The sequence below is a fragment of the Callithrix jacchus genome, chromosome X, assembly GCF_049354715.1.
Source record: "Callithrix jacchus isolate 240 chromosome X, calJac240_pri, whole genome shotgun sequence".
NCBI classification, from domain to species: Eukaryota; Metazoa; Chordata; class Mammalia; order Primates; family Cebidae; genus Callithrix; species Callithrix jacchus.
Genome location: NC_133524.1, coordinates 127294713 through 127438891, shown reverse-complemented (window position 1 = coordinate 127438891; position 144179 = coordinate 127294713). Strand labels below are relative to the sequence as shown.

The 144179-nt window shown below is 39.9% G+C and overlaps 1 long non-coding RNA gene across 14 annotated transcripts; it reads left to right on the top strand.

Annotated features, from left to right (window-relative positions):
• The first annotated feature begins 28451 nt into the window (after positions 1-28451).
• LOC144581009 (uncharacterized) lies at positions 28452-142220 on the top strand. Of its 14 annotated transcripts, none has more exons than XR_013531482.1 (19): positions 28452-28803; positions 33551-33670; positions 63178-63293; positions 70231-70323; positions 71513-71583; positions 73132-73283; positions 85955-86106; positions 95999-96155; positions 96402-97775; positions 99442-99579; positions 105260-105337; positions 108994-109087; positions 110068-110214; positions 119931-120096; positions 122505-122599; positions 129213-129304; positions 131243-131392; positions 133260-133318; positions 134436-136434. It is a non-coding gene; the product is annotated as an uncharacterized LOC144581009 (long non-coding RNA). The 14 variants fall into 14 exon arrangements; XR_013531484.1 differs by lacking the exon at positions 122505-122599 and adding an exon at positions 113601-113793; XR_013531481.1 differs by lacking the exons at positions 122505-122599; positions 134436-136434 and adding an exon at positions 140461-142220.
• The last annotated feature ends 1959 nt before the right edge of the window (positions 142221-144179 follow it).

Below are 144179 nucleotides of genomic sequence, written 5' to 3'. Positions count from 1 at the left end.
GCCAGTGTTTATGTCTCTGTTATCCTTCATTTGGCAACATTGCATAAGATGAGCTATTTTAACATTGCTGTCATTGTAAACACATATTGAATTTCCCATTTCTGAACTCTGAAGAAAACAGGACCACTTCTCTGCATTTACTCTACTTCACTCTAGGCTTAGGCTGGGGGTGGGAGTATAACTGGACAGAGATCATATTTTCACATAGAAAAAAAGACAGAAGCAAGAAGTTCCAGACAATATTTCCTCTGTCATCTTGAATTTAGTGACAATGAGTAGACTCTAGCTATGTAAGTATTCAGATCAAGGAATGGTGAACAGTGTCCTTAGTGATTGAGAAGTGTCAGTTATGGTGATAGGCCCAGCTGTTCAAATGCATCCTATCACTTAAGAGACAAAGTCACTGGTTTAGAGGGACTTCTGGGAAGAAGAGCCTGGATCCCCTAGCAAGCCCAGACACAAAGCTTGGGTGATACCTGGCCTGGAGAGGAGACCAAATTGCTGTTGGGGCTTTTAGGGAAGAGGGATAGTAGAGTAGGGGTAGCCTTTTTATGGCTCCAGGCTGCTCTGTGAACCTCTGATGATCCTGTATTTATGTGAATGTCTGGGGAAATTCAGATGTCAGCATGAATATACTCTAGTGCTGTCCCAGAGGGACACCATTCTCCCATGCTTCCCAAGACCTTTAGCCACTTGAAAGGTGCTGCACTGTACAGTCATGTGTAAAATGTGATGTGGAAAGGAGGCACATGAAAATGTGCGTGTGTGTACCAGTGAAGGAGGGATTACTCTCCAGGCCTTCTTCGGGCCATTCCAAGATATAAACCCAGCCTATGTACATGCTCTAACTCTTACTGATCCATCTATATATACTTACTACTGTTCTCATGAACACCTCATTCCTTTCCAACTCTGTGCATGGGATTGATGCAGTGCCTGTAAGATGCATGTGGTTCTTAACTAGTGAACTCCTCTCTAATCCTGGAAACCAGAATGTCTCTTTCAGTGTGATCTTTCTCCTCCACCCTTTATCTCTGGGTCTGGAAAGTCAATGTCTTCTTCATCTATGATGAAGATGTGGATACTTCAACTATGTGGATACTGACCTAGCAAATGCCTTTGCCTCCCATCCGGACCAAGGTAATAATGAATCTGCCTTTGAGAAAACTGCAGAAACTGTTTTGCTTTCTTCTTTCTTAGATCAGTGCTATGTCAGTTGTCTTGCTCTGTCACAAGATAGTCAGAGATGTCACAATCATCCTGATGTCACACAGATCATTGCATAGCCCACTTACAATGATGATATCATGCTTAATGGAGCTGATGAACAGAAAGTAGAAGGCACCCTAGATACCTTAATAAGACATTTGGTGCCAGAGCATGAGAGATAAACCTCATCAAATTCTGTGACCTGACTCATTAGAGAAGTTATTGGGGGTTCAGCAATCTGGAACCAAATTGCTACACATTGGCATCACTCACAACTAAGAAAAGAGTACAATATTTGGTAGGCTTCTTTGGGATATCGGAGAGAGGAGACACCACATTCAGTTGTGCTTGCTCCAAGTCATTTACCAGGTTATATGTAATATTGCCATTTTTGAGTAGGGCTATGTTATGATTGTCTTCTCTTTGTTTTGTTAATAAATACATTTGTGTGTATATACATATAGTAATCAAATATCTTTCTTTTTTCTTCTCTTATTCCCTTGTCATTTAACACAAAATGTATTGACTTTATATTGATATTTAAGTATTGTGAATTTTATATCATAGGATTTAAGTTATGAGCTATCAGGAGAAGAACAAACATCACTCAGAGCTTTACTTCCTCTACTGGGGAAGAGATTAGTATGTTTGCTGCTGCATGTAGCATAGTTATATCATGTTAGGTGGAATTAAATCCTCATTGTTTCCATTATTTGGATATTAAGTACAGTTTAGGGAGATGTGTATGGGTGCCGAGTTGAAAAAGGGTGGACTTATGTTGTTTAATTTTATATGTCAACGTGATGGGGCTAAGGGAGGCTCGGATAGCTGGTAAAACATTATTTTGGGGTGTGCCTGTGAGAGTGTTTACAGAAGAGATTAGCATTTGAATCAGTAGACCTAATAAGAAAGATTCACCCTCACCAATGTGGGCAGGCATCATCAAATCTGTTTTGGGCTTGAATAGAATGAAAAAGAGGAAGAAGGGTGAATTCTCTCTCGCTTCTTAAGCTGGGACATCCATCTTCTCCTACTGTCAGTTCCCCCCCATAACCTACCCCACAGGTTCTCAGGCCTTCGACCTTCGACTGAGTTACACCATTGGCTCTTCTGGTTTATAGGCCTTCAAATTCAAACTGACTTGCACCATTGCCTTTCCTCAGTCTCCAGTTTGCACATGGTACATTATGGAACTTCTCGACTTCCATAATCACGTGACCCAATTCCGATAATAAGTCTGTTCTTGTATATCTATATATCTTATTAGTTCTGTTTCTCTGGAGAACCCTAACTAATAGAGGCTAGAAGGAAGAAACCCTAACTAATAAAGGCAGCAAGTACAGGCTGTGATAAAAACTGCCCTACTGCTTGACTGTTATGCTTCAACAGATCAGGAAATTAGAAGTGTGGAAGTGTCCATGGCACTCAGAAATGTTCTGTGTAGTCTCTTGCAAGTTTCAACTAGAGAATTACTACACAGACTCCCAGGGTTGTTGAGCGATGTGTGCCCTCTTTTGCTAACAACTATTAGAAAAGCAACTCCTGGCTGGGTGTGATGGTTCACACCTGTAATCCCAGCACTTTGGAAGGCCAAGGTGGGAGGATCACTTGAGCCCAGAAGTTTCAGACCTTCCTGGGCAACCTAGGGAGACCCTGTCTCTACAAGAAGTAAATAAAATTAACTTGGCATGGTGGCATGTGGCTGTGGTCCCAACTCCTGGGGAGGCTAAAGTGGGAGGAACGCTTGAGCCTGGAGTTTGAGGCTGCAGTGACTTGTAATCATGCCACTGCACTTCAGCCTGGGCAACAAAGGAAGATCTTATGCCAAAAAAAAGAAAAGAAAAGAAAGGAAAAGAAACTCCTACTGTGCCCTGGTAGAGACGGAATATCAGATTATGGAACACTAAATAACTAGTTAACCTGAATTTCTTATCATGAAGTGAGTGTTGTTAATCTACCAAATCATAAGATTGGATACATGTGGCAGTATTCCATTATAAACTTAAAATGTTAAAGAACAACAAACCTGAATAAACATGAAAAACATTAGTAAACTGCGTAAGAAGATGGCTCAGACTTCCACTGTATATGCTTCACTGCCTTTTCCTCAGCCCTCAGGGAAAGTTTCCTATGACTAGTTAACAGGGGAAGAAATGAATGGAACTGGTTTACAGGTAGATCATCATGGTATGCTGGAGCTACCAGATGTGGATGGATGGTACACTGCAGGCTTGCTTAGGGATATCCCAGAAAGGCAGTAATGATATAGTACGACTGGTCAGAATTCAAGTGTCCACTTGATGAAGAAATGGCCTAGAATATGGATCTATTCATGGACATTAGCACAGCTTGATCAACTGGCTAGGAACTTGAAGAGAGAAATATTAGAAGACTGGTGACTAGGAAGTATGGAGAAAAAATATGTAGACGGACCTCTCTCAGTGGGTACTGATTATATTTATGTTCCATGTAAATGTTCACCAGAATAGGTCCACTTTAAAGAAGACTCTAGATACTTAGGTAGACAAGATGTGATAGATTGCAAAATGAACACAAATTTTTCCCATTCCTAGATGTTTGTCCCTTAGCAACGTGACTTTCCTCATCAAGAGTTAGAGTCTATTATCCCATTCCTTGGAGTAGGGTTTGACCCTGTGACTTGCTTTGGCTAACAGTGCTTTAACAAATATGATGCTTTCAAAATTCTTATACATTGGCACTTTCTCTCTGTTGTTGAGTTTGGAATTCTGAAACTGTATTTATCTGAATGATTCTTAAATAGTCTACTGAAAAGGTCAAGTAGAGGAGAACTGAAATGCTTCAGAAGACAGCCTAGAGCACTAGATATGTGAATGAGGCCTGCTCAAACCATCCAGACCTCAGAGATAGTCCTAACCAGAAAAATCAGCCAGCCAGTCTACAAAGTTGTGAAAAATTAGTAAATATTTATTGTTTTAAGCCAGGGAAAAGAAACTGTTTTTGGACAATTCTATGCAAATAACCTTGAAAATCTGGATAATTTTTTAGAACAATTCAACTTGCCCTGCTGACTCCAGTAGAGACAAAAAGTCTAGTACGCAAAATGAAAAACAAAAAAATCCTCTGGGTTGCTTGAACCCAGGAGGTGGAGGTTGCAGTGAGCCGAGATCACACCACTGAACTCGAGCATGGGTGACAGACCGAGACTCCATCTCAAAAAAAAAAAAATGTTTTGATCAAGATTTCCCTCCAATAAATGGCACTAGGCTAAGAAGATTTCATAGAATTCCGCAAAACCTTCAAAAATAATATTATTCCAATGTAACTTAACCTGAGAGCTTAGAAAAAGAAACATTTTCAGATTCCTTTTATACACTTCTTATTTTAAAATCATGGTACCAGAAATGTTGCAAGAAGAGTACAAAAAGTTTATTTTCTGGGGTCATGCTTCGCATTTAGTAGTCATGTCTCTTTATCCACTGAGTTCCTCAGTGTGTCTTTCATGACTTTCACCTTTTTTTTTTTCTTTTGAGACAGAGTCTCGCTCTGTAGCCCAGGCTGCAGTGCAGTGGCGTGATCTAGGCTTATTGCAACGTCGGCCTCCTGGGTTCAAGCAATTCTTATGCTTCAGCCTCCCAACATAGCTGGATTATAGGCGTGCACCACGACACCCAGCTAATTTTTGTAATGTTAGTAGAGAAGGGGTTTCGCCACATTGACCAGGCTAGTCTCAAACTCCTGACCTCAAGTGATCCACCTGCCTCAGCCTCCCAAAGTGCTGGGATTACAGGTGTGACCTACCAAGCCTGGCCGTCTTTCACCATTTTAAAGAATACAGGTCAGTTATTTTTCAGAATGGCCTCTCCATTTGAGTTATGTAACATTGTCTCATTAGACTCGGGTTTTCATACTGACACCACAGAAGTTATTTTGCCCTTCTCATTGCATAATATCGGGAGGTACATGACCCTGTCGTGTTCCACTGTTAATGATGTGAACATTAAACATTTGGTTATATATTCATGCATGCCCAGTTTCTCTACTGTAAGGTTATTACCATATTTTCTCCTTTGTATGATAACTATTTCATGAGAAGAAATTTTGGCACTGTATAAATATCTTGTCTCTCATACAATTTCCACCTGAGTGTTCTAATAATACTTTCATTTTGTTATGTATGATGAATTTTTAAAAATTATATTCTTTTTAGAGACAGGGTCTTACTCTGTCATCCTGGCTGGAGTGCAGAAGTAAAAACTCTCTTTTTTTTTGAGACGGAGTCTTCCTCTGTCGTCCAGGCTGGAGTGCAGTGGTGCAATCTTAGCTCACTGCAACCTCTGCCTCCTGAGTTCAAGCAATTCTCCTGCCACAGCCTCCCTAATAGCTGGGATTACAGGCACCTGCCACCACACCCTGTTCATTTTTTTGTATTTTTAGTAGAGACGCAGTTTCAGCATGTTGGCCAGGCCGCTAGCGAATTCCTAACATCAGATGATCTGCCTGCCTCAACCACCACACATGGCCATAAAAACCTTTTATACCTAATTTCAGACCTACTGAAGAGTCGAAAGCATAGTATCAAAAAGTTTCCTTAAACCATTCAAAAAAATTAACATAAAGTTATTTTATTATATTTACTTTATCATTCTCTGTGTGTATTTATATATGTATTCATCTGTGTATATGTGTAATATTTTTCTGACCCACTGAAAGTAAGTGGCAAACACAATAGTTTGTATTTCCTAAAAGCATGATTATTCTCTTTCATAACCAAAGCACAATTACAAAAAAACCAAGAAATTAACATTAGCATAGTACTTTTAGCTTGTCTACAGACCTTATTTGAATCTTAATAGTTATCTCAATAATGGCTTTTATAAAAAAAGAAAAGTCTGGCTTATGAGTCATTTTCAATTGCCATGTATCTTTAGATTCTTTTAACCTGAAAAAAAAAAATCCATTTTTCTTTATCTTTCATGACCTTGACATTTCCGAGCTGTGCATAGCAGTTATTTTGTAGAATGTTCCTCAATTTGGGTTTGTCAGGTATTTCCTCATGATCATTTTCAGGTTATGTGTTTTTGACGAGAATATCACAGAAATGATAAGTTCTTCACAGTGCCTTGTATCAAGAAACAAAAAAATGTCAATTTGCTCCCTTACCATTGCTGTTAGCATTTGATGTGATCCTTTTGTTAAGGTGGTGTCTGCCAGGTTTCTCCACTGTGAAGTTAAAATTTTTCCCTCTGTAAATAATTAATATCTCGTGGTAGATATTTTGAGACTATGTAATTAATTGGTTACTCATCAAACACTTATTCCTAGTTTTAGCATCTATTGTTCATTATTGCCTGAATCAATTATTGCCATGATGGCTGCAAATGGTGATTTTTAAAATTTTCAAAATTCTTTTTACATTCATTAGTTCATAAACCAATATAAGGAAGACTTTTTCTCCTTTAAAATTTCTTATTTATTTCAGTTATAGTGGATTCTTTTTTTTCTATGAGTTATAATGTTACTGTCATAATGTATACTAATGTTCAAATGGTCCCTGGTTTGGTCATTGGTACACACTATAATCTGGCTTCTCTGTCCTGGTGACGTGTACTTGTCTAGTCTCAGCTTTTCGATCAGCCATTTCTCCAAAGAATTGATTCCTTTTAGTGGAGAATAGTTGATCTCAAGTAAGATCTGAGCACCAAGCATGATTATTGCTACTGAGGTGTCACTGCTTCTAAACTCTCTGAGTAGACAGAATTAGAAAATATGTGTATGTATATATATGTATGCACATCAATACATGTATATGTAAATGTATATATAAATGCATATGCATAATATATACATAAACGTATATCTTTCTATATCTATTCATCATTGTGCCATTCTATCTGTGTATCTATCTGTTCATTTATCATCTATCACACCGTGACTTCATACTAATACCTCTAACACCAATCTAACAAAACCTGGTGCTGTTTAGTGTTCCCCCTGTCATATTTCATACACTTTGAAGATTGAAGAAAGGACAATGAATGCAGTCAGCCTCTAGAAGCTAGAAACAACAAGGAAATGGATTCTCTTCTAGAACCTTCAAATGACTACCAAAACCTCGATTTTACCCATAAAATCTATTTCAGACGTCTGACCTCTAAAGCTATAAGATAATATATTTGCATTGTTTTAAGCCAGTAAACAACTTGTGTTAGTGAGCTAGAGGTAATTTGTTACAGCAACATAAGAAACTTACATAGGAGTATTATTTTAATTTCCTTCACCATCATAGCTTTTGGGGGTGGAGATTTCATTAGCAGAGGTTCTTTCTTTTTCTTTTTTTTTCCTTCTTATGATAACGATAGCTTTATTTTGGCCTAATCATTTGATGAATTTGCAGTAGTGTATAACATTTGTAGTTCAAGGGCACCCTCTTCTGTTTGGTTGGCAGAGTAGTTTTATTTTTCAATGTTTTATTGGCATTTTTTTTTTAACATTTTGGTGGTAATAGGATGGATTGTGTATTCTGCATATTTGGGTTTTCTTTTTTCTGACAAAATCTTGTATTCTACCCTTTTGTTTCTTTTCGTCTCCACTACCCAGTCTTCGAAGGGCGCTTCTCCCATCTTTTTTACCCTCTTCTCTACCAGAAGTAGTGACTTTTGGTCTTACCTCAAATCTAGGACATTTTAAAATTTCTTTCTTATAGTAAAATATTTGATCTTCTAGGACATTTTCAGTATTTTCACACTTAGTATGATTTAGTCTTTCTGACAAATACTTTAGATTTATCTCGGATGTTCTGCTTCCCCACTTCTGCCTCCGTGTATTTTTTCCCAGATTGTTCTTGTTCTCTGTGAAGGAATGTGACAGGAGTGCTTGAGAGGCAGCTCACTGGGATTTGTTGAATTTTCCATTTACTGGTAACTTAAATAATAACTTACATTTACTCTATTTACTGGTAACTTAAATAAAGTTTGGGTATTGTCCATCTTCTAATTAAGTTGTGGGTGTTGTTTTTTGTCATTTTATATGCTCTATAAGCCCCTTCCTTGTCATATGAGCTCCAATCTACTAGGACTCTTACAGTAGATTTGCACTTAGAATGAATTTCTCTATTTGGTGGTGATTTTAGATCAATTTTTGGTCTATTGCTGGTTCCTCTATCCCCTCTTCCAATCAGTGTTCCCAGATTGCTTTCCATGAAGAAATGTGATAGGAGCCCTTGCAAGAAAGTTCACTGAGATTTGAAGTTTACTTTTCCAAGTACAGATTTCAAAGTTTAAATGTTTTCTATGTTTTAGTTATGCTATAGATGTGGATCTATGTATATTTATTTGTTTCTCTTTTGTTATGTTTGGATTTCTAGAGGATATGCTGAGAGATTCAGATTTATGGCACTGTGGTTAACCGAGATACTCACATAAAATTTATTTTTGGAGTAATTGTAACACTGATTCTAAAACAGACAACAAAACAAATACCAAAAAACAAACTAACTAACATAAATCCTATAAACCAAACTCAGTTATATTGACACAAATAATTACATGTTATTTTAAAAATCCTGCAGCAAAATAAAAGTATTTCATGATTAATCATATTATTCTAGGACTGCAAGGGGTTTGATATTAGGAAACCTTTAAAATAATTTGTCATTTTAATAGAACCTCATAAAAATTTATGATCCTTCTCATAAATGTAGAATAAAAAAAAAGCATTTGACATACCCTATGCCTATTTATGTTAAGACACTCAATCATCAGAAATTGATAATAAAAACCCTTAACATAATTGTATCAATCATGTTCATATCTGAATGTTAAAGCCAGTATCTTCATTGGCAAATGCCAAATGCATTTCTACTAAAGTTAGGAAAAAGCTTAAGATAATACATCAGAAATAATGGAGTTTATCGCAGGGATACAATATTTAGTATTTTCTCAGATTTACTTATATATAATTGACTAATAACAAATTGTATATATTTGTTATTATACAATAATGAGAGAGAGAGAGAGAGAGAGAGAGAGAGAGACTCCCTCTGTCACCCAGGTGGGTGTGCAGTGGCATGATTATGGCTCACTGCAGCTCACTGCAGCCTGGACCACCCAGGTTCAGGTGTTCCTCCTGCCTCAGCCTATGTAGGTGGGACTATGGTTACACACCACCACCACACCCACCATTTTTAAAAAATTTTTTTGTAGAGATGGAGTTCCACTATGTTGCCCAGGCTGCTCTTGAACTCCTGGGCTCAAGCAGTCCTCTTGTCTCAGCCTCCCAAAGTGCTGAGATTACAAGCATAAGCCCCTGCGCCTGGCCCAAACTGTATTTTTAAGGTATGATGACGGATGTACTGATATTGGAATACATTGTGAAATGATCACAACAATCAAGCTAATTAATATTTCTGCCACCTCACATAGTCACCATTTCTTTTCTATTTTGTGGTGAGAACACTTCAGATCTACCTTCTTAGCAAACATCAAGCATACAATACAGTGTTGTTAACTATACTCACCATACTGTACATCAGATCTCCAAAATTTATTCATCTTGTATAACTGAAATTTGATTTGTCATTTGAAAATGAATTATTGTAATTCACCATGTTAATAGACTTAATGAGAAAAACCACTTGTTCTCAATATATGCAGGAAAAGCATTTGTAAAAATTTGGCAACAGTTCTCCCAACCCATTAGAAAAAAAAACTCTCAGAAAACTCCCAAAAGGAAATATGAAAATCTTGTGTCTACCATCATACTTAGTTGTAAAAGACTGAAAATTTTCCATGAACACAGTATATTTCTTTATTTATTTTGGTCTTTTAAAATTTTTCCAAGGAACATTTTATAGTTTTTAGGTCTTGGACATCATCTGTCAATTTCATGCATAAATATTTCATATATTTTGATGCTACTATAACCAACATTCTATTTTTATTTCAATTTTTGTGGGTATATAGAAATAAATAGTTTTTAAGTGTATATTGATTTTCTTTACTGCTACCTCACTAAACTCACATATTAGTTCATGTGAGACTTTTAAAGTAGATTCCATACGAATTTCTTTTTTTTTTTTCTTTTGAGACAGAATTTCGCTCTTGTTACCCAAGCTGGAGTGCAATGGCGTGATCTTGGCTCACCGCAACCTCCACCTCCTGGGTTCAAGCAATTCTCCTGCCTCAGCCTCCCAAGTAGCTGGGACTACAGGCACGCGCCACCATGCCCAGCTAATTTTTGTATTTTTAGTAGAGACGGGGTTTCACCATGTTGACCAGGATGGTCTCGATCTCTTGACCTCGTGATCCACCCGCCTCGGCCTCCCAAAGTGCTGGGATTACAGGCGTGAGCCACCGCGCCCGGTCCCAGATTCCATCAGAATTTCTACAAAATTACTTCCTCTGTGAATAAAGAGAGTTTTATTTTTTCTTTTCTATCTTAATGCCTCTGTTGATTTTTTGCCTTGTCACACTGGCTAAAATCTACAGAACACTAGAATATAAATGGTAGGGATAGGAATCATTGTCCTCTAGATGTTAGGGTGAAAGCATTCATTTGTTCACCATTAAGTATGATATGTTTTACATAAAAACCTTTATCAGGTTGAAGAAGTTCCTTTTTATTCCTTTTTTGAGAGGTTTCATCAAGAATGAATGCTGATAGGGAAAACCCTTCAGGACATTAATCTAGGCAAATATTTTATAGCTAAGAATTCAAAAACAGAGGCAACAAAAACAAAGCTAGACAAATGGGACTATATTTAACTATATAATATGAAATAAAGTTGTTATTAATATTACTGTTTTTTTTTTTTTAGACAGAGTCTTGCTCTTGTCGCCCAGGCTGGAGTGCAGTGGCACGATCTCTGCTCACTACAACTTCCCCCTCCCGCGTTTAAGCAATTCTCCTGCCTCAGCCTCCCAAGTAGCTGGGATTACAGGCGCCCGCCACCACGCCCAGCTAATTTTTTTATTTTTGGTAGAGACAGGGTTTCACCACATTGGCCAAGCTGGTCTCAAACTCCTGGCCTCAGGTGATCTCCCTGCCTCAGCCTCCCAAAGTGCTAGGATTGCAGGAGTGAGCCACTGCGCCTGGCCCCTTATTTTTTAATAAGCATAATCTGTGTTGATGGCTTATCTTTTATTTGTCATATAGGTTTTTGGGGGCCTTCACTCTTTTATTGCTAATTATTAATTAGAATAAATAATTATTAATTATTCTAATTAGCAATACTTATTTTGATTGGCGGTTTTGAAATTTTATTAGTTGTTTTAAAGAATCAATTTTGGGTTTTACTGGTTTTTCTCTATTGTTTTTCTCTTTTTATTTTACTTTAACTCCAGTTTGATTCCTTCCTTCCTTCTGCTTACTTCGAGTTTAATTTGGTCATCTTTTTCATTCTAAAGTTAGAAGCTGAGGTCATTGATTTGAGGCCTGTAGTCTTGACTAACATAGGTGGTTTAGTGCTTTAAATTTACTCAAGTACTGATTTAGTCACATTCCACAAATGTTGACATGTGATCTAATTTTCATTTTATTGAAAATATTTTCTAATTTTCCTTTGGGTTTCTACCTTGACTTCTATGTTATTTGAAAGTTTGTAATTTTGGTCAGGTGTGGTGGTTCACATCTGTAATCTCTGCACTTTAGGAGGCTAAGGCAGGTGGATCACTTGAGGTCAGGAGTTCGAGACCAGCCTGGCCAACTAGCAAAACCCATCTTTACTTAAAAAAATATAAAAATTAGCCATGTTAACTTGATGCACCTGTAACCGTACCTAGTCAGGAGGCTGAGGTAGGAGAATCGCTTGAACCCAGGAGGCAGAGGTTGCAGTGAGTCAAGATTGTGCCACTGCACTCCAGCCTGGGCAACAGAGTGAGACTCTGTGTCAACAACAACAACAACAAAAAAGAAATGGGAGTTCTTTTAAGTGCTACATTTTGGAGTCATTGAAGTCTGGAGTCTTGTATTCTTAACCTCACCTTTTTGGAAACTATTTAGAATTGTTATTTTATTTATTGTTTTAGTTCAGTGTTACATGTGCAGGATGTGCAAGTTTGTTACACAGGTAAATGTGTGCCATGATGGTTTGCTGCAGATTATCCCATCACCTAGGTACTAAGCCCAGCATGCATTGACTTTCCTAAGCTCTCCCTCTCCCCACTCCACCTGCCCATAGGCCCCAGTGTGTGTTGTTCCCTTCCCTGTGTCCATGTGTTCTCATTGGAAACCTAAAAACTCTTTTAAGGCAGTAAGCTGACATATTTGTTGGGATTAAATCATCTGTTGCCCATATCCAAGGGTTATCATCCCTTGTAACCTGAGATACAGGATCTCAATAACTGTTGTTTCATATATTTGTAGTTTTTGGTTATTTCAAGCATGAGAGCAAATTGGTTTCTATTCCTCCACAGTGACCAGAAGTGGGATTTCCTTTTTCATGTTTTTAAACATTGTAAGCATAGTTGTTTTCTGATCTATGTCTAATAATTCCATTAACTGAAATGTTGTGCCTATTTTTTCCTGTTATTCTGCCTGGTCTTGCCCCTCATGTCTTCTTTGTTTATGGGCCTGCTTATTTTGGTCATCATACTTTAACACTTATCTGTAGCAATGACTTAAGGATAGGATAAAGTTACTTTCCTCCAGAGATTTCCATTTACCTCTGCCAAGTTACTGGAGTTATTCTCAGTTGAGGACAATCTTAAATTTTAAGGCTTGGGGTTCCCTGGATTACTAGGCAAATAGAACCGAAGATTAAATTCTGTGTGAGAGCTCAACCAAATCCTATTTATCTGTTCTCTGTGGTGTAGCCTTTTTGAGGGCCACCTTATGGAAGAAAGTGTCTTGTGTTAGACTTCCTGTTTTGTACATATCATGGCTTTTAATTTATGTTTGTCTTTCCTTAAGAGGCTATCAGAACAAGAGTTACAATTTTCTGATTTGGCAAATATTCACATGGCAAAAGTGGTTTCCAGTTTTCATGTATCTCCCTAGGTCTTCATTTTCCATTTATTTTGGCCAGGTAACATCTCACCCCCCCCTCTCAGCACTTCAGTTATTTAAAGAAGGCACTGTTTACATACGATTTGGGTTTTTAAAAGTTGTTTCCAGAGGCAGGGTTGGTATGAATAACCTCACCTATCTTTACACAAATCTGGAAGTGCGTCATGGTTTTTTGTAGGGTGAGCTCAGGCGTTGGCAGAAAGGGAAATGTTAATGAAGCTGTCCAGCTGGATTATACGCTATCTGAATAGACTTATCCTTGCAAGCACCTTCCTTGGTAATGGGCCTTGTTCTTCCATTCACTGAAATTGTTCTTGTGATGTATTCATTAGGGACACTTGCTTTTATTATTGGAATTTAGACATCATTTATTAGCAAAAGAGTTACTGTATGGACACAACTGGTTCGTCATGTAATACAGGTGATAATTTATACTTTAATAAGCTCTCCAAAGGGCCTGCAGGCTGGCTTTTGGAGGATGATGCTTAATTCCACATTGGAGGCTCTACCAAATGGGACTGTCTCCGTTTCCCATTTTTTTAAGGTGTAGCTCCACTAGGACAGTGAAAAAGTCAACACAGTCAACATATGGAGACATTCCTGAATTTGAGGGTAGACAGGTAGGAATGAGGGAACTTGGGAGCTGTGTACATTCTTCATCAGACAGAACTTTTTCTTGAGTAGGTAGGGCACAGGACCTGCTAGATGACAGTTCAACTAGTGTCCCAAGAGCAGCCCCTGAAGCTCTGCTCTCCAACTCAAATATTTATATCAGCAGGAAAGGATTTCAACCTCTAGGCGGAGAGAGAAGTTTCTATTTTTCTCGTGTTCTCAGAGAACACTGGGACTCTAGTAATATAATGTCAGGCCTCTCTCTACCCAGTAACAGCAACATAAAAGCTCTGTTAAAACAAAACAAAAAACTAGCACCAGAGACAGACACAGTGGTTCACAGATGTAATCTGAATGCTTTGGGAGGTCAAGGCAGGAGGATCGCTTGAGTCTGGGAATTCAAGACCAGCCTGGACAGCATAGCAAGATCCTGTCTCGAGAAAAAATGTTTAAAAATTAGCTGGGCATGGTGGCACAACCCTGGAGTCCTAGTTACTCAAAAGGCTGAGTCAAGAGGATCGCTTGAGCCCAGGAGTTCAAGGCTGCAGTGAGTTGTGATTGTACCACTGCCTCTAGAGTGGTACAATCAATCTAGAGTGAGACTGTGCCTCTAAAAAATCAAAATAAAAACACACCAAAAAAACGAGATCAAAAAGGAGTTAGGCACACACAATCGGGAGAGGACAGTCTCTTTAATAAATGATGCTGGGAAAACTGAATATCCACATATAGAGAATGAAACTAGACCCTTATCTCACACCACATGCAAAAATCAACTGAAAATAAATGAGGGATTAAAGACTTAAAGGTAAGACCTGGAAATGTAAAACTACTAGAGGAAAACATAAAGGAAAAGCTCCATGACATTAGTTTGGACAATGATTTTTTTTCTTATGACCTCAAAAGTGCAGGCAACAAAAGCAAAAATAAACAAGTGAGATCACATCAGACTAAAAAGCTTCTGAACAGCAAAGGAAACAATCAACAGAGTGAAGAGATACTTATGAAATGAGAGAAAATATTTCCAAACCATAAATCTCATAAAAGATTAGTATCAAAAGTATATAAGGAACTTAATAGCAAGAAAACAAATAACTTTTAAAAATGTGTAAAGGATGTGAATGTACATTTCTTTCCTTTTTTTTTTTTGAGACAGAGTTTCATTCTTGTCACCCAGGCTGGATTGCAATGGCGTGATCTTGGTTCACACCACAACCTCTGCCTCCCAGGTTCAAGCAATTCTTCTGCCTCAGCCTCTCGACTATCTGGGACTACAGGCGCACACCACCATGCCCAACTAATTTTTTGCATTTTTAGTAGAGACGGGGTTTCACCATGTTGCCAGGCTAGTGTCAAATTGCTGAGCTCAAGCAATCCGTCTGCCTTGGCCTCCCAAAGTGCTAGGATTACAGGCGTGAGCCATCATGCCCAGCAGCATTTCTTAAAAGAAGATGTACAAATGGTCAACAGGCATATGAAAAGATGTTCGACATAAATAGTCATCAGGGAAATACAAATTAAAACCATAATGAGACATCACCTCACACTTGTTAGGATGGCTATTATCAAAAAGTCATAATATAAGTGTTGGTGAGGATATGGAGAAAAAGGAATGGTTGCTCACTGTTTGTGGGGAGGTAATTTGGTACATCCATCATGGAAAATTATATGGCTTTCCTCAAAAAGCTAAAATTAGAATTACCATGTGTTCCAACAATCACGTTTCTGGGTATATATCAAAGGAAATGAAATCAGTATGCCGAAGAAGTCTCTGCATTCCCCTGTACATAGTACCATTATTCACAATAGCCAAAATATGGAATCAGCTTACATTTCCATCAAGGGCTAAACGCATCAAGAAAACGTGCCATATGCACACAATGGAGTTCCACCTTTAAAAAGAAGGAAGTCTTGTCATTTGTGACAACATGGATGAACCTGGACAATTATACTAAGTGAAATGAGCCAGATGCAGAAAGACAAATGCCACATGATCTCACTCAAATGTGCAATCGAAAAAAGTTGTATTCATAGAAGCACAGAGTGGAAAGGTGGTTAATATGGGTGGGCGGGGGGAGTTGAGGAGATGCTAGTTAAAGGATGCAAACTTTCAATGAAACAGGAGAAAATCAGTTGAAGACATCTATTGTACAACATGGTGATTATAGTTAGTAAAAATGTATTACATTCTTTAAAATCGCTGAGAGTAGATTTTAGATATTCTCATTAAAAAATTACATGTGAAGTAATGTATATATTAGTTCAATTTAGGCATTTCACAATGTATACAGTTTTCAAAACATGCTGTACCTAATAAATAAATAAAATTTTCATCTGTAAATTTTAAAAATTAATTTTTTTTTTTGAGACAGAGTTTCACTCTTGTTACCCAGGCTGGAGTGCAATGGCGTGATCTCGGCTCACTGCAACCTCCGCCTCCTGGGTTCAGGCAATTCTCCTGCCTCAACCTCCTGAGTAGCTGGGATTACAGGCACGCGCCACCATGCCCAGCTAATTTTTTGTATTTTTAGTAGAGACGGGGTTTCACCGTGTTGACCAGGATGGTCTCTATCTCTTGACCTCATGATCCACCCGCCTCGGCCTCCCAAAGTGCTGGGATTACAGGCGTGAGCCACCCCGCCCGGCCAAAAATTAATTAAGTTTTAAAAAGCAGTTCCCAATTGCCAGACATAGTTGATGATGCCAGAGACACAGTCCATAGTTGAAACCTAGGAGCTCAAGACAGGAAATGCCAAGAAAAGCAGATGACTGAGGCCTTATTCTGCGGGCCAAGATAATAAGTTACAATAGCTAACATATATTGGATATGTAGTTATGGGCCAAGCATTGTCACGGTGTTTTAGAAATGTTCATTTCTTTCAGCTTCACAATAACCTTATGACATAGGTACACTATTCCAATCCTCATTGCATACACGAGAAAACCCGAGCACAGAAAGATTAATTAACTAGCTCAAAGTCACACAGCTACTGAGACGTGACCCCAGTTCTCAGTCAAGCCTACAGTACTGTTAGTTGTTGGCGTCAATTATGCCGAGCCGCCCATCCCCTACCACGTAGGGGGAGAAGGCAGTAGGTACAAGGAACACAAGAACAGCCAAAGACAGCACCATGCCCAGCCCTTATCCTACCTGTGTTATTTGTGGAGATGCTCATTCACACTGTGGGATCTGAGAGGGAAGAGGACGGTAAGGGGAGGAGTATCCCAGGTGACAGCAGAAAGTGGTTTTCAGCCTTCATTCCCTCAAAGATGTGTGTAAGAGGTATGGGGGCGCTGGGTGGTCCTGAGCCCTCATTTCACCCATTGGAACAGGAAAAACTGGACCTGTGAAAAGGTTGCCCTCAGCCCTGGAAGAGGTGAGGCATCCTGCCAAGATATCTTTCGCCATCTAGTGGCCACTAGGAGGTATGACGCCCAACACAGGCCCTGCCATGGGGAAACTCCCAGGTGGGAGGAGAGATGTGCGAAGCAGGGGTTCCTAACCCGGGGCTTGGCGAGGGGAGGGGCGGGGAGGTCCTGAGAAAGCAAAATCCCTAGAATCCTCTGAATCAGCAATCCTGGTGCATTTTCCTGCAGCTGCCATGAGATCCGCATTGGGTTTTAGGACACACACAATGTAAGGGCCACAGCTGGAGAGTCGGGAAAGGGTAGCCAGAGAGACCTGCTCTGGCTGGGGATGGCTCCGGCTGGGGATCTGCACCCACGGGAACTTCTTGGTGGGGCTGAGGCCCTCTGGGCATCGAGAGGACAGGGGCGGCCCCTTCCCTGACAGAATCCTGTTGGGTCCCTCGCCTTTTCTCGGTTATCAGGGCCTGGCCTGAAGCCCCCAGAGTCTTTCTTCTGCCCAGAAACCTGGGTTTCCTCTGAGGCTGGACAAAGCCCCTTATGCTCTCCTTATCTCCATCTGGAGTAAGGCCCAGGGACCCTGCCTGCTCCCCTCTCCATAGCTGCCAACTCCGACTCCACCATGTGGCTTTAGCTGTCCCTCGGGAACGTGGCTGCCGAGGAGTCACAGCCAGCATAGTTTCTCCCTTGCCTGGGACCCAGATGGCCTGGCCTGTCCCTTCCTGCTCATGAAGGCTTCCCTCTGCTCCTGCTCAGGCAGGGAGGCATTCCAGGCACACACAGCAGGCTGACACCTCTGGGGGCCACAAACAGCAGAGAAGCTTCCAGAGGGCTCACAGTCACCACCACTGGCCTGCGGGTTCCTCCCGCCTTTAGACTCAGAGATGCCATGTGTAATCTCTCTATGTTTCAGAATAGCAGCCCCCAACTTTGTTCTCGACTCCAATCCATCGTGCTAAGCACTGCTTATCTGAAGCAATATGTATTCATTCTCCGCACAGCCCTTATCATCACACTTGCTTCCACCTCTCCTTCCACCCCTACTTTGACCTCCCTATCCCCAATTCCAACCTAATCCCTTACCCTATGTAAAATCCGTACTTCCTATTATCAAGGAAATGAAAAACAGACATCTTCAACCCTCAAAAAATTGCCAATCCATCCCATCCCTAACGATGATCCTAACACTCAGAATAACTGCAAAAACCCTGCGTTGTGAACATACCTGACCCTCACTCGCCCCATATCTGATGTTCACATGATCCCCAACTGCCTCCAAGACCGTTTTCACCTACAGATCACTCTTTTTCAAAATTCATGTGACTGCCAAAGCACACATCCCTGGTTTCATCTTGTCACTAGTCCTGACACCATCTTTAACTGTCACCAGCTATTCGACACACACCTGATCCTTTATCCCCTGTAATGCCAATGATTATGTGCTTATCAAGTAACATGAGAAATATTCCTAAATTTCAATCCATCCAGATCCATCATCTTACTCAAAATCATTCTTTTTACTAAGATATGGGGACATAACTTTGTTCCATAAATGGAAAAGAGAAAAAAATCATTTTAGGAGAATGAGATGAGAGTAGAGATTTTAATGACTGAGAGAGGGGGGAGTGTGCATGCGTGTGTGTGTGTGTGTGTGTGTGTGTGTGCATGTAAGGGAATTCACTCTTCTCCGCTCTTCTTTTCTCTACCCCCCAGCTCTTATCCTCACCTTCGCCGCCCTTTCTAACTGTCCTATGTCATTTCACACCCTCATCTTCCAACGCCTGGCTGCGGAGGAGTTACAACAGCCACTCCCCACTCCCCCCTTGAGACCCCAGATGGCCAACACCTAGAAAGTTCTTATTTTGAGAATACAACCATTGGCTGTGCAGGACAACATTCCAAGCATAAAGCGCTATGACATGCAGAAACCAGAGTTTAAAAGAACCTCACAGTGTTCACAAAATCAACATCTTGGGTCTATAGGTTCCGTAGTTTCCAACTTCACTTAGATGGCAGGATAGTCCTGGCCCCAGATCCAAGTGGTCTCTCGCGTGCTCCTCTATTTCCCCTCCTCTCACCTCATTGTCTTTTAAGAAATCAAGACTACAAGATACACAGTAATGACAAGAGGTCCAGGAGGTGCCCCCTCGATTCTGTGCAATAGTGGCCGGGGAGGTCCCCCAGAAAGGGTGAACCTTCGTGCCCACCCACACACCCCGGCTCCAACCCCATTTCTTAAGCCTCTGCCTTTCATGGAGGCATGATTTCCACTGGTTTCCTGTAAGGCCAGATCACAGACATTGTTACAACTTGTGTCTGGATCTCATTCTACTCTGTGCCTGGGGCCTGACATGGAATGCTAGTCTGGTGCGGCCTGTGTGTACGTCAGCAAAGACATCCACAGGAAGAGGTTGTGTCTTAGACCACAATGAGGTTTCTAGAACATGTCCTCCCCCTACATAGGAGACACTGCAGGTCAAGGTAACTTTGGTCCTAGATGCAGGGGACAGCAGGACAAGGAGTCTGCTGTCCCCTGCATCTAGGGGGGCCTGATGGGGAATCTCTTAAGCTCTGCAAGCCACAGGTGGCCTCGGTCACCTATCCCCCACTTTTTTAAGCGAAGCCTTAAAAGTGTAAAAGTCACTCCTAGCTTTCAGGCTTTACAAATACAAGTCACTGGCCACATCTGTTCTGTGAGTCAGCTTGCCAACCCCTGGCTTAGACATTCATTCTCACCTCTCAAATCCATCCCTCATCTCCTGGGCTTTCCATAGTACAAGTGCTGGTTTATGATGAATTTCCTCACCATGACTACCTGAAAAAAGACTATGAAATTGAGTCTTGTGTGCAGTGTGCCGGAGAAGTTTCATTTGCATGCGCGGATGCCCAGTATTCCCAAGGCCACTTATTGAAAAGTCAGTCATTTCCCCCACAGAATTGAAATGCTACAGCTGTCATACATCACATGTTTTATTTCAAAAGCTATGGCTTTCTCATCAGTGACTATGGAGGCTATAAGACAATGTCACGTCCTCTTGAAAGTGCTCATAGGAAAAAAAATCAACCCAGAGTCCTCTGTCCTTGAAAATATCTTCACAGATCAAGGTGAAATCACTGTTTTCAGACAAAAGACAACTAAGATTCTTTGTCACTGGCAGGCATGCAATAAAATAAATGCTATAGGACATTCTTCAGATTGAAGAAAACTACATCAGAAGAAAATATAGATCTTCCAGAGCCAGAACATGTTCCAGAGGAAAGAACGTCAGAAATTTTCAGTGTCTGAGTATGTACAAAAAAAACATATTTTCATTAGTTCCTTTAAAATACACTTGAACACCTAATGCAAAAGTTCTAACATGATTTTGTGGTGTTTATAATATATGTACATAAATTACATATGACAGTAATAGTGTAAAGGACACTGAGGAATGGTAAACACATGTATATTGTTATAAGGATTTTACATTCTGTATGAGGCGGTAAAGTATCAAATCTAAGTATATTATAAAATGTTAAGGACACATATTTCAATCACTAGAATAACCACTAAAAAATAACACAAAGAGGTATGGCCAAAAGGCCAACAGATGTATTATAATAGAATTCTAAAAGATGAAGTGTTCTGATACTTAAAAGGAAAAAACAGGGAAATGGAAGAATACAAATCAATGAGGACAAGCAATATAAATGATAAAATCATAGCCCCAAGTTCAAACCTATTAATAAATACAATAGCCGTTAATGCTTAAGCATTCCACATAAAAGACACAGTTTTTTTGAATGAATAGAAAAGCAAAACCAATCATACCTTGTCTGTCAGATATGAACTTTAAATTAGCAGCCTTAGAAATGTTTTTGTAGAATCATTCTATGTAAACAATACTATAATCTGTGAAAACATATTTACCTCTTTCTTTCTAAATTTTAATTTTTCTCTCCCTTTCTTTTTCTTTCCTTCCTTCCTCCCTCCCTCTCTCCTTTTTCTCTTTCTTTCTTTCCTCCCTTCCTTCTTTCTTTCTTTCCCTCTTCTTTTATTTTCTGCCTCGTTGCACTTCTTAGATCTGCTATGACATTGAACAGAAGAGGTGAGAGATGAATTCCTCACATTGCTCTACATCTTAAGAACAGTGTTGACTTTTTCAGTGTTAAGTACAATATTAGCTATATATTTTCACCATATTGAAGATATATTTTCGTCAATTTCTAGTTTGGTGAGAGTTTTTTTAAAAATCAGGATTGGATTGACGCTTACTTTTGTCAAATACTTTTTCCACACAATTTGAGGTTATTATGTGCTTTTTCTTGTTATTTTTATAAATGTGAATTAACCTGTTAATTTTTGAAACTTTTAAAAACAGCTTTATTGCGATAGAATTCAAACACTGTAAATTCCATCAATTTAAAATGTACAGTGTGGTGGTTTTCAATATATTCAAGAATTGTACAGTCATTACCATAATCAATTTTAGAATATGTTCATCCCTCTAAAAAGAAATCTTATGCCTACTAGCAATTAGTTTTCATTCTCAGCTTCCTCTAGTACCTGGCAAACACTAATATACTTTCTGTCTCTATGGATTTGCCTATTTTGGAAAGTAGATATAATTGTAATCATAAGAGATATGGCTTTTGAATCTGGCTTTTTCCACTCAGCATAATGTTTTGAAGAATCTTTCATGTTGTACAATATATCAATAATTCATTCTTCAATATGGTTGCATAATAGTCCATTGTATGATATACCACATTTTATTTAAATATTCATCAGCTGATGGACATTTAGGTTGTTTCTGCTTTTTCTGTGGACATGTTTTCATTTCTCTTGTGAGAATAAATGGGTTTGTAATTGCTTAGTCATATGATGATAAAATCTTCAAATGTTTACGGAACTGCCAGACTGCTTCTAAAGTAACTGTACCATGTGATATTTCCACCAGCCATACGTGAAGCTTGTAACTTATCTACCTCCTTACCAACACTCGTCATTATCTGTCTTTTTAAAACATAGACAACCTAGGGGTAGTGAAGTAGTACCTCATTGTGGTTTTCATTTGCATTTCTCTAATAGCTAATGAAGTTGACAATTTTTCCACATGCTTTTAGTCATATGCATATCTTCTTTGGATAAATGTCTATCCAGATCATTTGCCCGTTTTTAAAAGAGTTATCTTTTTTATGAATGAGTTGTAAGAGTTCTTTATATTCTGGATACAAGTCCCTTACCAAGTACATGATTGGTAAATATTTTCTGCCATTCTGTGAGTATTTTTTCTTTCTTGATGATATCATTTGTTTAACAACTTTTGTGAAACGTAACGAAATCTGGTTTATTGAGTTTTTTCTTTGGTTGGTTATGCTTTTGGTATCCCTAAGAAACCAGTGCCTAAAATAAAGGTATGAGGATTACTCTTATGAAAGACTGTTTGTGTACTGCTACACAGAACCATAAACGTATATGGATTCTAGAGAGTGAATACATACCAAATACAGTAACTGGAAGGCTTCTAATCAAACACTAGTATAGTTTATGTCTCAAAAATACAAGTTAGAGTCTACATGTTTTAACTATTTCTGTCCTAAAAATTGGAATGTTGAAAACGAGAAAGGGTTGCTTTTGAAATTTACAGAAAACTCAAAAATGGTCCTAGTATATATTTAATAAAGGTACAAGTTATACAATATAGTTTTATTTTACATTCTGTTTTCCATAAGAATAGACACACTTCTATATACATGTTGGAATGATTGAATGTCCTACTTTTAATGGTCATGGAAAGAAAAGCTTTTGGCAAATAATTACTTAACATAAAATCCAGTCTACTTCAGCATGCCTAATGGCATTTTAAGTGGCCTTGCTATAAAAGACCCGAGTAAAGCACAAAAAAGAAAAATAAATAAAAGAGAATTCCATATGTAGATCATGTCAGTTTAAATTATACCAAAAATCCCCTGTACACAAACACAAAAACTCCCATGCAAAAATGTATATAGAAGAAAATGTGGAATGTACCAGATTGAAATATCAATTGAATTTATGTGATTGAGTGTATCCTCCTTCCTATTTTACAATTACTCATTTATTATTTCTTTGCCAGATGCATCTATTATTCTTAAGAACTAACAACAAAACAATTATATGAGATTAAAAATAAAGTACTATCATGAAGAGATGTGCTATTCAGTATCCATTATTCAATGTTGAGTGAAGAAACAATGACACAAAACTCCACCTACGTTTTAACTAGAATGTAATTGAAGAAAATAAATAATGATGTATTCTGCCGTGGATGGATGTATGTATGCTCCAAGCACCTTGTCAGCAAATAGGGGAGTTTATTGATGTGCAGTAGGATATATTTATTTAGTTAAATAATATCAGCTCTCTTGAGTGGTTGTACACCTTATATACAACATTTGAATACATGTACCCATTAAGCTGGTAACACTGGTTCCCTTGGGATAGGTTGATTTGGGATAAAGTATTTTCTTAGATCTTTCATTGATTTGTGTACTCTATGAAATTTTTTATAATGCGTATATTATCTTTGTAATTCAATTACAAATCCAGAATAAATATGTGCAGAAGGCCGGGCCGGGTGCAGTGGCTCACGCCTGTAATCCTAGCACTTTGGGAGGCCGAGGTGGGTGGATCAGCTGAGGTCAGGGGTTTGAGAGCAGCCTGGCCAACATGGCAAAACCCCATCTCTACTAAAAATACAAAAATTAGCGGGATGTGGTGGTACATGCCTGTAATCCCAGCTACTTGGGAGACAGGCAGGAGAATCACTTAAACCTGGGAGGTGTAGGTTGCAGTGAGCCAAGATCATGGCATTGCACTTCAGCTTGGGCAACAGAGTAAGACTCCATTTCACTGTGTGTGTGTGTGTGTGTGTGAAAACTTGCTGTGTTGAACACAAGAGAGTCCTAAGGAATCTATGTAGTTGAAGATATAACCATATTTGGCTCATCCTTGTCATCTTGAGGTGGCATTACCTATGATTTTGCTATGCTTCTTTAAAAATGGATGTTGTACATGAACACATTATTAAGAAATATATCTGATTTGGGAAATCCCAAAAGTAGAAGGCTACTCTCTGAAATGTAACCAGTATTTCAAAGAATGTTTAATGAAGTTTGGAAAGTACTCTAGCTACAATATGTACAGAAAATGTATTTGAACAACGAAGGTACAAAGGAATTTGAATATGAATTTTAATGTTATTATGTGTACATAAGTAAGAGATGAGAATGACATTTCGTTGGTATATGTATTTTGGAGACAGAGTCCCACTCCGTCACCCAGGCTGGAGTGCCATGGCACAATCTTGGCTTACTGAAGTCTCAACCTTTCTGGGCTCAGGTAATCCTCCCACCTCAGTTTCCCAAGTAGCTGGGACTACAAGCACATTCCACCATGCCAGGAAAAGTTTTGTATTTTTTTGTAGAGACAGTTTTCACCATGTTGCCAGACTGGAAGAATGACATTAAGTCTTCATTCTTGTTGAGATTGAACCATCATTTATTTTTGGCTTTATGATTTCTCAATATCTGAACAGTTTGCCAACAGCAACTGTTGAAAATGTCTGGATAATAAGGCTCCTTCCAGGGTGGAATAAAGAAATTTCAAGTTCTTCAAATATATGTATGTATGTGGGAATATGGAAATTGTATAAGATAGTGGCAATGATTCTGTTCAAAACTACCTTCGGTAATCAATCAATTATGTTTCAAGGTAAATAAACATACACATTAATCTACAGTCATGCCCCATATAACAATGCTTAGGTCAATGACTGACTTCATATATGATGGTTATGCTATGAGATTATAATATTGTATTTTTATCGTACCTTTTCTATGTTTAGATACACAAATACTTACCACTGTTACTACTGCCTACAGTATTCAGTACAAAAACATGCTGTACACTTTGTAGCCTAGGAGCAATAGGCTATATTATATAGCCTAGGGGTGTGGTAGGCTATACTATCTAGATTTGTGTAAGTACACTATGATGTTTGCACAATGATGAAATCACCTAACAGCACATTTCTCAGTGTATCCCTGTTGTTAAATGAGGCATGACTCCATATCCATCTATATGTGTACTTATGTTTAGAAAGTATATACTTTTAATCATGATTATTATAGTAACAATGCACTTAAATTTCACCCTCTTTGTCCATATGTTCATATGTGTTTGTGTGTGTAGGTATACATATATGTGTACATGTATATATATATATATATATATACACATACATACACACACATAGAAACTTTGATATTTAGCTTCATATATAATAAGTTTACAGTGATATGGGATTTATTCATATACCATGATTTGGATCATATTTTCACTTCTGTTTTCTTGGCACTTTGTCATTATAAAAATTTGCAAGACCTAATTCTTAGGAAATAAATAAATATAAAGGAAAACATTAAGAAAAGATTATAGATGAATATAAAAATATGTGAATGCATTCACCTTGAGGCTTTGATAGAATACATGTTTGGGTCATAGTCACAGTGTTAGAGCGATAACACAGACTTTATTTATACAGTACTGAAATCTATTATTAAAATTTTTTTAGTAATAAAATAAGATTAGGCCAAGTGCAGTGGCTCATGTCTATAATCCCAGCAGTTTGGGAGGCTGAATGGGAAGATCGCTTGAGCCTACAATTAGAGATCAGTCTGGGCAATATAGGGAAACCCCTTCTCTACAAAAAATATAAAAAAGAAAAGAAGAGCTGGGTGCGGTGGTATGTGCCTGTGGTCCCAGCTGCTCCAGCGGCTGAGGTGGGAGGATTGCTTCAGCCTGGAAGTCAAGGCTACAGTGAGCTGTAATTGCATAGACTTGCCAGACGCAGTCCCTAATAATAATAATAATAATAATAATAAATAAAATAAGATCAAATTTTAGATTAAAATGTAGGTTAAAATTTTGAGGAGGAAATACCCTGTATTTTCTGAGGCACACTATGTTACAGTTGTGATTCAATATTTGTTTTAGAGTATATACATGTTAGCATAATAAAGATTAGAAGTTCTTCAAATCATGATACCTGAGAGGGGACATCATAGCAATTAAAATTCCAGTTGTTAATAAGTGTTTTATGAACTGAACATGTCATCAGAGACCATATTGTTATTGAATGTAGCCATCAAGAAGCTCTTGGTCAATGTTTCATTTACTAAAAATTCAGGTCTTGCAAAGTTTTCATGATAATGACCAACTGCCTAGGAAACAGAAGCGAAAATATATCCCAAACCATAACATAAAATACACCTCATTTTAATGTAAACTTACTGTGTGTCTGACAAGAAATATCAGTGTTTGTGTATATATATTGAAATGAGTGCATGAGTATATGAAAGAGTTTGCATGAGTATATTGAAACTGTGAAAGGAAAATAAATCTCAGGACCCCAAAATCACTAAGCCAAAGGGAAAAGTCAAGCTGGGAACTGGGTCAGGCAAACCTGCCTCCCATCTTCTTCCTAAATAAGGCGGCTACAATGATTGAACAAGACAATAACACAAAACTACATATCTCACTCACAATTTGCCCACTGGGAGATTCCTTGTGAGCCCCAAGATTTTTGTCTTGAAACAGTTCTGGTGAATTTCACCCTGACAACATGAATTGATGGCTTATCTTCACAGGTATGGAAAAAAGGACAGAACAAAGTCATCTCTCTGCTCACTTGAGACAAATGCATATCTGATTGTTTTCCGCCTCCGTGTTTATTTTATGTAAAAAATGCAGCTTCACTGAACTAGATGAATGTGTACGTGACTATTTCTCTACCCTCATCTCACCTATGAAGGGCTGATCAAAGACTCAAAAAAGAATGCTACCCTTTGCCTCTTATCTACCGACATCTTTTCAAAATTTCTTCCTGTTTCCCCAATATCTGCCCTTTCCCCTTTAGATACTGAAGCCCTCAAACTCATCTTTGAAGAGAGGCACGGACCTACCTCTCAGGCACAGGCATGCTTAACCTTGGCAAAATAAATTTCTAAATCAATTGAGACCTGTCTCAGATACTTTTTGGTTTATAAAACATAAGCCAGATGTTGATCAGCATTACTAATAGGTAATGTTTATGACAGTGCTTTACTCTTGGTCAGAACACGGTTCTTTTCTGAATCCTTTGCAAGCACCATGTCTTAATTACTTAAGATAAAATCCTGTAAGATTGACCCCTAAGTGACAAGCACATACACAATAAAGTCACAAGAAGCCATTGACAGTCATATAATAACATAGGAATATGCCTGTGTTACGATCTTAAAATTATCTTGATTATGAGACTGTATCAGTCTCTTCTGACTGAAATTTATACATATTTGTACCCCTCCAAACGGGCATTGTATAGCACGCAGTCTTGAGAACCATCTAGACACTTATCTTAGGGTCCCAGACAACTGTTTCTCCCTCAACACACAGGCCTAGTTCCCAGGCCAGAAATGGAGTAGGAATCGGGCAAACCTGGGAAGCGAGTCAAGCAAGAACAACTTGTACAGGTGCCTGGATTTGCTCTTCTCCAAGCCCTTAGGTGCAACCATTTTCTTTTTCCTCTAGACCTGGATCCCTGAGGTTTGACCCCTGAAAATTTAGTACCATGAGAAAAAGCTGGAGATAAAATGCTAAGTGAAGAAAAAGAAGAACTGTGAAGACTAGGCAAGTGGAAATTAAGTTCTTGAACTCAAAAGATCCTTGATGAGAGGGTAGGTTTAGGCACCAGTTTGATTTAGGATGAAAACCAAAAGGAAAAATCACAACAGTGAGAGAAAGTTTCTCAAACTCGGCATGAAGCAAGTCAGCCATATTCCCTGGTGCCTTAGTCTGTTGGTCACATTTTTTTCACACTGGAAGGGCGGGAGAAGAGGGCTTGGGACTGTATTGGATGGAATTCCAGGGGCAACACCGCCATCGTGAGGAAATTGCTGGAAAAAGGCCCATCCCTGAGAAGACTTAAATTGAAAAGGTCCATTCTCTCTGAGGCTGAGAAGCCTTGGACCATGAGCTGGATCTTAGTTCCACCTCCTGAGGCCTACCTGAAGCTCTGGACAGAGTGAAGTCCAGGTGCAGGAACAGGCCCGTGGGGAGGGAAAGTTAAGGCAGCCTCTGCCAGGAAGTCCAGGCCCAGGAAGTTGTAGGGTGGAGTCCTGGTATTTTCCCAGTATGGGCGGGACTAGAGGAAGCCACCAACCAACGAAGTACTGGGCCTGTGGGTATTTATCTCTCTCCCCGCCCCTGAGAGTCTGGGAAAGGCTGCCACGTGGTGCCCTCAGGCTCTGAGGCCTAGGACCTTTGTAATAGCAGAGTCAGTGCAGAGACCAGACAATACCAGGTGGCTTATAAAGGATGCCATGTGCTTGCTGGAGGTTCCAGGTACAACCAAATTGCTTGCAGCTAGGAGGACTTTGAAGAGAAATGAAACCAGCCCGCCAAACCAAGAAGGGTTAGCACTAAGAGCTGACCACGCACAAACATCTGGGAACCAAAATCGAGTGAAGAGGATTGAAGATGAACCCACATTTTAAAAGTTCTTGTCTGCTGGAGGTGGTATTACCTGTGACCTTGCTTCACTTCTCCATAGATGGCTGTTATGTCAGGTACATTGTAAAGAAGCATGATTGTTTCTAGAAATGCAAAAACATGTGGCAAGATTTTAAAACCTGTCAGTATTCCAAAGAATACTTAATGAGATTTGAAAAGCATTCAAGCTACAAATGAGGAAAATTTGTTTAGCATTCAAAGTACAAGAGAATTTGAACATTATTTTTTAAAAGTATATATTGTTTGTGCAAAGTGAAGATATGAGAATGTACGGCAAGGGTATTTTTAAGTGGCTGTTTCTTCTTGGTGTGATTCAGGTACCATTCACTTTCTTTCTTTTTCTTTTGAGATGGAGTTTCGCTCTTGTTGCCCAGGCTGGAGTGCAATGGTGCAATCTCAGCTCACCACAACCCCCGCCACCCGGCTTCAAGCAAATCTCCTGCCTCAGCCTCCCAAGCAGCTGGGATTACAGGCACCACCACACCTGGCTAATTTTGTCTTTTAGTAGAGAGGGGGTTTCTCCATGTTGGTCAGGCTAGTCTTGAACGCCCGACCTCAGGAGATCCGCCTGCCTCGGCCTCCCAACATGCTGGGATTGCAAGCGTGAACCATTGCTCCCGGCCTTACTTTCTACTTTATAATTTCTTAAAATCTAAACAGTGCCAGCAGTGGGTATAATTTTTGTAATTTCTTGAAATAGAAAGGTCTTCTAGAGTAAGATACAAAAAAATGCAAGCACTCAAAAATATACATTGTTATTCATGTATGCAAATGGTATAAGGTAGTGTTGAAGAATTTGTGTAAAACTATATCCAGTTCGCATTCAATTATCTTTAAAAAGAAGGATAGTCCATGCTTTAGGAGGTTGAACAAAAATAAATAAAGAGGAGCAAATATATATAATAGGTGCAACCATTTTCTTTTCCCTCTAGACCTGTAGTAACTAGGTAACTTGGACCTATCTATCTAAAGTATGTACATATATATACATGATGCTTATATATGTATAATTATGGTCAGTGTTAGAGTGAGTATGGGTTTCAACTTTATAGATTTTAAATAAAATTTTAAGATAAAACTTTGGTATAAGTTTTGAAAAACATAAACAAAAGAAACCCTGATATTCTGAGGCATAAGCAAGGAGGGCCTGTTCCAACGTTAGTGTGTGTGTGTGGGGGGGGGGGTGTCTCTCCAGCATAATAATTATTAGGTAAGGCAGGTATCAAAATTAAGATACTTAAGCGATGGCATTATATCCTGAGTATAAATTTTTTAAAACTTGAGAACCTAATATTCTTTAATATTTTGGTCAATCAAGAAACTCAGTGCAAATATTGTATTATTTAAAATCCAGGTCTTGCAAATATCTCATGACAATTTCAGGTACCCAGGAACCAGTAGTGAAAAGTAGCATCTAAAGCATGATGCATATATAAATTTAATTTAAATATAAGTGTATTGCAGTGTATTACTGTAAATATAGAACTGTGTGTGTGTGTGTTGAAATAATGGGAGTAAATATGCAAGACTATTAGTGTTTAATACAAAATTTTATGATAGTGCTTTTGTTCTTGATCAACACGTGGTTATTTTCTAAACTCTTTACAAGCACCATGTCTTAATTACTTAAGAGAAAACACCATAAGACTGATTTCTAGGCTTAAGCAGTGGCACACACATACATAATAAAGTCATAGGAAGCCATTAAAGGTCAAATAATGATGTGCATGAGAACTTGCTTGTGTTCTAAAGTTGAATAATGGAACCATAAGACAAAATCGTGTTTCTTTCTACTGGAATTCTGTTAGTTTGGAGTATATGTGTCACCTCAAGAGGGACATTGTATGGAATTCAGCCTTGAGATCTATCTGGACCCTCCTTTTAGGGTTCTGCTAACATGGCTGCTCCCAACTCAATACACAACACCTAGTGCTCAGGTCAGAAAATGGAGGACTCCCAGGGAAGCTGGCAGTGAAACAAGGCACTATGGCCTGGTGCCTAGAATTTGGTCTTCTCCAGGCTGTTATTTCTATTATTTTCTTTACTTTCTTAGCCCTAGACCCCTAAGAATTTCCCATGGGAGCAGATAACTTGGGGAAATATTGGGGATCAAGGTTGAATGAAGATGAGCAGACCCACAAGGCTGTAGTAGAGTGGAAATGGGATTCTTTAAACAAAGTATGGCTGATGAAACTGGGTGGTATGGGCCTCAGTCTGAGTTCAGAGGGAAAACAGGAGCAAATAGGGCCTGTTTGTTTCCCCCAAACAGGGCCAATAGCAAGGCAGCTTGTTTCCTGGCTCCTTTGTCTTGGGGGCTTTTTTCAGATTGAATGGGCGGGAGTTGAAGGGCTTTGGGGGTGGGGTGCGCAGGCAGAACTAATCAGCTTTTCCAGAGCAATACTGCCATCAAGAGGATGTAGCTTGACAAAACACAACCCAAAGTTGTTAGAGCTCCCCAAAGTTTTAGCAACTGAGAAATGTTGGGCCTTTTGTGAGGTTGAGTGGGCCCTAACCCTAAGAAGGTCCCCTTTCACTTTAAATCTGAAGCCTTCCAGGTGCTCTGGACAAGGGCAGGATCCTGGGGGAGATGCTGATACGTAGAGGGTCAGGGGGAGGACTGAGGGGACAGTTGCTAGGCAGGTGGAGTATAGGAAGTATTGGGGCTTAGGTATCTATCCAGTGAGGGTGGGACTAAGACAAATGGCTCAGATTCTATTTGGGGGGACTTCTGGCCACATATCCCCTAGCTGAACAGTGAGGTGGGGGTTGGCACAAGGTGTCAGCAATGTTGGGGTGCAGGTGAAACATCTCATTCCAGATGATATCTAACAGCAGCCAGTGTACTTTCTGGGGGTCTCAAGGATACCTAAAAGTCTGGCGCCCCCATTGCCTAGAGCATGTAAGGCCAGAGAAGAAGATAGTGTGTGTCACTTTGCGAAGCCAATAAATCCTTGAACATCATTAGGAGTGCAGATACACACAACCAGAAGATAGGAGATAACACAGTGGCTTTGCAGCAAGAAAAGGCAGACATTTCATAAGATTGACTGCATGTGAGACTTTTCTCCTGTATCAGTGATGGAGTCAGTGGCTGACCACTTACAGAAGAGGAAGTACTGTTATTCTCGTGCACTGATGTAATATATGGTCGCCACCTGAATTCTACTTGCCCAGGGTAGAGCTATAACATCTACTGGAAAGTTTTTAGCAACTACTATAAAGACCATAGGGTCCCTGGGGAAACTGACTCTCCTGTTATTCATGCCTTGGTCTAGCTGTCTTTGAGGCTGTTACAGGTTGACATGGGCCACGAAGGGTTTGAAAACATTTGAGAAAGCATGTCTCAACGGTTTCAAATACCCTATGAAGGTGTAAGGTGACCTCTGACCTTTTCAGCCTACTTCAGCTAAGCAGACAACTGAGAGAAACCTTGCATCAGATGAGTTAGGCCGCCTGCTGTTGAGTCATAGTTTGACTTGACCATATGCTAGGCTAGAAAAGCCAGATGTGTGGAGACAGTACAGCATATCTGAACTTAGAATTGTGGGTGACAGAGGGGTAGCCCTAGCCCTGGAATTCCTCCGGAATTCTGTATTCCCACACCTTTTGGTTTACATTTAGAGACTATCTGGTTGGAGAGTGAATAGAGGCCTAAAGCAGCAGTCCCTTGCTAAGTCCCAGGAATTCAAACATGACACCGTGACCAGTAACAGGAGATTGTAACTGTTGCCAACTCTCAGTGACATTCAATCATTGACACTCATCTCAGATCAAAAACTGTTTCAAAATGAAGTTAAAAAGAAAACCACTCAGCAGGAAAGATGGCAAAGGAATAAGGCACCTCTATTATCACAGCCTCGAATTCACCGGTACTGAAGTAAATTGCAATTCATTGTGTTCTTCCATAAAGCCCTTAAATCTTCATCATAACCCTGAGCAAGCCTCTGAAAAAGAATCCATTGATATCAAGGTTTGTAATGATTTGTAGAATTGGACAAGCTCCTACCAGGTGAGAAGCATTGTTAAATGGTTCACCTCTTAGAAGGTCAATTGGTCAAATCATTTCACTTTTCCCATTAGCATACCCTTTGTCCAGAGACTCCCTCTTGAAAGTGATCACACAGACAAACTCCCACAGGAAAGTAGAAAGGAGAGGACAAAGAGGATCACTGAGATTTCTTTTGCAAGGGTGGTATTGGTGAGGGGCAAGGCATCTGTTGTCCAGGTTCAGCTACAGCAAGTTCAGCTATAGTAGGTAGTCTTTTTAAGCCTTTGGAAAGATTGAAATCCATTCACCAAGTCCTCAGTGGGGGAGATGTCCACACCTCTGATGTAAGGAAGAAAATGCAAAATGTTGTAATGGAATCAAACCATTCTTGGTGGCTAATGGCAAAGAAATCAAAATGAAAAAATAAAGTCTTTCTTTCTCTCTTAATTACATACATTATTAATTCAAGTTGAATACATAAACATATTGGTTCAGAAAAGCGAATAGGCAGAAAGGAAATTATCTGGAAAGTTCCCAGTCAAGCAACTAACAGTGTGTAATTTTCTATAGTGATGTTTCTAATGACTTGCCTTCAAGTTTTAACTTACACTTATCCAAAGCCTTGAAATGTGGAAAATGAGAAAAGCTTTCATTTGCAAGTTTTCGAAAAACCAAGAAACCAGCATCATCTCAATATATAATTAAGAAAAGAACATAGTACAAGATACGCTTTTCTTTAAAACATATATACTTCTATACATATGCAAGATTTAAAGGCACTATTCTGAATTCTATTTCCAAATTTTAATTAACAGAAAATCCAGCTTTCTGACGCATATTTAATGGCATATGATGGGACTTACGTGATGTGAGACCTGAGAAAACTATGATAGAAAGAAGCAACTCAAAGTGCAAGGATATTCCTCATGGAACATGTAAGTAAAAACTCACAACCTGTCCTCATGTGCCCACACAGGTACAATTATATAATAAAGATAAAAGAGCAGAATGCAATATGACAGACATCAATGAAATATCTATTCACCTTCTTAAAAGTATCATTTCTTTACTGCTATATCTTTGTTCCACTTACTGATTTTTTTCCAGAGGCATATGATTCTTATGGTTTGATCAACAGTAAAAGAATGCTATGAGATTTAACTGTAAAAAACGACCTTGTTCCCCAAGAAAAGTTAATGCTGTTAGAGAGTGCTCATTGTCCACTGTTGAGCTGAGAATTCAGGGCACCGAATTCTATGTGTAGTGTGACCAACAAGGATGGATTTGAAGGAAAGAAATGGAAGTGTGTGTGTGTGTGTGTGTGTGTGTGTTTAGCATTGTGCTGAGGAATGTGGGGAGTATATTGATGAGATAGAGACTAAATTTATTTCATTAAATAACATCACTCCTTATTGAACAGTTTTATATAATTTTTTGAGTATTTAAACCAATGTACTCATCAAGCTGCCAATAGTGGATCTCTCAAAAACAGTGGGATTTGGGATGAAGTATTTCCATTTGTTCTTCGTAGACTGTATATTCTAAGAGATTTTTCAAGAAGCTGATAATATATTTGCAATTTGAGAATCAACCTGTGAGGTTCCATGGTGCAATGGTGAGCACTCTGGACTCTGGATCCAGAGAATCAACCCAGAACAAATATGTACAGATGAAATTACTGGTGAAAACGTGATTTGTTGGCTATTTGAGACCTAATATATTTATATCTTCAACTGATCAGAAAGCAGGTATATTCAGGACACCTACATTTTAAAAATCCTTATCTGCTTCAGTGGGCATTACTTGTGGCCTCACTGCACTTCTTTGTACAAGGCTAATGTGTCTGGTTATTTTGTAAACAGGTATGCTTAATTTTAAGAAATGCAAAAATATAAGAAGCGACTTTAAAAATATCGCATATTCCAAGGAGTAGTTAATGATGTTTGCAAAGACCTCAAACTGTCATTAGTGAGAAAAGCATATCTGAAGTACAAATTATAATAAATGAGAAAAGCATGTCTAACATAAAAGGTAACTGGGATTTTAGGTTTAAAATATACATTATATATGGATAGGGAAGATATGAGAATGTATGGGAAAGACATTTTAAAAGTTGTTTCTTCTAGTTTTCATGGAGATACCATTGATTTTTAGCTTTGTAATTTCTTTAAATATGAGCAGATTTCCAACATCAGATGTTACTTTTATAATTCCTTGGAATAGAAACCTCCTTGTAGAATAAAGTATAAAGCAATTTCCAGCTAGGGAAAATATATGTTGATATATGGAAACATGCAATTTATGTAAGTTGGTGCAGAAGACTTTGTATAAAACTTTGCCCAGTATAAGTGAAGTTATAATTAAGGAGAAATAAATGTGCATATATATGTATAACAGTATTATATATGCCATATTTAAAATATATAATAAATGGAGCAGTAAGAAACTTTTTCGCAATGTTTTGATTACTAAATATGAAGACAAAAATTTTACATAATGTGGCCAAACTGAGAATCAGCAGTGGCAATCTCCTGGGTAAACCATCATGTACAACCAATTTTAATATAAATCCACTGTCATGTGTGGACATAAACATAAAACTCTGTGTGTACTGAAAGGGGTAGGAGGACATGGTCCAAAAAGTTATCAGTGGTCTTATCGGTTTTATGATAGTGCTTTGCTCTTTATCAGTGCATGGTTGTTTTAAGGCTTATCTCTTAGAGATAGATGGTAAATACAGATACAGAGATACATACACACACACACACACACACACACACACACACACACACACACACACACACACACTCCTACATACCCAGTAAAGTCGTAGGAAGCAGCTGGAAACCATTTATGGCATCGGAAAGTGTCTTCAAATGGTAAATGAAATCACAAAACAGAACTCTTCGGATGAAAGCTATTTGGACGCTTCTCTTAAGACGCCAGCCCAATGGCTGCCAACAAGTCAATACTTAAGACTTAGATCTCTAACCTGAAAATACAGAATTCCTTGGTAGTCTTACAGATGGATGAGCCAGGCAAGGACATGTGGTTTGGTACTTAGAGATATCCTCCCGGCCTTGAGTTTCCAGCATTTTCTTTTTCTGCTCAGTTCCTGGATTCTCGAGTCTTGAATCCAGAAGCAGACAACTTGATAACTTGGAAAAATACTGAAGACGCAATGCTGAGTGAGTGAGAACACAACTGTGAAGGCTAAACCTATTGGAAATGTAATTCTTAAAAAGAGAAGGTCTCAGTTTCGTTTCAAATAGAAACCAAAAGCAAAAGTGTAGAAGCGTGATCAGACTGTCCCAAACTGGGCAAAAGTAAGGCCACCATGTTTCCTGGCACATTTTTCTTGCTGGCGTTTTTTCGGACTGAAAGGGCGGGAGAACTAGGGAGCAGCAGTACTTGTTGGCGTATCTGAAGCACTACTGCCATCGTGAGGAAATAGTTTTGAAATATCCTACGCCATTACAGCATCAGTCCAGTGAGGTCTTTCGGTTTTGAAATGTCCACTCAGCGGAGAGATTGAATAGGCCCTGACCCCAAATTAGTCTTCCCAGACTTCTCTGAGTTATTACAGGAGCTCTGGGCAAAGACTTGATGCTAATGTGACAAAACTGATATCCAGGTGTAAGCGCGGGTTGTTGGGGGGTCAGGAAGGAGCCAATAGTTGTCAGGAAGTCCGGGCATAGGAAGTTGTTGGGTGGAGCTTCCATTGAGGAAAACCTTCAGGGGCCCAGTGCAGGGTTTTGCCCATCGTCTCCCGTTCCTGTCCCTGCCCCGCAGAAGATGGTTCAGGCCAATTCACCTTGTTCTGGAGCCATAAACCTGGCTCCCTATGGTAGCAGCATCACAACTCATAAAATCGGCTAATTTGAGGAGATACCTTACAACAGCATTTGTGCTTGCTGAGGGATCCCACACACAGCAAAAGTCTGGACCCCATTGCCTTCGAGCAAGGAGGGAAATGAAGAAGCACTGGGAGCCATCCTCCCAAGCCACAAAAGGCCAAATCTCCGGCTTAGAGAGGAGAGGCATGCACAAAGAGGCCAAAAAATGTTATGCCTATAGCCAAGGATTGTCCCCTAATAGAGCTTTGCTGTCATCTCAGTTCTCTTGGTGGGTTTGATGGGGAAAAGGGAGGAGTGCTTATCTCTTTATTTGTTCTCCCAGAGGATGCTGAACTCCTTGAAATCTAATGATTTTCCTCCTAGGTAACAATTGTTGTTCTCTGTTACTGCTTCATAAAAAGCTCCAGATGCGGATACCTGGTAAGCCCGACAACCCATACTTCTTGCTCCCAAGTTGGAGAATGTTTAGAATTATTTGGGATTCATTGCATAATGGAGAATCATTCTGGCGCCCTCTTCTACTTTCCTCACTCAGTTAGCATCTGGCCTTGTAGAGTAATTGAAGATGGTTTTTTATGTGTGTTTGCGTGTTTAAGTGTGCTGTAAGTAAAAAATTTAAAAGTTTCTGTTTCTGTGGTATTTACACCAAGGGCAAAATTGGTAAAGGAATTAAACAGGCAATTTACAAAAGAAGAATTCCAGCTGTTTATTAAATAAATGAAAAGATACTCAATTTTACTACTGTTTAGGATGTTCCAATTCTATACACACATTGTGTTTATGTATATATTGTGTTCATTTATAAATATATACAACAGTATTTGCACATAATCCTATATTTATACATACATACCTGTTACGTATCTATGCACATGCATTAAGTTATATATAATTTTTATAAATGTAGAGGTATTTATATATATAAAGACATGTATGTGTAAATGTGTGTGTGTGCAATTAAAATAATTCTATTCACTTAAATATTATATTCAATTACATATTATTTCAGTTAAATATTAATTATAACTGATATATTAAATAAGTATAACTGAATTATATTAGGTTAAATATTAAATAATTGTATTCAGTTAAATGATTTTATTCAATTAAATATGCTATTTAGTATTCTTTAATCCCTAAGGCTTAGAACAGTGCCTGGAAAATGGCAGGAAGTAGATACATATTGGTTAAAGGAATGTATGATTTCCTCTACCTATTGAGAGATCTGAGATGATAAACAGCAAAGAGCAAACAGTAGTTACTGTACTACCATATACTATGTATGAATGGGTGCTCATGCCTCTTTTTGACAAAACTTTTTTTACATGTAAGAATACCTTATAAAATATAAGAAACACCACTTGTTTTAATATATTTAAAAATACAATTCCAGATTATTAAGTATCATCAATAGTAAGAGTCTTTTTTTTTTTTTTTTTTTTTGAGACCAGAGTCTTGCTCTTTCGCCCAGGCTGGAATGCAGTGGTACGATCTTAGCTCACTGCAACCTCTGCCTCCCAGGTTTAAGCAGTCCTCCCATCTCGGCCTCCCAAGTAGCTGGGAGAGGATTATAGGCCTGTGCCACCATATTTGGCTAATTTTTTTTTTTTAGACGGAGTCTTGCTCTGTCACCATGCTGGAGTGCAGTCACCTGATCTTGGCTGCAACCTCTACCTCCTGGGTTCAAGCAATTCTCCCACCTTAGCCTCCCGAGTAGCTGGCATTACAGCCAGTTTATTTGTGTAGAGGTGTTTATAGTATTCTCTGATGGTAGTTTATATTTCTGTGGATCAGTGGTGATGTCCCCTTTATCATTTTTTATTGTGTCTATTTGATTTTTTTCTTCTTTATTAGTCTGACTAGCGGTCTACCTGTTTTGTTAATCTTTTCAAAAAACCAGCTCCTGGATTCATTGATTTTTTTGAAGGGTTTTCTAGTCTCTATCTCCTTCATTTCTGCTCTGATCTTAGTTATTTCTTGTCTTCAGCTAGCTTTTCAATTTGTTTGCTCTTGCTTCTATAGTTCTTCTAATAGTGATGTTAGCATGTCAATTGTAGAACTTTCCTGCTTTCTCCTGTGGGCATTTAGTGTTATAAATGCCCTAAACACTGCTTTAGTGTGTCTCAGAGATTCTGGTACATTGTGTCTTTATTCTCATTGGTTTCAAAGAACTTATTTATTTCTGCCTTAATTTCATTATTTACCTAATAGTCATTCAGGAGCAGGTTGTTCAGTTTCTATGTAGTCATGCGGTTTTGAGTGAGTTTCTTAATCCTGAGTTTTAAGTTCAAGATTCTCTCCCATATGATATACATCTAACCCATTCACAAAGATAATATGTAAGAAAATAATAGAGCAAATCAAAACATATTTGCACTTGTATAAAGAAAAGGGGTCAAGGGCGTCCTTTGAGCACTGCTCGATAACTTATTTTATTAATTATTTTCATTATGCCTATATTACATGTACAATTTAGACAAAGGATAAATCAGTTTCCAAAAAGAGAGATAAAAATGTTGTCAGGCTTACAAGGGGTATTAAGTGACATTGAAAAGTACTCATGATACAAAGATAAAGAAACTTTGATTTCCAAGTAAGGTGGCAGGTTGAGCACTGATGTCTAATATTGATTTCTCCTGATGCCCTTCCGAGATGGAACCAAACAGATTTTTCTAAAAGGACAGAAAAAATAAGAGGAGACAAGGCCAGCAGTATTTAGAAGCTGAGAGAAGACAGAGAAATGATAAATGAATAACAGATGAGAGAAAGATTAGTCCTGATACAACAGAAGGAAAAGTGGAGAACCAACCTGATTTAAATCAAATACTTGCATGTGCGCACATGCACACACACACACACAATTTGCTTCACCTGATACAGGGGCTTCTCCTTGTATAGCAGGTATCATTAAAATATGAAGGATTTTGGTTTTAAGTTGTTTAAGAAGCAACTGGGGACTTCTGGCTTTGTCTGAGATATAGGAAGCCAGAAAAAGTGCTGTTTTCGTCCTAAATCAAGAACAAAAAACCCTGGATAATCTGAAAAAGCATAATGTTTCTTGGATCCATCAGAGAGTTGAAGAGAGCTGAGGAGTCAAGGTAAACAATTGGACTGAAATCTAAGCAAAGACAGTTACCTATAAGGACAGACAAGTTGAAAGTTCCGGCTCATATATGGCAGAAGATAAGAATAAGACAGACCCACCATAAAAGCAGATGAGAAGATTTCAGCTGAACTTTCTAATGAATTACTCAAGGCTTGGTATGAGAGTATAGAAGCCCTGAAAGTCACGAACTTTTACTTGAGATTCATGGGAATCATTAAGGACAGAGCAAGAGACTGGAGAAAGTCCTCCTCAGTGCTGGAGGTCTGGAGGAAGGGAGCAACTACTGCTTTGGGAAAGGCACAAGCCCTATCTAAAACTTTCTCCCCTAAGGCGCAAAAGCTTTAAGTCACTGGAGGAAGAACAACAAACTCTGCTGCAGCCAGAGCACAGACGAAAACCTATTGCAGCTTAGGGAAGGGAAAGTTTTAAAAAAAACCTCTAAACCTAGAAGAGGGGTTGTAAACTCTCCAGAGTAGTAGATGTCTCCTACTGCTGGGAAAAGGACAGAAACACTGAGTAGTCATTCTCTGACACCCAGGGACACAGGACCTATCTAAGATGGAGGCTGAAACAGGACAATAGAGAATTCTCACCACCTGCAAACATCAAATAATAAGAAATAGCAGTTTGTTACTGGAAAGCATGTGAGAACATGAATACAAAGACTTTCAGGCACAGGGGCATAGAGAAGGCATAATGCCTTTCAGAAACCTGACAAAGATGTTAAAAGAAAGCAAAACTATAGGCCAATACTCCTTGTTCATGAACATAGACACAAAATTCCTCAACAAAAATATTACCAAACTCAGTCCAGCAATATATAAAAAGGCAACCACATCAAAACCAGTGGAATTCACTCTAGATACTTAAGGTTTGTTTAAAATTCACAAGTCAATAAATATAATTCCACCAAATAATATAATTTAAATATTAACGGATTAAGAGAAGAAAAATATGGTCATTTCAACAGATACAAAAAAAAGCATGATAGGGAGGCTGAGGCGGGTGGATCACGAGGTCAAGAGGTCGAGACCATCCTGGTCAACATGGTGAAACCCCGTCTCTACTAAAAATGCAAAAAAATTAGTTGGGCATGGTGGCGTGTGCCTGTAGTCCCAGCTACTCAGGAGGCTGACGCAGGAGAATTGCCTGAACCCAGGAAACGGAGATTGTGGTGAGCTGAGATCGTGCCATTGCACTCCAGCCTGGGTAACAAGAGTGAAATTCCGTCTCAAAAAAAAAAAAAAAAAGCATGATAAAAAGTTTCAGTAAGGCCGGTGCAGCACTTAGGACTGCACTCCCAGGCATCTAAAGGGAACTTCACCATGAAAGACGCAGACCAAGACATAGAAGAAATACACTGAGTGTTAGACACAAGAAGAAGTTCCTCTTCAAAGAGTTTAGTTTATTTGGTTCCCTTGTTCTTGGTTCCCCGCTTTCAAGGCCAGATTTCCTTATCCTTCATGCCTCCATGACCTAGTTTCAGTAAAGAACTTTCCTGCCAGTCCTAACCTACAGAGCCCACATCTACTACTCACTGTATAAATTACCCCTCCCACCACAGTGGCTCTTCCTACCAAAACTGCCCTGCCCTCCTCATTACACACAACCCTGTGCTCTTCAAGTTAGCCAATCAAGTGTAACTTAAATTGTACAGTCCAACTCCAACCAATAAAGACAAAACAGTAACAAAAGCAAACTGCGTTAAAAATAAAAACCTTTTCCCTTCTTTGTTCAGTGTATTCTCGTAACAACCAGCCTACAAACAACACCCTTCTACAAAAGTAAATTTGCCTTACTAAAAAATCCTTTACTTAAATGCTCATTTTCTTGACAACTCCAAACTTTTATTCCCAACATTGAAGAAGACCAACTTTAAAGGAGAACTTTAAGAAGTAATTCTCGGCTGGGCGCGGTGGCTCAAGCCTGTAATCCCAGCACTCTGGGAGGCTGAGGTGGGTGGATCACGCTGTCAAGGAATTGAGACCATCCTGTCAACATGGTGAAAACCCGTCTCTACTAAAAATACAAAAAATTAGCTGTGCATGGTGGTGCGTGCCTGTAATCCCAGCTACTCGGGAGGCTGAGGCAGGAGAATCGCCTGAACCCAAGAGGTGGAGATTGCAGTGAGCCAAGATCGCACCATTGCACTCCAGCCTGGGTAACAAGAGCGAAACTCCGTCTCAAAAAAAAAAAGAAGTAATTATCTCCAATATTACCAGACAGGCAAAACATAATATTGCAACTTTGAAACAAGGAAAGGATACAATGAAAAAACATAAAGTTACAAATAATGAATATGAGCACTACAATTAAAAACAACGTAGCAGAAACATAAGACTCAGCAAAGAGGTTGGAAAGTAGCTTTGGAAAAATATCCAGCAAAGTGGCACAAAAAGTGAAAAGGGGAAAAGTAAAATTGGAGTTCATATGTAAACATGGTTCATTACTGACATAATAGGAATTCCCAGAAATTCTACAGAAATAAGGAACATGATATTTCAGATTGAAAGAGGCCACCAAGTTGCTAGCACAGTAGGTGATAAGAGATCTACCTGAGGACACTTTAAAATTTCAGAACACTGGTAACAGAGGGAAGATCATAGAACCTGCCAAAAGGGATAGCATACACATGAAGAATCAGAGTGACTTTGGACTTCTCATCATCAGCGCCAGAAACCGGAATACAATGAAGCAGTGCCTTCAAAATTCTGAAGAAAATGTATTTCCAACTTAGAATTTTATACCTAGCCAAATTGTAATGAACTATAAAGATAAAAAAGATATCTTCGGATATGCAAGGTCTTAAAATTATAATTCTCATATAGCCTTAAATTAAAAAAAAAAAAAAAAAAAACCATTTTTGGGCCGGGCATGGTGGCTCAAGCCTATAATCCCAGCACTTTGAGAGGCTGAAGTGGGTGGATCACGTGGTTAGGAGTTCAAGACCAACCTGGCCAAGATGGTGAAATCCCAGCTCTACTAAAAATACAAAAAAATTAGCCAGGTGCGGTGACACGTGCCTGTAATCCCAGCTACTCGGGAGGCTGAGGCAGGAGAATCACTGGAACCGGGCAGCAGAGGTTGCAGTGAATTGAGATCATGCCACTTCACTCCAACCTGGGTGATAGAGTAAGACTGTCTCAAAAAAAAAAAGCTATTTAGCCTGTGCTTCAAAATAAGATTTAGAAATAGTAAGAAAGAAGAGATGGGCTTCATGAATCTGTAGATCTAATAGGGAAGATGTGAGATGAGATTCTTCAGAATGTTGATGAAGGGAATATCAGATTGGCAGTTAAGCACCAGACATAGGGGAAACTGGACACAATGGAGGAGGTCAGAACATTTTGAGATAAATTTTGCAAGGAAAATTAAATTGATCAAAATCCATAATATGAATGAGACTCTTGAGACATATTTTAGTCAACTTATATACGTATATGTTTGAATGAACTATGAGTACACAGACCATCAAATGAAATGACCATTCAATTATTCTAGGGGACAGAGACTAGGGAAAAAAATGTTCAGAAAAAGGAAAGCAAACACAATTTAGTAAGTGGATCATCTCAAGGTATTCACATTGTCATAGTACTGTATGCATTAAACATTGACACAAGCAATTATAGCTACATTGGGAGGATGGGAGAAAGGAAGGATATAAGTGAAATAGTAATATTGATATTAGTGAAGTGTAGTGAGGGCAAGGAAAGTGAAAGATTCTTCTAGAAGGAAGAGTGTATATTACGAATGTGTAGGTTAGTTTTTAAATTGATAATATGGGCATTCTGTTAAGGGATATAGAAGTAAGTAAAAAACTTATTAGCTAAGAGTATTAAAAGTGTTTCAATCTTGGAGGAATGTCAGATGGCATAATGTTGTTTGTAAAGTATTGTACAAATAACTAACATTGAAAAATGTGTTCATATATAATTTTGATTTAAAATCTTCAAAACTGTATCTATCTATCTATCCATCTATCCATCCATCCATCCATCCACCCTTGTGGTATATAGGCAGAGTCCTAAGATGATTCCATCTCCCTGTATAATTCCTTAAGTATGAGTGGGACCTGTGAATGTAATAGATTTTCACTCCTGTGATTCGTTTATATTATATGGCAAAAATGATAGGATCTCAAAAGGGAGATTACCCTTGTAGCCTGATCTGATTAGGACAGGGAAGAGGGCTTAGTGGTCCGAGATCGTCTCTTTTGCTTGCCTCAAAGAAGTAAGCAATTACAAGTTCTGTAGCTGCAACAAAATGAATTCTGCCAACAACCGCATGAGCTTCCAAGAGGATCCTGAGCCTCAGATGAGTCCCCAGCCCTAACCAACACCTTGAGGGCAGCTTTGAGCCAAGGACCTAACGGAGCTGTGCCCAGACTCTTGACTCACAGAAACTGAGATAATAAATGTAGGCTGTTTTAAGCTGTTAAGTTTGAAGTAATTTCTTACATAGCAAGACATAACGAATACAATGCCAACACATGGGGAAGAAAAAACAAAGAAAACCTAACATGGACTGGAAGTTTGTATCACCTCAGTGTGGAAGCCTTAACCCACAATGTGATGGTATTTGAAAATGAGACTTTTGCAAGGTAGTTAGGTTTAAATGAGGTCATAAGGGTGGAGCCTGCATTATGATTAGTGCCCGTATAAGGAGATGAAGGGACCAGAGCTTTCTCTCTTTGCCTTGTGAGTACACGACAAGAAGGTATCCATCTGCACACCAGGAAGAGGGCCCTAGCCAGGAACTGAATTGGCTGCCACCATGATCTTAGGCATCCCAGCCTCCAGAACCGTGAGAAGTATATTTATTTTGCTTAAAAATCTATGATATTTTTTATGGCAGCCCTCATTGACTAAAACATTTAGAATAAAGTATGGAGAAATATTAAAATTGGTTTCCTTTAAGAAAATAATGTAGGAGATTCAGTTTATAAACTTTAAAAAACATATATTGATTATTGTTTGGTTAAGGAAAATAGTAAAAGGCAAACCTGTTAATTCAGTGTAATGACATAAGTGGAAAAGGAGTGTGTGTGTGTGTGTGTGTCTGTGAATGTGCCTCTGTGTGTGTATGTGTGTGTCTGTGAATGTGCCTCTGTGTGTGTTTGTCTGTGAACGTGCCTCTGTGTGTGTGTGTCTGTGAATGTGCCTCTGTGTGTGTGTGTCTGTGAATGTGCCTCTGTGTGTGTGTCTGTGAATGTGCCTCTGTGTGTGTGTGTGTGTCTGTGAATGTGCCTCTGTGTGTGTGTGTGTCTGTGAATGTGCCTCTGTGTGTGTGTCTGTGAATGTGCCTCTGTGTGTGTGTGTGTCTATGAATGTTCCTCTGTGTGTGTGTGTCTGTGAATGTGCCTCTGTGTGTGTGTGTTTGTACTTCCATATTTAGCAGTGTAAGAAGTAATTACAAATTGGTCACATGACAGATGTACTTAATAACTATGTTTTTAAGTATATGAAAAAATAGACACAACAAAGTGCAAAGAAATTTATGCCTGAAAACTGGTTTTAGATAAGAACTTCCCTTTTTGTTTAATACATTTCTTCATTAGAAGTTTCCTAAGAACAGGTCAGGCCTGGCGGCTGATGCCTGTAATCCCAAGACTTTGGAAGGCTGAGATGGGTGGATTACTTGAGATCAGGAGTTCAAGACCAGCCTGGCCAACATGGTAAAATCCTGCCTCTACTAAAAATACAAAAATTAGCTGGGCGTGGTGGCGGGTGCCTGTAGTCCCACCTACTGGTGAGGTTGAGTCATGAGAATCACTTGAACCTGGAGGTGGAGGTTGCAGTGAACCGAGATTGTCCATCCTGGGAAACAGAGTGAGAGACTTCGTCTTAAAAATAAATAAATAAATAAACATAAAGGTACATTTGGTATGTCATGTATGGCGTATGAAACCAATGAGAGCTATATAGGCTGTAAGAAAATAATCTCGGGAATTCGGTCAAACAACAGACTTCCACCAAACAAAAAGATTAGTCTCCAACAAAATGGAGGCAGATTCCCTGGTAACCTAGAAAGCTATGTCAAGGACCATGATTCCAGGTGACTAGAGATGACCTTCTCCAGGCCTGGAAGTAATGGCATTTTCTTCTCCCATTTCATCCTGGAATCCTGGGTCTTATTCCTAAGAGAAGTCAGCTTAATAAATTGAGAAAATGCTGAAGAACTAATGTTGAGTGAGGAAGAGCTGAACTGTGAAGCCGAAAATCTGGTGGAAATTTAATGCTAGAGACCATCCTGGTTAACATGGTGAAACCCCGTCTCTACTAAAAATACAAAAAATTAGCTGGGCACGGTGGCGCGTGCCTGTAATCCCAGCTACTCAGGAGGCTGAGGCAGGAGAATTGCCTGAACCCAGGAGGCGGAGGTTGCGGTGAGCCGAGATCGTGCCATTGCACTCCAGCCTGGGTAACAAGAGCGAAATTCCGTCTCAAAAAAAAAAAAAGAAAAGAAAAGAAAGAAATTTAATGCTAGGAAAGAGAAGATGCCTGATGAGGGCCAGGTGGTTAAGGACTCATTTTGATTTGAGATGGAAATAGAAAGCAAAAGCACAATGGTGTAAACAAGTTTCCTTAAACTGGGCTAGGATCGAAAGTTTTGTTTCCTTGTGCCATTGTCTTTTGTTGACGTTTTTTCAGACTGGATGGGCGGGAGAAAAGGTCCTGCGGACTGGGCTGGTTGACATTTCTGGAGCACTACCGCCATCGTGAGGAAATCGGTTGATGAAACTCAAAGACACGAACAATTCCTCCCAAAAATAACAGGAAGTTGAGGAATTTTGGACCTCTGGGGAAGTCGGGAAGGCCTCTGGCCTCAAGCGTGATGTCATTGCTTTCATCTCTCAGACCTTCTAGGATCTGTGGACAAAGGCATAAGATAGTTGTAGAAGTGGCCAGAACTGAACAGGGAGCAGACAGGAAATTCATGCACAGGAAGTCCTGGAGGTGGATCTTTTGTGTCCTCCCAGTACAGGAGGAACTAGAGGAAGCAGTTCACTGCTAAGTTCAGGGCTTCTGATTGTTTGCCTCCTGCCCCTGCTCCTTCTTATAGAGGCAGACAATCTGGGATACAAGATTCGGAAAGCTTTCCAGCTGCTGTTACGTGCCACCCCGAATGGGATTCATTCCCTTGTCCCCACATTCTAATGTTACTAACACTGGGGCTCACATATTGTTTGCCAACCCAACGGCCTCATGGTCCAAGGGGCAGGGCCAGGAGACCAATGCCCAGAAGCTTGTAATTTTTCTGTAGTCCTGCCCACAGTTAGAAGAAACCAAAGTCCTGCACCAGTCCTGGCCCCTAACTCAGCAGCTTCTTCACTGAGATTTTTCCTTTGTCCAGACTGGTCTCCTGGAAAGCCCAAGAGTTGAAATGGAAAAGTCCCATCTTGGGGTCAGGGCATGTTGAAACTTTGAATTTACTAAATCTTTTTTTTTTTTTTTGAAAGGGAGTCTTTCTGTTGCCCAGGCTGGAGTGCAGTGGCACAATCTCAGCTCACTGTAACCTCCGCCTTCTGGGATCAAGCGATTCTCCCTGACTCAGGCTCCTGAATAGCTAGGATTACAGGCGCCCGCCACCACGCCCAGCTAATTTTGGTATTTTTTTAGTAGAGACGGGGTTTTGCCATGTTGGCCATGGCTGGACTTGAACTCCTGATCTCAGGTCATCTGCCCGCCTTGGCCTCTCAAAGTGCTGGGATTACAGGCCTGAGCCACTGTGCCTGGCCAAATCTTTCCTAACTGCTAGATAGGAGGGACATTCAAACCCAAAGCTTTGGCTTTTGTCAAACTACTTCCTCGCGATGGCAGTATGGGTCCAGAAAAGCCAACTAACCCTACCTCCCAGCCCCTCTTCTCCCGCCCATTCTGTCTGAAAAAAAACAAAACAAAACAAAACACGAAAAGGCAGAGTTATCAGGAAACATGGCTGCCTTGTATCTTACCCAATTGGAAGAAACTTGCTCACATTGCTGCTCTTTTGCTTTTGGTTTCCATGTACTATCAAACTGAGACCTAAAATCACCCATTCTCATCAGGCATCTTTTCTTTTCAGTAATTCAGTTTCCTCTACCGCAGCTTCACAGATCTCCTCATCAGTCACCATTAGATATGTAGGATTTTCCTCATTTTCAAGTTTTCTGATATAAGGTTCAAGTCCCAAGGAATCCATGCATGAGGAAAAGAAATTTCTGGAACTCCAAAGCTTGTATGAAGCTATCTCTCTCCATCAAATGTTGTGGTCTTTGACCTGGCTCAATTCCCAGGCTCTTATTACCTACTTCATTTTCTGGCTCACATATTTTAGAAAGTAACCAAAATGACATCCTTCTTTTTAAATGTCTTTCCCGATGGAGAATTCACTAATAAATATTACAGTTGCTCAAATTTGATGCTCAAAGTAAATACTCATATTTAGCTACTATCATTTAAGGACATTAGAGTTAAGCTCTTCCATAGGTTTTGAACTAATATGTTAAAGCAACATTATCAACTTTATCTTATGACCTTTTCTTATGCTTTTATGTTTTTATGCCTCATATATATTCATGTTTTAATTTTCACATGGGTGATGCTTTGAATGAATATAGAAACAACACATTTTAAATAATTAATTGGGCAGTTGGGTAGAGAATATACATTGTGTGTCCTCCTTAGATAATTATATAATTTATTGTCCACATTGGACAACTGTGTGAACTGAGACTTCCTAAGGCAAAGTGAAAGGAATGTTCATCCTATTTATAATTTCACAGTCTTGAGACAAACACTGATCACATCTTTAGGCTTTATTTAGCTAAATATATTGATTTTTTTTTTTTTTTTTTTTGAGACAGCCTTGCTCTGTCACCCAGGTTAGAGTGTGGTGATGCAATCTCAGCCCACTGCAACCTCTGCTTCCTGGGTTCAAACAATTCTTCTGCCTATGCCTCTAAGTAGCTGGGATTACAGGCGTGTACCACCGTGACCAGCTTTTTTTTTTTTTTTTTTTTTTAAGTTTTGGGGTACATGTGCAGGTCATGCAGGGTTGTTGCATAGGTGCATACATAACCAAGTGGTTTGCTGCCTTTATTCCCCCTTCATCTATATCTGGCATTTCTATCCATGTTATCCCTCCCCACCCTCCCCATCCCCCACTGTCCCTCCCCTAGCCCCCACCCAACTGCCCAGTATGTGATGCTCCTCTCCCTGAGTCCACGTGTTCTCATTGTTCAACACCCGCCTATGAGTGAGAACATGTGGTGTTTGGTTTTCTGTTCTTGTGTCAGTTTGCTGAGAATGATGGTTTCCAGATTCATTGATGTCCCTTCAAAGGACATGAACACATCGTTTTTTTTTTTAATGGCTGCATAGTATTCCATGGTGTATATGTGCCACATTTTCCTTGTCCAGTCTATCATTGATGGGCATTTGGGTTGGTTCCAGGTCTTTGCTATTGTATACAGGCCACAATGAACATTCGTGTGCATGTGTCTTCATAATAGAATGATTTATAATCCTTTGGGTATATACCCAGTAATGGGATTGCTGGTTCAAATGGAATTTCTATTTCTAGGTCCTTGAGGAATCGCCACACTGTCTTCCACAGTGGTTGAACTAATTTACACTCCCAGCAGTGTAAGAATGTTCCTATTTCTCCACATCCTCTCCAGCATCTGTTGTCTCCCGATTTTTTAATGATCGCCATTCTAACTGGTGTGAGATAATACCTCAATCTGGTTTTGATTTGCATTTCTCTAATGACCAGTGATGATGAGCATTTTTTCATATGTTTGTTGGCCTCATATATGTCTTCTTTTGAGAAGTATCTGTTCATATCCTTTGCCCACTTTTGAATAGGATTGTTTGTTTGTTTTTCTTGTATATCTGTTTTAGTTCTTTGTAGGTTCTGGATATCAGCCCTTTGTCAAATGGGTAGATTGCAAAATTTTTTTTCCCATTCTGTTGGTTGCTGGTTCACTCTAATGATAGTTTCTTTTGCTGTGCAGAAGCTCTGAATTTTAATTCGATCCCATTTCTCTATCTTGGCTTTTGTTGCCATTGCTTTTGGTGTTTTAGTCATGAGGTCCTTACCTATGCCTATGTCCTAGATGATTTTGCCTATGTTTTCTTCTAGAGTTTTTGTGGTATTAGGTTTTATGTTTAAATCTTTAATCCATCTGGAGTTAATTTTAGTGTAACATGACAGGAAGGGGTCGTTTCTGCTTTCTGCACATTGCTAGCCAGTTTTCCCAACACCATTTATTAAACATGGAATCCTTTCCCCATTGTTTTTTTTGTGAGGTTTGTCAAAGATCAGATGGTTGTAGATGTGTGGTGTTGCTTCAGAGGCCTCTGTTCTGTTCCATTGGTCTGTGTCTCTGTTTTGGTACCAGTATCATGGACCAGCTAATTTTTATATTTTTAGTAGAGACAGGGTTTCTCCATGTTGGACAGGCTGGTCTCGAACTCCTGACCTCAGGTGGTCTGCCTGTCTTGGCCTCCCAAAGTGCTGGGATTACAGGTGTAATCCCCTGTGCCTGGCTGATAAATTTTCATTTGTATATACACATACATGTTTACAAAAATTGGGCATTGTTCTCCATATTTTTTCTTTTATGCTTTTTCTCTTTGTTATATTATGAGCATTTTGACAGTAGTACTTTAGTTATCCAAAAGTATGATTTAAAAATATGAAAATAGCTATTTATTGATAAGAAGTATTTCTAATTATAGAAATATATGTAGAACTATTTCTATTTCTAAGACTCTTTTTCAATACAGAATATTTAGAAAACATAGAATTCAGATAAGTGAACAGAAAATGACCTATCTTATTACTATGATCTGTATATATTTTTACTTTAAACACAAGTTACATAATATCGTATGTTGGATTTTCCCCCCTCATATGTATTTCTATTTTCTCCTCTTGAATCCACTCTTCATTTCTCTCTACTTCTCTGTGTATCAAATGGCTAACCTGTATGGACTGTGTAATCTGGCTGTCTTACTCTACGGGTCCTCATTATGTTCCCCTATAAAGGGTTCTGGCAAGATTTCAGGAGTAGTTTAGGTATTTATTTAATCAGATCTATGGGTTTGACTCCACTCCTTAGCCAAATACCACTCTCTTAACAGTATCTAGGGGGAGTAATGGAAATATTTGGTAAACAGCCATAACGAATACCCATATACCAATAAATATAGTTAAACCATGTCAGCATTTTTAAAACTTAAAACATTGGAACCTGAATGTGACTGTATATTTCTACATTCCCAACTCTAATTTATCTTCTTTTTCTCACCCAAAGGGAGCCTATAGGTAGCTAGGGATAAGTACAGCCTTTATGGGAATTTCTCCTTTGGGCAGCTTATGCAATTGAAGATCAGTTTACAGGCCTTTCTGAAGTTTTAAAGCTTGCAGTGAAAGGGAACAGATTGTGGAAAGGGCTTGACCTGAGAAGCAGGTGGACTAATAATTGAAAGGTCAACTGAGTCAGACTTATTTTTGCCAGTTGTTCCTGTATGCCAAGTATACAAGATAGAACTGAATTTGTTACCTGAGTCCTCCCTAGACCTGAGACTTGGAATATGCAGGAAAACCAATAAAAGTTGGGAGGCTTCCTCAAAGTGCCTCAGGAGTGAGGTGACAGTTTGCCTAACCTAGATCTTAAGAATGTGAATTCTGAAGCCTGACTAATCTGATTTTAAAATTTGTTTTCAACTATTCTTCTGTGACTTTGCATAAGGTATTTAAACTTTCTTTGCTACCTGTCGTCATTAATGAAGTGGCTAGAATTATACTACTTACATTAGAAGGATGCTGTGAAGAATAAATAAATGAATTTGTATTCAGACTCTTAGAATATTCCCTGGTACGTGGTTAAGTGCTTGATATTTGTTAGCTATTATCCTTGATGGTGGTATTCCAGTAGCTTACAAAAGTAAAGAACACTTTATACTCTACCACTTGTGAAATTTCATCTACTTGTTACTTAGTAACTCTAAGAAAATAAATTGTAGCCCACTTAAAGGTTCAGCTACTTGTTACTTAGTAATTCCAGGAAAATAAATTGTAGCCCACTTAAATGAGCCGTAGCAGCTTTAGATAAGTCCCTAAAAGCCTCTCAATGAGCTGACCTTTGACTCAGCAAATACAATCGCTAGATGAGAAAATGACAACTTGAATTTAAAAAGAAATATGAAATTATTAAAATTCAGATGCCTCCCAAAAGCCTTTCTATTGGAAGACACTAAACCATTAGGAAGGGTTTTGAAAGGGAGATCAATTGACAGTAAATGAGAGGCTAGAAGGATGAACTGCATAAAATATTTCAATACAAAGGAAAATGGAAAGCAATGGGCCAGCAAAGTGCTAGGATTACAGGCTTCTCTACTAAAAGTACAAAAATGAGCTGGGCGTGGTGGCATGCATCTGTAATTCTAGCTACTTGGGAGGTTGAGGCAGGAGAATCACTTGAACTCAGGAGGTGGAGGTTGCAGTGAGCTGGGATTGCATCATTGCCCTCCATCTTGGGCAAGAAGAGTGAAACTCCATCTCAAAAAAAAAAAAAAAAAAAATCATAGAACCAACCTATAACCATCTGGGATGGGCGCTTGCATTGAAGGGAAGTCCCTAAGTGTGTTTTATTTTTTAATACTTATAGTTCCCTTAAAGCTTTTTCTAGCTTCTGCTCTGTGTGAGGTCCCTGAAAATGAAAGCCAATAGTACCCAGTTAAGCAAATGCCCCAAAGGCCAAAGGGACTGGTGCTCCCCTTAATTCTCTCTGCCTATAGAATTTTAATTGGAGAGTTTCTCTTTTGTGATTTTTTTTTTATTGCATTTTAGGTTTTGGGGTACATGTGCAGAGCATGCAATACAGTTGCATAGGTACACACATGGCAGTGTGTTTTGTTTGGTTTCTCCCCTTCACCCACATTTGGTATTTCTCCCCTGGCAATCCCTCCCCACCTCCCCCTCCCACTGGCCCTCCCCTTTACCCCCATAGACCCCAGTGTTTAGTACTCCCCTCTCTGTGTCCATGTGTTCTCATTTTTCATCACCCGCCTATGAGTGAGAATATACGGTGTTTCATTTTCTGTTCTTGTGTCAGTTTGCCGAGAATGATGTTCTCCAGATTCATCCATGTCCCTATAAACGACATGAACTCATCATTTCTGATTGCTGCATAATATTCCATGGTGTATATGTGCCACATTTTCCCAATCCAGTCTATCATCGATGGGCATTTGGGTTGATTCCAGGTCTTTGCTATTGTAAACAGTGCTGCAATGAACATTCGTGTGCATGTGTCCTTGTAGTAGAACGATTTATAGTCCTTTGGATATATACCCAGTAATGGGATTGCTGGGTCAAATGGGATTTCTATTTCTAAGGCCTTGAGGAATTGCCACACCGTCTTCCACAATGGTTGGACTAATTTACACTCCCACCAACAGTGTAAAAGTGTTCCTTTTTCTCCACATCCTCTCCAGCATCTGTTGTCTCCAGATATTTTAATGATCGCCATTCTAACTGGCGTGAGATGGTATCTCAATGTGGTTTTGATTTGCATCTCTCTGATGACCAGTGATGATGAGCATTTTTTCATATGATTGTTGGCCTCATATATGTCTTCTTTTGTAAAGTGTCTGTTCATATCCTTTGACCACTTTTGAATGGGCTTGTTTGTTTTTTTCCTGTAAATCTGTTTGAGTTCTTTGTAAATTCTGGATATCAGCCCTTTGTCAGATGGGTAAACTGCAAAAATTTTTTCCCATTCTGTTGGTTGCCGATTCACACTAGAGACTGTTTCTTTTGCTGTGCAGAAGCTGTGGAGTTTCATTAGGTCCCATTTGTCTATTTTGGCTTTTGTTGCCAATGCTTTTGGTGTTTTGTTCATGAAGTCCTTGCCTACTCCTATGTCCTGGATAGTTTTGCCTAGATTTTCTTCTAGGGTTTTTATGGTGCCGGGTCTTATGTTTAAGTTTTTAATCCATCTGGAGTTAATTTTGGTGTAAGGTGTCAGGAAGGGGTTCAGTTTCTGCTTTCTACACATGGCTAGCCAGTTTTCCCAACACCATTTGTTGAACAGGGAATCCTTTCCCCATTGCTTGTTTTTGTCAGGTTTATCAAAGATTGTATGGTTATAGCTATGTTGTGTTGCCTCTGATGCCTCTGTTCTGTTCCATTGATCTATATCTCTGTTTTGGTACCAGTACCATGCTGTTTTGATTACTGTAGCCTTATAGTATAGTTTGAAATCCGGTAGTGTGATGCCTCCCGCTGTGTTCTTTTTGCTTAGAATTGACTTGGCTATGTGGGCTCTCTTTTGGTTCCCTATGAAGTTCAAGGTGTTTTTTTCCAGTTCTGTGAAGAAAGTCAATGGTAGCTTGATGGGGATAGCGTTGATTCTGTAAATTACTTTGGGCAGTATAGCCATTTTCACGATATTAATTCTTCCTAACCATGAACATGGAATGTTTCTCCATCTGTTTGTGTCCTCTCTGATTTCGGTGAGCAGTGGTTTGTAGTTTTCCCTGAAGAGGTCCCTTACGTTCCTTGTGAGTTGTTCTTTTGTGAATTATTTGACACTTTTAAGGAGAATTTTGTATTTCGTCTGGTATATTTTGTTTCCAGTAGAAAGATATGAAGGAGAAATGGCCCAAATATTATAGCCAACCATAAACAAAAACTGAATTAGCCTAAATCTACTTAATGAGTTGAAATTTGACTAAGCTGTTCAGTAATATTTGTCATTTATTTCAATGCATATTTTCCTTAACTTTCTGAAGAAAAAGTATGTAAGTATGTATAAACCCCAATCAGAAGCTTATACATACTTACATACGTATATTACTCAAAGTCGGCATTTGTGGCTTGAAGTGATGAGCAGTATCTAAGCCTTCCTCTTAGGGCTCCAAGCAAAGAGGTGCCTCTCATTTTACAGAGTCTAACCCCGTAAATGGAGAAAGACTCCTTCAGGGCACGAATATTGACAAAGACTATCTCCTTGACCAAGTTGTAGACAGGTTCCTCTGAGCCCTCTTTTTGACTGAACTCATTCTTGAGTCCTGTCTTTGGCTTACCTAGTCCAGTTTTAATAAGAATCTTAACTCAGTTTAGCAAGAATTTCCCTACTCTTGATGTCTCCTCTGTGATGTTCCATGCACTGACCGCTGTCACTCTGCTTATTGACTATAAATCCCCAGCTGTCTTTGCTATGCTCAGAATGAAGTCTGATCTTTTTCTCGCCTATTGCAATGTCCCTATTGCAATAGTCTTGAATAGAGTCTTCCTCACCACTTTAACAAGTGCCAGAACAATTTTGTCTTTAACAATAGCAAGCCAAGTCAAGGAACATATGGCCTAATGCCTAGAAATGCCCCAATCCTGCCCTTAATTTTTCAGAATTGTCTTCTTCCACTGGGCACGGTGGCTCACCCCTGTAATCCCAGCACTTTGGGAGGCTGAGGCAGGTGGATTACCTGAGGTCAGGAGTTTGAGACCAGCTTGGCCAACATAGTAAAACCGTGTCTCCACTAAAAAAATACAAAAAAATTAGCTGGACATGGTGGTGGGTGCCTGTAATCCCAGCTACTTGGGAAGCGGAGGCAAGGGAATCTCTTGAGCCCAGGAGACAGATGTTCCAGTGAGCCAAGATTGCACTATTACACTCCAGCCTGGGCAACAAAAGTCAAACTCTGTTTCAAAAACAAACAAACAAACAAAACCAGAATTGTCGTTTTCCTCCTAGGCCTAGCTCCTTGAGACTTGCTCCTAGAAGTAAACAATTTGATAGTTTAGGGAAAATGCTTGAGATGTCAAACTGAGTTAAGAGCAGAACTGCAAAGACTAGGTTAAATGGAAATTGAGTTCTTGAAAGATAATATTGCCTGGTAAAAGTGGGTAGTTTAGGCCTCAGTTTGATTTCAGATGGAATCAAAAGCAAACGCGCAGCAGTATGAGAAGATGCCCCAAACTAGACAAAATGCAAGGTAGCCATGGTTGGTGGTGCCTTTGTCTCTGGGTGGTGTTTTTTTCAGACAGGAAGGGCAGGAGAAGACTGCACCAAGTCAGGCTTCCTTGAAAATATGCAACACTACTGCCACCATGAGGAAATCGTTGAAAGGCAGAATCCGCCATTACAGCGTTCTTCCCTTGAGGCCCAGCTGTTGGGGAAGGTCTGGTCTGCAGGGAAGTGGAAGAGGCTTGGATTCTATGCTAAGCCTCCATGCCTTCTCTAAGGCCTTATCAGAGACCTGGACATTGGCGGGATCTTGGTGTAGAACCTGGAGAGTGAGGGGCTTGGAGTGAACCATCTGCTGCCAGGCAGTACTGTCACCGGAAGTCATGGGGCAGGGCCTCAGTTCCTCCTCGTGTGGTCAGGACTGGAGGGATCCACTCAAACACAAATGCAGGCTTTTGTGGGCATCTGTCTCCTGTTCCTACCCCTTGGAGCAAAAGTTAGCTGGCTTTCAGGTGGTACTACCATGCTATGGTGAGGCCTTATTATATACAAGGATTCCTCAAGGAAGCTATGGGGCATGGGTTTCTTGTGGCAGCCATGTCAGAACACAAGGAACAGGCCAATTCCCGGTGACATATTACAGAGGCAAGTATGCTTGCTGAGGATCTCAGATCAATTAAACATCTAGAGATTCATGGCCTGCAGCCAGGAGGAATTGAAAAGAAGTAGGACCACATAGCCAAACCAAGAAGTAATGAAACGTCTAAGGGAACAGATAGGAAAAAACAGATGGAGAAGAAGTGGTCCAAATATGTCAGCCAAGCATAAACAAAAAATGAAGTAGAATTCAATCTCATTTATATGTATTACATATGACTAAGCTGTTAACTAATATTTATTTATTTCGACATAGAGAGTGTAAAGGATTGAAAATGAACACACATTTCCAAGTCCTTGCCTGCCAGAGGTGTCATTCCTTGTGATATCACTCTATGACTTCATACATGCCTGTTGTAGGAGGAATATTGTAAAGAAATGTGATTATTTCTAGAAGTGCAAAAATCAGGCGGCAAAAAATGACGTCCCTGAAGATCATGAAGGAGGACACATTGGCACATCATTCCTCCAAAAAAGCAACAAGCCAGGCATGAACTAGAAAAAAGTGTCAGAATCCATTTTCACAAGTCTGGAGCTTGTCAAAAAGTTACACAGCCAGGGAAGGCTTGGTGAAGAAAGAAGTGGCTGTTGGCCAGGCGTGGTGGCTCAGACCTGTAATCCCAGCATTTTGGGAGGCCAAGGTGGGCGGATTACCTGACGTCAGGAGTTCAAGACCAGGCTGGCCAACATGGTGAAACTCAATCTCTACAAAAATACAACAATTAGCTGGGCATGATGGCAGGTGCTTGTAATCCTAGCTGTGTGGGAGGTTGATGCAGGAGAGTCACTTGGACCTGGAAGGCAAAGGTTGCAGTGAGCTGAGATCACGCCACTGCACTCCAGCCTGGGCGACAGAGAAAGACTCTGTCTCAAAAAAAAAAAAAAGTGACTGCTTTGTGGTGAGAGAGCAAGTGAGCTGTGGCATTATGAGCTGCCTGTCTAGCATCCCCCAACCTCCACAGTGCCTTGAATATAGCTCCTACCCTGGTGCATAGTTATAACACAGAACTTATTCTCAAAGAATTGTTGCATTCCAGTTTGACCTGTCCTCTGGCTCCCTAAAGGATTGGTGTAAGAGCTTGCTTTTGTTTTGCCTTGCTTGGATTGTTTCCAGGTTTGGAACAGCTTCCTGAGGGGTATTTGTTGAAAGAACTTAAAGACAAAAGTATTGGCTATAAGAGTCTGGGGCAAGGGATGACAGTTAAAATAAACAACAAACAGATGGAAAAGCATGGGAAGGAAAAGGTTATCAAAGGAAATACTTGGGGGAGTAAGAACTTTGAAAAGTTCTTGTATATACTAGAGAAATAAGAAAGGCATGCACACGTGCAGGGATGAACAATTATTCAGGAAATGCCAAAGACATTAAGGTCTCATATCTCACTAGCTTTTAGGCCCCTTGCAAGATAGAAGTGAAGACTACAGCCTGGATGGTTGAAAGAGTGCCCCAACACACAAAGCCAGTCTTCAAGGACTTCGAGATTACTTCTCTTTCTTTCTTAGGCTCCAGGAGTTTAAGGCAACTGTGAGAGTACTAGGAGACCACAGACTTCAGTGATCACACATGATAAAAATGTAGACTTGACAAAAATATTTAAGAAAAGTTACTAAAAAAGCAAATAAGAACAATCCACAAATAGTATCAACAAAACCCATGGGGCAGGGAGGTAAGTGTGTTTAGAAATCTAATTTCCAGACTTGATGCAGTATGATATTCGAAACATCTAATTTTTAATAATAAACAAGAAAGAAGACATGCAAAGAAAACGAAAAGGTATGATCTACTCACAGGGAAAAGAAACCGTGCAGGAGGAAGCCCAGGCATTGGGCTTACTAGAACCGTTATGTCAACTCTCTTAAATATGCTCGAAGTCTTACAGTCAATGAAATACAAAGAACTAAAGGAAACCAAGAGAATAATGTCTTACCAGGTAGAGAATATCAATAAAGATAGAGAAATTATTATCATTAGTAGTAGTAGTAATATTGAGATGGATTTTGCTCTTGTTGCCTGGGCTGAAATGCAATGGCACGATCTCAGATCCCTGCAACCTCCACCTCCTGGGTTCAAGTGATTCTCCTGCCTCAGCCTCCTGAGTAGCTGGGATTACAGGCATATGCCACCACACCCAACTAATTTTTGTATTTTGGGGTTTCTCCATGTTGGTCAGACTGGTCTCAAACTCCTGACCTCAGGTGATCCACCCGCCTCGGCCTACCAAAGAGCTGGGATTACAGGTATGAGCCACCGAGCCTGGCTTGAGAAATTATTAAAAAAAAAAAGAACTTTTGGAACTGAAAACTATAGAAACTGAAATGAAAAACAAAATCACTAGAAGTTTTCAACAGCAGATTAGAACAGTTAGAAAAAAGTCAGTGAATATGAAGCTAGAGCAACTGAAACACATGGATATATATGTGCAAGAAGCTCAACAAACTCCATGTAAGACAGACAGGAAGAAATCTACAATGACAAATCCTATTAATCATGCTGTCATAAGACAAAGACAAAGCAAGAATCTTGAAAGCATCAAAAGAGAAAGGCCTTAATTATATACAAGAACTTCTCAATAAAATTAGCAGCCAGTTTTTCTTCAGAAACCATGGAAGCCAAAAGGCAGTGGGGTAACATATTTAAAGTTCTAAAAGCAAACAAACTTGTCAATAATTCCATACCAGCAAGACTAACTTTCAGAAATGAAGGAAAAATTAAGACATTCCTAGATATAAAAAACTGACAGATTCCACCAATTGTAGACCTCCCATAACAGAAATGCAGAACAGAGTCTCTCAGGATGAAATGAGAAGATTCTAGATAGTTAACTCAAAACCATATGAAGAAATAATGAACAAGGAAAAAGGTAGCTACATAGATACATAAAAAAGGCAGAAGTATTATGCTTTTGGTTTGTAATTCCCTTTTCCTTCCATATGATTTTAAAAACAAATGCAGAAAACAATAATTATAAGTCTGTATTAATAAGTACACAATGTCTAATGATGTAGTTTGTAAAAATAACACAAAAGGCATTAAAGCTTTCAAGGAGTAGGTTTTAGGTACTATGTAAACTACTTTGTGGTTTAATAAAAATTGCTTGCTATAAAATGAAGATATTAATTGTATTCTGCTGGGTAGCCATAAAGAAAAAAAATTAGTATATAGAGAAAAAGAAGGGAATAAAAATGGTGCACTAGAAAAGATCAGTTAATCACACAGGAAGGTAAGAATGATGGAATTGATAAGAAAGCTTTAAGACATATAGAAAATATACAGCAAAATAGCAGGAGTAATTCCTTCTTTACCAGTGATTACTTTAAATGGATTAAACTCTCCAATTTAAAGAAAAGGATTGGCAGAATGGGTTTTTTAGAACATCCAATTCTATTCTGTCTAAAAGCGACTGGCTTTAGATCCAACTCATAAATGGTTAGGAAGGAGTAATAGGATGAAAAAAAAAAAGATTTCATGCAAAAAGTAACCAAAAGAAAATTGGTCTAACTGTACTGATACCTGACAAAATACACCTTAAGACAATAATTGTTTCAAGAGACAAAGATGGACATTACATAATGATAAGGTCAGTCTGTCAAGATTTATTTTACAAGCATCCCCAAATACATGAGGCAAAAACTGAACAGAACTAAAGGAAAATATAGACAGTTCTAAAAAATAAGCTGGTGACTTCAATACCCAACTTCATCTATTTTATTATTTATTTATTTGTTTATTTTGAGACAGAGTTGCTCTGTCGCCCAGGCTAGAGTGCAGTGGCATGGTCTCGAATGAAACCTCCGCCTCCCGGGTTTAAGCGATTCTCATGTCTCAGCCTCCCAAATAGCTGGGATTACAAGTGTGTGCCAACAGGCCTAGCTAATTTTTGTATTTTTAGCAGAGAAGGGATTTTACCATGTTGGCCATACGGGTCTTGAACTCTTGGCCTCAAGTGATCCGCCCGCCTTGGCCTCCCAGAGTGCTAGGATTACAGGTATGAGCCACTGCACCCAGCCCAATACCCCATTTTAAATAATGGATGAAACAACTAAACTGAAGATATTAAGGAATTAGAGAATGTGAGCAAAGTTATAAGTCAACAAGACCTAAAAGATATAAAAGCAAATCTTACCTTGAAAGGTAAGATTCCATCACCTACCATATTGACCGTGCTGTACCAGGAGAAGGGAACTGGCTTTTGTGACATCCTGGCCTGTGCCTGAGTCTATTTTTAACTTATTGTGGTTGATTTCAAGGATGGCCTATGGACATAGGTGTACTGACACTGAGGATTGCCTTGTAGAGGCTCTGGGAAGCAAGCATGAGGTCTTTCAGGTATCTGTGAAAGAGAAAAATGACCTCTAACCTTCCCATTATATATCATCTAAAGAACACTCAGAGAAAGCCTTGACTAGATGAGCTAGGCTCCCTTAGGTAGCCCCTTCTGCCTTCACAAAATCTGAATTCCATTCTCTGTGGCCTGATTGGCAGAGACATTCCCGGCTTCTGATTTAGGGAGAAAAGCCAACAGTTGGACCTTAGGCATCAAACCATGTAAGTTTGCTAACACTAGGTAAGAGAAATAACAAAGTAAAGGGCATTTTACTTTACTTCTAACTTATGTGATAACCTTGAACCAAACGTCTAAACATGTATTTATTCTAGAGAGCAAATATGCGCATTGTAATGTGTCTGTAAATTGTAAAATATTCAAGCAAAACAACTAACAGTGTCTACTTCTCTGAAGCTGAGTTTTTGAGAGCACATTTTCCAGTTTTACTTTTATTTATAATGAAGCCTTGACACATTGACAAATAAGGCTTAGTACTGATAACATTTTGAGTAATACCATATTTATATCTAAAAATAAGCAGCACTATTTACATGTTGGGATGATTAAATGTCTTGCTCCTACTAGTCAAGAAAATTAAAAACTTCTAGCAAATTATTGCTTAACACAAAATCCAATTAGCTGAAGTATGCTTGCTGACATTTTAAGTAGCCTTTCCACATAAAACCTGAGAAAAATGAGAGAAGGAAAAATAACCAGAAGGAACTTTTACATAAATGGTGTCATTTGATGTTTATAACAAAAAAATTCCTGCACATATGAATTCCTTCTACCTCCCCCAATATAATACAAATAGAATAACAAGCAGAATGCAATTGAGAAAAACAGTAATTGAGTTGATTGACCTTCTACAATAGAGAATATACCTCATTAATTTCTGTTATAATTGTTCAGTTTTTTTTTTTTTGCCAAATGCTTATATTATCCTTAGGATGTGAGCAGTATTTAACTCATTCTTATTTTTGAACAATAGAGAAATGTTACGAGATTTAGCAATAAAGTACTGTTAGTTACTCCATGCCACTGGAAATTTCCTATTACCTAATATTGTGTGAAATATTCAAGGCACTAAATGGTACCGATAGTTTAATAAGGATAGAATTAAACATAATAACTAATGTGATTGTTTGTATGTGTATGTGTTTTGAACACCTTGTATAATAAGGGATTATATTGATAAGCCTCTATTGATTTAGTTAAATGCTCATCTCTCATGAACAATCAGTGCATGTAGCCATCAAGCTGCTGATAGTGGTTGCTTCATGAAAATGGGATTTACAATGAGGTGTTTTTATTTGTCCTTCATAGATCTGAATATTCTAAGAGATTTTTCAAAAAGCTGATATTTATATTTTGAGAAGCAATCAAAACCAGATATCTGTTGAAAAAGTTGGTGCAAAATCCTTATTGATCTCAGATGGAATTCAGTAATTTATAATTTTGAAACGTAGAAAATGGGAATGTTGATAATAGCCCCACACTTTGAAATTGCTTGTTTCTTGGTGGGGTGGCATTAACTGTGACCTACCTGCTTTTCTTTATGCAGGACTACTGTATCTGAAAATATTGTAAAGAAGCAGATCTAGTTTTGAGAAATACCAAAAACAAGAAGGCACTCAAAAAAAAACTAGCATCCCCCAAAATATTTAAGAATAAACTTTAAGAATGTTTAACAAGTTTGCAAATGTTTAAGTTACAATAAATACAGAGAATATATTTGAACACTGGATATACAGATACATGGGAACTTTAAATAGAGAAGTTCTTATATGACCAGTGGAAGATGTGAATGTGTGATAAAACCACTTTAAAAGTCATTTCCTCTTGGGATTGAGAGACCTGTTATTTATAGTTTTATATTTTGTTCAGGGTTTGAACACTTTGCCATTAGTATGAATTACTTTTGTAAATCTCTTGAATGATAAGGCAGTGGAATATAAAGAAATTTACATATATATGAACATAGAAACTATAACATAATGATGATGTTAAAATTGCCTTCAATGTATGTTCAATTGTGTTTGAAGAAACACATACACATTAATATATATACACTTATGTGTGTACACATGTTCACTATTTTAATCATGGAAATCATTACAGTTACCATGCTCTGTGCCTATATACATATGTATGTGTATATGTGCTTATTTATACAAAACAAAATGTTAAGGAGCGCTTATGTATGCATTTAATGCAAGCAAATACTTTCCCTTCAAAATTTTGTCAGAATATACATCTGGTCTGATCCAAACCACAATGTACGGATTAATCCAATTTTAATATAGATTTATTTTTTGTGTGAGCCTAAATATAGTAGATGTATGTATGTATACACTGAAAAGTATGCAATAAAATAACCCAAAAGGTTATCAGTTTTCTTCACAGATTTTATAATGGTGTTATTCTTCTTTGGGTACACAAGATTATTTTCTAACTACATGGCAAACATCATTAGTTCATTATTTATTTATTTATTTGCTTTTGTTAGAGACTAAGGTGTCATTATGTTTTTCAGGCTGCTCTGCTCCTGGGCCCAAGCGATTCTACTGCCTCAGCCTCCCAACTAGCTGAGACTACGGGCACACAAGACTGTACCTGGCTTGCAAACACCATTTCTATTAAGAAGATATTGTAAGTCTGATACCTAAGAGATAACAGGTAACAAACACGCACATTCAAGTCACAAAAGAAGCTGAAAAATATTTAAGGGCATAGGAAAATGTGGAAATATAAATTATTTACTGTTAAACATAGGACAATTTTTAAAACTCTGTGACTTTTGATCTCAGCTCACTGCAACCTCCATCTTCCGGGTTCAAGCGATTCTCCTGCCTCAGCCTCCAGAGTAGCTGGGACTACAGGTGTGCACTACAACAATTGGCTCATCTTTGTATTTTGGTAGAGATGGGGTTTGACCATGTTGGCCAGGCTGGTCTCAAACTCCTGACCTCAATCCACCTTGGCCTGCCAAAGTGCTAGGATTACAGGCGTGAGCCCCCGAGTCTGCCCCAAAACTGTGTAACTTCTAATGGGAGTTTATACAGATGTAAGTATGCGTAGCATGCCCTGTGGAACAGTGTATTACATACAGTGATGTGCACTGTCTTGGCCTTCTCTTAGGACTCCTGCCAAGCAGTTTCTGATTATTCATCACATAAGCTGAGAAAATGAAAGAGGACTCCCTAGTTCTCTGGGGAGGGGAATAGGTCAAAGATTACCTAGACTTGTGAATTGGTGGCCCCCGATGATCTCCAGGCTTCTGACAATTTATGCTCGCTTTTCTTTTCTGATCCTTCTAATTTCTTGCCTGAGACAGACATTTTGATGCCATGTGAAAGTGCTGAGCCAACCCACATAGACTAAGTCGGGAAGACATTTAATTTCTGAAAGAACAAGATTCCTGATGAGGATGAGTGGTTTAGGCCTTGACTTGATTTCACACGGAAAAGAAAAGCAAAAGTACAGGAATATGCACAAGTTGCCCGAAACTGCAAAATGCAAGGCAGCCAGGTTTCCTGTGCCTTTGTCTCTGGGTGGCGTTTTTTCAGACAGGAAGGGCGGGAGTAGACTGCTTCAAGACAGGGCGTTTTTGAAAATCTGAAGCACTACTGCCACCGTGAGGAAATCGTTTAAAGACAGAATACGCTATTACGGCGTCCTTCCTGGGAAGCCTCCGTGTGGAGGTTGTCTGGGCTGTGCGGAGGTGGAAGAGGCTTGGATTGGAGGCTAGGTCTTCTTCCCTTCTCCTCGAAGGCCTGAAGAGACGCCTGGACATTGGCGGTATGTAAGGCCTGAAGAGAATCTGGAGAGTGACCGTGTTCAAGTGAACCAGCCGCTTCCAGGAGGTCCTGGCACAGGAAGTCATGGGGCGGGGCCTCGGTTCCACTTGGTGTGGGCGGGACTGCAGGAACCCACTCAAATACACATGGAGGCTTTTGTGGGCATCTGTCTCTTATTCCTGTGCCTTAGAGCAAGAGTCAGCAAGCTTTCTCATGCTGACATCTTGTTATGGATCTTTGGGTCTCTGGTAGAATCACTAAAGTGCACAATCAACAGGGTTATTCCAAGAGAATTTTACAGGATTTGCTATTAGAACCTTGACTCTCGAGGTGCTACACCAAGGTACTGCCAACGTCCAGGTCTCTTTTAAAACCTTAGATGAGTAGTCAGGGACTCTCAGCATAGAGGCCAAGCCTCTTCCACCTCTTACCAGACCACTGCCACCAACAGGTAGTCCTCACTCGAACTCTGTAATGGCGTAGGGTTTCGTTAAGCGACAACCTCATGATGGCAGTAGTGCTCCAGATATGACAAGAAGTCTTGACTTGGAGCCCTCTGCTCCTACCCTTCTTGTATGAAAAAACGCCACACATAGGCAAAGGCACCACCGAACATGGCTGCCTTGCATTTTGCCCAGTTTGGGACCAGCTGGTCTTATTGCTGCGCTTCTGCTTTTGTTTCTGCTTGAAATCAAACAAGGCCTAAACTACTCGCCCTCATCAAGAATCTTGTTCTTTCAAACATGTCCTCCTGACCAAGTCTTGGAGGGTGTGATCTACTTCACAGAGTTACAGAGATAGTACCTTTCATGGTATAAAATTATCATCTTCAGGGGATGAAGGCACAAGGAGAAAATTACTGGAAACTTAGAGATCTTCTCTGGCAAGCAATTTACAAACTCTGGTGTTCTTTGACCTGGCTCCCCTCCCAGACAACCAGGGAGTTCTTCACGTTCTAGCCTCATGTTTTACATTATAGGCAGTAATTTGGCCATAGAGGAGGGATGCAATAGTTGTCATAACTGTACGCCACATATACTCCACATGAAATGATACTCATAGTACATATGTTCAATTCCTCTCGAAGTTACTCAGAGTTATATCTCATGGTTGCACCATTTAACATCAATTACAATATTTTCCCATGCATAACATATACTTCAAGTATTTCCTAAGACTTTACACAGTGTCTATGTGGGGAATGGATGGGTATGTTATGTTTTCTCTCTTGGAGCAAGTGTTAGCAGGCTTTCATGCAGTGTTACTTTGCTGTGAGGCATGAGTCATTTGTTAAAGCAATGTGAGAACATCGAGGATAGACCAGTTCCAAGTGGGATGTAGCAGGAGCGGGTAAGTTTTCTGAGGGTCTCAAGGGCACCCAATTGCCTGGAGACTAGAAGGGCATAAAGAGAAATGGAACCACTGAGCCAATCAAAGAAGAGTTACATCTTCCAGTGGACTGTTGTACATAAACCGAAAATAGAAAGGGGATTGAAAATCAATCTACAATTTAATAGTATTTGTCTGCTGGAAATGGTATTACCTGTGATCTCACTTCACGTTATCATATATGACTTATTATAGCAGGTATGTTTTCAAGAAGCATGATTGTTTCTACAAATTCAAAACCAAGTGGCAAAAGTGACATCAATGAAAATTATGCATTAAGGAACTTCTGTATTTCATCTCTCCAGAAAGGCAACTCAAAACAATCAGGAATCTATAATTAGATAATGTTCTCAACATGACATAGGGGGCATTTATAAAAAAATCTACAGGTAATATATTCAAGAGTGAAAGACTGAAAGCTTTCCTCCTAAGATCGTGAACAAGGCAAGAATGCACATTTTTGCCCTTTTCTTGAACATTACACTTAAAATTCTAGCCAGAGTCATCAGGCAATGAAAATATATAAAAGGCATCCAAGTTGAAAAGAAAAAAATGGAAATTATGTCTCTTCATAAAGACGATGATCTTATCAAAATGCTTTAAAATGCAGAAAATCCATATTAGAGCTAATGAACGATATTCAGCAAGCACCACAGGGTAGAAGAGTAACATGGAAAAATCAGTTGTATCCACTAGAAATGAACAATCTGAAAATTAAAGAAAGCAATTCCATTTATAATAGCATCAAAGTAAATCATACATATATGGTTCTCCTTCCTCCGCCTCCTGAGTAGCTGGGATTACAGACATGCGCCACCACACCCAGCTAATTTTGTATTTTTAGTAGAGACGAGATTTTTCTATGTTGGTCAGGCTGGTCTCAAACTCCCGACCTCAGGTGATCCACCTGCCTCAGCCTCCCAAAGTGTTTGGATTACAGGCATGAGCCACAGTGCCCGGCAATAAATCATATTTTAAGGAGAATATTTAACTAAACAGATGAAAGACTTATATATTGAAAGTCACAAAATATCAGAGAAGAAATTAAAGATTACCTAGATTTTTAAAAAGGACATCCTGTGGTAATGGGTTGGAAGACTAAATATTTATAATGTGGCAATACTAGCCATAGAGACCTGTAGATTTAATGTCATCCTAATTATTATTCCCATGAGTATTTATTTTTGGGAAAAAGAAAGCACAAACTCTAAAGATCCTATTATATTGCAATATATCTGAGTAACCAAAGTTTGAATAAGAAAAACCAAGGTGAAAGACTCACACTTCTAGATTTGAAAAGTTACTAGAAAAGCAGTGTGATAATCAAATAAGAATACACACAGTGATTAATGGAAGAGATGGAGAGTCTGAAAATAAACCCAGATGTTGTGGTCAATTGACTTTTCACAAAGTTACCAAGTTCATTTAATGAGACATGGATAGACTCCTCCAGAAACAGTACTTAGACGGATGGTTAGCCACATGCAAAAGGGTGAAGTTAGACCTCTAGCTCACATCATATGCAAAATTAACTCAAAATGTATCAAATGTCTAAAGATAAGAGCTAAAGCTATAAAACCTTCAGGGAAACTATAGGAATAAATCTTCACAACTTTTGATTTGGCAATGATTTCTTAGCTATACCACCAAAACCACCAATAACAAAAGAAAAATATATTGGACTTCCCCGAAATTAAAAAACTTTTTGCATCAAAGTACATAATTCAGAACTTGAAAAGCCAACTTACAGAATGTGAGGAAATATTTCCAAATCAATTATCTAAAAACTCTAATATCCAATACATATAAAGGGCTCCTAAAAACAACAAAAGACAACTCAATTTTTTAAAAATAGGCAAAGGGAGACTGACATCACCAAAATGGTAGATTGGAAGCAATCTGACTTTACCCTAAAGAAAACTAAAACAGCTGTCTAGTGCCAAGATTATCACAAGTGATATTGCAGAACTGAAAATTGAGACTGACGATCTATGGGGCCACAAGAAAGTGAGTATATATGAGCAGCTGGAAAGATTAATGGACTTCTCTCTCCATGATTCCCCAACCCAAAGTTGCTAGGCACCACGTAGAAAAGTCCCCCTGAACTCAGTTTCCTCTGTAAAACGTGAGATCCAGGTAGGCAGCTACCTTATTGCCCATTTTGGTGTCCTTTGCAGCAATGCTATTCTTGCCTCACACCCTAGAAAACATCCTAACTGCCTATAGGAAGAAAAATCTCTGAGAGCAGCTACAGACAAAAAGTGGAGTTGAAGCTAGCAACCCCAGTGCATTAAATTTGGGGACTCCTCTTTTACTCAGACAAAGAAGACCTCAAACCAGAGAGGGCATCAGCAACATGAAAATGAACAGAAATGAATAAAAAAGAAAGGCTATACTTTGGCCGGGCATGGTGGCTCACGCCTGTAATCCCAGCGCTTCAGAAGGCCAAGGCAGGCATATGACCTGAGGTCAGGAGTTCAAGACCAGCCTGGTCAACATGGTGAAACCATGTCACGACTAAAAATACAAAAAGAAGCTGGGCATGGTGGCACATGCCTGTAATCTCAGCTAGGGAGGCTGAGGCAGGAGAATCCCTTGAGACCAGGAGGCAGAGATCGCAGTGAGCTGAAATCTTGCCATCGCACTCCAGCCTGAGCCACAGAGTGAGACTCCATCTCAAAGAAAGGCTATACTTGGATAAAACGGATTGAAAGTCAAAAACTGTAACGAGACAAAAAGAAGGTCACTGTATAACAATGAAAATGACAGTACAGCAAGAGGATATAACAATTGTAAATATGTATGTACCCAACTCTGGAACACACAAATATAGAAGGCAAACATTTGAAGATCTAAACAAAGATTGGTGTACAACAATACTGGGAGATGTCAATACTCCACTTTCACTAGTGGACAGCTTATCCAGACAAGGAAGCATTGGAATTAAACTATACTCTAGACCAAATAGACTTAACTGACATTTATAGAATATTTCATCCAATTGCTGTTGAATATACATTCTTGTCATCAGCACATGGAACATTCTCCAGTATAGCGCATATGTTAGGCCACAAAACAAGTCTCCACAAATTTAAGAAAAGACCTGAAAATATGAAATTACTAGAAGAAGAGACTGGGGAAATGCTTTAAGACATCATTCTGAGCAAAAATCTTTGCATATGATGCGGCAAATGTTTGTATAAGACCTGAAAAGCACTGGCGATCCAAGCAAAAGTAGACAAATGAGCGTAAATCAAGCTAGAACACTTCTGCACAGCAAAGAAATCAATAAAGTGAAGAGACAACCTACAGCAATGAGAACATCTTAGCAAACTGTTTATCTAACAATAGAATAATAAATCACAATATTAAACAAACTCAGCTCAATAGCCAAAAACCGAATTTTCTGATTTACAAATGGGCAAATGATCTGAATAGACATTTCTGAAAGAAAGACACAAATGGCTTCTCGTTTCTGAAAGAAAGACATGAAAGACACACAGACACAAGAAAAAATGTTCAATATCACAAGTCATCAGGGAAATGCAAATCAAAACCAAAGTGATATACCATATTACCCCAGTTCAAATGGCTCTTACTAAAAAGACAGAAAATGATAGATGCTGGCTAGGAGGGGAAGAGGAATGCTTGTATACTGTTGCTAGAAATGTATATTAATACAGCCACTATGAGAGAAAGTATGGAGTTTCCCCAAACAGCTAAAAATAGAGTTACATATGATGCAGCCATCCTACTGCTGAGTAGATATCCAAAAGAAAGGGAATCAGTACAGCAAAGAGATACACGCATTCCCATGTTTACTGGATCATTATTCACAATAGCCAAGATATAGAATCAACCTAAGTGTTCACTGATGGATGAACGGATTAAGAAAATGTGGCATGCATATAAAGTGGAAGATGATTGAGCCAGCAAGGTGAATAAAATCCTGTCTTCTGCAGCAACATGAATAGAACTGTAGGACACTATGTTAAGTGAAATAAGCTAGATACCTAAAGACAAATTATCACATGTCCTCACTCATATGTAGGAGCTAAAAGAATCTATGTCACAGAAGTGTAGAGTAGAATGGTGGACACCAGAAGTTAGGAAGGGAGGGGAATGAAGAGAGGTTGGTTAATGGCTACAAAAATACAGTTAGACAGAAGGGGTAAGTTCTAGTGTTCAATAGCAAAGTTGGGGCAACCATAGTTAGCAATGATTTAATGCTTGTTTCCAAATAGCTAAAAGAACATTTGAAATATTCCCAACACAAACAAATAATAAATGCGTTAGGTTATGAGTATCCCAGTTACCCTTTTTTGGTTATTACACATTGTATGGATGCATGAAAATATATGTTCTGTATACGTATAATTATGTACAAATTTTAAAAACAGGCAAAGGTCTTAAATAGACAAGTCTCCAGAGAAGATGTACAAATAGCCAACAATTCCATGAAAGATACTTCCATTATTAGTCTCTTCAGAAACGTAAGTCAAAACCACCTTGCGATACCATTTCACACCCACTAGAATGGGAATTACTTACAAAGAACTAGTATTGGTGAGGAGGTGGAGAAATTGGAGTTCTTCTACAGTGTTGGTGGAAATGCTAAATTGTGCCCCTGCTACAGAAAACAGTTTATCAGTACTTCAAAAATTTAAACATAGAAGGAACCGTATGAGCTAGCGACTCTACTCTTAAGTATCCTAAGTATACACCGCAAATAATTGAAAACAAATACTCAAACAAGTACATGTATATACTCACTGTATATATTTATTAACAATACCCATAAGGTGAACACAAGCAAGCATCCATCAGCGGATGAATGGATAAACACAATGTGATATATACATATGGATATTATTCAGCTACGAAAACAAATGAAGTACTGACATATATTACAACATGGATGAAATTTGAAAACATGCTAAATAAAAGAAGAAAGACAAAAAAGGCCACTTAATGCAATGATCAGTGGTGAGGGAAGGTAGGTTAGTGATTGCTAGGGGCTGGGCAGAGAGTGGAATGAGAATGACTACTTAATTGGTCCAGGGTTTTCTTTTGTGGTAATAAAAATGAGTTGCCACTAGATAGAGGTAATGCTTGCACTGCGTTGTGATTGCACTAAATGCCACTGAATTTGACATATTTTGGTGGTTCATTTTATGTTACATGAATTTTACCAACACAGTTTTAATAAGAGCCAATATTTTTAAACCTATCATTATTTCCCAAAATAACTAATTATATTTGAAAAGTACTCAAGTTATCAGTGGAGAAAACTTGTTTTAACAATTATACTACAGGGAAATTTGAACATTAGCTTATAAATGTACATACTATATGTGCATAGGAAAGAGACCATAATACGTAGCATAGACATTTTTAAAGTGATTATTTCTTCTCATTATGTTTGACCTACCATATGTTTTCTGCCTATAATTTCTTAAAGTTCTTGTAGAGTAAAATATTTTTAAAAATCTCATTCAAAAGCATATATTGATATGGATATAGTCAAATATAAAATGATGCTGAAGATTTTGTACAAAATTTCAAACAGTATGAATCCAGTTATTTGAATGGAAATTGTGTGTGCAACTCTGTGTGTATTCACATCTGTTTATATGCCTACATGTATTTTAAAATGCCTTATATATGTTTTTTTTAAGACAGGGTCTCACCCGGTCATCCAGGCTGGAGTACAGTGGCGTGAAGCCCTGCAGCCACGACCTCCCTGGACTCAGGTGATCCTCTTATCTCCACCTCCTGAGTAGCTGGGTCTACAGGTGCATGCCACCATGCCCAGCTATATTTTGTATTTTTTGTAGATAGGGTCTTGCTAAGTTGCCCGGCATGGTCTCAAGCTCTCAGGCTCAAGCAATCCTCTTGCCTCAGCCTCTCAAAGTGTTGGGATTACAGTCATGAGCCACGGCATCAGGCCAATGGCATATATTTTATATTATAGTCAGTGTTATACTGAGTATATGTTTAAATATGATATTATTGGCCAACAAATTCATATCTTTAATTCATAGTTATATAACAGAGACATTAATGAAACATTGTAGTTGCATGTCAGTGGTGTGAATGCATCCAGCTTACAGTTTTCTTATTCATATCTAAGTGACTGAATGTGAGAGATGCCTATTTCAATCATCATTTATTGAATTTTGTCTTCTTTTCAGTTTTTAAAGATAAAAATCAAAGGTTAGAATTAGAGCTAAGGCTGGGCACAATGGCTGACGCCTGTAAGCCCAACACTTTGGAAGGCCAAGGCAGGTGGATCACATGATCAGGAGTTCGAGGACAGCCTGATCAACATGGTGAAATTCTGTTTCTACTAAAAATTAGCTGGGTGTTGTGGCATCTGCCTGTAATCCCAGCTATAAAGGAGACTGAGGCAGGAGAATCGCTTGAACCTCGGAGGCAGAGTTTGCAATGAGCCAAGTTTGTGTCATTGTACTCCAGTCTGAGCAACAAGAGGAAAACTCCATCTCAAAACAAAAAAATTAGAGTTAAAATCTCAAGAATAATTTCAAACTCCTAATTTCCAGAGGCATAAGTATGTATAATATACATATTTATATGTATTTATGTATAAACACATTTTAGATTAAAAAGAGCAAACAGAACTTATTGTTTAATGACTGGTACAATCACAAAGTTCTTTTCTAGTAATTTATTGTCTAAAATCAAGAAATTGAAAAATTTATATGACAATGGCAAAAACTGGTCAGGAATCACATTTTAAAATGAAAATTTTTACTCTAAAATACAATGCATAATTATATCTAATTTTCTTTTGTTTGTTTTTTTTTTCTGAGACAGACTCTCCCTCTGTTGCAATCTCAGTGTTTAATACACAGTTGTATGGCCTTGCTTTCCTGCATATCAGCACATTTTTTTTAACTTCTTTGCAAATCCCACCTCTTTGTTACTAATATGAAAATACAGGACAGATTTCCTAACTCATAAACAGTAACATATACACAAAGCAAACTCACAGGACACAGGTGTAAGCCATTGCAGTTTAATGGCCCAGGAAAACATTTGTGTTCCAGTGTCATATAATGAAACCATAAGACAAAATCCTGGGATCCATCCGGTTAGCATTTATACTCACTATTGTATTTCTGTACATTCAGGTAGGCGTCTGTGTGTCTGTACAGCTTGAGAGCTATCTGGACTCTTACTGGGCAGGTTGTCAGGACAAGAACCACATGGCCTGGAGCCTCGATTTGCTCTCCTCCAAGACCTTAAATGTCAACACTTTATTTTTCTTTCTCTTTAAGCATGGATCCCTGAGTTCTGTCCACAATACGACAAGACATTTGATAATCATAATAGAACACTGCAGATACAATGCTGAGCGAAGAAGAGTAGAAATGGGAAGACTTGGTTGTGTGGAAAGTGAGTTGTTGGATAGAGGAGATACTTGATGAGGGTGAGTGGATAAGATCTCAGTTTAATATCCAATGGAAGCTGAAAGCAAAATGCTAAGAATGGAATACCTTTACACAAATTTAGCAAAATGTTAGGTAGCCATAGTTTCTGGTGTCTTTGGCTGTTCTTGGCCTTTTTTTGAAATGTGATGGGCGGGAGAGGAGTGCCCGGAACAAAGTCAGTTGGCTTTTCTCGGGCAATACTGCCATCATGCGGAAATAGTTTCAAAGCATCCAAAGCCGTGAGGGTTTCCTCCATGTAAGCCCTAGCACTTGAAGAAGGAAAAGCCTGCAGGCTGAACAGGCCTGAGACCCAAGCGGGCCTTCCTACCCGCTTCCTACTACGTTTCCTCTGCGGCCTGGCAGAAGCAATGGACAAATGCAATAGTGAAGTAGCTGTTGAGTGAGGGACCAGGACTGAGCCAGCTGCTTCCAGGAAGTCTTGGCACAGGAAATAGAGGACAGGGCCTCAGTTTCCTCATAGTGGGGACAAGACTAGAAGTGACAAAGCCAAGTACACACCCTTGGGGCATTTACGTTATGAATATGACCTTGGGAGTTTTGGCAATCTGGCTGTCCCTGTGTTACGGGGATGTGACATTTATAGCAGCATTGTCAGGTGACAATGGACAGGCCAGTTCCAGGGAAGATCCATCTGAACCCAGTGTCATTCACATGGTCCTTGATACAGGAAAATTCTAAACACCATTGCCTCTAGCTAGAGGGACCTCTGTAGAGGAGTGGGGATACACTGACATGCCTATGTGGGCCAGTTCATCTTTTAGGAGAGCCGATTTGCTAAAGTGGATGCAGGCCAAGAATGTGATGGAAGGCCTGAGAAATTATTGGAGTGCACTAGCCAGCAGTTTCTGTGACTTTATAAGTTCAGGAGAAAGTCTTTTGTCATAATAGGATGCCGATGTCATCTCAGTTCTCTCGAAGAGGGCAGTTAGGTGGCTCTTTTCTGTTCGATGTTCCTTAGAATTACGGCATTGTTTAGGCCTGAGGAAATCATTATTTATTGCGTCCTAGCTAGTATTTTCTGTACCAGCTTTAAATCTATGTCCTAATAAGATATCCAACCTTTGGTTTGGAGACCTCCAGACATTCTGTGACTCATAAGTGAAGAATCAAAAGGGTGACTAAAATTGCATGGGTGACTTGTTTCTCATGACATTCTTCTTCAGAGTTTATTATCTCACTATCTGAATTATTAGTGAAAGAAATTAACGTTAGTTTGGTTCTGCACTGTGACATTACAGTGGTTCAAGAGCTTGTTGGGGATGGCCTCTCATGACCTCCGAGGATTCAGACAGGCATTCCAGGCAGGGTAAGGCACTGGCTTTTTTGACATCTTTGACTGTGTGTAGCTCTCCCTCTAGCTGGTTTTGTTGAGTTGACTGATGGTCTGCAGACATAGATGCTATTGACACGCATGAGTGTCTTGGAAACCGTCTGGGAAGCATTTCTCTATGATCCTTGTTTCTGGGAAGGAAAAGAAGGGTATCTTACCTCCCCAGAGTGTTTCATCTAAAGTAGACTTAGATAGCTGTTAAACTGCCTCCTATGGAGGAATAGCTTAAGCCGACCACTTTCATGGAAGAATATGGACCTACCTATGGGACAGTGTCTCATATCTGAAGGTAGAAATGCTGGTGATCCCAAATCTGGAATTATTTAGGCTGAGGGATCTTTTATTCACCCCTTGCTAACTATCTTTAATACAGCCTATGTGCCCAACTAGTGGATGGAAGCCTGGGAAGAAAATCACACGTAGCCGAGTACCCGTGGTAGTGACAAGGAGGTTGACTGGTTTCTTCTGCAAGGTAGGATAGTGTGGAGGGGCAATGAGCCTATCATTCCCATTTAGGTTGGATACATGTCATTCACCTACACCAGGTAGTCCTTTCTTTTTGAAATGGAGTCTAGCTGTGTCGCCCAGGCTGAAGTGCAGTGGCATGATCTTGGCTCACTGCAACCTCCGCATTCTGGTTTCAAGTGATTCTCTTGCCTCAGTCTCCTGAGCAGCTGGAACTACAGGCGCATACCACCATGCCCAGCTAATGTTTGTATTTTTAGTAGAGACGGGGTTTCACCATATTGGCCAGGCTGGTCTCTAACTCCTGACCTAGTGATCCACCCTCCTGGACCTCCCAAAGTGCTGGGATTACAGGAGTGAGCCACTGTGTCTGGCCCCTCACAAAATCTGAATTGCATTCTCTGTGTCCTCATAAACAGCCATTCCCTGTCTCTGATTTAGGGAGAAAAGCATATTATTGAACCTTGAGGATTAAACGTACCCCACCGTAAGAGAAATGAGAAAGTAAAGTGTATGTTACTCTACTTCTAACATGTCATAACCTTAAACCAAACATATAGTCAGGTATGTATTGTAGAGAGCCAGTATGCACATTGTGATGTACCTGTAAAAATTCAAACAAAAAATGAGTAGTGTCTACTTTTCTAAAAGAATGCTTTTGAGCGTGTATTTTTCAGATTTACCTTCATTTACACTGAAGGCTTAAAATGTTGAAAACAATGCTTAGCATTTATAATATTCAAATGAATTAATGCTCCTGAAAGCTTTGTTAAAATGCACATTTGATCTGCTCCAAACCACAATGTAGAGTGTAACCAAATTTCAATACAGATTTATTTTTCACATGAAATTAGGAATGTATATATAGCCATGTGCATTGGGTCACACTTGTAATCCCAGAAATTTGGGAGGCCAAGGTGACTGGATGACTTGAGGTCAGGAGTTCGAGACCAGCCTGGCCAACATGGTGAAACCCATGTCTACTAAAAATACAAAACAATTAACGAGGCCTGGCAGCATGTGCCCGTAATCCCAGCTACTCAGGATACGGAGGCAGGAGATAAGCTTGAAGCTGGAGGCTGCAATGAGCTGAGATTGTGCCATCGCACAATAGCCTGGGTGACAGAGAAAGTTATCGTCCCCTAAAAAAGAAAAAGTACACACAGACACACACACACACACACACACACACACACACAGAATCCAAATGGTTATTTTTTGCATTGACAAATTGTATGGTAGTGCTTTTCTTCTTTATTAGTGCATTGATTTTTCTGAATCTTTGTCAAGCATTAGTCTTTAATTAACTAGTAGGAAAATACTGTAAGACTTATATCTAAAATACAAATTATTAAAAACACACACACACACACAAACAGACACACCCTATAAAGTCTCAGCAAATACCTGAGGAATATATAGTGGCATGGGAACATGCTGTGTTTTGATGTTAAATGATGTGACCGCGATGTGAAACTCTGACTGACCTCGACAGGAATTGAGCGTATGTACTATGAGTCAAATGCCATGTGGAGCACGTATGGATGCAGTAGTAACAGATTTGTGGTCCTTCCTCTATGGTTCATGCCAAATTATTGCCTACAAAGCAACACATGAGCTAGAACAAACTCCGTGGTTGTCTGGGAGGGGAACCAGGTCAGAGACCAACCAGGGTTTGTATCTTGTTTCCTACAGATCTCTTCTGAGCCCCAGGCAATTTTATCCTTGCGTCTCCATGCCCAAATTTGTCCCCGGAGGAGGCAGTTTGATGCTGTCAAGGCTACTGGACCTATAACTCCGAGGTAATTCATAATCATATAGACTAGGTTAGGAGGATTTTAAGTTTCTGAAAGAATAGGATTCCTGATGAGGGTGGGTGGTTTAGGCCTTGGTTTAATTTCAGATGGAAAACAAGCAAATGTGCCACATTAAGACCAGATGGCTCTAAACTGGGAAAAAGCAAGGCAGCCATGTTTCCTTGTGCCTTTGTATCTGGGTGGCGTTTTTTCAGACAGGGAGGGCGGGAGAAGAGGACTCCAAGACAAGTCTTGGCACATCTAGAGCTCTACTGCCACCGTTAGGTAGTAGTTTAAAGACACCTACGCCATGTCAGTGTCCTTCCCCTGAGGACTACCTGTTGGAGAAGGTCTGATCTGTGGGGAGGTGGAAAAAGCTTGGGCTCCTTGCTGGTCCTTCTTGCCTTCTTGTCTAAGGCAGTAAATCAGATCTGGACATAGCAGTATCTTGGTAAAGAACCTTGAGAGTGAAGGAAAGCAAATCCTGTAACTTTCCCTTGGAAGAACCCTGTTTATTGTGCGTGGATACTGATTCCGCAAGAGATCCAAAGACCTGTAGCAAGATGATACCATGGGAAAGCTGGCCAGGTCTTGCTCCAAGGGGCAGGAACAGGAGACAGATGCCCACAAGAGCCAGCATTGGTCTTTTAGTGGGTTCCTGAAGTCCTGCCCATACCAGGCAGAACCGAGGCCCCGCCCCCAACTTTCTGTGTTAGGACGGCCTGGCAGCCACTGCTTCACTCCAAGCCCCTCACACTCCAGTTTCTACACAGAGATAGCATCAATGTCCAGACATCTCTTAAGACCTTAGAGGAGAAGCCAAGAAAACCTAGCCTGGAGCCCAAGCCTCTTCCACCTCCGCACAGATCAGACCCTCCCCCATAGCGAAGCTTCCCGGGAAGGACGCTGTAATGGCGGATTCTGTCTTCAAACCATTTCCTCACGGTGGCAGTAGTGCTTCACATTTTTGTGGAAGCCCTGTCTAGGAGCCCTCTTCTCCCGCCATTTCTGTCTGAAAAAAACGCCACTCAGAGGAAAAAGCACCACCAAACCTGGCTGCCAGGAGATTTGTCCAGTTTGGTGCAACCTGGTCTTATTGTTGAATTTTTTCTATTTTATTTCCATCTTAAAACAAAATGAGGCCTAAACCACCCTTGCTCCTCAAGAATCTTGTTCTTTCCGAAATTAAATACACTCCTCATTAAGTCTATCTGGGTATGATTTACTTCACACAGTTACAGGTCCAGCAAGTTCCATGGCATCAAATTATCTCCTTTAGGTGATACATTTAGTGAGTAAAAGTGCAGTAAGGAGAAAATTATTTGAAACTTGGAGGAGATCTTTGGCAAATAGTTTACAAACCCTGGCTTATACCCTGGCTTCCCTCCCAGACAACTAGGTAGTTCCTCATATTCTAACCTCATGTGTTGCATTGTAGTCAACATTTGGCATAAGTCATAGAGTGAGGACCAGACAACAGTCATTACTCCCTGCCATATATGCTCCACATGGTGTGATCCTCATAGTCCCTATGTTCAGTTCCTTTCGAAATTACTCAGTTTCATCTCATGGTCTTATCATTTAACAATAGAACACAGCATGTTCCCATACATCAAATATTCTTGAAGTATTTCGTGAGACATTAGATGCTGTGTGGGGTGGATAGAGGTGTGTGTTATGTTCTGTCCCTTGGAGCAAGTGTTAGGAGGCGTTCAGACAGTGTTACTCTATCATGGTCCTTTGCTGCAGCAGTACGAGAACACCAAAAACAGGCCTGTGCCAGGTGTGATAAAGCAGGAGCCAGGAGGTGTTCTGATAGTCTCAAGGACATCTAGTTGTCTAGAGACTGGAAGAACCAAAAGTTTTATGTCTTCTAGTAGAGTTGTTTTTTGTTTTTGTTTTTAGATGGAGTCTTGCTCTGTTGCGCAGGTGGATTGCAGTGGCACAGTCTTGATTCACTAAACCCTCCATCTTCCAGGTTGAAGGGATTCTCTTGTCTCAGCCTCCTGAACAACTGGGACTGCAAGTGGGCTCCACCAACTTGGCTAATTTTGTATTTTTAGTAGAGATGGGTTTCACCATGTTAGTCAGGCTGGTCTTGAACTCCTGACCTCAGGTGATGCACCTGCCTTGGCCTTCCAAAATGCTAGGATTACAGGCATAAGCCACCATTCCCAGCTATTTTATTTATTTATTTTCTCAGTGGAGTTGTTACACATAAAGGGATGGGAACCAAAAAGAGTGAAAAGGATTGAAAATCAATCTATATTTTAAAAGTACTTGTCTATTGGAGGTAACATTACCCATGATCTCACTTTGTTAGTGGTGGTAGAGAACCGAGTTACCCCGAGTAACAGGTGGTGTATCCGTATGGGTCCACAGCAACTTCAGTCCTTCTATCCTCAGAAGAAAGGATCGGACTGAGGGGCATAAAGCAGAAAAGAGACTGAGGCAAGTTTTAGAGCAGGAGTGAACGTTTATTTAAAAGGCGTTAGAACAGGAAAGAAAGAACCCTTGGAAGAGATCCAAGTGGGTGCCCGAATGGCCAAGAGAACAAAAAGACCTTTTGACCTTGATCCTGGGATATTACAGGCTCGCCTCTTTCCCATGATTCTTCCTTTAGGGTGAGCTTTCCATATGCGCAGTGCTCTCTTTACCATTTAAATTCAGTACTGCACACAGTGTTTAGGGAGTATACAAATGCCCATCTGCGGATTTCTTCCTTTCTCCAGTGGCATGTACCCGGAACATCATATTTCATCATTTTGTCTCTTAACATGCATGCCCAAAAAGCTGCTTCTCCCTGTGGACTGCATTCAATTCATACTTTTAATATTAACAGGTGTGGACCATCAGGAGATTGTCTCTCCCTGGCCGCCAAATTATCATTTTCAGAGAGGTGATGTGATAATTGCCGAAAGATCATGGGACATTCCTAATGGGTGGGAGAGAGCCCTTTCCTGCCCTCCTCATTGCCTATCTAACTACCTATAACTACTTTTTCATGTATTTACTATTATGTGAGACACGTTTTGAAGAAGCATAAGTGTTTCTACAATTCAATCATTGTCTCAGCACGATATATGGGGCATTTATTAAAAACCTACAGCTAATAATACAGTCAAGAGGGAAGGACTGAAAGCTTTGCACCTAAAATCAGGAACAGGAAAAGAACGCCCACTTTTGCCACTTCTGTTGAACATTACACTTAAAACTCTAGCCGGGGTCATCAGGCAATGAAGATACATAAAAGGCATCCAAGTTGGATAGGGAAAATAAAAATGATTTTTCTTCACAAATACAATGATCTTCTAAAAAATCTTATAGGCTGTTCTTGAACTCCCGACCTCAAGTGATCCACATACGTCGGCTTCTTAAAGTGCTGGGACTTGGGAGGCCAATGCATGTGACACTTGAGGTCAGGAGTTCAAGAACAGCCTGGCCAACATGGTGAAATCTCATCTCTACAAAAATTAACCAGACATGATGGTGGGTACCTGTAATCCCAGCTACCTGGGAGGCTGAGGTGAGAGAGTCGTTTGACCCCGGGAGGCAGTGGTTGCAGTAAGCCAAGGTGGTGCCCTTGCACTCCAGCCTGGGCGACAGAGCAAGACTCCAGTCTCAAAAAAATAAAAAAAGCTTAAAACCCCAGAAAACCAGTATTAGGGCTAGTGAACAATATCCAGCAAGCATAGGATAGAAAAATTACCTCTGAAAAATCAGTTGTAGTTGTGTACACTAGCAATCAGTAATCTGAAAATTAAATTAAGAAAGCAATTCCATTTACGATAGCATCAAAATAAATCACAATTTTATGACAATAATTAAATAGATGAAAGTCTTGTACATAGAAAATCACAAAATAATGGAGAAGTTGTTAAAGATAAACTTGATTTTAAAAAAGAATATCCTTGGTAATGGGTCTCAAGACTAAATATTTTTAACATGGCAACACTACCCAAAAAGATCTGTAGATCTAATGTAATCTTTATTGTTATCCCAATGAGCATTCTTAAAAAAAACGAAGAGCACAAATTCTAAAGATCCTATTAAATTGCAAGAGATCTGATAGCCAATGTAAACTTTGAACAAGAAAAACCAAGGTGGAAGACTCACACTTCTAGATTTCAAAGCTTACTATGAAAGCTAGAGCAGTCAAAGCAGTGTGATGATCAAATGAGCATACACACAGTGATTAATGGAAGAGATGGAGAGTCTGGAAATAAACCCAGACGTGGACACTTCAGTTTTAACAAAGTGATTAAGGTCATTTTATGAGAAGTTAATAGAGTCTTTAACAAATAATGCTTAGACAGCTGGTTATCCACATGGAAAAGGATGAAGTTAGACCTCTACCTCACATCATACGCAAAAATTAACTCAAAATGTATCCAATGTCGAAAGATAAGAGCTAAAACTATAAAACCTTCAGGGAAATTATAGGGATAAATCTTCATGACTTTAGATTTGGCAGTAATTCTTTAGCTATACCACCAAAAGCACCAATAACAAAAGGAAAGATAAATTGGGCTTCCCTGAAATTAAAAACCTTTTGCATCAAAGTACAGAATTCAGGACTTGAAAATCCAACTTATAGAATGGGAGGAAAGATTTCCAAATCAATTATTTATAAACATCTAATATCTAATGAAAACAAAGAACTCTTAAAACTCAAAAACAAAGAGACAAATAACCCAATTAAAAAAAATAGGCAAAGGGAGAGAGATATCAGCAATATGCTAGAGTAGAAGTGGTCTGACTTTACTGCAAAGAAAACTAAAACAGCTGTGTAGAGATAAGATTATCAGAAACAATATTCCAGAACTGAAAATTGAGACTGTGAGGATCTGTGGGGCCACAAGGAAGTGAAAAAGTATGAGCAGCTGGAAAGACTAAAGGACTTCTGTCTCCATGATTCCCCAACCCAAAGCTGCTAGGCACCATGTAGAAAAGTGCCCCTTGGCTGGGCGCGATGGCCCACACGTGTAATCCCAGCACTTTGGGAGGCCTAGGCAGGTGGATCACCTGAGGTCAGGAGTTTGAGACCAGCCTGACCAATATGGTGAAACTCCATCTCTATTAAAAATACAAAAATTAAACGGGGTGGGGAGGGGTGGTGGGGTGGTGGTGTGCACCTGTAATCCCAGCAACTCTGGAAGGTGAGACAGGAGAATTATTTGAACCTGGGAGGTGGATGTTGCAGTGAGCTGAGATCACACCGCTACACTCCAGCCTGGAGGACATAGTGAGACTCCATCCCAAAAAGAAAAAAGAAAAAAGAAGTCCCCCTGGACACAGTTTCCTCTGTAAAATGTGAGAGCAATGTAGAGAGCTAGGTTTTCTTCCATTCTGGTGTCTTTGCAGGAATGCTATTCTGGCCTCAATCCCTAGCAGGCATCCTGACTGCCTGTAGGAAGAAAAATCCCCGAGGGGTCAGTCTGAGATTAAAAGTGGAGTTGAAGCTACCACCCCCAGTGTATTCAATCTGGGGACTCCTCTTTTCCTTAGACAAAGAAGACCTCACACCAGAGATGGACATCAATAGCAGCAAAAAAATGAACAGGAATGGAAAAAGAACAGGAAAAGCTATACTTACATAAAATAGATTAAAGTCAAAAACTGTAAAGAGACAAAGAAGGTTACTGTATAACAATGAAAATGCCAGTTCAGCAAGAGGATTTTTTTTTTTTTTTTTTTTTGAGATGGAGTTTTGCTCTTGTTGCCCAGGCTGGAGTGCAATGGCGCCATCACAGCTCACTGCAACTTTCACCTCCCAGGTTCAAGCGATTCTCTTGCCTCAGCCTCTGGGATAGCTGGGATTACAGGGGCCCACTGCCACACCTAGCTAATTTTTGTATTTTTAGTAGAGATGGGGTTACACCATATTGGCCAGGCTGGTCTCAAACTCCTGACCTCAGGAATTTGATCTGCCCTCCTCAGCCTCCGAAAGTGCTGGGATTACAGGTGCGAGCCACCGCGCCTGGCCAAGAGGATTTAACAATTGAAAATGGGTATGTACCCAACAGCGGAACACACAAATATAGAAGGCAAACATTTGGAGATCTAAACGGAGAGACAGACTGGTATACAACAATACTGGGAGATGTTGGTACTCCACTTTAAGCAATGGACAGCTTATCCAGACAAAGAAACATTGGAATTAAACTATACTCTAGACCAAATAAATGGACTTAACTGACATTTACAGAATATTTCATCCAATTGCTGTAGAATATACATTCTTGTCATCAGCACATGGAACATTCTCCAGTATAGCGCATATGTTAGGCCACAAAACAAGTCTCCACAAATTTAAGAAAAGACCTGAAAATATGAAATTACTAGAAGAAAAGACTGGGGAAATGCTTTAAGACATCATTTTGGGCAACGATTTTCTGTAGGAGACCTCAAAAGCACTGGAAATCAAAGCATAAATACACAAATGAGAGTAAATCAAGCTAGAAAGCTTCTGCACAGCAAAGAAAACAAAGTGAAAAGACAACCTACAGAAAGAGAATATCTTTGCAAACTCAGTTTAATAGCAAAAAAAAAAATCCACCAAATTATCTGATTTACAAATGGGCAAATGATCTGAATAGACATTTCTGAAAGAAAGACACACAGATGGCCAACAGATACATGAAAAAATGCTCAACATCACTAATCATCAGGGAAATGCAAATCAAAACTGCAATGGGATACCTTACTACACCAGTTCAAATGTCTCTTACAAAAAAGAAAGTAACAGATGTTGGCTAGGAGGCAGGGAAAGAGGAATGCTTGTATAATGCTGCCTGCAATGTACATTAGAATAGCCTCTATGAGACACATGATGGAGGCCCCTTATTGTGATGATCAGTAGTGAGGGGAAGTAGATGAGTGTTTGCTGGGGGCTGGCCAGAGAGTTCAATGGGGAATGACTGCTTAATGGGTCCAGGGTTTTCTTTTGTGGTAATGAAAATGATTCGCCAATAGATAGAGGTAATGCTTGCACTGCATTGTGAATGTACTAAATGTCACTGAATTTCACACATTTTAATGGTTAATTTTATGTTACATGATTATACCAACACAGTTTTAAAATGTGCCAATATTTTTAAACCTGTCATTATTTCCAAGAATGATAATTATATATGAAAATTACTGAAGTTATCAGTGAAGAAACTTTGTTTCAGCAATTATACTACAGGGGAATTTGAACATTAGTTTATAAATGTACATATTATTTGTGCAAAGGAACGGATCATGATACATAGCCCAGACGTTGTAAAAGTGATTCTTTCTTCTCACTATGTTTGACTTACCATATGTTTTCTGCTTATAATTTCTTAAGGTTCTTCTAGAGTAAAATGTAAAAAAACTCAAGCACTCAAAAGTATATATTGATATGGATATATTCAAAGATTATAAGGTGATGCTACAGATTTTGTATAAAATTTCAAACAGTATGAATCCAATTATATTGAAAGTAAAATGTGTGTGGGACTCTGTGTGTATTCATATCTGTTTATATGCTTATACAAATGTTTAAATATAATATATATGTTTTTTACACAAGATCAGACTCTATTGCCCAGGCTAGAGTGCAGTGGCATGATCATGGCTCAATGTAGCCTCAACCTCCCTGGACTCAGGTGATCCTCCCACCACCACCTCATGAATAGCTGGGACTACAGGTACATGCCACCATGCCTAGCTATTTTTTGTAGAGACAGGGACTCGCTAAATTGCCTAAATCATGAATTGCTAAATTGGTTTTGAACTCTCAGGTTCAAGCAATCTTCCTGCCTCAGTCTCACAAAGTGCTGGGATTACAGTTGTGAGCCACTGCGTCTGGCCAATGCCATATATTTTAAATCATGGTCAGTGTTATACTGAGTATGTGTTTGAATATGGTATTTTTGGCCAACAAATATATATCTTTAATTCATAGTTATATAAACAGAGACATTAATGAAACATTATAGCTGCATGTGAGTGGTGTGAATGCATCCAGCTTAAAGTTTTCTTGAGGTTCACATCTAAGTGACCGAATATGAGAAATGCCCATTTAAATGATCATTTATTAATTTTCTTCTTTCTTTTGAGATTTTAAAGACAAAAGTTAAAAGTAAGAATTAGAGATAAAAATTCAAGAATAATTTTAAAATCCTAATTTTCTGAGGTATAACTATGTAAAATACATATTTATATATGTGTTTATGTATAAATAGATTATATAGATTATAAAGAGCAAAGTGAGATCTTATTTCTTAATGACTAGTCCAATCATATAGTTCTTTGCAAATATTTTATTGTTCAAAATCCAGAAATTGCAAATTTTATACGACAATGTCAAACACTGGTGAGAAATCAAATTTTAGAATGAAAATCTTAATTCATACTACAGAATATTCATAATAAAATACAGTGTATTACTAAATCCAATTTAAATGTAAATTTATTGTGTTGACTATATATATAGAACTTTTTATCTATGTATTGAAAAAAGGAATAAATATGGTAAAGGGTATCAGTGTTTAATACACAGTTTTAGGAAATTGCTTTTCTCTTGCTCAGCACATAGGTTTTTTTTTTTACTTCTTTGCAAATTCCACCTTTTATATTTCCACTAATGCGAAAATATAGGCCTGAATCCTAACTGGAAAATAGTGACACATATACACCAAAGTTATATGACACAGTCTTAAGCTAAGGCCATTTAATGACACAGAAAAACGTTTGTGTTCCAATGGTAAATAATGAAACCATGAGACAAAATCCTGTGATCCATCTGATTAAAATTTATAGTCATTCCTGTATTTGTGTCAATTCAAGTCGGGTTCTGTGTCATTGTCAAGTTTGAGCGCTATCTGGTCCCTTATCTTAGAGCTCCACTAAATGTCAATCACCCATTCATCATATAAAGCCTAAAGCCTAGTTCAGAACATGAAATAGAACTCCCAGAGAACCTGGGTAGAGAGTCACAACAAGAATCACATGACCTTGTGCCTAGATTTGCCCTTTTCCAAGACCTTAGTGTCAACATTTGTGGGTTTATTTTTGTTTGTTTCCTTAGGCATGAATCCCTGAGATCTGCCCCAATACTACAAGACAATTTGATGTTATAATAAAACATGGCAGACATAATGCTGTGTGAAAAAGAGTAGAAATTGGAAGACTTGGATGTGTGGAAAGTGAGTTCCTGAAAAAAGGAGATGCTTCATGACGGTAAATGGATTACATCTCAGTTTCATATCCAATGGAAGCTGAAAGCAAAATGCTAAGAATGGAATACCTTTACACAAATTTAGCAAAATGTTAGGTAGCCATAGTTTCTGGTGTCTTTGGCTGTTCTTGGCCTTTTTTTGAAATGTGATGGGCGGGAGAGGAGTGCCCGGAACAAAGTTAGTGGGCTTTTCTCGGGCAATACTGCCATCATGCGGAAATAGTTTCAAAGCATCCAAAGCCGTGAGGGTTTCCTCCATGTAAGCCCTAGCACTTGAAGAAGGAAAAGCCTGCAGGCTGAACAGGCCTGAGCCCCGCGGGCCTTCCTACCGTTTTCTCTGAGGCCTGGCAGAAGCAATGGACAAATGCAATAGTGAAGTAGCTGGTGAGTGAGGGACCAGGACTGAGCCAGCTGCTTCCAGGAAGTCTTGGCACAGGAAATAGAGGACAGGGCCTCAGTTTCCTCATAGTGGGGACAAGACTAGAAGTGACAAAGCCAAGTACACACCCTTGGGGCATTTACATTATGAATATGACCTTGGGAGTTTTGGCAATCTGGCTGTCCCTGTGTTACGGGGATGTGACATTTATAGCAGCATTGTCAGGTGACAATGGACAGGCCAGTTCCAGGGAAGATCCATCTGAACCCAGTGTCATTCACATGGTCCTTGATACAGGAAAATTCTAAACACCATTGCCTATAGCTAGAGGGACCTCTGTAGAGGAGTGGGGATACACTGACATGCCTATGTGGGCCAGTTCATCTTTTAGGAGAGCCGATTTGCTAAAGTGGATGCAGGCCAAGAATGTGATGGAAGGCCTGAGAAATTATTGGAGTGCACTAGCCAGCAGTTTCTGTGACTTTATAAGTTCAGGAGAAAGTCTTTTGTCATAATAGGATGCCGATGTCATCTCAGTTCTCTCGAAGAGGGCAGTTAGGTGGCTCTTTTCTGTTCGATGTTCCTTAGAATTACGGCATTGTTTAGGCCTGAGGAAATCATTATTTATTGCGTCCTAGCTAGTATTTTCTGTACCAGCTTTAAATCTATGTCCTAATAAGATATCCAACCTTTGGTTTGGAGACCTCCAGACATTCTGTGACTCATAAGTGAAGAATCAAAAGGGTGACTAAAATTGCATGGGTGACTTGTTTCTCATGACATTCTTCTTCAGAGTTTATTATCTCACTATCTGAATTATTAGTGAAAGAAATTAACGTTAGTTTGGTTCTGCACTGTGACATTACAGTGGTTCAAGAGCTTGTTGGGGATGGCTTCTCATGACCTCCGAGGATTCAGACAGGCATTCCAGGCAGGGTAAGGCACTGGCTTTTTTGACATCTTTGACTGTGTGTAGCTCTCCCTCTAGCTGGTTTTGTTGAGTTGACTGATGGTTTGCAGACATAGATGCTATTGACACACATGAGTGTCTTGGAAACCATCTGGGAAGCATTTCTCTATGATCCTTGTTTCTGGGAAGGAAAAGAAGGGTATCTTACCTCCCCAGAGTGTTTCATCTAAAGTAGACTTAGATAGCTGTTAAACTGCCTCCTATGGAGGAATAGCTTAAGCCGACCACTTTCATGGAAGAATATGGACCTACCTATGGGACAGTGTCTCATATCTGAAGGTAGAAATGCTGGTGATCCCAAATCTGGAATTATTTAGGCTGAGGGATCTTTTATTCACCCCTTGCTAACTATCTTTAATACAGCCTATGTGCCCAACTAGTGGATGGAAGCCTGGGAAGAATATCACATGTAGCCGAGTACCCGTGGTAGTGACAAGGAGGTTGACTGGTTTCTTCTGCAAGGGAGGATAGTGTGGAGGGGCAATGGGCCTATCATTCCCATTTAGGTTGGATACATGTCATTCACCTACACCAGGTAGTCCTTTCTTTTTGAAATGGAGTCTAGCTGTGTCGCCCAGGCTGAAGTGCAGTGGCATGATCTTGGCTCACTGCAACCTCCACAGCCTGGTTTCAAGTGATTCTCCTGCCTCAGTCTCCTGAGCAGCTGGAACTACAGGTGCACACCACCATGCCCAGCTAATTTTTGTATTTTTAGTAGAGACGGGATTTCACCATATTGGCCAGGCTGGTTTGTAACTCCTGACCTAGTGATCCACCCTCCTGGACCTCCCAAAGTGCTGGGATTACAGGAGTGAGCCACTGTGTCTGGCCCCTCACAAAATCTGAATTGCATTCTCTGTGTCCTCATAAACAGCCATTCCCTGTCTCTGATTTAGGGAGAAAAGCATATTATTGAACCTTGAGGATTAAACGTACCCCACCGTAAGAGAAATGAGAAAGCAAAGTGTATGTTACTCTACTTCTAACATGTCATAACCTTAAACCGAACATATAGTCAGGTATGTATTGTAGAGAGCCAGTATGCACATTGTGATGTACCTGTAAAAATTCAAACAAAAAATGAGTAGTGTCTACTTTTCTAAAAGAATGCTTTTGAGTGTGTATTTTTCAGATTTACCTTCATTTACCCTGAAGACTTGAAGCGTTGAAAACAATGTTTAGTATTTGTAATATTCAAATGAATTAATGCTCCTGAAAGCTTTGTTAAAATACACACTTGATCTGTTCCAAACCACAATGTTGATCTGTTCCAAATTACGTGTAACCGAATTTCAATACATGTTTGTTATTTGCATGAAATTAGGAATGTATAGCTGGGCATAGTGGCTCTCACCTGTAATCTCAGCACTTTGGGAGGCCAGGGTAATTGTGTCACTTGTGGTCAGGAGTTCAAGAACAGCCTGGCCAACATGGCAAAACCTCATGTCTACTGAAAACACAAAACAATTAACCAGGCCTGGTGGCATGTGCTTGTAATCCCAGCTACTCAGGAGGCTGAGGCAGGAGAATTACTTGAACCTGGAGTTTGCAATCAGCCAAGATGGCTCCATTTCACTCCCGCCTGGGTTACAGAGTTTTGGTCCAAAGAAAAAAGGAGTGTTTATATATATATATATATATATATATATGAAAATAATCCAAATTTATTTATTTATTGCCTTGACAAATTTTATGGTCGTGCTTTCTTCTTTATTAGTACATGGATTCTTCCAAATCTTCGTGAAGCATTATTGTTTCTTTTTGTTTTCTGAGACGAAGTCTCACTCTGTTGCCTAGGCTGGAGTGCAGCAATCTCGGCACAAAGTACCCTCTGCCACCCAGGATCAAGTGATTCTTTTGCTTCAACCTTCTGAGGAGTTGGGATCATAGGAACCTGCCACTGCACCTGGCTAATTTTTATAGTTTTAGTAGAGACTGGGTTTCACCATCTTGGCCAGGCTAGTCTTGAACTTCTGACCTCAGGTGATCCACTGCCTTGGCCTCCCAAAGTGCTTAGATTACAGGTGTGAGCCACCGCACCCAGCCAGGCATTATTCTTTAATTAACTAGTGGGAGAATACTGTAAGACTTATGTCTTGAAGACAGATTATAAAATACAGACACACACATGTACACACACACACACACACACACAGACACACCCCATGAAGTCTCAGGAAATACTTGAAGAATATGTAGTGGCATGGGAACATGCTGTGTTTTGATGTTAAATGATGAGACCATGAGATGCAACTCTGAATAACCTTTATAGGAACTGAACCTGTGTAGTATGAGTATCATGCCACGTGGAACACATATGGCATGCATAAGATACAGTAATGACAGCTATCTGGTCCCTTCTCTATGGTTCATTCCAAATTGTTGCGACAATGCAGCAGATGAGCTAGAACATGAACTCCCTGGTTGTCTGGGAGGGGAGCCAGGTCAGAGACCACCAGGATTTGTAGCTTGTTTTCTAGAGAAGATCTCCAAGCTTCAAGCAATTTTCTCCTTGTGCCTTCATCCCCAACATTATCCCCTGAGGGAGACAGTTTGATGCTATAGAAAGTACTGGACCTATAACTCTGTGGTAATTTGTAATCATAAAGACTAGGTGAGGAGGAATTTAAATTTATGAATAAGATTTCTGATGAGAGTGGATGGTTTAGGCCTTGGTTTGATTTTAGATGGAAAATAAAAGCGAAAGTGCCACAGTAAGACCAGATGGCTCCAAACTGGGCAAAAAACAAGGCAGCCATGTTTCCTGTGCCTTTGTCTCTGGGTGGCGTTTTTTCAGACAGGAAGGGCGGGAGAAAAGGGCTCCAAGACACCTCTTGGCACATCTAGAGCACTACTGCCACCGTGAGGAGGCAGTTTAATGACGCACTACGCCATTTCAATGTCCTTCCACTGAGGACTACCCATTTGGGAAGGTCTGGCCTATGGGGAGGGGGAAGAGGCTTGATCTCCATGCTGCTCATCTTTGTCTTCTCATCTAAGGCCTTAAAAGAAACCTGGACACTGACGGTATCTTGTTATAGAACCTGAAGAGTGAAGGAAAGGAAATCCTGTAAACGTCCCTTGGTAAAACCCTGTTCCTTGTCTGCGGTACTAATGCTACCAGAGACCCAAAGACCCGTAGAAAGATGCAAGCACGTGAGAGCCTGCCAACTCTTGCTCCAAGGGGCAGGAACAGGAGACACATGCCCACAATAGCCTGCATGTGTGTTTGAGTGGGTTCCTGCAGTCCTGCCCACAACAGGGGGAACCGTGGCCCCGCCCCACGACTTCCTGTGCCAGGACCGCCTGGAAACCGCTGATTCACTCTAAGCCCCTCCCTCTTAGTTTCTACACCAAGATACCACCAAAGTCCAGGCATCTCCTGAGACCTTAGAGGAGAAGCCAAGAAGTCCTAGCCTGAAGCCCAATCCTCTTCCACCTCTGCACAGACCAGACCTTCCCCCATAGCGAGTCTTTCCGAGAAGGACGCTGTAATGGCGGATTCTGTCTTCAAACCATTTCCTCACGGTGGCAGTAGTGCTTCATATTTTCATGGAAGCCTTGTCTAGGCGCCCTCTTCTCCCGCCCTTCCTGTCTGAAAAAACGCCTCACGGAGACAAAGGCGTTACTAAACATGGGTGCCAGGAGATTTGTCCAGTTTGGTGCACCTGGGCTCACTATTAAAGTTTTACTTTTCTTTCCATCTGAAAACAAAATGAAGCCTAAACCACTCATACTCATCAGGAATCTTGTTCTTCCAGAAATTAAATATACTCCTCATTGAGTCTATCTGGATATGATTTACTCCACAAAGTCACAGGTCCAGCAAGTTCCATGGCATCAAATTGTCTTTTCAGGTGATAAATTGGGTGGATGACGGTAAAATAAGGAAAAAATTATTTAAAACATGGAGAAGATCTTTGGCAAACAATTTACAAATCCTGGTGGTCTTTAATTTGGTTCCTCTCTTGGACAACTGGACAGTTCTTCATGTTCTAGCCTCATGTGTTGTATTGTAGGCAAAAAGTTGATGTAAGCCATAGAGTGAGGACCAGACAGCAGTCATTACTCCCTGCCATATATGCTCCACATGGCGTGATCCTCATAGTCCCTATGCTCAGTTCCCGTGGAGATTACTCAGTGTCATCTCATGGTCTCATCATTTAATAGAGCACAGCTTGTTCCCATGCATTACATATTCTATTCTTCAGGTATTTCCGGAGACAGTAGATGCTGTGTGTGGTTGGGATGAGTGTGTTTCGTGTTCTGTCCCTTGGAGCAAGTGTTAGGAGGCTTTCAGGCAGTATTACTCTATCACGGTTTTTTGATGCAACAGTACGAGAACACCAAAGATAGGCCTGTTCCAGCTGTGATAAAGCAGGAGCCAGGATGTGTTCTGATAGTCTCAAGGGCATCTAGTTGTCTAGAGACTGAAAGGACCTAAAGTTTTACATTTTCTAGTAGAGTTTTGTGTTTTTGTTTTTTTTAGATGGAGTCTTGCTCTGTCACCCAGCCTGGAGTGCAGTGGCACGATCTCAGCTCATTGCATCCTCTGTCTCCCGGGAAGAAGGGATTGTTTTGTCTCAGCCTCTGGAACAGCTGAGACTACAGGTGGGCTCCACCTTGTCCAGCTAATTTTTCTACTTTTAGTAGAGATGGGGTTGCACCATCTCAAACTGGTCTCAAACTCCTGACTTCAGGTGATCCGCCTGTCTTGGTCTCCCAATGTGCTGGATTATAGGTATAAGCCACTGTGCCTGGCTGGTTTTTTTTCTCAGTGGAGTTGTTACACATAACCAAAAAGAGTGAAAACGATTGAAAATCAATCTACATTTTAAAAGTACTTGTCTGTTGGAGGTAACATTACCCATGATCTCACTTTGTTAGTGGTGGTAGAGAACCGAGTTACCCCGAGTAACAGGTGGCGTATCCGTATGGGTCCACAGCAACTTCAGTCCTTCCGCCCTCAGAAGAAAGGATCGGACTGAGGGGCATAAAGCAGAAAAGAGACTGAGGCAAGTTTTAGAGCAGGAGTGGACGTTCATTTAAAAGGCTTTAGAACAGGAAAGAAAGAACCCTTGGAAGAGATCCAAGTGGGTGCCCGAATGGCCAAGAGAACAAAAAGACCTTTTGACCTTGATCCTGGGATATTACAGGCTCGCCTCTTTCCCATGATTCTTCCTTTAGGGTGAGCTTTCCACATGCGCAGTGCTCTCCTTACCATTTGATATTGAGTACTGCACAGTGTGTTCAGGGAGTTATACATATGCCTATCTGAGGCTTTCTTCCATTTTCCAGTGGCATGTACCTGGAAAATCATATTTTGCAATTTTGTCTCTTAACACGCATGCCCAAGAAGCTACTTCTCCCTGGGGCCTGCATTCAATTCACACTTTTAATATTAACAGGTGTGGACCATCAGAAGACTGCCTCTCCCTGGCTGCCAAACTATCATTTTTAGACAGACAATGTGATAATTGCCAAAAGATCACAGGACATTCCTAATGGGTGGGGAGAGCCCATTCCTGCTCTGCTCATTGCCTGTCTAACTACCTGTAACAACTTTACTTTTTCGTGTATCACTGTTGTGTCAGGCACATTTTGAAGAAGCATGAGTGTTTCTACAAATTCAAAAACAGGTGGCAAAAGTGACATCAATGAAAATGGGGACTGGGCAAGGTAGCTCATGCCTGTAATCCCTACACTTTGGGAGGCTGAGGTGGGGGATCATCTGAGGTCAGGAGTTTGAGACCAGCATGGCAAAACTTTGTACCTACTAAAAATACCAAAAATTAGCCAGGTTTGGTGGTGGGCACCTGTAATCTCAGCTACTTGGGAGGCTGAGGCAGGAGTATCGCTTGAACCTGGGAGGTGGAAGTTGCAGTAACCTGAGATCATGCCATTGCACTCCAGCCTGGGTAACAAGAGTGAAACTGTGTCTCACAAAAAAGAGAAGAAAAGAAAAACAAATGGTGCTGTAGACACTTTTCTAGTCTATCTCTCCAGAAAAGCAACTTAATCAATAATCTGTAATTAGAAGATCATTGTCTCAGCACAATATATGGGCCATTTATTAAAAACCTACAACTAATAATATAGTCAAGACAGAAAAACTGAAAGCTTTGCTTCTAAAATCATGAACAGGAGAAGAATGCCCACTTTTGTCACTTCTATTGAACATTATACTTAAAACTCTAGCTGGGGCAGCGGACAATGAAGCTATATAAAAGACATCCAAGTTGAAAAGAAAAAATGGAGATTATTTCTCTTCATAAATATAATGATCTTATGAAAATGCTTAAAAATCCAGAAAAAGTAATATTAGAGCTAATTGTTCACTAACAATATTCAGTAAATAATGCAGGATACAAATTAACTTGGAAAAATTAGTTGTAGTTGTATTTTTGTACACTAGGAATGAATAATCTGAAAATTAAATTAAGAAAGCATTTCCCAGCCAGGCGCGGTGGCTCAAGCCTTTAATCCCAGCACTTTGGGAGGCCGAGGCGGGTGGATCACGAAGTCAAGAGATCGAGACCATCCTGGTCAACATGGTGAAACCCCATCTCTACTAAAAATACAAAAATTAGCTGGGCATGGTGGTGTGCGCCTGTAATCCCAGCCACTCAGGAGGCTGAGGCAGGAGAGTTGCCTGAACCCAGGAGGGGGAGTTTGCGGTGAGCCGATGTCGCCCCATTGCACTCCAGCCTGGGTAACAAGAGCAAAACTCCATCTCAAAAAATAAATAAATAAATAAATAAATAAATAAAGCATTTCCCTTTACAATAGCATGAAAATGAATTATATTTTTAGGACAACGGTTAAAGTCTTGTACATTGAAAATCACAAAATATTGGAGAAGTTAAAGATAACATCAATTTAAAAAAGAACATCCTGTGATAATGGGTCTGAAAACTAAATATTTTGTTATCTTTCTGTCAAGATTTTAAAGATAAAATTTAAAGGGAACAATTAGGAATAAGAATTTGAGAAGAATTAAAAATCCTAATTTTCAGAGGTATGTATTATACATCCGTTTATATTGTATAGAAATATCCATTTATATGTGTATGTATGTATCAATATATACAGGCGTGGTGACTCACGCCTATAGTTCCTGCACTTTGGGAGGCCTCAGTGGGCGGATCACTTGAGGTCAGGAGTTGGAGACCAGCCTGGCCAACATGGCGAAACACTGTTCTCTACTAAAAAGACAAAAATTAGGTGTGTGTCATGGCCCATGCCTGTACTCCCAGCTACTCGGGAGGCTGAGGCCAGAGAAACTCTTGAACCCAGGACGTGAAGGTTGAAGTGAGCCAAAATCACACTATTGTACGAGACTCTCTCTCTCTCTCTCTCTATATATATATATATATATACACACACACACACACACACACACACATGTATATATATATATATATGTCAATATATATGATTTAAAAGTAAAAATTGAGAACTTATATTTTGATGAATAGTCTAATCAGGAAGTTCTTTGCAAGTATTTTCTTGTCTAAAATTCAGATATTGCAAATTTTTTATGAGAATATAAAAAACCCCTCAGAAATAAAATGTGAAACTTTTAATTCTTCAACCTTATGTATAGCTAAATCCAATTAAAATGTAAATTTATTGTGGTGTTTGACTGTTTATATAGAACTTTTTATCTGTATATTAAAAAATGGGAGTAAATATGGAAACGGTTATCAGTGTTTAATATACAGTTTTGTGACGTTGCTTTTCTCCTCATCAGAATATGGTTACTGTTTTACTCTGTAAGTTCAATGTCTTTGTTACTAATGAAAAAATATAGGACTGATTCCTAAGGGAAAAACAGTAAGACACATATATAACAGAGTTACAGGACACAGTCTTAAGTCATAGCCATTGAATGACACTGGAAAATATTTCTATTCCAATGTTAAATAATGAAACCATGAGACAAAATTCTGTGATCCATCTGATTAGAATTTATAATCCTTCCTATATTTGTGTCCTTTCAAGTAGGGCTGTGTGTGTCTTGTCAGGCTGGACAGCTATCTGAACGCTTACATTAGAGCCCCACTAAATATCGGCCTCCCCTTTAACATATAAAGGCCTAATGACTAGGTCGGATCACAGAGTAAAACTCCTAAAGAGCCAAGCACGGCAGCTCATGCCTGTAATCCCATCACTTTTTGAGCTGAGGCAGGTGGATTACGAGGACAGGAGTTCAAGACTAGCCTGACCAACATGGTGAAAACCCATCTCTACTAAAAGTACAAAAATTAGTTGGGTGTGGTGGCACGCGCCTGTAATCCCAGCTGTTCAGGAAGCTGAGGCAGAAGAATCTCTTGAACTCAGGAGGCAGAGGTTCCAGCGAACCGAGAACCGGTCACTGCACTCCAGCCTGGCGACAGAGGAAGATTCCATCAAAAAAACAAAAAACAAAAAACTCCCAGGAAACCTGGGTAGGGAGTCAGGACAAGAACCACGTGGCCTAGTGCCTAGATTTGCTCTTCTGAAAGCCCTTAGGTGTAAGATTTTTCTTTTCTTCTCTCCTTAGGCATGGAAAGCTAAGGTCTGTCCACAATACGACAAGACTGACTATTTGACATCATAATAAAACACTGCAGATATGATGCTGAGTGATGAAGAGTAGAAATGGGAAGACTTGGTTGTGCAGAAACTGAGTTTTTGAAAATAGGAGATGCTTGATGAAGGTGAGTGGATTACAGCTCGGTTTAATATCTAATGGAAACCAAAAGCAAGTGGCTAAGAGTGGAATATGTTTCCATGAATTGAGGAAAATGTTGGGTAACCATGGATTCTGGTGTCTTTGTCTCTTCATGGACTTTTTGAAGTGTGTAGTCATGTATATGTAAACATTCAAACAAAAAGCTGATAGTGTCTACTTTACTAAAGTCATATTCCTGACATCCTAAGATTTACCTCTATTTACCTTGAAGGCATGAAATGTTGAAATAATAGAAGACATCGTGCTGATGACATTCAAATGAATGTACGCTCCTCAAAGGTTTGTTAAAATACACACTTGGTCTGATCCAAACCATAGTGTACATAATAATCCACTTTTAATACAAATTTAGTTTTTGCTTAACAATGTACGTTTTGAAAGATATGCATGGATATAATCAAAATGTTCATGAATTGCCTTGACAAGTTGTATGGTAGCAGTTTTCTTATTTGTTTATTTTTGAGAGAGAGTCTCGCTCTGTCACTCAGGCTAGAGTGCAGTGACACGATTTCAGCTCACCACAACCTCCATTTTCGGGGTTCAAGCAGTTCTCCTGCCTCAGCCTCCCGAGTAGCTGGGATTACAGGCATGCACCACCATGTCTAGATAATTTTTTGTATTTTTAGTAGAGAGGGGTTTCTCCATGTTGGTTGGGCTGGTATCGAACTCCTGACCTAAGGTGATCTGCCAGCCTCGGCCTCCCAAAGTGCTGGGATTACAGGTGTGAGCCACCACACCCGGTCTTCTTCATTATTAATACATGAATTATTCTTAATATTTGTCAAGCATTTTTCTTTAATTTATTAGTTGGCGAATATTGTAATCCTTATACCTAAAAGACAAATTATAAAACTCTCAGAGAAACACTCAATTATAAACACACACAGCCTATAAATTCTCAGGAAATACTTGAAGTATATGCAATGGCCTGGGCACATGCTCTGTTTTGATGTTAAATGATGAGACCATGAGATGAAACTCGGAGTCACCTTGACAGGAATTGAACATATATGTCCCGTGAGTATCATGCCATGTGGAGTATATATGGCATGCAGTAAAGAGTGTCACCTGGTTTCTCCTCTAGTGGCTCATGCCAAATTGCCTACAGTGCACCACAAAAGGCTCATAAAGCTCTCAAAATCCTGCGAAGTCCCTGGATGTCTTACAGGGAAGCCAAGTCAAAGACCTTTGGGATTTTTTAATTGTTTGCCGCAGAAGATCTTTTCCCAGCTTTTGGCCCTTTTCTCCTTTTTGTGCGTTCGGCCACCAAATTTATCCCCTGAAGGAGAAAGTTTAATGCCATGGAAATTACTGGACCTGTAACTGAAGCAAATCAAACCCACACAGACTAGTTCAGGAGAATATGTAATTTTTGAAATAACAAGATTCCTGATGATGGCAGATGGTTTAGGCATTGGTTTGATTTCTTTTCTTTTCTTTTCTTTTTTTCTTTTCTTTCGAGACCGAGTTTTGCTCTTGTTGCCTAGGCTGAAGTGCAATGATGTGATTTCAGCTCACCACAACTTTTGATTCCTGGGTTCAAGTGATTCTCCTAATTCAGCCTCCCTGGTAGCTGGGATTACAGGTATGCACCACCAGGCCTGACTAATTTTGTATTTTTAGTAGAAACCAGGTTTCTCCATATTGATGAGGCTGGCCTTGAACTTTTGACCTCAGGTGATCCTCCCAGTTCAGCCTCCCAAAATGCTGGGATTAGAGGTGCCAGCCACTGTGCCTAGCCTTTGGTTTGATTTCAAGTTAAAAAGAAAAAGAAAAAGTACAGCAATAAGACCAGCAGGCTTCAAACCATGCAAGATGTAAGACATCCAGGTTTGGAGCCCCTTTGTCTATGGGTGGCGTTTTTTCAGACAGAAAGGGCGGGAGAAGAGGGCGCCAAGCCAGGGCTCCGTGGCATATCTGGAGCAGTACTGCCATCAGGCGGATGTCGTTTAACAAATCCCTATGCCATTACAGAATTCTTCCCGTTCTACCTGCTGGGGAAGGTCTGGTACGTGAAGAGGTGGAAGAGGCTTGGGCTCCATGCTGGGAGTCCTTGCCTTCTCATCTAAGGACTTAAAAGAGACCTGGACATTGGCGGTATCTTGCTATAGAACCTGGAGAGTGAAGGTTCTGAAAGCAAATCCTGTAAACTTCCTGTGGAATAACCCTGTTCCGTGTGCACATTACCGACGCTACCAGAGACCCAAAGACCCATATCAAGAAGCCAGCACGTAAAAGCCTGCTGACTCTTGCTCCAACAGGCAGGTAACAGAAACAGATGCCCACCATGGCCTCCACGTGTGTTTCAGTGGGTTCCTGTAGTCCTGCCCACACCAGGAGGAACCGAGGCCCCGCCCCACGACTTCCTGTGCCAGGACCGCCTGGCAGCTGCTGGTTCACTCCAAGCCCATCACACTCCAGATTCTACACCAAGATAGTACCAATGTCCAGGTCTCTCTTCAGGTCTTATAGGAGAAGACAGGAAGACCTAGCGTGGAGCCCAAGCTTCTTCCACCTCCGCACAGATCAGACCTTCCCCTACAGCAAGGCTTTCTGGGAAGGAGGCTGTATAGCGTAGCTTGTCTTTAAACGAATTCCGCACGGTGGCAGTAGTGCTCCATATTTTCAAGGATGCCCTGTGTTGGATCCCTTTATCCCACCCCTCCTGTCTGAAAAAAACGTCGCACAGAGACAAAGGCGCCACCCAACATGGCTGCCTGGACAGTTGTCCAGTTTGGTGCAATCTGATCTTACTGTTGAATTTTTGCTTCTGTTTTTCCATCTGAAAACAAAATGAGGCCTAAACCACCCTCGCTCATCAAGAATCTCGTTCTGTCAGAAATTAAATATACTCCTCACTGAGATTATATATATATATATATATGAGTATGATTTATTTCACACAGTTACAGACCCAGCAAGTTCCGTATTTCTGTTCCAATATCCAATATTCAATGACTAAACCATGAGACAAAATCATGTAATCCATCTGAGTAGGATAGGTATTCATTCCTGTGCTAGTGTCCATTCAAGTCTTGTCAGACTTGAGAGCTATCCGGACCCTTATGTTAGAGCCCCACTAAATAGCGGCCTCTCCCTCAACATGTAAGGCCTAATAACTAGGTTAGAATATGGAGTAAAACTCCCAGGAAACCTGGGAAGGGAGTCAGGACAAGAACCACATGGCCTGGTGCCTAGATCTGCTCTTCTCCAAGACCTTAGGAGTAAGCTTTTTTTTCTTCTCTCCTTAGGCATGAATCCCTAAGGTCTGGCTGGAATACTGCAAGACTACTTGATATCATAATAAAACATGATATATATAATGCTGATAAGAGTAGAAATGGGAAGACTGGGTTGTGCAGAAACCAAGGAGGAGATGCTTGATGAGGGTGAGTGGATCACATCTCAGTTTAATATCCAATAGAAACTAAAAGCAAATGGGTAAGAGTAGAGTATGTTTACACAAATTCAGCAAAATGTTAGGTAGCCATCCTTTCTGGTGTCTTTCTCTCTTCATGGACTTTTTTTTTTTTTTTTTTTTTTTTTTTTAAAGAAGGGAAAAAAAAGAAAAAGAGGGAAAAAGGAATATTACTTCATTCCTAAAATGGGTTTCAATAATGGCCGATCAATATTTTGAGTGTTTAAAGTGGTTAATGCATATTTTATGTGTTTAAAATGGAGACCTCTATTGTGTTTATTTGTTCTGGCTCTGAGTTCAAGTCCTGGATATCGTTATCAATTTGTTGTCTCGTTGTATCTAAATCTCTTTATGTGTCTTATGTATCTGGGTGTTAAGATCTCTTATTGTTGCATTAATCCTTTTACCCTTGCATCCTTGTAGCTTTGAAATCTATTTTATTAAATGTGAGAATTGCAACTCCTGCTTTTTATTTATTTATTTTTGCTCTTCATTTGGTTGGTGAGTTTTTTTTCCATCCCCTTGTTTTGAGTCTTTGTATATCTTTAGATATATCGTTAGATTTTGTGGATAATATATATTTTGTGTGTTTAAAATGGAGAGCTCTATTGAGTTTATTTGTTCTGGATCTTAGTTCCAGTCCCGGATATCATTATCAATTTTCTGTCTCGTTGAATCTAAATCTCATTATGGGTCTTATGTATCTGGGTGTTAAGATCTCTTATTATTACATTAATCCTTTTACCCTTGTATCCTTGTAGCTTTGAAATCTATTTTGTCAAATGTGAAAATTGCAACTCCTGCTTTTTATTTATTTATTTTTGCTCTCCATTTGGTTGGTACATTTTTTTTTTTCCAACCCTTTATTTTGAGTCTATGTATATCTTTGGATATACCGTTAGATTTTGTCTGTATCTTTTAATTGGGAGATTTGGTCAATTTAAATTTAGGGTTGCTGCCATTTGATATTAACTGGCTATTTTGTCCTTTCGTTTATAAAAATTCTTCTTTATGTTAATGCTCTTTACTTTTTGGTGTATTTTTAGAAAGGGTCATACTGGTTGTTCCTTTCTGTGTATAATTCTTCTTTTAGAAGTTCTTGTAGAGCAGGCCTGGTGGTAATAAAATCTCTGAGTACTTGCTTGTTCCTGAAAGATTTTATTTTTCCTTCAAATGTAAAGCTTAAATTGGCAGGATATGATATTCTGGGATGAAAGTTCTGTTGATTAAGTATATTGAATATTGGCCCCCACTCTCTTCTAGCTTGTAGGGTTTCCGTTGAGAGATCTGCTGTAAGCCTAACAGGCTTACCTTTATGGGTAACTTGATCTTTCTCTCTGGCTGCCCTTAATATTTTCTCCTTCGTTTCGATCTTGGTGAATCTAACGATTAGGTGCCTTGGGGTTGGTCTACTTGAGGAATATCTTTGTGGTGGTCTGTGTATTGCCTGGGGTTGAATAGTGTCCTGCTTTGCTAAATTAGGAAAATTTTCCTGGATAATGTCCTGGAGAGTATTTTCCAGCTTGAATTCATTCTCTCCGTCACATTCAGGTACACAAATCAAGCGTATATTAGGTCTTTTCACATAGTCCCATATTTCTTGGAGACTTTGCTCATTCCTTTTTATCCTTTTTTCTCTATTCTTGTCTTGTTGTTTTGTTTCATTAAGTTGATCTTCGACCTCTGATACCCTTTCTTCTGCTTGATCCATTCGGCTGTTTAAGCTTGTACAAATTTCACTAAATTCTCGTGTTGTATTTTTCAACTCCATAAGTTCATTTGTATTCCTCTCTATATTGTCTATTCTTTTCAACATTTCATGTAGCCTTTTTTCCAAGTTCTTAGTTTCTTTACATTGGGTTAGAACAAGTTCCTTTAACTCCCAGAAGTTTCTTATCATCCACCTTTTAAAGCCTACTTCAGATAATGGAACACAGTTCTTTTCCATCAGGGCTTGTTCCGTTACTGATGAGTCCTTTTCCATAAGGGCTTGTTCGGTTGCTGATGAGTCCTTTTCCATCAGGGCTTGTTCTGTTGCTGATGGGTTCTGATTTTGAGTATACTCGGCCTTCTTAGGCTGTTTTTTCCCCTTCATTGTAGATGAACCGCCTTTCTAATTAGTTTTCTGAGTCGACGTCCGACTTATTGATTCCCAGTGCTGGGATCCGAGCAACCCACTGTGGCGGCCTAAATAGCAGCGGTAAGACTGATTGGTGCTCTTCTGCCCGGGAATCTCTGGTCTGGCTTCCCTCTTGAGTCCGCAACAAGCGGCTCTGACTTCCCGGAGCTCCAAACTCCGGTCAGTAGGGGAAGCAGTCCCGTTGGCTCTGCATGAAGAGCTGCTGCGCCTAGACGGCAAAACCGCTGCGGCGGCCACAAGAGTCGCGCTGGCGACCCGTGGGGCTCCTCCACTGGGAATCGGCTGATCGGTGAGTGACGAAAATTTTTCTAGAAGTGTGGCGTCGTCTCGTTCTCTGGGCTTTCACTGGGAGCTACAGTCCTGAGCTGTTAGTGGTCGGCCATCTTGGATCAATCTCCCGGACTTTTTTTTTTTTTTTTTTTTAACGTGTGGTGATGTATCTGTAAAAATTACACCAAAAGCTGATAGTGTTTATTTTACTAAAGTAATATTCCTGAGGCGTTGTGTTAAGATTTACCTTTATTTATATTGAAGGTGTGAAATAGTGACATATAACACTTAGTACTAGTGACATTCAAATGAGATCACGTTCCTCAAAGGTTTGTTAAAATACACAGTTGGTGTGATCCAAACCACAGTGTACACAGTAATCCACTTTTAATACAGAATAAGATTCCTGATGAGGGTGGGTGGTTTAGGTTTTGATTTCAACCGGAAAACAAAAAGAAAAAGCACAGCAGTAAGACCAGCTGGCTGCAAACTGGGCAAAATATAAGGCCCCCATTTGGTGAGGCGTTTGTCTATGGGTGGCGTTTTTTCAGACGGGAAGGGCGGGAGAAGAGAGCTCCAAGACAGGGCTTCTTGGCATATCTGGAACACTACTGCCATCGCGCGGATATAGTTTAACAAATCCCTACACCATTACACCGTTTTTTTCCTAAGGACTACGGGCTGAGGAAGATCTGGTCTGTGGGGAGGTCGAAGAGGCTTGGGCTCCAGGCTGGGAGTCGTTGCCTTCTCTTCGAAGGCCTTAAAGGACACCGGGACTTTGGTGGTATGTTGGTATAGAACCCGGAGAGTGAAGGTTCTAATGGCAAATCTTGTAAACTTCCCTTGTTGATTTTGCACGGTGCTGATGCTACTAGAGACCGAAAGACTCATTGCAGGATGCCAGCACGAGAAAGCCTGCTGACTCTTGCTCCAAGGGGCAATTAAATGAGACAGATGCCCCCAAGAGCTTGCATGTGTGTTTGAGTGGGTTGCTGAAGTCCTGCCCACCCTAGGAACCAAGGCCCCACCCCCTGACTTCCTGTGACAGGACTGCCTGGCAGATGCTGGTTCTCTCCAAGCCCCTCACTTACCAGGTTCTACACCAAGATATCGTCAATATCCAGGCCTCTCTTCAGGCCCTAGAGGGGAAGGCAAGAAGACCTAACCTGGAGCCCAAGCCTTTTCCACCCCCACACAGCTCACACCTTCCCCCACGGCAAAGACTCCGGGAAAGAAGATATAATGGCGTATTCTGTCTTTAAACAACATCCTCATGGTAACACTAGTACTCCATACTTTCAAGGAAGCCCTGTCTTGGAGCCCTTTTCTCCCACCCTTCTTGTCTGAAAAAATGCCACCGGGAGACAGAGGCACCAGCAAGCATGACTGCCTGGAGGTTTGTCCAGTTTGGTGCAACCTGGTCTTACTGTTGAATTTTTGCTTTTTTGTTCATTGTGAAAACAAAATGAGGCCTAAACCACCCATGTTCATCAGGAATCTTGTTCTCTCCGTAGTTAAACACACTCCTCACTGAGTCTATACGGGTATGATTTACTTCACACAGTTACAGGTCCAGCACGTTCCATGGCATCACATTGTCTCCTTCAGGCAATAAACTGTGTGGATGCAGGTACAACAATATAGATATCAAAGAGATAGATAACCAATGCATGAAATTTGAAACACGCTAAGTGAAATAAGGAAGACTAAACAGGCCATTTATTGAGATGATCAGTAATGAGGGAATACCAGATAAGTGTTTGATAGGCACTGGGCAGAGAGGCCAATGGGGAATGACTAGTTAATGGGTCCAGGGTTTTCTTTTGTGGTAATGAAAATGACTTGCCACTAGACAGTGGTAATGTCTACACGGCGTCTTGAATGTACTAAATGCCACTGAGTTTCACACATTTCAGTGGTTAATTTTATGTTAACTGCATTGTCTAACTACATTGCCAGGGCTGGTCTTGAACTCCTGCGTTCAAGCTGTCTGCCTGCCTCGGCCACCCAAAGTGCTGCAGTTACACTTGTGAGCCACCGTGCCCAGCCAATCCTATACATTTTTCATCATGGTAGATGTTATACTGAGGATATGTTTGAAGATGGCATTTTTGGCAAACAAATTCACATTTTAAATTCATCATTTTATAAACAGAGACACTAATGAAGCATTCTAGCTGCACGTGAGTTGTGTGAATGCACCCATCTTACAGTTTTCTTAAGTTACACATTTAGGTGACTGAATGTGAGAGATGCCTATTTCAACTATCATTTATTGAATTTTGTTATCCTTCTTTTGAGATTTTAGAGATAAAATTTTAAGGTAAGAATTAGCAATAAAATTTGGAAAAGAATTAAAAATCCTTATTTTCATATGTATAAGTATGTAAAATACATATGTTTATATTATAAATATTTCTTTACATGTTTATGTATGTATAAATATATAATATATATTTTAGATTTAAAAGTAAAAGTTGAGAATTTATGTTTGGATGAATAGTTTAATCAGGAAGTTCTTTGCAAAGATTTTATTGTAAAATATTCAGATATTGCAAATTTTTATGACAATATCAAGAACTCAGGAATCAGATGTGAAAATGTTCATCTTCACCATTATGTACAGCTAAATTCAAGTACATGTAAATTTATTGTGGCGTTTGACTGTATACATAGAACTTTTTAGTGTGTATTGAAAAATGGGAGTAAATATAGAAACGGTTATCAGTGTTATGACGTCGCATTTCTCTTCATCAGGAGTTGGTTACTTTTTACTTTGCAAATTCCATGTCTTCATTACTAGTGGGAAAATACAGGACTGATTCCTGACTGAAAAGCTTTAAGACGCTTGTACAACAAAGTCATAGGCCGCAATCCTAAGTCATAGCCTTTTAATGACACTGGAAAATATTTCTTTTCCAATATTACATGATGAAACCATGAGACAGAACCATGTGATCCATCTGATTAGGATTTATAGTCATTCCTGTATTTGTGTCCATTCAAGTAGGGTTGTCTGTGTCTTGTCAGACTCGAGAGCTGTCTGGACCTTTCTGTTAGAATCCCACTAAATAGCGGCCTCTCCCTCCACATATAAGGCCTAGTGACTAGGTCAGAATATGGAGTAAAACTTCCAGGCAACCTGGGAAGGGAGTCAGGACAAGAACCACGTGGCCTAGTGCCTAGATCTGCTCTTCTCTAAGACTTCAGGAGTAAGCTTTTTTTTTTTTTCTCTCCTTAGCCATGGATCCCTAAGTTGTGGCTGGAATACTGCAAGACTACTTGATATCATAATAAAACACTCTATATATGATGCTGGGTGAGTAAGCGTAGAAATGGGAAGACTTGGTTGTGTAGAAACTGAGTTCTTAAAAGGAGGATATGCTTTATGAGGGTGAGTGGATTACATCTCAGTTATATCCAATGGAAACTAAAAGCAAATGGCTAAGAGTGGTATATGTTTACACAAATTCAGTAAAATATTGGGTAGCCATATTGTCTCTTCATTGCCTTTTTTTTTTAAACATGTAGTGATGTATCTGTAAAAATTACACAAAATGCTGGTAGTGTCCATTTTACTAAAGTAATATTCCTGAGGCCCTATGTTAAAATTTACCTTCATTTATATTGAAGGTATGAAATGTTGACATATAAGGCTTAATACTGGTGACATTCAAATAAAATCACACTCCTCAAAGGTTTGTTAAAATACACACTTGGTGTGATCCAAACCACAGAGTAATCCACTTTTAATACAAAACAAGATTCCTGATAGGGCAGGTGGTTTAGGCTTTGGTTTGATTTCAGTTGGAAAACAAAAAGAAAAAGCAAAGCAGTAAGAACAGCTGGCTACAAGCTAGGTAGAATACAAGGCACCCATTTGGTGGGGCCTTTGTCTGTGGGTGACTTTTTTTCATACAGGAAAGGCGGGGCAAGAGGGCGCCAAGACAAGGATTCTTGGCATATCTGGAGCACTACTGCCATCGCGAGGATGCTGTTTAACAAATCCCTATGCCATTACAGCGTTCTTCTGGAGAGGACTATCCATTGGGGAAGGTCTTGTTTGTAAGGAGGTGGAATAGGCTTGGGCTGTATGCTGGGAGTCCTTGCCTTCTCATCTAAGGACTTAAAGGACACCAGGTCTCCGGCGGTGTCTTGGTGTAGAACCTATTAAGTGAAGGTTCTAATAGCAAATCCTATAAACTTCCTGTGGAATAACCTTATTCATTTTTCATAGTACTGATGCTACCAGAAACCCAAAGACCCATAGCAGGACGCCAGCATGTAAAAGCCTGCTGACTTTTGCTCCAAGGGACAGGAAGAAGAGACAGATGCCCACAGGAGCCTCCATTTGTGTTTTAGTGGGTTCTTGGAGTCCTGCGGCACCAGGCGGAACCGCGGCCCCGCCCCACGACTTCCTGTGCCGGGATGGCCTGGCAGCTGCTGCTTCACTCCAAGCCCATCACACTCCAGATTCTACACCAAGATGCCGCCAGTGTTAAGGCCTCTCTTCAGGCCTTGGAGGAGAAGGCAAGAAGACGTAGCCTGGAGCCCAAGCCTCTGCCACTTCCCCATAGTTCAGACTTTTCCCCCAAAGCGAGTTTTTCCGGGAAGGACGCTGTAATGGCGGATTCTGTCTTTAAACGACGTCCTCACGGTGGCAGTACTGCTTCACATTTTCATGGAATTTCTATCTTGGAGCCCTTTTCTCCCGCCCTTTCTGTCTGAAAAAAACGTCACCCCGAGACAAAGGTGCCACCCAACATGGCCGCCTGGAGATTTGTCCAGTTTGGTGCAACCTGGTCTTATTGTTGAATTTTTGCCTTTTTTTTTTTCTTCTATGTGAAAACAAAATGAGGCCTAAACCATCCATGCTCATCAGAAATCATCTTCTTTCAGAAATTAAATATACTTCTCACTGAGTCTATATGGGTATGATTTACTTCACACAGTATAGGTCCAGCAACTTCCATGGCATCAAATTTTCTCCTTCAGCTGATAAATTGAGTGGATGAAGGTACAACAAACACAGATATCCAAGAGATAGTTATCAAGGAGATAAATAACCAATTCATGAAATTTGAAACGCTAAGTGAAAAAAGCAAGAGGAACAAGGCCACTTACTGTGATGATGAGTAGTGAGGGAAAGCAGAGTTTTTGCCAGGGGCTAGGCAGAGAGTAGAAAGGGAAATTACTACTTAATGGGTCCAAGGTCTGCCTGCCTGCCTTCCTTCCTTCCTTCCTTCCTTCCTTTCTCTCTTCTTTTATCTTTCTTTTCTTTTCCTTTCTTTCTTTTCTCAGAGTTTCACTCTTATTGCCCAGGCTGGAGTGCAATGGCACTACCTCGGCTCATTACAACCTCCACCTCCCAGGTTCAAGCGATTCTCCTGCCTCAGCCTCCTGAGTAGCTGGGATTACAGGCATGCACCAACACACCTGGCTAATATTTTTAGTATTTATATTAGAAATGGGGTTTCTCCATGTTGGTCAGGCTGGTTTCGAGCTCCAGACCTCAGATGAACCACCCACCTTGGCCTCCCAAAGTGCTGGTTATACAGGTGTGACCCAACACACCTGGTGCGGGTCCAAGGTTTTCTTTCGTGGTAATGACAGTGGTAATGCTTGCATTGCATTGTGACTGTCCTAAGTGCCATTGAATTTAACACATTTTAATGGTTAATTTTATGTTATGTGAAGTTTATATATATATATATGAAGTTAAACAAACTCAGTTTTACAAAGTGCTAATACTTATAAACCTATCATTATTTCCAGGAATAATTAATTATAATTGAAAAGTACTCCAGTTATCAGTGAAGAAAACTTGTTTTAACATTTATACTACAAGGTGGCCAGGCAGGGTGCCTCATGCCTGTAATCCTGGCCAGGATTACATATATATATATATACAAGTATATATACATTTTAGACAGCTTCTAACTCTGTTACCCAGCCTGGAGTGCAGTGGCATGAGCAATGGTTCACTGCAGCATCAACCTCCCTGGGCTCAGGTTAGCCTCCCACCTCCGCCTTATATGTAGCTGGGGGCTTCCGTTGCGGATCACCATGCCAGGCTATTTTTGGTATTGTTTTGCAGAGAAGTGGTCTCTCTACACTGTTAGGGCTGGACTTGAACTCCTAGGCTCAAGCTATCCATCTGCCTGAGCCTCTCAAAGTGCTGGAATTACAGTTGTGAGCCACTGTGCCTGGCCAATGCTATATATTTTTAATCCTGGTAGGTGTTACAGTGACTATATGTTTGAGGCTAGTATTTTTGGTCAGTAAATTCATATTTTTAATTCATCATTATTTAAACAGAGACACTAATGAAGCATTCTAGGTGCATGTGAGTTGTGTGAATGCATCCATCTTACAATTTTCTTTCTTTTTTTTTTTTTCCCAGACGGAGTTTCGCTCTTGTTACCCAGGCTGGAGTGCAATGGAGCGATCTCGGCTCACCGCAACCTCCGCCTCCTGGGTTCAGGCAATTCTCCTGCCTCAGCCTCCTGAGTAGCTGGGATTACAGGCATGCGCCACCATGCCCAGCTAATTTTTTGTATTTTTAGTGGAGATGGGGTTTCACCATGTTGACCAGGATGGTCTCGATCTCTCGACCTCGTGATCCACCCGCCTCGGCCTCCCAAAGTGCTGGGATTACAGGCGTGAGCCACCGCGCCCAGCCCCCATCTTACAATTTTCTTACGTGATACATTTAGGTGACTGAATGTGAGAGATGCCTATTTCAGATACCATTTACTGAATTTTGTTATCTTTCTTCTGAAAAGATAATATTTATGGTAAGAATTAGGGATAAAATTCAAGAAGTATTAAAAATCCTAATTTTCAGAAGTATAAATATGTTTAACACGTACGTTTATATTGTATATAAATATGTATTTATATGTTTGTGTATGTATAAATCCATATATTTTAGATTTAAAAATGCAAATTGAGATCTTATGTTTTGATGAATAGGCCAATCACAAGTTCCCTGCAAGCATTTTATTGCCTAAAATTCAGATATTACAAATTTTTTATGAGAATATCAAAAGCTCCTCAGGAATCAGAGGTGAGACTTTTAGTTCTTTAATCTTATGTATAGCTAAACTGAAGTAAAATGTCAATTTTTTGTGGTGTTTGTGTATATAGAACATTTTATCTGTGTATCAAAACAATGGAGTGAATATGGAAATGGTTAATATTGTTTAATACACAGTTTTATGACATTGCTTTTCTCTGGATCAGCACATGGTTATTTTTCACTTCATTGCAAATTCCATGTCTTCATTACTAATGAGAAAGTATAGGACTGATTCCTAAGTGAAAAACAGTAAGATGCATACACAACAGTCATAAGAGGCAGTCTTAAGTCACAGCCTTTTTTTTTGTTTTTGTTTGTTTTTCTGAGACGGGCAGAGTCTCTCTTTTGCCCAGGCTGGAGTGCAGTGGCATGATCTTGGCTCACTGCAACCTCCGCCTCGGGTTCAAGCAATTCTCCTGCCTCAGCTTCCTGAGTAGCTGGGATTGCAAGCATGCACCATCATACCTAGCTAATTTTGTTGTACTTTATTAGAGATGGGGTTTCACCATGTTGGCTGGGCTTGTCTTGAACTCCTGACCTCAAGTGATCCACCCACCTCAGCCTCCCAAAGTGCTAGGATTACAGGTGTGAGCCAACGTACCCAGCCAGTCATAGCCTTTTAATGGCACTGGAAAAGATTTCTGTTTCAATGTTAAATAATGAAACCATGAGACAAAATCCTGTAATTTATCCGATTAGAATTTATAGTCATTCCTGTATTTGTGTCCATTCACATAGGGCTGTGCATGTTTGTCAGGCTTGAGAGCTATATGGATGCTTATGTTAGCATCCCACTAAATAGCGGCTTCCCCCTCAATGTATAAGGCCTATTGACTAAGTCAGAACGTGGAGTAAAACTCCCAGGGAACCTGGGGAGGGAGTCGGGACAATAACCACATGGCCTCGTGCCTAGATTTGCTCTGCTCCAAGACCTTAGGGCTAAGCTTTATTTTTTCTTCTCTCCTTAGGCATGGATCCCAAAGGTCTGTTCCCAATACAGGACTATTTAGTATCACAATAAAACACTGCAGATAGGATGCTGAAAGAAGAGTCGAAATGGGAAGACTTGGTTGTGCAGAAACTAAGTTCTTAAACAGAGAAGATGCTTGATGAGGGTGAGTGGATCACATCTCAGTTCAATATCCAATGGAATCCAAAGCAAACGTTTAAGAGTGGAAATTGTTTGCACATATTGAGCAAAATATTAGGTAGCCGTAGTTTCTGATGTCTTTGTCTCTTCACAGGCTTTTGTTTTGAAACGTATAGTAATGTATTGGTAAAAATTCAAACAAAAAGTTGATAGTGCTACTTTTCTAAAGTAATATTCCTGAGGCCCTGTTTTAAGATTTACCTTTATTCACACGGAAGGATGAAATGTTGACATATAAGACTTAGTACTGGTAGCATTCAAATGAATTCACGCTCCTCAAAGGTTTGTTAAAATGCACACTTGAGCTGATCCAAACCACAGTGTACACAGTCATCCACTTTGAATACAGCTTTATTTTTTCATAAAATTAACATTGTATATACACATCTAAAGAGATTCCTTGAAATAATCCAAAAGTTCATGAGTTTCCTTGACTAGTTGTATGGTAGCAGTTTTCTTTGTTATTAATACATGGACTAATCTTAATATTTGTCAAGCATTATTCTTTAATTTACTAGTTAATCCTTATGCCTAAAAGACAAATTGTAAAACTCTGAGACACACACAAACACAAACACACACAGCCCATAAATTCTCAGGGAATTCTTGAAGAATATGTAATGGCCTGGAAACATGCTGTGTTTTAATGTTGAATGTTGAGACCATGAGATGAAACTGTGAGTCATCTTGACAGGAATTGAACTATGAGTATCATGCCATGTGGAGTATATATGACACACAGTAATGAGCATCACCTGGTTTCTCCTCTAATGGCTCATGTCAAATTGTTGCCTACAATGCTCCACAGAAGACTCTTAGAATATGGAGAACTCCCTGGATGTCCAACCAGGGGAGCCAGGGCAAAGACCTCTGAGATTTTTAAATTGTTGCTGGAGAAGATCTTTTACAAGTTTTAGCCCTTTTCTCCTTTTTTGTGAATTCATCCACTGAATTTATCCCTTGAAGAAGACAGTTTGATGGCACTGAATTTACTGGACCTGTAATTCTAAATGAAACCCATACAGACTAGGTCAGGAGAATAATTTCTGAAAGAACAAGATTCCTGATGAGGGTGGATGGTTTAGGCGTTGGTTTGATTTCAAGTGGAAAACAAAAAGAAAAAGCACAGCAGTAAGACCAGCTAGCTCCAAACTGGGCAAAATATAAGCCATCTACATTTGGTGGCGCTTTGTCTATGTGTGGCGTTTTTCCAGACAGGAAGGGCGGGAGAAGAGAGTGCCGAGGAGGGCTATTTGGCATATCTGGAGCACTACTGCCATCGCGAGGAAGTTGTTTAAGGAATCTCTACACCATTACAGAGTTCTTGTGAGGACTACCTGACCCGAAGATCCATAGCAAGGTGTCAGCATGAGAAAGCTTGCTGACTCTTGCTCCTAGGGTCAGGAGGAAGAGCCAGATGCCCACAAAACCCTCAATTTGTGTTTCACTGGGTTTCTGCAGTCCTGCCCACACCAGGAGGAATCTAGGCTCCACTCCACGACTTCCGGTGCCAGGACCACCTGGCAGCTGCTGCTTCACTCCAAGACCCTCACCCTCCACGTTCTACACTAAGGTACTGCCAATGCCCCGGCCTCTTTTCAGACCTTAAAGGAGAAGGCAAGAAGACCTAGCCTGGTGCTCAAGCGACTTTCGCCTTCCCAGAAATCAGAATTTCCCCCACAGCCAGGTTTCCTGGGAAGGATGGTGAAATGGCATATTCTACCATTAAACGATTTCCTCACGGTGGCAATAGTGTACCATATTTTCAAAGAAGTCCTATGTCGGCGCCCTTTTCTCCCACCCTTCTTGTTGGAAAAAACGCCACCCAGAGACAAAGGCGCCAATAACTTTCATGGCCCAGAGATTTGTCCAGTTTGGTGCAACCTGATCTTACTGTTGACATTTTGTTTATTTTTTTTTCGCCTGAAAACAAAACGAGGCCTAAACTACCCATGCTTATCAGGAACCTTTTCTTTCAGAAATTCAGTATATTCTGGCCAGGCGCAGTGGCTCTGTAATCCCACCACTTTGGGAGGCCGAGGCAGATGGATCACTTGAGATTAGGAGTTCGAAACCAGGCCTGCCAACATGTTGAAACCCTGTCTTTACCCGAAATATAAAAAATTAGTGAGGTGTGGTGGCACCCACCTGTAATTCTAGCTACTGGCGAGGCTGAGGCGGAGGTTGCAGTGAGCCGAGATACTGCCACTGCACTCTCGCCTGGGAGACAGAGTCACACTCCATGTCAAAAAAAAAAAAAAAAAAAAGAAAGAAGTTAAATATACTCCTCACTGAGAGTAAATGGGTGTGATTTACTTAACACGGTTACAAGTCCAGTAAGTTTCATGGCCTCAAATTGTCTACTTCAGGTGATTAATTGGGCGGATGAAGGTACAACAACAGAGATCCATATAGAAGAGATAGATATCAAAGAGATGGATAATCAATGCATAAAATTTGAAACATGCTAAGTGAAAGAAGCAAGACAAACAAGGCCACTTATTGTGATGATCAGTAGTGAGGGAAAGTGACGAGATTTTGCTAGGGACCGGGAAGCGAGTGGAATGAGGAATGACTGCTTAATCGGTCCAGGGCTTTCTTCTGTGGTAATGAAAACGAGTTACCACTAGACAGTGGCAATGCTTGCACTGCATGGTGAATGGTTAGTTTTATGTTATACTGATTTTGTAAACTCAGTTTAAAAAGTCCCAATACTTTTAAGCCTATCATTATTTCCATGAATAATTAATTATATTTGAAAAGTACTCAAGTTATTAGTGAAGAAAACTCGTTTTATCAATTATACTACAAGTTGATCGGACAGGGTGCCTCATGCCTGTAATCCTAACACTTTGGGAGGCCCAGATGGGAGGACTGCTTGAAGCAAGGAGTTCAAGATCTGCCTGATGAAGATAGTAAAACCCCATGTCTAAAATGATATGCATATCTATACATAAAGTTATAGTGCAGGGGAATTTGAGCATTAGTTTATAAAAGTCTATATTACATATGCATAAGAAACAGATGACAGTACCTACCACATTTTATTTATTTATTTATTTTGAGATGGAGTTTCGCTCTTATTGCCCAGGCTGGAGTGCAATGGCACAATCTCAGCTCACTGCAACCACCACCTCCCAGGTTCAAGCAATTATCTTGTCTCAGCCTCCTGAGTAGCTGGGACTACAGGCACACTCCACCAAGCCTGACTAATTTTGTATTTTTAGTAGAGCCACCGTGCCTGGCCAATGTTATATGCTTTTAATCATGGTTGGTGTTATAATGGGTATATGTTTGAAGATGGTATTTTTGGCCAACAAATTCATATCTTTAATTCATTGTTGTAAACAGAGACACTAATGAAGCACTCTACCTGCATGTGAGTTGTGGGAATGCATCCATCTTACAGATATTTTTTTATAAGGAGTTTCACTCTTGTTGCCCAGACTAGAGTGCAATAGCACGATCTTGGCCCACTGCAACCTCTGCCTCCGGGATTCAAGCTATTCTCCTGCCTCAACATCCCAAGTAGCTGGGATTACAGGTATGCACCATCGTGTACGGCTAATTTTGTATTTTTAGTAGAGACGAGGTTTCTCCATGTTGGTCAGGCTGTGTTGAACTTCCGACCTCAGGTGATCTGCCTACCTTGGCCTCCCAAAGTGCTAGGATTACAGGCGTGAACCACCACGTCCAGCATACAGTTTTCTTAGGTTACACATCTAGGTGACTGAATGTTAGCGATGCCTATTTCAACTATCATTTCTTGAATTTTGTTATCTTTCTTTTGAAATTTTAAATATAAAATTTTAAGGTTAGAATTAAGAATAAACATTTGAGATAAATTAAAAATCCTAATTTTCAGAGGTATAAACATGTAAAATACATGTTTATATTGCATATAAAAATGTATTTATATATGTATGTATGTTATTCTGCACATGTTGGCTCTCACCTGTAATCCCAAGACTTTGCGAGTGAGGAACGGGTGTCTCACTTGAGGTTAGGAATTCGAGACCAGCCTGGCCAACGTGGGGAAACCTCATCTCTACAAAAAATACAAAAATTAGCTGGATGCGGTGGTGCATGCCTGTAATCCCAGCTACTTGGGAGGCTGAGGTAGGAGAATTGCTTGAACCCAAGAGGCAGAGGTTGCGGTGAGCCAAGATTGCACCATTGCACTGCAGCCTGGGCAAAAGAGTGAGAGTCAGTCTCAAATAATAATAATAATAATGATACATCTATATGTCTATATATAGATATTTTAGATTTAAAAGTACAAATTTTGTGAGTGAACTTAGGGTTTGAGGGATAGTCCAGTCAAGAAATTTCTTGCAAATATGTTATTGTCTAAAATTCAGATACTGCCATTTCTTTATGAGAATACCAAAAACTCCTCCGGAATCAGATGTGAAACTTTTAATTCTTCAACCTTAAGTATACAGATAAATTTAACAAAAACATAAATTTATTGTGGTGTTTGACTGTATAGATATAACTTTTTATCTGTGTATTGAAACAATGGGAGTGAATATGGAAATGGTTATCAGTGTTTAATACAGTTTTATGACATTGCTTTCCTCTTGATCAGCACGTCGTTACTTTTAACTTCTTTGCAGATTCCACGTCTTCATTAGTAATGTGAAAATATAGGACTGATTTCTAACTGAAAAGCACTGAGATGCAAACATAACAAAGTCATAGGACACAGTCGGAAGTCATAGCCTTTTAATGACCCTGGAAAATATTTCTGTTCCAATGTTAAATGGTGAAACCATGAGACAAAATCCTATAATCCATTGGATTAGAATTTATAGTAATTCCTATATTTGTGTCCATTCAAGTTGGGCTGTGTGTGTCTTGTTGGGCTGGAGACTATCCAGACCCTTATGTTAGAGCCCCACTAAATAGCAGCCTCCCCCTCAACATATAAGACCTAATGACTAGGTCAGAACATGGAGTAAAACTCCCAGGGAACCTGGGTAGGGAGTCAGGACAAGAACCACGTGGCCTGGTGCCTCAATTTCCTCTTCTCCGAGACCTTAGGGGTAAGCTTTTTTTTTTTTTTGAGTTCTCTCCTTCGGCATGGATCCCTATGCTCTGTCTCCATTATGACAAGACCATTTGATATCATAATAAAAAACGGCAGATATGATGCTGAGTGAGAAAGTGTAGAAATGGGAAGACTTCATTGTGCAGGAACTGAGTTCTTTAAAAGAAGGGATGTTTGATAAGAGTGAGTGGATTACATCTCCGTTTACTCTGCAATGGAAACCGGAAGCAAGTGGCTGAGATTAATGTTTACACAAATTAGCAAGATGTTGTATAGCCATAGTTTCTGGTGTCTTTGTCTCTTCGTGGCCTTTTTTTGGGAAACGTAGTCATGTATAGTGTCTACTTTTCCAAAGTAATATCCCTGAGGTCTTATTTTGAGATTTACCCTTATTTATATTGAAAGCGTGAAATGTTGACATATAAGACTTAGTATTGGTGACATTCAAATTAATTCACACTTTTCAATGGTCTGTTAAAATACACACTTGGTCTAATCCAAACCACAATATACACAGTAATCCACTTTCAATACAGATTTATTTTTTGCATGAAATTAACAATGTATGTTTATATTGAAAAATATGCATGGAAATAATCCAAAAGTTCATGAGCTGCCTTGACAAGTTGTATGGTTGCCCTGGTAAGTTGTATGAACCATCCATCCCTGGATGTCTGACATGGGAACCAGGTCAAGAACCAGTAGGATTTTTATTGTTTGCTGGAGACCAAGCTTTTAGCCCTTTTCTCCTTTTTATGCATTCATGCACCAAATTTGTCCCCTGCAGGAGACAGTTTGATGTCACGGAAATGACTGGACCTGTAACTCTGAAGTAAATGAAACCCACGCAAACTAGGTCAGGAGGATATTTAATTTTTGAAAGAGCGAGATTACTAACAAGAACAAGATTCCTGATGGGGGCAGGTGGTGTAGGCCTTGGTTTGATTTCAAGTGGGAAACAAAATGAAAAAGTACAACTATAAGACTAGCTGGCTCCAAACTGGGCATCCATATTTGGTGGCGCATTTGTCAATGGGTGGTGTTTTTTCAGCCAGGAAGGGTGGGAGAAAGGGGGGTTACAAACAGGGCTTCTTAGCATATCTGGCCCACTACTGTCATCTCGAGGATGTCGTTTAACAAATCCCTATGCCATTACAGCCTTCTTGTGAGGACTCCTTTTTGGGGAGGGTCTGGTCTGGTAAGAGGTGGAAAAGGCTTGGCCTCCAGGCTGGGAGTCCTTGCTTTCTTATCTAAGGCCTTAAAAGAGACCTGGACATTGGCGTTATCTTTGTGTAGAACCTGGAGAGTGAAGGTTCTAATAGCAAAGCCTGTAAATTTCCCTTGGATTAACCCTGTTGATTGTGGGCGGTACTGATGCTACCAGAGATCCAAAGACCCATTGCAAGATGACAGCAAGTGAAAGCCTGCTGGCTCTTGCTCTGAGGGGCAACAACAGGAGACAGATACCCACAAGAACCTATATGTTTGTTTGAGTGGGTTCTTGCTGTCTTCCCCACACCTGGAGCAACAGAGGCCTCGCCCCATCACTTCCTGTGCCAGGACCTCCTGGCAGCTGCTGGTTCACTCCAAGACCCTCACACTCCGCAGTCCAAACCCCTCACACTCCAGGTTCTACACCAAGATCCCGCCAATGTCTAGGTCTCTCTTCAGGCATTAGAGGAGAAGGCAAGAAGACCTCGCCTAGAGGCCAAGCCTCTTTCACCTCCCCACAGATCAACCTTTCCCCCACAGCGAGGCTTTCTGGGAAGGAGGCTGTAGTGGAGTATTGTGTCTTTAAAGGATTTCCTCACGGTGACAGTAGTACTCCACATTTTCAGTGAAGCCCTTTCTTTGAGCCCTTTCTCCTGCCCTTCCTCTGTGAAATAAGCAAACCAGAGATAAAGGCGCCACTAAACATGGCTGCCTGAGCTTTGTCTGGTTTTGTGCAACCTGGTCTTACTGTTGAATTTTTTGTTTTTTCCATCTAAAAACAAAATGAGGCTTAAATCACCCATGCTCATTAGGAATTTTGTTTTTTTCGCAAATAAAATGTTGTCTTCACTGTGTCTATCTGGGTATGATTTACTTCACACAGTTACAGGTCCAGCAAGTTCCATGGTATCAAATGGTCTCCTTCAGGTGGTAAGTCGAGTGGATGAAGGTACAACAGTAAAGATGGATGTCAAAGAGATATCAAAGAGATAGATAACCAGTGCATGAAATTGGAAACAAGCTAAGTGAAAGAAGCAAGACTTTGAAAAAGGCCCCTTATTGTGGTGATCAGTAGTGAGGGAAGGCAGATGAGTGTTTGCCAGGGGCTGAACAGAGAGTGGAATGAGGAATGACTGCTTAATGGGTCCAGGGTCTTCTTTTGTGGTAATGAAAATGATTTGCCGGTAGATATAGGTGATACTTGCACTACATTGTGAAAGTACTAAATGCCACTGAATTTCATATATTTTAGAGGTTAATTTTATGTCATATGAATTTTACCAACTCAGTTTTTAAAAGTGCCAGTACTTTTAAAGCTGTAATTATTTCCATGAATAATTAATTATATTTGAAAAGTTGTCAAGTTATCGGTGAAGAAATCTTGTTTTAACAGTTATGCTACAAGGTGGACTGGCTTGGTGCCTCATGCCTGTAATCCTAGCACTTTGGGAGGCCAAAATGGAAGATCACTTAAGACCTGAAGTTTGAGTTCAAACTGCTCAACATAAGGAAACCCCATATCTAACATTGGAAAAACAAAAACAGTTGCACTACAGAGGAATTTGATCATTAGGTTATAAAAGTCCATATTCTATGTGCATAGGGAACAGATGATATCTACCATAACATTTGAAAAGTGATTATTTCTTTTCACTATATGAGACCCAGCATGATTTCTACTTTATAATTTTTAAAGTTCTTCTAGAGTAACATATAAAAGAAACTTCAAGCACTCAAAATTATATATGGATGTGTATATATTCAAGAAGTATAAGGCAATGCTGAAATTTTGTTCAAAATTTCAATCAGTATGCATCCAATTATATTTAAAGTAAACTGTGTTGGGTGTTTGTGTATATTTATTTCTGTCTGTAGGTATATTACAATATTTTAAATGCCATATATATGTATATGCACACACATATATATATATTACACAGTGTCTCACTCTGTTGCCTAGGCGAGAATGCAATGGCATGATCATGGGTCACTGCAGGATCAACCTCCCTGGGCTCAGGTGGTCCTCCCACCTCCGCCTTTTATGTAGCTGGGGCTTCCATTGCACGCCACCATGCCCGGCTATTTTTTGTAGACACAGGATCTTACTACATTGATCGGGCTGGTCTTGAACTCCTGGGCTCAAGCTATCCATCTGCATTGGCCTTCCAAAGTGTTGGGATTATAGTTGTGAGCCACTGTGCCCGGCCAATGCTATGTATTTTTAATCATACTAGGTGTTATAATGAGTATATGTTTGAAGATGGTATTTTTGGCCAACAAATTCATAACTTTAATTAATCTTTATATAAACAGAGACACTAATAAAGCATTCTGGCTTCGTGTGAGTTGTGTGAATGCATCCATCTTACAGTTTTCTTAGGTTACACATCTAGGTGACTGAATGTGAGAGATGCCTATTTCGACTATCATTTATTGAATTTTGTTATCTTTCTTTTGAGATTTCAAAGATGAAATTTTAAGGAAAGAATTAAGAATAAAAATTTGAGAAGTATTAAAACTTCTAATTTTCTAGGTGTAAGTATGTATAATACATATGTTAATATTGCATATAAACATGTATTTATATTTTATGTGTGTATAAATATATGTATTTTAGATTTAAAAGTGAAATTTGAGAACTTATGTTTTGATGAACACTCCAATCAAGACGTTTTTTGCCAATATTTTATTGTCTAAAATTCAGATATTTCAACTTTCTTATGAGAATAAAAAAAACTCCTCAGGAATAAGATGTGAAACTTTTAACTCTTCAACCTTATGTATAGCTAAATTCAATTAAAATTTAAATTTGTTGTGGTGTTTGTATATATAGAACTTTTTATCCGTGTATTGAAAAAATGAGAGTAAATAGGGAAAACAGTTACCATTGTTTAATACAGTTTTATGACATTGCTTTTCTCTTGATCAGCACATGGTTATTTTTAACTTCTTTGCAAATTTCATGTCTTTGTTTCTAATGAGAAAGTATAGCACTGATTCCTAACTGAAAAACAATAAGACACATACACAAGAAAATCATAGAGCATAGTTCTATGTGACAGCCATTTAATGACACTGGAAAATATTTGTGTTTCAATGTTAAATAATGAAACCATAAGACAAATTCCTGTGACCAATCGGATTAGTATTTATAGTAATTCCTGTATTTGTGTCCATTAAAGTATGGCTGTGTGTGTCTTGTCAGGCTTGAGAGGTATCTGGACCCTTATGTTAGAGCTCCACTAAATAGCATCCTCCCCCTGTACGTATAAGGTCTACCGACTAAGTCAGAACATGGAGTAAAACTCTCAGGGAACCTGAGTAGAAAATCAGGACAAGAATCACATGGCCTGGTGCCTAGATTTGCTCTTCTCCAAGACTTTAGTGGTGAGCCTTTTTTTTTCTTCTCTCCTTAGGCATGGAGGCCTATTTATTTGATATCATAATAAAATACTGCAGATATGATGTGGAGTGAAAAGAGTAAAAATGGGAAGACTTGGCTGTGCAGAAACTGAGTTCTTAAAAAGAGGAAATGCTTGATGAGGTTGTATGGATTACATGTCAGTCCGATGGAAATCAAAAGTAAGTGGTTAAGAGTGGAAATTGTTTACACAAATTGAGCAAAATGTTAGGTTGCCATAATTTCTGGTGTCTTTGTCTCTTCGTGATCTTTTTAAAGAAGTGTGTAGTGATGTATCTGTAAAAAATCAAAGAACTGATAGTGCCTACTTTACTAAAGTAATTTTCCAGAGGCCGAATGTTAAGATTTACCTCTATTTTTATTGAAGGCATGAAATGTTGACATGTAAGACTTAGTACTGGTGACAGTCAAGTGAATTCATGCATCTAAGAGGTTTGTTAAAATACACACTTGGTCTGATCCAAACCACAGTGTACGCAGTCATCCACTTTTAATACAGATTTATTTTTTTGCATGAAGTTAACAATGTATGTACATATTGAAAGATATGCATGCAAATAATCTAAAAGTTCATGAGTTGCCTTGACAAGTTATATGGTAGCGGTTTTCTTCCTTATTAACACATGGATTATTATTTTTTTTTGAGATGGAGTCTCAATCTGTCACCCAGGCTGGAGTGCAGTGGCACAGCCTCAGCTCACTGCAACCTCTTGCGTCCCGGGTTCAAGCAGTTATCCTGCCTCAGCTTCCTGAGTAGCTGGGACTGCAGGTGCCCACCACAACACCCCGCTAACTTTTTGTATTTTTAATAGAGAAGGGGTTTCACTGCATTGGTCAGGCTGGTCTTGTACTCCTGACCTCATGATCCACCCACCTCGGCCTCCCAAAGTGCTGGGATTACAGGCATGAGCCACTGTGCCCTGCGGATTTTTCTTAATATTTGTCAAGCATTGTTCTTTAATTTACTAGTTGGAGAATGCTGTAATCCTTATACCTAAAACACAAATGATAATACTCTCAGAGACTCACACAAACACAAACACACACAGCCCATAAATTCTCAGGAAATACTTGAAGTATATGTAATGGCCTGGGCACATGCTATGTTTTGATGTTAAATGATGAGACCATGAGATTAAACTCTGAGTCACCGTGACAGGAATTGAACATATGTACTATGAGTATCATGCTATGTGGAGTATATATGCCATGCAGTAATGAGCATCACCTGGTTTCTCCTCTAATGGCTCATGCCAAATTGTTGCCTACAATGTACCACAAAAGGTCTTAGAATAGGGGAGCTAGGTCAAAGACCCCTGGGATTTATAGATTGTTTGCTGGAGGTCTTTTTAAAGCTTTAAGCTCTTTTCTCTCTCTCTTTTTTTTTTTCTTTTTTTGAGACAGTCTCACTCTATTGCTCAGGCTGTGTAGTACAATGGCATGCTTCTCGCTTAGTGCAACCTCTGCCTCCCAGGTTCAAGTGATTCTCCTACATCATCCTCTCGAGTAGCTGGGATTACAGGCCTGTGCCACCATGCTCGGCTAATTTTTGTATTTTAGTAGAGACAGGGCTTCGCCATGTTGGCCAGGCTGGTCTTGAACTTCTGCCCTTGGGTGATCCCCCGGCCTTGGCCTTCCAAAGTGCTGGGATTAAAGGCATGAGTGATGGCCCCTTTTCTCTTTTTTGTGTGTTCATCCACTGAATTTATCCACTGAAGGAGACAGTTTGATACCATGGAAATTACTGAACCTATCACTGAAGTGAACGAAACCCACACAGAGTAGGTCAGGAGGATATTTAATTTCTGAAAGACTAGATTCCTGATGAAGGCGGGTGCTTTAGGCCTCGGTTTGATTTCAAGTGGAAAACAAAATGAAAAAGTGCATCAGTTAGACCAGTTGGCTCCCAACTGGGCAAAATATAAGGCATCCAAGTTTGGAGTGCCTTTGTCTATGGGTGGCGTTTTTCTCAGACAGGAAGGGCAGGAGAAGAAGGCTACCAACAGGGCTTCTTGGCATATCGGGTGCTCTACTGTCATTGCAAGGATGTCATTTAATGAATCCCTAAGCCATTAGTGTTCTTCCTGTGAGGACTACCTGTGGGAGAAGGTCTGGTCTATGGGGAGGTGAAATAGGCTTGGACTCCATGCTGAGAGTCCTTGCCTTCTCCTCTAAGGCCTTAAAAGAGACCTGGGTATTGGTGGTACCTTGGTGTAGAACCTGGAGAGTGAAAGTTCTAATAGCAAAGCCTGTAAACTTCCCTTGGAATAACCATGTTCCTTGTGCATGATACTGATGCTACCAGTGATTCAAAGACTCATAGCAAGATGCTTGCGCGTGAAAGCCTGCTGACCTTTGCTCCAAGGGGCAGGTACAAGAGACAGGTGGCCACAAGAGCCTCCATGTGTGTTTGAGTGGATTTCTGCAATCCTGCCCACACCAGGAAGAACTAAGTTTCCGCCCCATGACTTCCGGTGCCAGGACCTGCTGGCAGCTGCTGGTTCACTCCAAGCCCCTTAATCTTCAGCTTCTACACCAAGATACTGCCAATGTCCCTGTCTCTTTTCAGGCCTTAGAGGAGAAGGCAAGAAGACCTAGCCTGGAGGCCAAGCACAGATCAGCCTTTCCTCCTCAGCGAGGCTTCCCAGGAAGGACGCCATAATGGTATATTCCATCTTTAAACAATTTCCTCACGGTGGCAGTAGGGCTCCACATTTTCATTGAGGCCCTGTCATGGAGCCGTTTTCTCCCGCCCTTCCTGTCTGAAAAAAAAGGCGCCATTGATCATGATTTCCTGGAGATTTGTCCAGTTTGGTGCAACCTGGTCTTGTGACTGGTAGAGGGTCATGATCGCAAGTTGTGCAGGTTCTTGGCGTTTTGAACAAATAATTGCACAAAATGTCCAGCAGAGTAAAGCAAGAATGAAGCAACAAAAGAACGAAAGTGGGGGCCGGGCATGGTGGCTCAAGCCTGTAATCCCAGCCCTTTGGGAGGCTCAGGTGGGGGAATCCTGAGGTTAGGAGATCAAGACCATCCTAATCAACATGGTGAAACCCCATCTCTACTAAAAATACAAAAATTAGCCGAGCGAGGTGGCAGTCACCTGTAATCCTGCCTCAGGAGGCTGAGGTAGGAGAATTGCTTGAACCCGGGAGGCAGAGGTTGCAGTGAGCCTAGATTACACCATTGCACTCCAGCCTGGGCGACAGAGTGAGACTCCCATCTCACAAAAAAAAAAAAGAAAAAAAAAGGAAACCAGAAAACATGCACTGAAATGACAATTGAATAATATCTCTTTATAAAATGTTTAAATGGCCAACTAAGCGACCAAATGTACCTAAAATTGTTTTCCCAGGAATAAGGGATAAAGCATTGGTTATAAACTATTTTAAACAATTTTAGTATTAGCTGATTTAACAGTGTTTTATTGATATTTAATTAATTTTTTGTTTTACTTGGGTTAGTAGCTTTATACAAGGAAACTTGGTTATTTCTGTAGTTTACAATAACTAAGCATAATTGTAATTGTGATTGGTAGCATATACTTAGACATTATAATTTTAGAAATCCCATACAGTTTTGCAATATATAGTAGTAGTATTCACAAAAATATAACCTAAAGAAGATTGGCCATCATTTTGGCAATCGCTCGTACCTCAACATGTCAAATAATCCTATTTACCTCCCTTTTCTGGACACTTCAGGTGTCCTTTGAAATATTCCAAAAGCCAGGTGCCAGGGAAGACAGTTTTGAAACTGAAGTTTGATTTTGGGAATTCCAGATTACCACAAGTTATTTATTTTGCCAAAATGATGGCTCAGAAATTTTAAAGAAGCAAAAATCTTTTATAACCCTTCTGAATTTAGTCAACATGTTCACACAGAGAACCTCTTCTGCAAGACTAATTTGCGCAATTCTTCCACCACTTCTTTGAACCTTCAGCTTTTTCCTAATTTAACTTAAACCAATCCTTTAACACTAGGCAAAAGTTGACATTTCCATGCCATCTTTTAACCTTTTACTATAAAAACACATTTTACCGTTTTTATACACCTTGCCTATAAATCTATTTCCAGTAGTTTTAATTAATTTCTAGCAATTTTGCCTTTAAGGTAAAACATGGTAAGTTGCTTTACTTGTGTGCTAAGTACAGCTAAGGTTGTCTTCTTAGTCAAAGGCATGGCTGGTTTTATGTCCTCAGGCATCACCAATTGTGAAGCAGGCAAGACAGACAGTCCTCAAAACCTAAAAAGCCGTTTGTAACCTTAAAACACTTAGCAAACCTTGCAATTGACCTACATAGTTTAGTTCACCTATTTTTTTTTTTTTTTTTTTTGAGACTGGGTTTCGCTCTTATTGCCCAGGCTGGTGTGCAATGGCATGTTTTTAAGATTTATCTTTATTTAAACTGAAGGCTTGAAATGTTGACAAACAATGCTTCATATTGAGACATTCACATGAACTCATGCTCTTCAAAGCTTTGTTAAAATACACACTTGGTTTGATCCAAACCATAATGTACACAATTATTCAATTTTAATACAGGGTTTTTTTTGCTTGAAATTAAGAATGTTTGTTTGAAAGATAATCATGGAAATAATTCAAGAGTTATTTGATGCCTTGACATATTTTATGGTAGTGCTTTTTTTTTCATTAGTGCATGGATTTTTTTTTTTGAGTCTTTGTCAAGCATTATTCGGTAATTAATCAGTGGGAGAATACTGTAAGTCTCATACCTAAAAAGAGAAATTCTAAAACACACACACACACACACGCATACCTGATAAAGTCTCAAGAAATACTTGAAGAATATTTAGTCTTTTGGGAAAATATTTTATGTTAAATGATGAGCCCATGAGATGAAACTCTCAGTAATCTCTGTATTGTTTTGAGATGGAGTCTCGCTCTGTCACCCAGGTTGGAGTACAGTGGCATGATCTTGGTTCACTGCAACCTCTGCTTCACGGGTTCAAGCGATTCTCCTGTCTCAGCCTCCCAAGTAGCTGGGATTACAGGAATGTGCCACCATGCATGGCTAACTTTTTTGTATTTTTAGTACAGATGGGGTTTCACTATGTTGACCAGGCTGGTCTCGAACTCCTGACCTTGTGATCCGCCTGCCTTGGCCTCGCAAAGTTCTTGGATTAGAAGCATGAGCTGCTGCTTCTGGCCTGAAACTCTGAGTCAGCTCTGTAGGAATTGTGCATATGTAATATGAGTATCATGCCATGTGCAGCACATATTGCTTGCAGTAATGACAGCTTTCTGGTCCCTCCTCAATGGTTCATGCCAAATTATTGCCTACAGTGCAACAGATGAGGCTAGAACATGAAGAACTCCCTGGTTTTCTGGGAGGGGAGCCAGGTCAGAGACCACCAGGATTTGTAAATTGTGTGCCAGAGAAGATCTCATCCAAGCTTCAAGCAATCATCTCCATTTTGTGTCGTTATCCTCCTGTCCACCTAAATTTATCCCCTGAAAGAGACAATTTTACTCCATGGAAGTTACTGGCACTGTAACTTTGTGAAGTAAATCATACCCACAGGGACTAGTTCTGGAAAATATTTAATTTCTGAAAGAAGAAGACTCTTGATGAGGGATTAGGCCTTGGTTTGATTTCAGATGGAAAACAAAAGCAAAAGTGCCACAGTAAGACCAGGTGGCTCTAAACTGGGCAAAAAAGCAAGACAGCCATGTTTCCTTGCACCATTGTCTCTGGGTGGCGTTTTTTCAGACAGGAAGGGCCAGAGAAGAGGGCTCCAAGACAGGGCTTCCTGGCATATCTCGAGCTCTACTGCCATCAGGAGGAGGTAGTTTAATGACACCCTATGCCATTTCAACATCCTTCCTGTGAGTACTACCTTTTGGGGGAGGATAGGTCTGGTAGGAGGTGAAAGAGGCTTCAGCTCTATGTTGGGCCTCCTAGCCTTCTTGTCTAAGGCCTTAAAAGAGACCTGGACATTAGTGGTGTCTTGGTGTAGAACCCGTAGAGTGAAGTTTCTAAAAGCAAATTCTATAAACTTGCCTTGGAACAACCTTGTACATTGTTCATGAATATTGATGCCACAAGAGACCCAGAGGCCCACAAGAGCTTGTATTTGTCTTTGAGTGGGTTTCTGCGGTCCTACCACTCCAGGAGGAACCAAGGCCCCACTTCATGAATTCCTGTGCCAGTATCTCCTGACAGCTGTTGGTTCACTCCAAATCCCTCACTCTCCAGGTTCTACACCAAAATACCACCAATGTCTAGGTCTCTCTTAAGGCCTTAGAGGAGAAGGCAAGAAGGCCCAGCACGGAGCCCAAGCCTCTTCTACTTCCCCTCATTACAGGCCTTCCCCACCATCTAGGCCTCCCAGGAAGTCTGTCATAATGGCGTAGGGTGTCTTTAAACGATTTCCTTATGATGGCAGTAGTGCTGCAGATATTTTGAGTAGCCCTGTCCAGAGCCCTCTTCTCCAACCCTTTCTGTTCAGAAATGCCATCCACTCATGCCTGTAATCCCGGCATTTTGGGAGGCCTAGACGGGTGGATCACGAGGTCAGGAGTCTCTGGTGTCAGGTTTTCTCTTATCTTTCATGGCTACCATAGTTTATTCCTAGATGGGCAGGTCCCACATTATTAGGAACATTCATTTTTAGCAGTTTGTGAAGTCTCGTGTTCTACAAAGAGAATATAGGGGGTCGAAGGGACAAAAATAGCAACAAACAAAAAATAAGAGGAACAATTCTGGAAAATCGATATAGGCCATATTACTGTGAAGTCTATACATCAGTGGGCATGTATGAAAGCGGCTTATGTATGTGAACAGCATGCTGTTATATTCTTCGGAAGTTTTAAGTTGTCTACATTTCATTTGCAGGGCTTTAAGAAAGCACAGTTTAATTTATAGTGATTTATTTCTTTTATTTATTTTTTATTTTTGTGAGACAAAGTTTCTCTCTGTTGCCAGGCTGTAGGGCAATGACACAATCTCAGCTCACTACAACCTTCTACTCCCTGGTTCAAGCAATTCTGCCTCAGCCTCCCAAGTAGCTGGGAGTACAGGCACGTGCCACCACACCCAACTAATTTTTTTTTTTTTCAGACGGAGTTTCGCTCTTGTTACCCAGGCTGGAGTGCAATGGTGCGATCTTGGCTCACTGCAACCTCCGCCTCCTGGGTTCAGGCAATTCTCCTGCCTCAGCCTCTTGAGTAGCTGGGACTACAGGCGCACGCCACCATGCCTAGCTCATTTTTGTATTTTTAGTAGAGACGGGGTTTCCCCTTGTTGACCAGGATGGTCTCGATCTCTTGACCTCATGATCCACCCGCCTCGGCCTCCCAAAGTGCTGGGATTATAGGAGTGATAATTTTTATATTTTTAGTAGAGACAGGGTTTTGCCATGTTGGCCAGGCTGGACTCAAACTCCTGACCTTGTGATCTGCCCATCTTGGCCTCCTAAAGTGCTGGAATTATAGGCGTAAGCCACCGCACTGGCTAATTTTTAATGATTTCAAATCAGGAGAAATGGGAAAGGAAAGGAAAGGGAAAAAGAAGAAAAAAGTTGAAAACATAATTTTGGAGACTTGTAGCCAGGAACGATTTTAGAATTCAGTCCAAACTGTAAAAAATAATAAAAATGGAAAAAACATTAAACAAGACTAGAATTTAACAACAGGTGTACTGTAGATCCTTTTGAAACATACTTTATTTTTCCTCTTTAGTCCTGTTTTCACTAACAACAAATCATAGTACGAAATCATTAGAAAAATAAGTTTTAGTCTTATTATACTTGGCTAGAGTATTTTCATAAAGTCAGCAAGAATAATTATTTGCCATGTAGTCTCCTATTGTTTTTGTTTTTTTAATTGGCTTTTCTGGATCTTTATGAGTATTCTTTAAGCCAGTATGGTATGTTTTGTCCCAAAACACAACAAAATACATGGATGTACACATAAACACACACATACACACATACAACCAAGGATCCTATAACACTTACTTCAGATCCCTAGCCATGAAATATTAATACAAACTCAGTGCTTTGCAAAAGCAGTAACAAAAAGAAATGGTGAGATGCCAACAGTGGGTTTTATCTCAGTATATAAGTAACAGCAAACTTAAAGCAGGCAGAAAAGAAAACAGAGATAGAGAACTTAAGAATGTTATAGTTGCAAGTTTACCTTTGGGATCTGAATTTTCCTTGATGTAATTGTGCACAAAAAGACCATATATGTCCATTTTACACAAACACTTGGAAGGAGAGCCTGAAAGGGGGTCATTCTCTTTGTTTTTCCTCATCCTTAGATTGTTTCCCAGTTTTGTTTGTTTGTTTGTTTTAAGGGAGGAACTGAGCTGTGGCCTAGGGTTTGGTGTGCAGGGGTCAAAGTGTGCTGGTTGTAGGCAGGACTCCACCGTGTGTCATCACTAAGTTGTTTCTGTCCTCTTAAGTGTCTTAGTTTCTCTCTCTGGAGGTCTGGCACCTCTGAGAGGGCTCAATATGAAGAGTGCTCACTTCTATGTGCACTTCTTAAATGAGGCTTTTTAAGCTCACTTTGTTGGGGTTTTCCTGTAGGGCAACTATACATCCCGGAGGATCAACCCCACAGACACTCCCACTGGGCCCCTAGTCACCCAGGGTCACCTTTCAGCTGGGAGGAGCAAAATGTGCTGTCTTAGGAGTTGAGGAAACTCATCAGTCTTTCATCTATCTATGAAAATGACAGTTCAGTTCCTTATGCAAATGCACGCTCTAATTGAGATTTATGTTGGGAGAAAAGGCACTGGAGAAAAGTTTAAAATGTACCTCTGAACTAGAATTAGGATCCTAAACAATAATTTCCAAGGAGAAAAAACCCAGGTAAGGCAATTTCCTGTGAACTGTCCTCAGCCACCCCTAACTTTGTAGCTCTCATCTGCCATTACACACGCCAAGGTCAAATCTTCTCATAGTATAAGGTAATCTCTGGTTCCCCCAAAGCCCAAGATGTCAGGTCATGCAATACAGGAGAGCAGAGCTTTAGACCTAAGAAGAATCTGCCCATGACTGTTGAAACTTCACAAAGAAAACAGAATACTCCAAAAAGGGGTGAATGACATCTTTGTTATGAATTTTTCAAGGGTTTCAAGTCATTAAAAGCCTTCTCTAGATTTTTCTTGGTACGAAAGGGGGTAAAGAGGGAAGGAGGGAGAGAGTGGAAGAAAAGTAAGCAAAAGAATAATTGTGTTTCTTAGGACAGAAACCAAACACAGAAACCAAGCACATGTTTTATTTTGTTTTGTTTCCTCTTTTGCAGGTGTGATGAATTTTAGCCAACTCAGAGAGGCCTTATTACCCATAATTTGGAATTCTCATTTGGATTCTAGGCCTCCTCTGTAGAAAAAAAATGTAAGCAAACACATTCAGAATACTCTAATACTGTAATTGTGGCATATAAACCACTCACATGTATACTATGAAATCCAAAAGACACAAATCTATTAACAGTAATATCTGTAACATTTGTTAAATGATAGTCAATATAAAAGATGTAAATTGAGAGAATAAAAAGTCAAAATGTGAAGTGGTGGAGTGAAAGTGCGGAAGTTTTTCTTTCTTTTCTTTGTGATCAAAGTTAAGTTGTTATCTGTTTAAAAAACTTGTAACAATCAACTGTTTTTGATAAGCCTTTTGGTAACCACAAAGCAAAAAAAATCTATAATACATACAGTAAACATACGAATTTCAGGAATTAAAACATACTACCAGAGAAAATCACTTAACCACAATGGAAGACAGGAAGAGACAAAGGAAATGAGGAGTTACAAAACAACCAGAAAACAGATAACATAACAGCAGTAGTAACTTCTTACCTGTCAATAATATTGAAAGTAAGTGGCCTGAATTCTCCAACTAAAAGACATGGAGTGGCTGAATGGATTTAAAAAAGCAAGACTCAGGCCAGGCGCGGTGGCTCAAGCCTGTAATCCCAGCACTTTGGGAGGCCGAGGCGGGTGGATCACGAGGTCAAGAGATCAAGACCATCCTGGTTAACACGGTGAAACCCCATCTCTACTAAAAATATAAAAACTTAGCTGGGCATGGTGGCGCATGCCTGTAATCCCAGCTACTCGGGAGACCGAGGCAGGAGAATTGCCTGAACCCAGGAGGCGGAGGTTGTGGTGAGCCGAGATCATGCCATTGCACTCCAGCCGTGGTAACAGGAGCAAAAAAAAAAAAAAAAAAAAAACTCCGTCTCCAAAAAAATATATAAATAAATAAAGCAAGACTCAACTATATACTGCCAACAAGAAACTCACTTTACCTATAAATAGATTGAAAGTGAAGGGATGGAAGAAGGTATTTCACGCAAATGCAAATGACAAAAGAAGAGGAATGGCAATACTTAGATAAAATAGACTTAATTTCCAAAATGGTAGTGAGAGACAAAGGTCATTATATAATGATGAAAAGATCAATTCAGCAAGAGGATATAACAACTGTAAGTATATATGTACTCAAGAATGGAACACCCAAATATACAAGCAAACATTTAGAGATATAAAGAGAGAGACAGACTGGTGTACAATAATAGTGGGAGACTTCAATACCCCACTTGCAGTGATGAACACCTTATAAAGACAAGACAAAGAAACATTGGAGTTAAACTTTACATCAACAGTCCCCAACCGTTTTGTCACTAGGGACCATTTTTGTGGAAGACAATTTTTCCATGGATGGGGGGTTGGGAGTTGGTCTTGGGATGATTCAAGCACATTTATTGTGTATTTTATATATATTATTATTACATTGTAATAAATAATGAAATAATTATACAACTCACCATCATGTAGAATCAGTGGGAGCCCTGAGCTTGTTTTACTTTTTTTCGAATTCCATGTCATTGTTACTAATGAGATAATCTAGGACTGATTCCTAACTAAAAACAGTAAGAAACGTACACAACAAAGTCATAGAACACGGTCCTGAGCCACAGCCTCTTAATGACACTGGAAAATATGTTGCGATGTTAAATAATGAAACCATGAGACAAAATCCTGTGATCCATCTGATTAGCATTTATAGTCATTCCTGCATTTGCATACATTCAAGTAGGGTTGTGTGTGTCTATCAAGCTTGAGAGCTATCTGGACCCTTATGTTAGAGCCCCAGTACATAGTGGCCTCTCCCTCAAGATACAAGCCCTAATGACTAGGTCAGAACATGGAGTATAACTCACAGGGAACCTGGGTTGGTAGTCAGAAGAACCAAGTGGCCTGGTGCCTAGATTTGCTCTTCTCTAAGATCTAAAGGGTAAGCTTATTTAAATATTTCTCCTTTCCTTAGGATTGGATCCGTAAGGTCTATCTCCAGTACTATGAGACCATTTGATACCATGGTAAAACATGCAGATACAATGCTGAATGGACAAGAAGAAACTGGAAGACTTGGTGATGTGGAAACTGAGTTCTTGAAACGAGGATACACTTGACGAGGGTGAGTGGATTAGATCTCAGTTTAATATCCAATGGAAACCAAAAGGAAAATGCTAAGACTGGAATACGTTTATGCAAGTTAAGCAAAATATTAGATGATAGTTTTAGTTTCTGGTGTGTTTGTCCCTTCATGGAGCTTTTTTTAACCGTGATGGGCGGGAGAGGAGCGCCTAGAGCAAAGCTACTTAGCTTTTCTCGCACAATACTGCCATCGTGCGGAAATAGTTTCATAGTATCCAAAACCCGTGAGCATTTTCTCCATAAGCCCTAGCAGTTGCAAAAGGAAAAAGCCAGTGGAGGCTGAACAGGCCCGAGACTTAAGTTGGTCTTCCTACCGTTTTCTCTGAGGCCTGGCAGAAGCAATGGACAAATGTAGTCTTAGTGAAGTATCTGGTGAGTGAGGGACCAGGACTGAGTCAGCTGCTTCTAAGAAGCAAAAATGTAACGAAAAGCCTAAGCAGTTATCTAAGCCCACAAGCCAGCATAAGTCTTATAAAGTTATACAGAAAAGGGACTTTATAAGTTCATGGGAAAGTCTTTTCTCATAGTAGGATGTTGATGGTAATCTCATTTCTCTTAGAGGGTAGATAGGTGCCTCTTTTCCGCTTGACATTCCCTGAGAAGGATGGCATTGTTTAGTCCTGGGCAAACCAATATTTACCTCATCCCAGCAAGTGTTCTGTGTACCAGCTTCAAAGCTAGTTCTTCACGAAGATATCCATCCTTAGGTGTGGAGACCTCCAGATATTCCATGACTCCTAACTGAAGAATCAGCAAGGGTGACTAAAATTGTATGGGTGATTTTTCCCCCATGACATTCTTCTTCAGTGTTTATTATCTCAGTATCTGAATCTTTTAAAAAAGGATGTAATGTGAGTCTGCTACTGTAGTGTGACCTTCCAGCACTTCAAGAGCTTCTTCAGGTAGGACTTTTCCTGGCCTCTGAGGATTCAGGCAGGCATTCCAGGGTAAGGGGCCTGGCTTTTGTGATATTCTTGACTGTGCCTAGCTCTCCCTCAAGCTGGTTACAGATGAGGTGAGTGATGGTGTGTAGACATAGATGCTATTGGCATTCAGGAGTGTCTTAAAGATTTGGCCAGGCCTGGTGGCTCATGCCTGTAATCCTAGAATTTTGGGTGGCTGACGCAGGTGGATTGCTTGAGCTCAGGAGTTTGAGACCAGCCTGAGTAACATGGTGAGACCCTGTCTTTACAAAAATCCCCCCCAAATTAGCTGGGCACAGTGGTGCCAGCCTATAGTCCTAGCTACTTAGGAGGCTGATTGCTTGAGCCCCAGAGGTCTAGGTTGCAGTGAGCAACACTGCACTTCAGCCTGGGACACCAAGAGAAGAAAGAAAGGAAGAAAGAGAAAGAAAGGGATGGGGGGAAGAGAGAGAGAGAAAAGAAAGAAAGAAGGAAGGAAGGAAGGAAAGAAAGAAAGAGAAAGAAAAAGAAAGAAAGAGTCTTAAAGACCCTCTGGGAAGCATTTCTTAATCACCTTCATTCCTGGAAATTACAAAATGACATCAAAGCTCCCCACGCTATTTCCCCTAAAGTAGACTTAGACATGTGCTAGATCAGGCGTCTCCAGTTCTCAGGCCATGAATCTGTTCTGTTCTGGGTCCTGTTAGGAACTGGGCTGCACAGCAGGAGGTGAGCGTGGAGCAGGCAAAGGTTCACTTGTATTTAAAGCCACTCCCCATCGCTTGCATTATTGCCTGAGTTCCACCTCTTGTCAGCATTGTCAGCGTTAGATTCTCATAGAAGTGTGAATCCTATTGTGAACTGTTCATGCAAGGATCCATGTTGGGCACCCCTTATGAAAATCTAATGCCTGATGATCTGTCACTGTCTCTTATGACCCCCCAGATGAGATCATCTATTTGAAGCATAACAAGGCTCAGGGCGCCTACTGATTCTACATTATGGTGAGTTGTATAATTATTTCATTATATATTACAGTGTAATAACAATAGAAATAAAGTGTACAGTTAATATAGTGGGCTTGAATCTGCCTGAAACCATCTCCCACCTTGGTCCATGCAAAAATTATCTTCCATAAAACCAATTCCTGGTGCTAAAAAGGTTGAGGACAGCTAGACTACCTCCTCTGGAGAAATAGCTTGTTCTGACCATTTTTGTGGAAGGTGCAGCCCTATATATGAGATAGTGTCCCATATCTGAAGCAGTTACAGTAGGTTGCTAGTTAGGTGTGAGCAGGGCAGGAAAGGGCTCTCCCCCACCCACTAGGAATGTCAGCCAACCATCAGGTGATACACTGCCTCTCTAAAATAATAATGTTTTAAGTTAGATAGGAAAATCTCAAGATTTGAACACTTATGGAAGGTTTGCAAAGAATTAATTGTAAGTGAAATCTTGTGTGTGAACATATTAGCTAAAGTTAAAGGGGTATTATTCAGTTTTTCCATAAATTGAACAGTGGAATAAAAACACAATAGAGTTTTCTTAGAGCACGAATCTGCTCTTTAACAAAAATTAGTAAAGTGTTATAAAAGATTTATAAGAATCTTACCTTATGGTCAGATATTAAAATTGGATAGATTTCTCCATAAGGTTTTATTAAGATTTGGGTTTGACATCAGTAGTGCACTAATACAAATGTGGAATTTGGCTTTCTCTCTTGAACAAGATTTTCATGTAATATTAAAAAATAATGAAACATTTTTGATTGCCTTTTGAATAAACTGCAGGAAAAGGAAGGGAAACAAAAAAAGATAGATTGTTCAGAGAGCTAAGTCTTCCCTTTAATACGTAAAGGTTTTTTCTTTTTTAAAATATTTTGAGTTATTGTTTTGGATAACTAAATGACTTATGGTGACCTGAGATTTGATTTTATAATATCAAGTGTTTTAAACCTTTGATATTTGACAAACCTTCCAAAATTAGGTTATAAATTGTTTTTTCCTGACATAACTAATATTTTAGATATTAAGTCCAAAAATGACATATTTGGCTTATTTGATATAAAATTCATACAGTAAGCACTGTCAATCATGAAATGGTGTTTGGCTTTCTTTGCCTTAGGGTTGTTGAAGTATGTTAGCGGTTGAAGTTATCTGTGCTACCAGCGTTGAATCCAAACAGGTCTGGAGCAACGTGAATTCTTGCCTTCTCAGAAGAAAGAATCTGACTGAAGGGCATAAGGCAAAAGAAGAGACCAAGGCGAGTGTTAGAGCGGACGTGATGTTTATTTGGGTTTTAGAGCAGAAATGAAAAGAAAGTAAAGTACACTTGGAAGAGGGTCAAGCAAACATCTTGATCAAGTGCTCCATTTGACTTTGGACCTAGGATTTTTTATGGTGGCGTACTTCTGGCATTTTTGCCCTTTTCTTTTGATTCTTCCCTTGGGGCAGGCTGCCTGCATGCACAGTGTGTTTACTGGAATTTTACACGTGCTCAAGGGAGCCATTCTTCCCTTTACCATGGAATGTCACTGCAAGGTCATATACCAGTTAAATTCCACCATTTTGCCTCTTAATGTGCCTAGGCCGAAGTGGGCAGATCACCTGAGGTCAGGAGTTCGTGGTCAACCTGGCCAACATGGTGAAACCCCAGTCTCTACTAAAATACAAAAAATTAGCCGAGCGTGGTGACAGGCGCCTGTAGTTCCAGCGACTCAGTGGGCTGCGGCAGGGGAATCACTTGAATCCGGGAGACAGAGATTGCAGTGAGCCCAGATCTTGCCATTGCACTCCAGCCTGGTGAAAAAGCAAGACTCCGTCTCAAACAAACAAACAAACAAACAAACAAACAAACAAACAAACAAACAAACAAACAAACAAAAACAAAACAAAGATTAGCCGGACGTGGGCGTGCTGCCTGTAATCCCAGCTACTCAGGAGGCTGAGGCAGGAGAATTGCTTGAGTCCGGGAGGCGGAGGTTGCAGTGAGCTGACATAGTGCCACTGCACTCCAGCCTGGGCAACAGAGTGAGACTCTGTCTCAAAAAAAAAAGAAAAGAGAAAGAAAAAAAAAACAAAACTAAAAGCAGAAGCACAGCAGTAACACCAGGTGGTCACAAACAGGGCAAAACGTAAAGGCAGCCATGTTTGGCGGTGTCTTTGTCTATGAGTGGCGTTTTTTCACACAAGAAGGGCGGGAGTAGAGGGCTCCAACGGAAGGCTTCTTGGTATATCTGGAGCACTACTGCCATCATGAGGATGTTGTTTCAGGAAACCCTACGCCATTACAGAGTTCTAGTGAAGACTACCAGTTGGTTAAGAAGTGGAAGAGGCTTGGCTTCCATTCTAGTTGTCCTTGCTTAGTCTCGTCTGAGGCTTTAAAAGCGACCTGGACATTGGCGGCACCTTGGTGTACAACCTGGAGAATGAAGGTTCTAATAGCGAAGCCTGTAAACTTCCCCTGGAAGAACGCTGTTCATTGTGCCTGGGTGCTACAAGAGCCCCAAAGAGCCGTAGAAAGATAGTACCATGTGAAAACCTGCTGGCTCTTGCTCTAAGGGGCAGGATCAGGAGACACATGCCCACCAGAGACTGCATTTGTCTTTGAGTGGGTTTCTGCAGTCCTGCCCACACGAGGAACCGAGACCCCGCCTCATGACTTTCTGTGCCAGGACCACCTGCAGGGGCTGGTTCACTCCAGGCTCTCACAAGGTGCCGCTAGTGTCCAGGTCTATCTTAACGCCTTAGAGGAGAAGGCAAGAAGACCTAGCCTGGAACCCAAACCTCCTCCACCTCCCGGCACATCCAACCCCCCCAACAGAAGAATGCAGTTCTCGAGAACACTGTAATGGCGTAGGGGTTCATTAAACTCTGTCCTCACGATGGCAGTAGTGCTCCAGATACGCCAAGAAGCCCTATCTAGATCCCTCTTCTCCCGCCCCTCGTGTCTGAAAAAACTCTAGCAAACATGGCTGCCTTATGTTTTGCCTAGTTTGGGGGCAACCTGGCCTTACTACTCACTCTCACTTTTGTTTTCCATCTCAAATCAAACAGAGGCCTAAAACCACCCACCCTTATCAAGAATATTTTTCTTTCAAAAATTAAATTTACACTTGACCTTGTCTGTGGAGTTGTTTTCATTCTATGCAGTCTATGCAGTTCTGCTCAATATTCCATATCCAGTACTTTCCCAAACTATCGGATTTTCTACCTGAAAGGGTAAGTGTGAGGTATCCAAGCTTAAGAGAGAGAATAAAATGCTGGAAATTCAATACTTAAAGAAAGGCCTCACTAGCCACCCTCTTTTCCCGTGAGACTCTCATGATATTCTGCGTTTATTTTCAGTCCTACAATGATACTTGTTCGGGAGTTACTCCTGTTCCTGGATCCAAGCTGGGCCTGACTGCATTTTCTAGAGGCCTAGTATGGAAAAGCAGACAAACTAGAAAAGAATGGAATTTATTACTGTAACTGGATACAGGAAGAAAGCTGGAGATAATTCCACCAGACCAACTCAAAGTATTACAATTTTCTTAGTGCTTATACAGGTTGGAGTTATTAACTGTGCCTACTGCAGTATAGCATTCACCTAAGTCTATTGGTATCTAATTTGGTTTCAACTACAATGTCAGAGGCACAAAAATGCTTGCTAAGTCCAATTAAAAGGGCCCCAGTACCTTCAAGGCCTATCTACTGTAGTACTGGAGTGATTATTTCTATTTTATCTCCTTTACACTTTGGTGTAGAGCTATCTTGGACTCTCCAGTAAATCTATTCAAACAGCTGCCTCTGTTACCTTGGGTCCTCTCAGATTTCCTTGACCTGAGATGGGTCCTGGCACTAGGAATGTAACACTGTCTCCGTTATTTTGGCTTGCTCCAAGTTGGGGAAAAGCCCATGGAAGGTTCCTACTGACCTTAAGTTTTATTTTTTCAAGCTTTGATGTCTGGGCACCGATTTCCCTAGGTTTAACTATTTGCTCAATGTTAAGGCAGCTCTGTAGAAATTTGCTTGTGTAACTGAGGTGCTATGCGGGCCTGTCTGTGTTTTTGTCAGGGAGAATTGCTCTGCCACACTCCTGTTCTAAGCATAGCAATAGAGGTAGTTAGGGATAATTTGTATATTCCAGAAACTGCCTTGCAGAGAGTAACACATTTCTATACTCTCCTTCCATATGGACACTTAAAAAAAAAAAAGTAATGTATTTTTACTGTGGATCTCATTTAAGATTTCAACAGAAGCACTTTTTAATACAATTTAATAGCTTTTTACTCCTTCCATATTTTAAGCTTTTTTGTTTATTTTGTTAATTTTCTATTTTTAATTTTTTTGGTATGTTATATTTGTATATATTTATGGGGTACATGTGAAATTTTGTTACATGCATGCAATGTGTAATGATCGATTCATGATTTTTTTTTTTGAGATGGAGTCTCACTTTGTCGCCCAGGCTGGAGTACAGTGTCCTGATCTTACCTCACTGCAACCTTCACCTCCTTTTCTTTCTCCTCTGACTCTTGTGCCTCAGCCTCTCAAATAGCTGGGATTACAGGTGCCCACCACCACCTGGGCTAATTTTTATATTTTTATTACAGACGGGATTTTGCCATGGTGGCCAGGCTGGTCTCAAACTCCTGACCTCAGTTGATCCACTCGCCTTGGCCTCCCAAAGTACTGGGATTATAGGCATGAGCCACAGTGCCTGGCGAGAATGATAATTTTTTAAAAAATTTATTCAGATTGTTCTGTAATCACTTATTGGGTGCTGCTGTTTCATACATAATTCTTAAAAGCTGAATGCCAGACAATACCTCTAGAAGGGAAGTAAAAAAAAAATCAATTTTCCTCTTTACACTTCATTGACAAGCTTTAGAAAAGGATACATTCTCATTACAATCAACAGCTAAGGAAACTATTTGGATTTCTTATTTGAATATTATAAAGCTTTTCTTTCTTTTTTATTATATATATTTTTTTGCGATTTAGGCTTTGGGGTACATGTGAAGAACATGCAAGATTGTTGCATAGGTACATACATGGCAATGTGGTTTGCTGCCTTCCTCCCCATCACCTATATCTGGCATTTCTCCCCATGTTATCCCTCCCCAGCTCCCGACCCCCCACTGTCCCTCCCCTAGTTCCTCCCAATAGACCCCAGTGTGTGATGCTCCCCTCCCTGTGTTCTCACTGTTCAACACCCACCTATGAGTGAGAACATGCTGTGTTTGATTTTCTGTTCTTATGTCAGTTTGCTGAGAATGATGGTTTCCAGGTTCACCACAACCTCTGCCTCCCAGGTTCAAACAATTCTCCTGCCTCGTTCTCCTGAGTAGCTGGGATTACAGGCACGAGCCACCATGCCCAGCTATTTTTTTTTTTTTAGTAGAGACGGGGTTTCACCATGTTGACCACGATGGTCTTGATCTCTTGACCTTGTGATCCACCCGCCTCGGCCTCCCAAAGTGCTGGGATTACAGGCGTGAGCCATCGCGTCTGGCTTATTTATTTTAAAAAATTTATTATTTTTTATTATTTTTTTGAGACTCTTGTTGCCCAGGCTGGAGTGCAATGGTGTGATCTCGGCTCACCGCAACCTTTGCCTCCCCGTTCAAGTGATTCTCCTGCCTCAGCCTCCCGAGTAGCTGGGATTACAGAAATGTGCCACCATGCCTGGTTAATTTTGTATTTTTAGTAGAGATGGGGTTTCTCCAAGTTGGTCAGGATGGTCTCGAACTCCAAACCTCAGGTGCTCCACCTGCCTCGGCCTCCTTAAGTGTTGGGATTACAGGTGTGAGCCACCGTACCCAGCTAGGTAAACTCTTAAAAATAAATAAATAGTCAAATAAATGGAATGAAATAAATATGTATAAATAAAATTATCCTTTAATTTAAAAATCTTAAAGTTATGTTAAATTGAATGAGATAATTATTAAATATCTGGATCGTATCCAATTATATTTAAAAATTATATATACAAAAATATTTTCAGAAAAATTAAATACTAAATGGTTCTCATCTATAAAATGGTGATGTAATAGACATTTTAAGATTTTTTATTTTCTAGGTCTTTACAAAAAATTAAGCTTACTAAAAATAAAATCTGAATTTGATATATAATTCTACAGATAAAATATGCCAAAGTAAGATGTATTCTGATGAAAATGAGAAAAATTATAAGATATACAAATGTGTTCTTAATAAAAAGAAAATAATTTTCATTTAATTCAATGAAAGGTTATATATGAAACAAAGTAAAATGAGCTAGCAGCTAGTAAGTAAAAGAAATGTAAAGAAAGCTATAGGTATAAAAGTAATATTTTTGGTAAGAGTTTAAAAGGAAAATAATTTCGTGTGAAAAAGAATCTTGTATGATAAATTTTTGTCCTAAAATAAAAGGACTAGTTATTTAAGAAAGACACATGTTTAGGACAAAACAAAGTTCAAACATGGTCTTTGTAAGTCATAATAGGACTCATAAAAAACAGAATTTATGAAAGAAATTTTGTATGTGGTTACGTTAGGTATACTGGAAAGGAAATTATTTATAATCATCTTTCTAAACACTGCTTTGATAATAAAAATTAATATAAAACTAAAGACTTGGTTAGAATAGACTTTCTTAAAATATTGATTTACTCAATGAAATTGCAAGAAGTTTAAATTTTTAATTTTGGAATCCTTTTTTAAACTTGAAATTTCTGAGGTTGATATCTTAGAAGTTGGAATTCTTTTCTACCCTGCTGTTTTTAGCCTTTCTCCCTTTGAGAAGGCCTGGAAAACAGGTTTGACTTTCAGATTATTCAAATAAGCTTCATATAAGGAAAAATAATTACTACCATAGGTCTTTGTTGTTGTTGTTGTTTTACTTTTTTGGTGATTAGTCTAAGAAACAGTGATTTTACATTTTATCCAAATAATTCCTGTGTTGTTTTATTTAGTTTTTAAAAAATACTTAAAAACTAAACTTTGAAATGGTTAAAGTTTTTACATTTGTGTAACTTCCTGTATGATTTTTGAAGTCTTTTGATTATGACTATTGTTAATGATTAACTATTATTTTATAATGACGTATGGTTCTGTTTTAATAAAGTATTTTGTGTCTTTTAACATTTTTGACAAATATCCTCAAAATGAAATCCCAAATTAAGTCTCTGACTTGAACTTATTGCTGGAGGCTTATTAAAACTATAGAAATTAATCACCCTAAGGATATAGAATCTTTCTAGAGCTGCCAATCAAGTCATAAACTCAAGTATCACAACCGGGAGAACAACCCAGGATTGGAGCCCGCGTTGAATTCGCAAACGGTGAGTCAGTGCTGCATTTCCAGACTGATCTTTGTTGCCCACAGAACGGGGAAACTCCCAAGTATAAAAAGACACGGGACGCCAGGCAGTAGTTCTGCCTGGCGAAGCCGGCAGCCGGGGCGGCGGCGGCCGGCCCTACCCAGCAATCCCCACAGGGCGCGCTTGTCCGGGTGCCTTGTTGAACCGGCAACCTGAGACTTGAGAGGGCTGGACTTGAGACTGAACGAGACTTGCACAGTAACCCAGCCCAGGGGATTGCAGGGACAGATCGTTTGGGATACCCAGTGGGACGAACAAAACCGCGATTTCAAACTATCCCGGGCAGACGGTCCGAGACACTCTGTGGGGGAGGGGCGTCCACCACTACGGAGGCAACCTGCCCCAACTGATATACACGCCCACTGCTGACGCAGCCAGCTGTTGCCGAGGCAACCCGCCCCAACCGAGATACACGCCCACTGCTGACGCAGCCAGCCGTTGCCGAGGCAACCCGTCCCTACTGAGATACACGCCCACTGCTGACGCAGCCTGCCGTTGCTGAGGCAACACGCTACAACGAAGAGACTCCGCCACAGGGCGTGGCGGAGACCACAGCAGAGCCGGCAGGAACAGCGCGAATCACACAACAGCAGGGCGGAGCCTCGGCAGCCAAACAGTGGCTAGTCTGCCTTCGAGCTGGGCAGGACACCTGATCGGACATCCAAAAATAAAGCCCAAACCCCTCAACACAGAGCATTTGAGAAAAAAAAAAGGGTTGTTTAATGAGCTGTGTTGCAGCAGAATCAAACATAGCAGCCTAACAGCCCTGAATGAACAACAGAGTGCACAGCTCAGCAATTAAACCCCTATAAAGTACAAACTGTCTCCTCAAGCAGCTCCCTGACCCCTCTATATCCAAAAGACTGTCATTAGGCAGGCATCATCCTGGGACAAAGAGAGCAGAAAAAGAAACTGGTAGCATCCCCCGCTGTGCCACGGCTACTAGAGGTGCACCCCAGACAAGCAGGGTCTGGAGCGGACCTCAACAGTCGTTCAGCGAAGGGGCTAGACTGGTAGAAGGAAAACCAAGCAACAGAAATACTTCATCATCAACATTCTGGGTGTCCACTCAGAGACCCAAACGAAAAGTCAGCAACTACGCAGACGACCAGCGGACAAATCCACAAAGATGGGAAGAAACCGGCACAAAAAGGAGGAAAACACCCGAAACCAGAACACATCGCCTCCTAGAAAGGACCAAGACTCCTCACCAGCAAGGGAACAAAGCTGGACGGAGAATGACTGTGACGAAATGACGGAATTAGACTTCAGAAGATGGATAATGAGAAACTTTTGTGAGCTAAAAGATCATGTATTAAATCAATGCAAAGAAACTAAGAACCTTGAAAAAAGATTTGAAAAAAGATTCGAGGAAATGATAACAAGAATGGATACCTTAGAGAGGAATATGAATGAATTAAAGGAGCTGAAAAACACAATACGAGAACTTCGCGAAGCAAACGCAAGTTTCAATAGCCGAATTGACCAAGCAGAAGAAAGAATATCTGAAGTCGAAGACCAACTCAATGAAATAAAACGAGAAACCAAGATCAGAGAAAAAAGCGCAAAAAGGAATGAACAAAGTCTCCAAGAAATGTGGGACTATGTGAAAAGACCTAACCTACGTTTGATAGGTGTACCAGAAGGGGACGAAGAGAATGAATCCCAGCTGGAAAATACTCTTCAGGACATCATCCAGGAAAATTTCCCCCACCTAGCAAGACAAGCCAACACTCAATTGCAGGAAATACAGAGAACACCACAAAGATATTCCGCAAGAAGAGCAACCCCAAGGCACATAATCGTCAGATTCAACAGGGTTGAAATAAAGGAGAGAATACTAAGGGCAGCCAGAGAGAAAGGTCGGGTCACCCACAAAGGGAAGCCCATCAGACTCACAGCAGATCTCTCGGCAGAAACACTACAAGCCAGAAGAGAGTGGGGGCCAATATTCAACATTCTTAAAGAAAAGAACTTTCAACCCAGAATTTCATATCCAGCCAAACTGAGCTTCAGAAGTGAAGGAAGAATAAAATCCTTTGCGAACAAGCAAGTACTCAGAGATTTTGTCACCACCAGGCCTGCTTTACAAGAGCTCCTAAAAGAGGCACTACACATAGAAAGGATCAATCAGTACCAGCCATTCCAAAATCACACTGAATGCTAAAGAGCTTCAACATAATGAAGAATCTACAACAACTAACAGGCAAAACAGCCACTTAGAATCAAAATGGCAGTATCAAATTCACACATAACAATATTAACCCTAAATGTAAATGGACTAAATGCACCAATCAAAAGACACAGACTGGCAAATTGGATAAAAATCCAAAACCCATCAGTGTGCTGTATCCAGGAAACCCATCTGACATGCAAGGATACACAAAGGCTCAAAATAAAGGGATGGAGGAAGATTTACCAAGCTAATGGAAAGCAAAAAAAAGCAGGAGTTGCAATTCTCATCTCTGATAAAATAGACTTTAAAGCAACAAAGATCAAAAGAGACAAAGAAGGCCATTACATAATGGTAAAAGGATCGATACAACAAGAAGAGCTAACGATCCTAAACATATATGGACCCAACACAGGAGCACCCAGATACATAAGGCAAGTTCTTAATGACTTACAGAAGGACTTAGACTCCCACACAATAATAGTGGGAGACTTTAACACTCCACTGTCAATACTAGACAGATCAACCAGACAGAAAATCAACAAGGATACCCAGGGCTTGAACTCAGACCTGGAGCAAGCAAACCTGGTGGACATTTACAGAACTCTCCACCCCAAATCCACAGAATACACATTCTTCTCAGCACCGCATCACACCTACTCTAAAATTGACCACATAATTGGAAGTAAAGCACTGCTCAACAAATGCAAAACAACTGAAATCATAACAAACAGCCTCTCAGACCATAGTGCAATCAAGTTAGAACTCAGAATTCAGAAACCGACCCAGAACCGCACAGCTTCATGGAAACTGAACAACTGGCTCTTGAATGTTGACTGGGTAAACAACGAAATGAAGGCAGAAATAAAGAAGTTCTTCGAAACCAATGAGAACGAAGACACAACGTGCCAGAACCTCTGGGACACATTTAAAGCAGTCTCTAGAGGAAAGTATATAGCAATAAGTGCCCATATGAGGAGAATGGAGAGATCCAAAATTGACACCCTATCGTCAAAATTGAAAGAGCTAGAGGAGCAAGATCAAAAAAACTCCAAACCCAGCAGAAGACAAGAAATTACTAAGATCAGAGCTGAGCTGAAGGAGATTGAGACACGAAAAACCCTTCAAAAAATCAATAAATCCAAGAGCTGGTTTTTTGAAAAGATCAACAAAATAGACAGACCACTAGCCAGATTGATTAAAAAGAAAAGAGAGAACAACCAAATAGATGCAATAAAAAATGATAAAGGGGAAATCACCACAGATTCCACAGAAATTCAAACCATCATCAGAGAATATTACAAACAACTCTATGCACATAAACTAGTAAACCTGGAAGAAATGGATA